Source organism: Plectropomus leopardus, chromosome 10 (assembly GCF_008729295.1).
Source record: "Plectropomus leopardus isolate mb chromosome 10, YSFRI_Pleo_2.0, whole genome shotgun sequence".
NCBI classification, from domain to species: domain Eukaryota; kingdom Metazoa; phylum Chordata; class Actinopteri; order Perciformes; family Serranidae; genus Plectropomus; species Plectropomus leopardus.
Genome location: NC_056472.1, coordinates 9,525,470 through 9,669,648, shown reverse-complemented (window position 1 = coordinate 9,669,648; position 144,179 = coordinate 9,525,470). Strand labels below are relative to the sequence as shown.

The following is a 144,179-nucleotide window of genomic DNA, read 5'->3' as shown; positions in this document are numbered from 1 at the left end:
ACACCCTCTCTCTTTTCACTTAAGAGAAAATTACAGTTATTTTGGTACAAAGATGCTGCTGTAACTATTTTTCAAAAAGCTTTCGAGGACTTATAATGCTGCACTCTAGAGAAGATCATGTTTATGTGAGCTTGATAGATATTTGAAACCAGGTGATTTTACACAATCGAAACTAGCTTTTTCATTAGTCTTTCCAGTAAAACTCCTGCAGCTGCTGCATTACATCCAGCACCTCTATCAGCTACACACAGTTGCAAGCTGTTTCACTTATTTGGAAATGTTACGGGAACAAGAGCCTTGAGTTACGGTAAGTGTTTGTGTGTTTCTTTGTTGAGTCACCGTTCTTGAACCAGTCACTAAGTGAGGTCAAAGGTCAAATGAGCGTCCCTATTTCCTCTTTTCCCGAGCTTCTTGTGTGGCGCCTGAGATTGGATACATCGGAGGAGAACAGAATGGATTGAGAAAATAGAAGATAATTTTGAAGCCTTATCATCGGGGTATTTAACAGCCCGTCACATGCAGACAGGACTTGGCTGTAATGACACAATTGGGTCCAGATGATGGTGATGGAGGGGAGGATCTCTTTAAAGTCTTTTCTCACAGGAGCTTTTACTTGCTTTTGCAAATGCACGCACAGACCTGACAAATTGGCTTTGAGCTTCTGATTGAGATAAGCATCATTATTATGCTTTCATCATCTGTCAACACACACAGAATGAACCCATGTCATTACATCAGGGTGTCCCGATTCTCATGAGCAACATTTGCAAAGTCTGTCTCATAACTTAAGCCAGAGGCCCCGAAATTTGAGTATTGCAATAACATACTGTATTTTGATAAATATGGGATAGAGATATAGATATGATGAATATAAATAGTGATACTTGCATTTGCATATCAATTTGATATTGCTACACACAAATATTGCGATACTATACTATATAAATTTTTAAATAGATTGTGCTGCTGGGCCACTACAAAGTCCCTTTTTCACGCCGTTCCAGTGTGGGTTTTTACATAGCATGCCAAACACATGCAACACAACAGCAATTATGTGTTGGCAGCGCTTTATGAACAATAACAATGGTATTAACGTGGCAATGACCATTATTTACATCCCTGTTATATGGTGGTTGATCTTATCTTCTACCCTGAGGGTAAGGTGCTCCTGGGAGTCATTGTTTTCCTAAAGTGTGGACATTTTTTGCACTCGGCAGCTGAGTTAGCCGCTAACGGCTATCACCCTGGTCCCATCCTGCCGGCTGTCCCTTTCACACTGACATCGTTCAAGTGCTGTTACTACCTCCAATGCTGGCTTTAAATGCAAGACAACTCTGCCCCCCTATGCCATGATCATACCTTATATACTGAACAGGCGGCATAACAGTGTGAAATTCCTGACTTGAACAGGCAGTGTAAAAGGGGCTTTACATTTGTACTATTGCTGAATTTCTGTGACAGTTCATTTTCTGCCAATTCAAAAAAAAATCTGTAGCTATTTGCATTTTTTTAATTAAGTGAGCAAGAAAGAAAGAATTTGTCCAATGCACAAAAACGAGGAAAGTAAGTTTTTCAGTCAAGTAAGAAAAATGTGGACACTTGAAAAAAAGCACTCTGTCAGTCATTCTTGTGTGTAAAGTTGCTGTTTTCGTTAGAGATTTCACTTGACCCTAACCTCAACCAAATTGTGTAAGTGGTCTAAGGTCCCCAACCCTAATAACATCTTTAACTCAATGCCTAAATAGAACCTTGACATATAATGACGAGTTGAAAGTGGCTTGTCCAATTAATCATGTTGACAAAATCCACTCACATAAGAAGGGCATGATCATGATGTTCTCTGTTTCAGATTTGATCCTCATTTCACAACTCATGTTGACGCTTTGACTGAGAGAATCATGACATCTCATTTGGGCTTTCAATTGAAAACCAAATTTTGCTTAAACTTGGAGTAAAATACACCCACCACGAGCCAGCCATCTAGCGTTATTTCCATCGTTTCTCATTTTCTCGTGTTATTTTGAACTTTAAATCACTGCGCTGGAAAGAGGAACAAAGCTGTCTGTCTCTGAAATATACAGTCACTGGTTATCATGATGTTTTTTTGGTCTTGGATGTCTGTGAGGGTTGGTTACGGTTGAAATCAGGGCCATTCATAGCCATAGCAACCATACAAGACAGAGACGCTGATGAAAATGCGATCATGGCTGTGTGTGTGTATGCACATGTGGTATCATGGGAAGGTTTTATCGAGCGGACTAGAAGTCCAGACTGAGGGGTGAGACGTTGACAACTTGGTCAATATTTCCATTAAGTCAAACGGTTACTTCACTCCACACTGGCCCGACATTTAGCTACCATCAGTGTAGTGTGGCTTTGTTCCTGGTGAGCTGCCAGCTAACACAGACAGATACCCAGATACATTCAGGGGCATGTCACAATTATTACTTAATAATTACTAACAAACAAACTAACTAACACAACACAAGCATGCATACTAATTAGAGAATGTATATAACACTGCCATACATAAATATATGGAAAATAATAACGCTCTGAATCAAGAATGTCTGCTTTATGTGTTTCTGTTGTTGTGTGTTTGTTTGTTTTTTTAACACAGCTTTGTTCAGTGCTTAATTCTGATTAATTTTCAGTTTAATTCTGGTTAATTGCGGTATTATTATTATTATATTTCTGACTGTGGATACAGTTCTGATCATGGATGCTCAACCAAAGCAATTGAAATCATTTTTTAAATCAATAAAATGAATTTTAAATCAATGAAACACTTTTTTTATATCAATATTTTATGTCACATTATTGATTTCATTAGTGTTATTGTTGGATGTGGCACTTAAATTAACAGATGCACACACACTACAATGATAAACTATATCTAGAATCATTACGTGTATGACCACCATTGTCCACAAGACATTTACCTCTGCCCAAAGGCAGCACCTGCATGTTATTGGCTCCATAAAGCTACCATTAACACCCTGCCACCATCAGCAGGTAATTTACTGCTTTAATTACAGACAAAAAGAATACCAGAAGAAGTTTATAACCACTCTAATAGGTCTGACCCCTGCAGGTCCTCTACAGGGTCACAGAGGGTCACCATCATTCTTCACTAAATGGTTTCAGGGCCTGAGAGTCTAAGGTGCTCACAACGTCCACGGAAGTTAAATGTGTTATTGACCAATTATGCTTTTCTATATCTAAATGATAACTGATTCCAAGGTAGCTCTTACCAGACCTTGCCTTGAGTGCCACTTGTCCTGCATGCTTTAGATCTCTCCCTGCTGCAACACAGCTGAATTAAAGGATCTGTCTGTCAGCCAGCAGCTTCAGGAGTTTATAATGAGTTGATCATTTGAATCCGCTGTGTTGGAGCAGGGAGAGAACTAAAACATGCAGGACAAGAGGTACTCAAGAAGAGTTTTGGAAAATGTTGCTCTATAAGGTATTAGGCTTTGGCTTAAGAAAGGTGAAGAGTGGAAATAAAACGTGAGCTTGTTTAATGGAAGATATCCCTGGATAAAATATTTCTTTAATTAAGATACCACCATGACACTTTCCCCATTGATTATTTTTTATTTTTGGATTTGCAAATGAATTATTATTTATTTAAATGTGTGCTGATCTGCATACATTTCCATAACAGAAATCTGACCATTAAAGCTTGATTCAAAAGTCGTGTTTCACTTTGGTGTCATATTAAAGTCAAAAGTTCTTTTTTCTCTCATAAAATAGAATATACTTTTAGAAGCCATTTAACAAAATCAATTTTCAATATTTTTTATGTATAAAATGTTCTATGAATCAGACTTTAAACATTATATGACAAACTCCCCGTGAAAACTTTGAGAATTAAGAAAGAGATGAAATTGGAAAATTTGATACATTGCTGCTGTTTGGTGCAAGTTTTACCGAAATTAATTTTTTTTGGCTTTGAGTATGAAAAGAAAAACTAATGTTGAAAAAATGGCCTTCAAAGATATGTATTGTACAATTCTGTTGATTTTTAGACAAAAGATACGACACTAGGGTATTTCTTTTTTGTAATTTTATGTTTAAATATGCAATTCTCCTCATGAGTCTAAAAGAAGCCACTTTAAGAAGGCAAAATCTCAAAATTATATGTAAATAAATTATATATGTAAATGAATTAAAAAGTTAGATGCAACATTCCAAGCATATAATTGAATATAAAATAGCTAGAAAAATCTAGAGTCCTGCATCACAGAGCCTCTGTCACTGAGTAAAATGAATAGACACGATAGCAAACATGGCTGCAGCATGCACAAAACAACATTCATTAAACATTAGAAAAATGGTATTTAATGCTCGTCTTTGATGATGAGTCAAATACTAGCTGCATTCCTTTCCCACGGCATTTTTTTTAGATTTCCAAAAATTTCCAAAACCAACTGAAACCACAGTACATCAACCAGATTCGACCAGCAAAATGTCTTAGTTGAAAAAACATTATTGGTTTGAACCCCTGCATGCTTCCATATGGTTCTGGTCAGCCTGAGCATGCATCTGTTTCTCTGTGTTTATGTGGTTTGTGAGTGTATTTGCATATATACAGTTAAGAGTGTTGTCTGTGTCCATCCTACTTGCATATTAGTGTTCAGTCATGTCACAAAAGGCTCACAGGCATGTGTGTGCGCGTGTTAGATGCTGTGGGTGAGCAGGGTGGGGCAAAAGACCCTGATGTGGTTGCCTGTATGCTACTTCAACACATGGTGACGGGGGCATGAGGCTCCACGCATCACCAAGAATGTCTGGGAATGCTGTGTGTGCGTGAGTGTATATGTGCAGATGTATGTGTGTGCAGAGTATGATTTTTGATGGGCCGATGTGACCATACTGATCATTATGTATTTGTGTGTGATGACGATGGCCTGGGAACATTTGCTCCAGATACTAGGGACAGCTGCCACGCTAACCCCCACTGGTACACCGCTATCACTATCAATCTTTCTGGGAATGTATCTCTCTTTCACTGTATGCGCAGACCTCTGTGTTCATGTGTTTGTCTCATATTTTTGTCATTTTTTATATATTACATTACAGTGCTTCTGCACTGCTGCTCTACACACAACACTAAACTAAATTAAAGGCATATTGTTGCATTGTAAATTCTGACGAGATGATTTTACTTTTAAAAAATCTAGGAAAGCAATTGCCTTAAAAAATGTAAGTAAAAATAAATCTTAATCTTAACTGATTTTTACTTTATATGTAATTGCTAAGTTTACTAAAAATTTTGTCATATTTACTTAAATTTGTGAAGTTGTTGCAACTTAAATAACAACAACAACAATATCAATTTAATCATTTGTTTTCGAAGTTTTGGCAAATTTAGTAAAGTCACTGTGCTATGTATCTGTGTTCTGCTGGTTGCAAACTAGTCACTCATATTTGTGTATTCTTAAATGTCTTAACAAAACAGAACTCACAGATCTCCTAACTTCATCATTGGCAAAATCTTCTTTGTCATGATTAAGTCAAGTCCGACTGACTGAAGTTGCAAAGAATCACCTACAAAGAATTAGGTCACTTCAATTGTCATTTTTAAGTTGCAAAAACATCACGAAAAAATAAGTAAAAAAGGCCAAGTTAACCTGTCAATTAGATGTAAAGCAAAAGAAATAAAGGTGATTTGTTATGTTTACTTTCCTTTATCAAGGAAATTGGTTTCCAGGATTATTTTAATTAAGATCAGATTTTACAGTGTATAAACGGTGGTACATACACAGATGCTGAAAATGTTGTGTTCCAATTTCACATTCATCACGCCTCTTTTGTTTCCGTAATGTTGGCATGCTGTTTATAATCATATGCTGTCTATAATGATACACAGTAGTGGTTCTGTGTAAAGATACAAAAGAGGCATAAAGAAGGGACTGAGTAGCAGCACTATAAAGCGATCTCTGTGTAAAAAGTGCTGTTGTCTCACTGTGTCCTTCAGGACAAACACTTAACAGAAGTGAGTCTGGGTCCTGTAAGACATCAATGCAGTAATGTTTTACAACACTTCTGATTTGAGTTGATTTAATTTTTTTTTAAATCATTCCATTGTTTTTCCTTTTGTTTAGCTTTGTTATGTTTTCTCATGTAGCAACAGCATGACTCAAGTCCTGCTTGCGTTCATTGTGGCAGACGTGGGTATGACAGCCCATGTTATAACCCCTGGATGACTGTTTGTTGTCCCTTAAACCCAACACACTGTCTGTATTGTATTAGGGTCACTTATTTACTTTTTATTTCAAGTTTTAGATGTTTTGACTGTGTAAATGAAATATAGCTGTGCAAACACTTGCCTTGGTGAGCTTTTGTAGCTCAAATATAAAATGAATGAAAAGCGAACTCTTGTAACTGTATATATATACAAACACACCCACAAACCACAGAAACAGACAAGAAATACTTTAACAACTAATGGAGAGATACTGATTTGGGGCAAAGATCTGCATAAAAGCTGTAATCTCCATAATAATAAAAAAATATGCTTTATTACCACAGACCAGTGGAACTGACTAATACTGCAAAGTATTAGTCATCAACAGCAGATGGAAAAAAAAGAAGTAAAATTCAAAATGTAAATCAGGAAAGTTTAGCATTTGACGCCGTCCTGCTCTCAAGCGAGCAATAGCATCCCTGTGTGTGCTAATACATTGTGCATTACACTGTTGACTGGCACAGAGTAGTCCAATGCATGTTTATGTATCCATATTTGGTAAGGCCTGAAGGCATGACAGTGTGATGTACAGAAAATAAATTGAAATTACTGCATGTGAACGAAAGTAGAGAGCTTTAATGAGAAACTCCACATTGCTGCAGCCAAGCTTGTAGTTGGTAGGACTTATATACCATTTCCAAAATAACTTTGTTAAGTGTCGTGGTATCATATATCTGTTTCACAACACACAACTCTGTAAATTGTGGCTATGACACATGTCGAGGTTCTCCACGCGGTTCCGTGGCGGTTCCCCGAGCGGTTCCTTGAGCGGTTCTCGTGGTGCTCGCTCTCCGAGCAGCTGCACAGAATTGGGGCCAATCCGCTGCTGACTTGACTGTTCTGCTTCCAGAAGTCAACCAACCCAGGCAAATGGAGTTCAGCTTTTCCAAGGATCTCGGGCTCCCGGGATCAAACATCGTTGCTAACAGGCGGCCCCGGCAGGCAGTCAGCGGTCACCACAGCACCGGCCCCTGGGCCAGAGGGAAACACCCTCCCTGTGGCTTCCCTCTCCTGACAAATATTAAAGACCTGGCCTTCCCCTTTGGACATTTCTGCTATCCTTTATTTGCGTGCCATTTTGTGGTGGTGTAAATAAAAAAATCAATATAAACTTTCACTCCATTATTTGTGTTTAATATCTAAGGATCTGTTGAAATCCGAAAATAAACAGAAACACACAGAAGCATCAACATCTGCTGAATCACTTTCAGTTCCTCACTCTTTATTTTTTTCCCTGCTATGCTTCCCAACTGTTAAAACATGAGAATGCATTTTTCTGATAGTTTTCAACAAAAATCATTGCAGAGTTTTCTATCATCAGCTTCAACTCTCTTCTCTCCTGTGCAGGTATCTCTCACTCTCCTTTCCTCACTACTCTTGCCTCCCTCCCTCTCTTTTTTCTGACAGGGTTACAGGATTAGTAGCTGATTCTTCAAAGGCAGGGCCATATGCGCGCAGATTTACTACAAACACACGGGGTAATTGCACTGAGTGGGAAGGATTTACACTCCAACAACCCTGGAATCACAGGACACCTCACTGACTGCTGTTAAAACTTCACTGTTACCTTTCCCCAGCTTGACAGAAACCCACATGTAGCACTTGATCCATTGTTCAAGTTAAGACTAATTTTCTCACTGAATCATTATGTGACTCATAAAAACGTTTGTGTGTGGCAACTCCCTCCTTTCACCCCCAAAGAAAAATATACTAATTTAGCCACAGCATGCTGAGGTGCTGAAGTGTATAAAAGAGGCATTAAAAACAAATTCCTCATCATTGTTGGTTTAAGGGGCTATATTGAGCGTTGAGGAGGCATATGGGAGGGAGCGTTGTAATGGACTGATGAGTCTCTTGCATTCTATCACCAGGTGATGTTGCAGTTCACCTTCACCTTCCAGTAGCAGCTTGGGTATAATAAAGTCTTGTGTAAACAGTTGTGGCATGGAAAGGAAGGGCAGAGAGAGACAGAGGTGAGAAGAGAAAGGTGAGGAGAGTTCATGAAGAAGGTTGCCTTTGTAAGAGTTTTTTTTAAGGATAGTAAGAGAGAGAGAGAGAGGTAAGAAAAAAAGTGCCACAAAGTTTGAAAGTCGAGCTCATTTTCTCCTCTTGTGGAAGAAGACATCTGGAGAGCAGGTGTTAGAGGCCAGCTGTGGTAGGAAGAGGAGACAGTGCAGGAGCATAGGGAACTGCTCCCTCTACAGGTCATTCACAAGCATTACAGCTTGGTGTTGAGGACAGGGGCAGGCCAAGACATGCCCAGACAAGGACCACTCAATCCAAGGACTGATCACCCCCTGTAGGGTGACCTCAATGAAGTTCAAAGATCTGAAAGATCATGGAATACAACAGTAGGCTGAGCAGAATTAAAGCATGATGTCGCAGCCTGCAGTGTAACACCAGTGTGGCTTACATTAAATCTGTATGTTTTAGCTTAGGACGCTGTTCTTGCCAGAACTGGCTTTCTCAGTAAGTGATGTAATGTCAGTGTTATACATCCGACCAGAGGGAAAATGAACATAAAATGGAGTGCAATATTGTAAAAAACAATGGAACATTTTTATGACTTAATGAAAAATAGCTGAATGTTACGGGCATGTGGTCTCTACACACTCCACAATTGATTTGATGTACATTTAATGCCACTGGAAAATGGACTGATTCATAACTGGTGCTAGACAAAGCCCTTACCTCCCCCCACGCCGTTCACTTCACCCATTCTGTTCCCTTCATCGTGAACATGTCTAGTTGCTATGGCAGTGATGCCGAGACACAAGCAATTCACATCAAAGTCATGGTGAAAAACTATCTCAGCATGACACGTGTACTTGGAAAAAATACCTAAGGTTGATGATTTATTTGATATTTCTATCTGCATGCATGTGTGTTTCTCTCCTGTGTAGCTCAAATAGACATATCTAATAGTATGACATAACATATACAGAAAATACAATAGTACTAAAACAGATATGCATATAGCTGTATATATTGTAGCTGGCACAATATTGTGAATACAGTAATACAAGTTGACATTTTTTAAAATTACGCCAAAACACTGCACAAAAAGGGACGCAACACATTTACAATGTATAATGTTACTGAAATATCTTCAAGCAATAATTTTCATAGCATAACATTTATTATGGCTACGTTGTTGCTGTTGTTGAGGTATTTTCTGTATTACAGTGGCAATAAATCATCAGACTAACCTGTACTATGAGTGACATTTTGAAACCTTGGAAATAAACCCTTGAAAAGTATCCATCCCAAAACCATGATAAACAGTATCATAAAGATGCTCTTCTGTATTAATTTACTCTTCATTTAAAAAAAAATTAATCATTTTCTTTTCTGTCTTCCGTGTATTGCACAGAGAGCTTATTTTCCCTCATAATTGAGATTTCCAACTCTCAAGGCCAGGCCACCAGTGACCTTGAGCTCCCTGTTTTTCATAAGGAAAAGATGGATGGCACCAAAAGACACCCCTGCTGAGCACCAAAGCCAGCTACCTGTTCAATCACTATGATAAGGATGCCTGTTAAAATGTCACTTTAAACTGTTTTAGGGAAAACAAATTGCAGCCATACTACAATAAAATGAGATGATGAAAAAGATAACAGCTGAATTGAGGCATTAAAGGAACAGTGTGTAAGATTTAGGGGGATTTAGTGGAATCTACAGCTGTGAGGACTGCAAACTGCAACCAGCTGAAACTAATGCCGATTAGAATTCCCTCAATGTTCATTGATCAGGAGGTTTTTCCTGAGAGCCGAGCTATCCACAGACATCTCTTCTTCTCCAAAACAAATGCATCAGATTATTAAAAGCAGTAAAAACAATTAATAAAGTAGTGTTACATTACAAATTATTGTTTCTCCAAAGCTGTTTGTCACACTGGAAACAGCCTGCCAGCTCACCGGCTAACGTGTGCTCACCGTTTTTCTCAGATAACTTAAAATCCAGATATTCAGGAGGATTTTACTGTGAGACGATTTGTCCGTAGAGGTCTCTTCCTCTGACACAAACGTACCAGGTTATAAAGATGAGAAAAAACACGGAATAAAGCAGTGTTACATTACAAATCAGTGTTTCTTCAATGCTGTTTGGCATGTCAGAAACAGGCTGCTAGCCCTTAAAGGTCAGTCAACTCAAACACTGAATAAAGCAGTTTCACATAAAAGGAAAAAAAAAACAGTGTTCTCTCTTTGCCCAGAAGGGCTGCTAACTAAGGTATCCAATGGTAAAAACACAAATGGCCTTTTCCAGAGCTAGTGTTTGATTTGTCTATTCAAGGATGTAAACATGGCAATGAAACATGGCAATCTCTGTAGATGAGGACTCGCTATCTATGCAGATATAAATGGCTCATTCTAAGGTAGGGGAAACTCAAGAATTCCTATTTTCAGATGTTTATACATATTCTCTTCATGCATGTATATCCCCCTACATCTTACACATTGGACCATGAAAAAACAAGATGTGCCATTGGCCTTAAATGTTAGCCATTGATCAAGTATTAGTAAGTCAGTTAGTAAAATCAGTCAGTCAATTGTTCTTTGAAGTTCAACCATTAGTTAAAAAAGAAACATTTAATTAAACTGTATCATTTAAACATTCAGCATTACTGTTTCCTTGGCGGTTATGTGTGCATGTGTGGGCCCCCGCACAAAAAGCCAAATTCAATCATCCAATTTTTCGATTTGATAAGTGGTTTGTGATGGTGGTTTTGGTCAAGACACAACAGCCAAACATTCAGCCTTTTGTTTTGTCAGTATCTGAAAAAAGATATTTAGAGAGCGCAAAGCAGAAAGCAGTTTTGCGGAAGATGGAGGACATCTTGTTTTTTATGGTCACTGACCACAGTATCCATTCAGCTGTCGAGAGAGTCCTTAATTTACTGAGGAAAGATGGAGCCAAGTGAAACATAACAGATTTGAGCTGTAATGGTCATACAAGACTAAACACACAGAAAAAATGAGGACGTGATTATCCTGCCTGTGTTATGATCAGTAACTTATGAGCTCTGTGTCCCAAAAGTCTAAGCCTGACTTTTTTTTCACCGTACATCATAGAGATAATCTCCAGATGAAGATGTCTTAGCAGTAATTATATTTAATCCATTCTTCAGTATGTGTGGATAATAACCCTCAAAGTTTTTACAGCTCATTAAATACTGACAGTCAAGATGTTATGACAAAGCGTGTGTGTGTGTGTGTGTGCGTGTGTGTGTGTGTGTGTGTGTGTGTGTTTTTGTGTGTCTGTCTGTCTGTCTTTACACACATATATTACAAGCACAAGTAAAAATACTTAAGGGTGTATACTAAAAATTTTTTGCAAATCATGTCTGCACATTTATGTGTGTGTGTGTGTGCCGCCATACCTGTGTTTGTGTACGTGAATTAGTGTGTTTGCACATTCCTGGCCCTTGAAACCCATGTTTAATAAGCTTTACTTTGACGTGCCCTCAAGATGAACTTGCAAATCAGCATCGTTTGACTTCTTAGCTTTTGACATGGCTGCCAGTCAGCATCAGTGGTTGGATGAAACCAGAGCTGCTGCCCTCAGAGGATCTTCTCTCACCCTTTCTCTTTCTCCCACCCTCCCTCTTCCCTCTGTACTGCTCTGTCTTGTTTCTTCTGTTCCTCTCGTGGAAGTTCTCCGCTCTGGCCAGGTAAATCTGTTTCATATGACTTTCCACAAGGGGCCCTCTGCTAAAGTTAACACCAAACATGGGACACCATGTAGTAAAGAAATCAGAAGAAACCAGAAAATTCCTCTATACCCTCTGCAAGTTAATTATTCATATTTGATCTAGACTGAATCAACAACACAATAATGTATAAACATGTAATCTAAAACTACCTCTGTATTTGACTCATTAATCCAAGCTAAGTTTAGCAATTCTTGTGTTGTCAATATTTGATAACACTATACTTTGCCATTTTTCCAAAAAGGCTTTGCTGATTTTTTTCTTCCAAAAATTTAGGTGAGAGGATTGAAGCATGTCTGTGTGACAAATGTGCAGCTTCAGCCAGCCCCAGTTGGCTTAGTTTAGTATGAATACTAAAAAACAGCTAACCTGTCTTTGTCCAAAGGTGACAACGTTAACACATTAAAAACACATTCAGTTTGGTCAGGGCTGCCAACTTTTTAACTGAGTTTAAAGTGAGAGAGAAAAATAACTTCAAATTTTGTATATTTATAGTCAGTGTTATCCTGAAGAGGACTCCAGTGAAACAGTGCAACTTTTTAAGAATATTGTATTATAACAGTTTTAATATGAGTAAATTACATAAATTGAGCTGACTTTCACTTTAATTTTCTCCCAAACTGTATTTAAAAAAAAAAAAAGCTGAATCCGTACTGCAGTAATCCTAATTATGGTATATCTTAATTATCTTCAAAATGTGTGACCTGTATACATTGAGCACCTGAAGCAAATCTCATAATCCAAAACCCAGAACAGATTAGTTTGGATTCTCTGTTTGAGTTTTTGATTTTCCCCAGCCACAAATTGGCAATGGGAGATGATAGCTGGTTGTTGCCAAGTTACAAAAGGTGAAAGGTTAAGGAATGCCTCTCCCTGTGATGGTGTTTTCAGAGTAGGCCAGTGAAAGTACCGCTCCCTCCTGGATACTTAGAACATGCTTGTCTTAGCAAGGAATCAAACAATGGTGATTTGGCTCTGTCTCTTGTTTGACTCTTGTCTCTCAGTCCTTCTCTCTCATTCTCAAGGTTTTATCTCAGTGCTCTCTAACTTGTCTCTGCTTCATCATCCCTGGTTGTCTTCCTCTGGCTTTATCTCTGTGTCTTTCTCTTAACTTTACTCTCTGTCAGTCTTTCGGCCCAGGCACATGAAACCCACACCAAAGACCTAGTGGTGATGAAGGCCTCACATTCCTTGTGCCTTGATCAAAAAGTTGCACTTAACCACAATGCAAACACGTACCGATGCCAAAAGCCGTCTTTCTTAGTGATATGATAGGCCGCTGAATGGCATCAGTTCTTAACATGACTGGACAGAACTTTTTGCAGTGTTCTGATATGCCAGTGGTTGGGCGTAGGGCACCTGGCAGGGTCACATGATTCGTGGACAGGCAGCATCAGCATCAAACCTGGACTTTCACCTTGAAGTCTGGTGATTGCTTTCCATATGAATGTAGAGCCAAACCACAACGTTTTTTTCCTGAACTTAACCACATGCTTTTGTTGCCTAAACCTAACCACCCATGCCTTTGTAGGGTTATCCTAAGCATGTGCTTTACACCAATGGACTTTGCCGGGTCAAACAAAAAAGCAACCAGCTGAACTGACTGAAAAACAGTCAATAAAGGCTAACAATTCAACAGTCAACCCACTCCGCAAAAACTAGGGTGACAGGCACTCACTGACAGCCCAAACATTGACCAGTGGCCGTCCATCATCTTGGTGTGTCAGGGCCCTTTCTCTCTGTCCTCTTGACCTTCTCACATTTTACTGGTTCGATTGCTGCTGTGTGCTTTAACAGATTGTTGTCTAAAATAGTCTACTGTTGCGTGAGAGCCAACAAAACATTACCGGTACTTACTAAACATTCTAATTTAAAACATAATCAAAGCTAAAGGAGATCTGACAAGGTCTGAAGTTCTCATAGATGTTCTCACAGATATTTTCATGAAGGGCAAGCTCACAAAAAAAAATGAAACTGTCAACTAAACCTATGATATCCAATGTCCAAAGTCCCTAACCAGAAGTGATCTTTGGCAACTTTTCTTTCACCAGAAAATGGCATTTTAGCCCATGTTTGGTGTAAGGTATCATCTACATTTCACTGATCAAGTAGTTATCCCGCAGCTCATCTCTGCCTCACACAACCTCTTTCTCCTTCTGTCACTCCCTTCCTTGATCCTTCTCTCTTACCCGCACACACTAACAGAACCAGTGTCATTATGGAGAGCCACCAAGCCAAAGTTGATGAGAGAACACAGGGCAACTTAACCCCAAAAAACCAAAAAGCATGATAAGCAGCCTTTGACATGGTCTGATATTATCATATTCATGCCTCATTCATAACAGACAAACTGATCAAAAAACCCTCCAGTTGCTCTGAAAGGTCATCTTGGGGTTCACTGTAGGTCAACCCAACCCATGAAAGCTGAGGGTCATGGGAAGCTGCAGCTTTTGGCTCGACTGGATAGGAACTTCACTGACAGGTTCTCTTGGAGGATGTTTGTAAAATGGCCGACCACTGATACCACAGCAAAGAGCAGCACTCGGTGACTGTGCTGTACATCCTGGGCCAAGGACATGGCGAGCACATCATGACCAATGATCTGAACCAGGGAGGAGGCGCTGAGAAAGGAGTGGAAGAGTGTGGCCTTTACTCTGGGTTTGGAGTAGGAGAGGATGTGTGTGCATGTGTGTGAGGGAGAGCAGAGAGGGAGAGAGAGTATGTGCCCGTGTTTTAGTGGGTTGAATTGGTTTGATTACATTTGGAGATAGCAATCAGCTCCATTCCACTCGCCGCTTTATTGTGTTTGATGTCCGATGAGCATCCAGACGGAGCAGCTCAACACGCATAGCCTGCTAATGTACACACGGACACGCACACACACACATGGTGGAGAGGAATCTCAGACAGGGCACCATTTTATTGAGTGAGGTCTCTTGTTTTCTTTCTGTGGTGCCAAGACATTGTATGTGACACTTGTGCCAAAAAAAAAAAAAAAAATAGCCGGACACCATCTGTTAGTTGTTTGTCTATCTGTATCAGTCTTCTCATTTTTTGGTGGCAAGTGGTTTTATTTGTAAGTAAACACATTTGGAAATGCTCTGTCACTGTTTAGGGTGGGAAAGATGTGTGTGAGTGCGTCTGCAAGTGATTGCGGCGGGGGAGGTAGGCTACGGCTCACACACACATGCAAATGTTTGACTCGATGCCGTGGAAACGGGGCGATGTTTGGTCCTGATAGTTTCTCTCTCTCTTTAATTGTGGGGAAATGGGTTTCAGATGTTACTGCGCGACTGATCACTTTGGGCCCTGCTCGGCCCCGTCATGTCCTCCCAAACCACATCAAGGAGCCCGGGGCTGATGTGGGACGATAGCAGCCCAGCAAAGGAGGCCCGCTGTGGGGCTAAAATGCTCCTCTGGGTGCCCTTGCAATAACAGGATCCACATTAGCAGTAGCCGTGTGATGTGTCTGCTAAGCTCGGCCGTGTTGCTGCCTACTGTGTGATATGCGATGCTACTGCACAAAAACAGTTCAACTCAAACGTGATTGGAGCAAATGATTTCCGGCTGTAGCTTGTTGAATTGTTTCAGATGTCTTTGATATCTGATAGGAGGAACTTTTAATGCTAAAATTAATGCTGGTGTTAGGGGCCTCCTGCATAGGAGGGGCCAGAGGTCAGGGCTATCTACAAAGGTGTATATCAGGAGCTGGAAGGCATTAAGTGCTTTGAAAAAAAGGACATTGAAGTTGACCAAAATCTTGACCCACAGGACCTTTAAGAGTACATTTTTCCTGTTTAAGTGTTCATTTTTTGCCTTGCCAGGTTTATATTTGTGGTGACAGCCAATTTAAAAAAAAAAACATACATACTTTATGAATACAACAAACTAATGAAAACGGTCCTCCACATATTTTCAGCACCTGTTGAGGAGATGGTGGATCACCGTGGGTGTAACAAACCCGCATTCCAGTAATAGAGCCTTTTGGTTGCGTTGGTTTGTTTTCCTTGGATGACTCCTTACCCCTGGGTGAGGACTCTGGTAATTCACATGGGAGAATGTAGGGGTTGATGTCATGTGTTCCAGCTTTAAGAGCGGGAGAAGGACACAAAGAAGAGGAAAAGAGAAATGTGGGATGCAATGCTGCCCTCTGCTGGGGGCAAGATAAGGATAATAATATTATCCTTACTCAAATATTATTTGAGTTCTGGACAGAAAAACAACCTTACTAAATAATGATTGGCATTTCAAGATGAAGTGTGAAAGATTTAGGGGAATTTGGTAGTTTCTAGTGGTGAACTGCCGATTACAATTAGGTTAGAATTCCAGCAGTGTTCATTGTTTAGAAGGTCTTTAAGAAGCCGAATTACCCACAGAGGTCTCCTCCTCTCAAAAACAATGGACCAGGTAATTAAAACCCCTTAAAAAACTAAATAAAGCAGTTTCAAAGTACAAATCAGTGTTTCTTTAATGCTGTCTGGCATCTCAGAGACAGGCAGTTAACTCACCACAGTTTTTACCAAGCTGAAAAATCTACAGAGGTGTCAGCCTTTCCAAAACAAACAGATCCCGTGATGTAAACCAGTAAAAATGCAGAATAAAGCAGTTTCACATTACACATCATATATTTCCAATACTGTTTGGCATATTTGCAAGTGGCTCGTCAAACACATGATAATGTGTAGTTTTCTTTTTTTTTCAATAACTTAAGATCCATACATTTAGGAGGTTTTCTCCAAAAGCCGGATAATATGTGGAAGCCTCTTCCTCTTCAAAACAAACAGCACCCTTGGTATAAACTGCTAAAGACCCTGAATAAAGCAGTTTTCTGTGACAAGTCACTTTAACTCTGACACTGCAGATGGGCTTCTTACTACAGTGGCCAAAGTGACAATGTGAAAAACAAAAAGTTTGTCCCCTCTGAGCCACTGTAGAAACATAGCTGCGCAACATGGTGATCTCCATAAACTAGGACTGCTTCCTATGTAGATATAAATGGCTCATTCTATGGTAACGATAACACAACAGTTCCTATTTTCAGGTGATTATACACAAAATAAAATATACTTATTATATTATATGTCATTTCTACTAATACAACCCTCTAAATCCTACACATTGGTCCTTTAACTATCCTCCTTTGCACAAAACCCATGTAAAAAACACCCCCACTGTGTTGTAAATTTACTCAAGCACTGCATTCACACAATTGAATTGGGTGAAGTACAATTCTCAGGTACCTCACCCTTTATTCTTAATGCTTTTGCTACATATCAAAGTGTGTTTTCTGTGCTGATGTGATTGTGAGATGGAGAGAGAAAAAAGGGGGAGGAGGATGTGGGAGGGAGGGGAAGTTAGATAGCCACCAGTTGATAGAAATGTATCAGCCAGCTGGCCAGCAGCCGCAACTCTGTGGAGCTCTCCCTGATCTCTGGCTCAGAGAAAATACAACAGCCAGAGGCGAGAGGGGGGCTGAAAGGGGTCGATTTGCATTGCAGCTCACAGGGCAGTCTTTTTTTTTTTTTTTTTGCCATTAAAATGAATATTGTCTTTGTCTTGACAGTTTTCATCTGAAGAGCTTATGGTTTTGTTAGTGTGTGAGTTGGACTTGTACCTACAACTTTGCAAACTTTTTACTCTGTGTTGTTTTGAGCCCTTAATGGATGTTTGCAAAATAAAAGAAAATCCAAGTGAATAAGAATTGCTTTAAATATAATGCAGAATCCACAGTTTTATTTTGAATTTATAAATTCACAGAAACCAGGACAGATCACAGTGCCTCTGCCCTGCGGGCATGATAGGCCCACAGACAAAAACATCAAACATCTGTTACCCATATTTTGTGAACTCATCCAAGAGGAGCAATCCGGGGTTACTCAAAGAAGGTCATCATCACTTCAATCTCTGTCTCTTTCCAACCCCGGCTCTCTCCGTCCTCCTCCTGCTCTCTTTCAGTAGCTCCTATTGAGCATCAAAGCCTCGACACTCTGGTCCTATGGAGCAGGAATCTCCCGACTGTGTAAACAGCACTCCAGTCCCTCCCAACTGTGAAACAGATTGGATTTGAACCTGCGTGTGAACCTTAACGGCTATACTGTATTCAACTGAAGGGTAATTACGGTGTGAACGGACCAATTTACCTAAAGCACAAATACAGCATGAACAGTGACTGATACCATCCATACCAGTTTTTGAGGCAAGGTGGCATCATTTTACAGTATTGTGGATGGATCATACAAGAAAATTTTACTTATTCCAAAATTTCCAAATCAATCATGGGGCACTCTACCTAAAATACAGGAATTGAAACTGTTTGGATGACATAAGGCTTTCTTGGAAGATAATATAAAGACATTACCCCTTGTTGTTGTTATTTTCACTTAATATTTGAAAATAAAAATGGTCGTTTGTGTCTTTTTTGTCTGGAATACTAAGTGCGACATGGTCTTGCAGACACAGATGAGAAGATAGAGAGGAAGGGGAGGAGAGGGTTTATTTTGGAAGAACAAAGAGGGGTTGGTAGTACTAGACAGCATGCCATTAAAGGCAGGGGTTGATGACGAACAGACAAAGTGTGTGTGTGTGTGTGTGTGAGTAGGCAAAAGAAAGGGAGTGTGGAGGTGCATTTGTCATGGTACTATCTTTTGCACTTTCATAAAGTGTTTGTTTTTTGTTGTGGGGACTTGTCACTGAAGATCAACACTGTCTGTGAATGAGCATACATTGTGAAAACACACAAGTGCATAGACACACACACACAAACACACACACACACACACACACACACACACACACATTGCAATAGAAAGCCTGATTAGGCTGATTATCCTGCTAAAGGAAATATTGCTTAACATCCGGACAAGGGCGCAGCCTGGTGGGTATGAAGAGTAGTGTAATCTCATCTGTACTTCTATGTATCATAACATCTGCACTTAGTGAGCCCTGGGGCTAAACAGAACAAGTACACAATAAATATTTTTACATCAAAACTTCTTAAGTTTCAACATTGTATGATAGTATTTGCAGTATCTAATTTGTCTCCTTCAGCACTTTATTGTAGATAAATTATTCTTACATCTGTACAAAATTTAAAACACATTTCTGATCAATTCACCGTTAGAGTACAACATCTTTGTAAACTCTGGCTCCCGACTAGAACTGAAAGTTTTACAGATTGGTGTAATGCTTTGATGCAACATAGCTTTGGAACCCCAATAGAGGATCCATCAGAGTTTAATATGTTGAAATAAGACCTTCATGAAGCAGTTTTATTAACAGGTGTATTTTGTTCAAGGAAACAGGACAGGGCATTAGATTCCCCCGATCAGTCTCAATCTTAACTTTTTGGGAACATTTTTTTCTGATTGGAAAACACGTTACATAAATCAATACATGGGAACTCCTCCTGTACATACAATCTTGCAATCATTTTAATATGTGGTGATAATGTAATATTCGTTGAATCTGATTCTAAAAGACCTCATTGTCAGCAAGACACTGTTTGTTAAATGTTGTATTTTAAAATTATTCACAAAATAGCCATTTCTGTTTGATTTTGTGTGTGAATAATTTTCCATTTTCCATCCTCGTCCTTAGTTTATTGTATATAAAGAACAACTTTTCTTTATATGGCAGTGTGTGTGTGTGTGTGTGTCTGTGTGTGCATGTTTGTGCATGACTGAGAGATGGAGACTATGTCTGTGTGTGTCCCCATCTGTCTTTTGTTCGCTCCAGATAACAGCATCAAAGCATTTGAATGCTTATCATCCCCTTGTTCTAATTATAGCAGTGAGCCACAACAGTACAGGACAGAACTGCAGGCTGGTTTTATGTGAGAGGAAAGACCTACATCCACCCATAACTGTGTGTGTGTGTGTGTGTGTGTGTGTGTGTGTGTGTGTGTGTGTGTGCGAGAGAGAGAGAGAGAGAGAGAGATCACAGCCTTTGATCACCTGGCTGTGTTTGATTGAATTGGTGCAGCATTAAAACCTTGTTTTGAGATCCCTGTTTTTGTCTCTTGTTACATGATTCAATAGGAAGCAGCAGGTGGGGTTGTTTAACACCAGATGCTGCTTTTGTGTCGTTGCATGATATATGTGCCTGAGCAGGGTGGCCACATTAGCTTTGTCAGCTCCTGCTTCAAAGCAGGTGTCCATAGTTTGTTAAATGACTCGTTTTTGACATATCCAAAGACAAAAATCTGAACATTAAGTGTAGTCAGAGCCGATAATGATGCTATATGTTTTGATCAGTTGTTAAAGTTTGTTGGGGTTGCATTCGGTTGCAGGTGATTACAGGTGATCAACTTTGGTGAAGCACTAGAATCTATACTGATTAATCATGCACACTGTACCATGACAGACTTTGTATATATTTATTTTTTGGATGTTTTTGTATAAAATCATGTAACTATTTGATGTTGTTGACTGTATGGTTAATTTGCTGGTCTTGGTGCTTTGTTGGAGTTGACCTGAGTGCGTGCTCAATCACCTCATTGATTGCACCTGTGACAATTATCTAGTGCTACTCTGATGGCCTGGCAGCTGGCATCACCCTGAGGTGAGCTGCCCCTCATTTTTACATGCAAGGACCATTTATTAAAGGCTTTTTGACTTTTGCAAAACATTGTGACTTAGCGTTTTTTGGCAATAACTTGTTGGCTAAGCAAATTACAAGTATCCTCACCTTTCTTTTGTGGTTATATTTGCCCTGGGATCCAATGAGCGCCTATTTTTGATAACTACATATGTGAATTAACACTCTTCAACTCACCTATTTTAAAGATGCACAAATGTATCATCTAGATTCAAGGGAGAGGAAAGGGCCTGGAGCACACTGATAAGTTTACAGCCTTTAATATCACAAACTGACTAACATTTCAACATCACTGTGTCCTCATCAGAGTCAAAGGTGGTAAAGACAAACAGGCTCACTCATATATTGGCAACCTACATCAGGTGAGCAGTTCACATTGGATAATTGGTAGGTCAGGATTTTAAATCTATTGGACAACACACAAGTGGGAGTTGCCACTGTGAATGTCCCATTCCATGCACCACAATCTATTCAGGTACAAAGAGACACTGATATCTCTGAAAGACTGAAAGTTGCTATTTGCCTTCTTACCATGTTTTTGAAAGCAATCAAGCTAATTTCCTCAGGTGGCAAAGTGTTAAGCCAAAGGGATCCACTGTGTTATAGAGAGTGAATCCAGTATCATTTCTAAGTGCATATTTCTCAATGAGTGGACGACTCAGTGGTATATGAACAGCTCCATTCACTGGTGTTAACAATACTGCTTTGTCATGAAAATATGTGAATATTTGGTGTGTGTGTGTGTGTGTGTGTGTGTGTGTGTGTGTGTGTGTGTGTATATCAGCAACTCAATGGCCACGCAGCTGCAGACAAGGGGAGGGGAGGCAGCTCTTTTACAAGTCTGTGACATTCACAGTGGCCCACCTGTTTGTGTGTGTAAGTGTGTGGGTGTGTGTCTGTCTCTCTGTCTCAGTTTGTATGATCCCACCTGTCCCTCTCTCACTCTGCCGTCTCTAGATTGCATTTTGTCTCCACCTGCCTGTGTCGGCTGTGCTAATCCCTCCCACCGGCTTTGACAGACACGTCTGTGATAAGACACGACACCCAATCCTTTTACTAACGTTTGATCTGCATAGCACACACACACGCACACACACACACGCACACACACACACACACACACACACAGAGGTAGAGTCCCTCCTAAATGCTATCACACGGCAGAACAAAACAGCAAAACAAAGCACTCATAACATTATTTCAGATTCTTTATCCCTGTCTGCAATTGTTATTTACCTCTGCACTTTCAAAAGCCTTTCAAAACAAACCTGTTGATTCCAGCCGTCTTTCATAAAAGAACGAGGGCGAATGCATACTGGAGAAATCTTCAGAATGTCAGCTTCTTCGTAACTAGAGAAATAATAAAGCTTTTTCCATCATTTATTATTTGTTAATGGAAGCATATTGCTAGTTAACTTGTTTTTGAGGGGATGTAAAAATGTTTTATCTATTTTTGCTTAACTTTCTTTCTCATTTTTTGCAACTATTTTTAAGGTAATTATCTTGTTCTTTTTTTGATAAGTTCTTGCTAATTTTTGGTTCATTGTTTTTTTTATATTGTTGCCCATTGCCTTCTTTCCATGTTTTTAAAATAAATCAAGCCAAATTTCTTAGGTTTCGAAGGGATTATTAAATATTACCATTGCTTTTCCACCCTCTCTTTATTTTCCATGCACCATGTCGCCTTGTCTATCACAACCATGTGTACAACAATAAAACACAAAGGATTTAAAGCATTGCTGTATATTTTCCCTGTTCACTCCCACTTCCCTGCTGGCAGACGCTGAGTTAGCTGATGGGAGAATTCTGTCACTAAAGCTAATATTAGTCAGAGGTCTCAGAAACCTTCACTCCTCCTCTCCTCAGTCCTGCTGCCTGATATGTCATCCCACAGTTTCACTAGAACTAATTAAATGTTAAGATGAGGTGGTGAAGACGCCTGCTGACGGGAGGTGTCACCAAAGAGCCTGACACATATTTTCACTCACACTCTGGGATGATGTACAGCTGGATGTGACTGCCCTCCAGTGGTCAACTTGTTATCCCAAATTTATATAACGGGAGCATACAGTGTATGTTTCGGAGTATTTGTTCAGTTCAGTACTTCTGAAGCAGGCTAAATTAGGGGTCCTCGTTTCTTTTCAGGTCAAGGACCCCTGAGCTCAATGAGATTTGGAGCAAATTTATACAATTTATTACTTACATACTATAAAATTGAGTTGGAGTTGTTATAATTCTTTGAATATCTTCAGGTCATCTATCAGTTGCACTTGCCTGTAGTTGTTAAGTAAGGCAGCAATTGGAGCATCGCTAGTCGCATTAATATATCTCAGCTAATAACGTGCTGAATGTAACTTAATGTGCATATTTTTAAACATTTCAATTCTGGAAAAAAATAAGAAATAAATAAATTATATTATCACTTATTGTATGTGTTTAAGAAAAATGTTTTAATCAAACTTTCAAGAACCACCTTTGAAATTGTCTTTTTTTAAAAACACTTAGAGTGCATGTATGCTGGATGAAAAGTGTTACATTGTTTTCTGAAATTAAAATCAATAAATCAGTGGCATCTCTCAACACATTTATTCTCATCAACTCTTTTTGGGGTGCTATGAGAATATGAAATCACATTTTGAGCCTATCAAGCTGGTTTTAATGGTAACCCACTTCCCTATTAAACTATAACAACACCCTTGGAAACTATTGGCAAAGTGGTTTACATGACTAAATAATAAGAAAGATAACTTGAATGAAGATTTCAAAGACAATTAGGAGATGCTACATCATGTGACACATTGAGTGAGAGTAAAAGAATGTGTTGTGTTCAAGTTAAAGTATTTGTGTAGGTGGAATGCAGAGGGCCATAAAAGTTGTTGTAATACAAATAGCTACAATTGCACTAAAACACCACCAGGAGGCAAACTTGGACACAGGAAATGAGGAGAGAGAAACTTCTGAATGTTCTCCTTTTAAAGTACATTATTACATAATGCAGAATATGCACACAGCAGCTGAAATGTTTGATGATGTGGTGCTCTTTTTCCTGTCAGCTCAGTCAGCAAAAGACTTTGATAACCAAGGCTACATAAGCATAGATGTTGAGTTTGATATTGATGGAATATGCATAAATCATCCCAGATTAGACACATACATACTGTGGGTTGAAAAAGAATAGGGATGGCATAGCGTGTTCGAGAGGAGGAGATTAGAATAAGGTGACTCTTCCCTTGTGTTAACTGTCCTGTGATTTATCATATAGACTGATAATTTTTAAAAGCTCTTTATGTTAATAAAAATCCATGAAGTACAGAAATGGCTAAATGTATATTTTTCAGATGTGTTTACAGCTCTGTGTGTTCTGTGTGTCTGCTGACACATCAGATGATCTCTTCATCATAGCATAAATAATCTGAGTGAACATCTAGACCAGAAAACATCTTTACCTTCGTAGAGACAGTGTTTTGTTGCATTTTGTTAATTGTAGTTCTTTTTTTAATGTTTTTATCATATTTTCTGTTTCCTTTGAATGTCCTAATTTAATTTGTTGTCAGATTTAAGTGGCATGATGGATTTCCCTTAAGGCAATATTTGTGGATTTAGGGGTGCTATTGTCTGCTGTATCATAAATATTAAATCAGTATGTCAATACCCAAAATAAAGTGCACCTACAGCCACTGTGCTTTGATTATTTTGCCACATACAGTTGTTCTGTTTGTCTTAAATGACAAAAATGTATGGCCATTTTGATAAAGATTCAATGACTATTAAATAAATGTTTTCATTCTGGCTTAGTAATACTTAATGCTTTTTTGTTGCTGTTCATTGTTTTGTTTTTATACATAAATCATGGGTCAAATGTCTTTGTGTGGTAAAAGATAATTGTCACATAATATTGCCATTTTCCCGAATCTAGTTTAATTCCTAAACAGGAAGCAAATCATTCAGCTTCCAACGACTTCACCAAAGACCTCTACTAAATGTCCCCTTCTCTCAGCCCCTTATAACCCAACCTTTTCTTTTTTTTCCCATGGTACTTACAGTAGTGATATATAATGGAGCCAGAAAAGCTTGATGTTTCATGTCTAATACATTGAGATTATACAACATCCTGTTGCGTTTTGTTTGATTCATGATAAAAGAGTTTCTTTTGATCACCATCTGATTTATGTTGTGTTGGATCAAACGATGGCATGATCAAACGAGCTTGTGGGAAATGGCTAGCACTTTACACTTTTCCTAATTCAGAAAGTTTGGTTTAAATAACCTTTATGCTCCGGTCTTTAATCTTATCACAGTGGGTTTGGTTGACAATTTTACCAGGTGTATCAGACGGTTTGTGGGTGAGGCCTGTATTGAGTTTGAGCAGCAGTGTGATATAGCAGATGTTGATAGTAATTAGATTATGCTAATGCTGTCTGTTGTGGTAACAGTGATGACTTGTGATGATGATTGCAATCATGGTTGGAGGAAAAAAATGGAGGAATGTGCAATTTATATTTTTATTTGTTTTATCTTGTGTTACTTGAAAAACAGAGCAAAAATGTGACAGATCATCACTTTTTACCTCTTTTCCATTACTCTAAACCAGTAAAGGTTAATATACATGATTTATCTCGATTGTACCACCTATATTTATCTTGTTTGCAACAAGCCCCATGTTCACCATGTATCTCATAATATGCATAATATGCACATACATTTTACATACATACATACATTTTGTCTATAAAAAATGTCTGCTCCATGTGGGAAGATAAATTAAACATTTTGATCAATTGAAAAAATTTTTTTAAAACAATATACAAAACAACAGCTGATTCCTACCCCAGAATAAATCAGCAGTATGCAGATTTTGTAATAAGGAAGAGAGACACCTGTATATATAAGTAAAGACAATAACTTTCAATTATAATGGATTACTATCAACCTAATCATTTGAATAATTGAGGGGGGGTGCTCTGTTGCCACCTATTTGTCCATTTTATTTTTTTATTCATTTTTGTGAGATTATGATGCCATGTTATCATGTTGTCATGTGTGCTTATGTGTTTTATTTGCCAGTTTTACAAAAGAAATCTCCTTTAATAAGATAAATAAAAGCTTTGGACAGCTCAGTGCATCATTTCTTAACTTTTAACAAGACTTTGTAAACGAATTGAAACCGGATTTAATGTCACATTGCCTATATGTGAACTGTCTTTAACTCAAAAAATTCACACTGTGAGTGACTGCACTGCCTCCCTCAGGCATCACAGTATCACTATCCACTATCCAATCTGACAAGACAACAAATACAGCTGGAGGATGATGGGAATTCAATCCAACTGTATAAATACTCATGGTATTGGGAGGGATAAGAAAGCGAAGAAGAAATATAAAAAGCTACTGAATGTTTTTCCATACTCCTAAAATGAATTGTCCCAGTAGGAACTTGGACCAAAGGGACCATCGCAGGCATGCAATATCTAAAAATGTTATATATTATAATTGGCATTTCCATTAATTGCATCATGGGATAAGTAAGAGGAATGACATTTGGTTTCTACAGGTATTTATTAAATAGTCCTCCATAATACAGTGGAATAGTAATACCCAGTCTGAGGACTCTAATGCTATTTGTATCTGTTTCCACTTCAAGGTGAATGGAAAGATCAGGCCACAGTCATGTAACTTAGTGGAGTGATGCCAGCTCTGCTCAGGGTAACTGGATCACCCATTGAGTTTCCTGAGACATACATGCAATGCTACTCTCAATCAGTGTAGGATTAAAACTGTGACCTGCAACATGGAATCAAAAGCCACTGAAATTATTTAAATAATATTTTTTTCTTTGCAGGCCTGTCTCCTCAGTAAATATGAAGTTTGCATCTTGTTCAGCAGTACTTTTACATCTTAAAGGTCCAGAGAAGTCAAAGATTACAACCAGAGGAATGGATAATGTATGAGTGTATTTAAAGTAAAACAAGTACAGGTGATTTTTCTTCTTTGGAAAATGACCACAGAGTCTGGCATCAAGCGTACTATGCATACTTAAAATTTTAGGTGTAGTTTGCCCAGAGCTGGCACAAATGCTCTGTACAGATTTCTTTCCAAAAACTCTTTAGGGAACATTCTTGTGTGAACCTGGGGGTGCATGAGATTTATGTGGTTTCAGATGTGTAAAACCAGTTGAGTAACTCTTGTTTGATATAATTTCTAGATTTGTGTAGAGTGATTTCATGGTAAGATTAGGGATTTTTTTCATGGTATACATATAGTTTTTGCACAAACACTTTTTTAGGGACAAATAAATATGTAAACAAACCAGCTGTGACAGGAATTTAGTTTGATCAAGGGCCACCATATTGGTTGGTGATAGCAGGAAGGAAAAGGTTGCGTTAAACCGGAATGCAAATAATGTCGCTGTCTGCATCTGCTATGTTTGCTTATGAGGCCGTTTTATGTGGAAATATGTGAAATGTGAACAGGATGACTGTGATTTGAACATATCTGTGACTGATCAATTTGTATTAACTGAGAGCACACTGGCCGTACATACTGCATACATTTTTAAAGAATCATTAGGAAAACCCAGGGATGGAAAATTAAAAGGACCTACCAGGCACAGGCACAGGACCAGGGGCCCACAGTGTTAGGGCCCCCCCTTGCCTTCATCTGCAAAATGCCACTCGAATGGATACATACTAAAGAGACTCAAAAGGATCACTAAGAAAAAATAATTCAGAAAGAGCAAAAAACAATGAAGGGAAGCAAAACAATAACAATGAGACACAAAATGACACAAAACAAACTACAAGACACAAAATGACTGAAAAGAGACACAGCACAACAGAGACTCCAAATTACCAAAATATAGACAAAACAACTACAAAGATACACAAAATGACCAAAAAAGAGACAAAACAACTACGAAGACACAAAACAAAAACAAAGATACACATAATGACCTAAAGGAAACAAAGCAAATACAAAGAGACACAAAACAACAACAAAGACACAAAAATGACCAAAAAAGATACAAAACAATGACAGAGATGCAAAATGACCAAAAGATACATAACGACTACAAAGAGAAGCAAACCAATCACAAAGAGAAGCAAACCAACCACAAAGAGACACAAAATCACAGAGGGACACATTAAAAGACAACAAGGTTGTTTAGCCTGGTTCTGTTGTTATGGTCAAAGTCTATGTGTTTTTCTTATAGGTGGGGAAGCTTGTGGGGCCTTTTGCATATCTGTGCCCAGGGGCTCCATTGTCTTGTAATCCGCCCATGTTGATACCAACATTAGGATGTTACTGTGATGTAAATGTAACTGAATCGGCCACATTCACTGTTTGCCAATTCCTGTATAGACCTACATTTCACACTGCTGACAAGATTACAGGAAAAATACAATGATTTATAGATAGCACTGATTTTCCAAACTGGACTAGTGTTACCAGAATAGTTCGTCTTAGCCGCATACAGGCAATCACAGGCAACTAAAAACAACACCCCGAGTGATTGGATCATCGATTGGCTTTCTCATTGGTCGGCTCGGCTGTCAGTCAGGGGCTGCACTTGCTGGTTCGTTCAAACCAATGACTTAACGCAGGGAGACTAATCTTCGTTTATTCTCCAGCCATAGGATTGTGTCGCAGCGTGTCTCTGCTGAGGAGCTGACTGACCGAGCATCTGTTGGAATACAAGTTCACTGAAAAAGTGGTTCCATCTTCGCACCCTGTCGCCCAGCAGCCATCACACGGAGCAACTAAACGCGTAAATGGAGTTTCAATCGTTGTCGTGACTGTTCTCCACCGCCTCTCACCCCGCAGAAGACTGCGTTGAAGTTGCAGCATCCATAGTACCGCGGCTCTCTCCTCTGCAGACATGGGTACCGTCCTCTCTATATCACCGGCGTCGAAGAAGGCATCGATCATGGATACAGAGGGCGCAGGAGATGGGATCAAAAACGACAAGAGCCTCAAGCGGCACTCCATGTTCGTCTCTCTTTCCTGGAAGAAGCTAGTGTCCACTTCGGCCAAGAAGAGTGCCAAGAAAGTGACCCCGAACCCGATGCCCGCCCGCGAGCTCCCGTCCAGCCAGGTGGCGCAGCTCAACAGCGAAAACATCAGGAAGACGCACCAAACCGAAGAGAAGAAACCCAAAGCGCCGATCCCGGTCCCGGTGCCAACTGTCCCCACTCAGAACAACGAAAATGTGAGGCTTTCCACGGTCCAGAAGCAGCCGAGCAGTCTGTCTCTGGTGTCCCCGAGGCGGATAGTTATCCAAGCATCCACCGGAGAGCTGCTGCGCTGTTTGGGGGACTTCATGTGCCGCAGGTGTTATAAACTGAAAGAGCTCAACAGCGGAGAGGTGATCCTCTGGTTCCGCAACATCGATCGGACTCTTTTGCTCCAAGGCTGGCAGGATCAAGGCTTCATCACGCCGGCCAACGTGGTGTTCGTGTACTTGCTGTGCGAGGACACGATAGAGGACAGCATCGGCAGCCCGTCAGAGCTGCAAGGCACATTTCAGACTTGCCTCTACCTCGCCTACTCCTACATGGGCAACGAGATCTCCTACCCACTCAAACCGTTCATGATCGAGGCGAACAAGGACGTTTTCTGGGAGACGTCGCTCCGGATCATCAACAGGCTGAGTGCCAAAATGCTGCAGCTCAATGCAGACCCGCACTTTTTCACCGAGGTCTTCCAGGACCTCAAAAACCAACGAGATACTGGAGAGGCAAACCTGGACCGCTGATAAACACACAAGACTCTTTTTTTTAAAAAAAGATGAATGTTTTTGCAGAATCACACAATGGGTGGTTTTGAATGTAAAGGGCCAACACCGAAGGCTTCTGGGGCTGAATATCTCTCTCTAATGGTGTTTAGGCTACAGTAGGAGATTTCATAAATGCATGCCAATATTGTCCTCTTTTGTTCTTGTCCACCCTCGAGCGACGCACAAGTTGACTCCGTGATACAAATCACACACTAAGTGACATTCAAATCCCCGTTTCATTCATGATTAGCCTACTTTCCGGGGAAGTGTCGCAGTAAGGTGCAGCAGGTTCCACGCAGGGACCAGAATAGATCTGAGACATGGAGAGGCGGAGCTGTCCTAGGTGCTGACCTGTGCAGCCGTTTCTCCTCCCTGCTCCCCTGCTATTTCCAGTCACCTCGCCACAACAGAGCCGTGCGTAGCTCAAAGAGGACCAGAGTCTGCCCAGTACACTTTCAGAAAATAAGCTTAAGCCTTGTAAGTAGAGGTGTATTGTGTTTTTTTAGATTCTCTACCAGCTCACAGGTAAGCTGTTAGACATGCAACAGATATAGGAGGCATGCTCCTTTAAGAGGACAAAACACATCACTAAACTTTAGATATTGCTCTATGGGTAACAGAGATTAAAAGCTAGTGTCCATACTGCAGAAAAAGCATCATGCTGATCTTCATGTCTGTTGGCAATATATCTGTTTTCAGCTTCAAAACCACCAATTTCCTCATATAATCCACCCCTATGACTAAAGCCGTTTTGTAATGTACCTGTAATTGAGCAGTAAGGTTGCAACATTGTGAGATTCTCATGGTGTGATAACCGCCTTTTCACGGTATCAAGGTACTACAGAATTATCGTTTTTAGAGAGAGAGGCTGCACTTCAACAATGGAATTCTCAGTGGAGTGCTAAACCCAAAATCTAGTGATCTTATTCCCAAAAATTAAAAAGGTAGCACATCTCCAGTCTTCTATTCAGGAAGAACAAAATACTCACATTTCACTCATTTATTTGACACATCACTATAAACAAAAGCTATTCAAACACTTGAAAGCACAAAGCCTTCATCAGAGCGTTGATGGTACTGTGCATGTTTAGTTTGATTACAGAATTGTTATTGCTATTAGTTACAATGACCCATTAAGGAATGAAAACAGAAGGTTCTATTTATTTAAACAACTGTTTTAATACTGTAATTTAAACTAAAAACCCTGTTCAAACTAAATAACTAAAATAAAGGTCAGATTGTCTATCCAGTTTTTGCAATACTGTAGATAAGCAAATGTACATGGTATGGTAATTGTCAATTTAAATATCACCTTGAATATGAGAATACCGCTGCAAACCAAGTGAGCAGTTGGTTCAGGTTGAATATGAGGGTACATTGTAACAAATTTTCCAGTATTCCAGTATTTGTCAGCATCCTCCCATTATTTTACAGTGTCACTACCATTTTTACTTTAGCGATATATTACCGTTAATTTTATTACAGTGCTCTACAGTAGAATGTGAAATTTGAAGTGCAATACTGTAATAATACTGCATAATGCCGTAAAATCATACGGCAGCCAACTTTTAATGTTAATCGTTGTTTTGGCTCCAAAAGGCATCAAGATTCATGGTCTTTTACAGTATTTTGTCAAAACAGCACATTGCTGCAAGAATGTTGTCATATTTTTCAGGAATTTGTTGCAGTGTAGACAAGTATTAATGTACGGAGGAGAGAGTATCTTCCCCCTGGAATGTGAGGAATCACACCAGATGGGTCCGTAGATGGCCATACAGCAAGATTATCAATCCAAGGCCCTTGTTGTGTATTGCTTTCCAATACATTGCAGAGGCCAACGTAACTAGAGACTGAAAGGAATGTACAGTTTTTCAAGAGATTTTAAAGAGATCTCATATGTGCCAACTATTATATACTCTTGGCCTGAAACTATGTGGTTTACATGTACATATTCCACATTTTAGATTTGCTCTATTTTATTTTTATCTGCCTGTTTTTTGAATGTGGCTGTATATGATGTAGTTCGAGCACAACGAAAACAAGTAGAGCATAGCGCAATGGTCAAGTGGTATTCTTGCCCAGCTCTGTAAATGTGGGCCTGGGTTCAATTCACTTTCTGTGTATTCAGGAAGGATGTTTTTTTCATAATGTAAATATTGAATGTCATTTGCACAGTTCATTGCCGTTTCTATAAGCTAAAAGAGACTCCAACTCTGAAAACCAAGCTAATCGGGCAACCTTGACAGTTATTATTCAGTGTTATGCTTCTCAGTAACCATTGTGATGTGATGTGAACCCATTGCTTGGGAAGTGGAATATGATGCTGCTATTTTGCACAGCTGTGATCAAATCTTTGATGTTTTGCACAGTGGTAAAACATAATGGTCATGTACCAGTGTTTCCTGTCAGGCACTGGAGTGTTTGCCATTAAGTTTGCAGTTATATGTCACCAAGTCTATACAAAATCATCTGTGAATTATATCTTTGGTACAGTTCGTTTTTATCCTATACGTCTGCTATGGAAAATTATATATTTAGATGTGTGTGTTGTCTGTGGTTGCACCACAGTTGCATTCACTATCTCTATATGTTGATAACAGTTCAATACAGTAATTGTTTGATATGGTGACCATGATGAAATAAATCCAAACTTCTGTAGGATCTCGTCTCTCTCGCTTTGTTTTATTGATTTAGCAATTAATGTTTGTGTGAGTGCACTACCACCATATATATCTCAGTACTCTTAGTTTATATATGTAGCGAGTATTGGCAGTTTTGTAGACTACAAGTTACACAGGAAGAGGATGAACTAGCTAAGGAGGAATCTAGTTTGGTTAACTTAAGCAACTTTAAAAAAAAGATAGTTCAAACTACTTTGTAAAAGGAAAAAAAGAAGATCAAATTGACAATGTACATGTGATAGAACATGTTAACAAATATACTTCTGCCATAAGTGTCCACTTGTTCAATAGTGATAAATAAACCAAAAATAATAAGTAATTATAATAATTACCTTACTATGCACGGGAATGTGAAAGGAATCCCAGCTTTGGTTTTGTGTGGGGGTTTTGCACCAAATAGTATAACTCAGTTAGCCAGGTTACTTAAAAAATAACAGTAAATAACAAACTAACAACTTCTCTGAACATTTGTTGATAAATAAAAATAATCAATAATGAATAAACTTACTATATGTAGACATCGATGCTATGGTCTCGCATGTATAAACAGTGTCTAGTGTCTTGATGCAGTGCAGAACTCCCTAGTTTTTTATTCATTAACAATAATCAATAGTTCTGACTAATTGTGGTCAAAGGGGGTTCAATTATAGCAGGGGAACAATAATACAATTTTAAAAACAATCATTTCTTTCATTTTATAGCCCAATATTGCTTGTAATTTCAGTTGTTAACTACACAAAAAAGGGCAAAAAAGTAATTTAACCACTTGAATCAATATGGAAATATAAAGTTAACTACAAGCAAGCAACTGCAAAATGTAGTTAAACTGCTAGTTTGATCACATGTAGTTCACTACACGTAGTCCATGTTTGTACAAATCTCACAGTTTGCTGAAACAATAATTAACTTGGACAGCCTCTTATCCACTCACACCACCCACTAATCCTTTGATTTGCAGGGAACCCTTGAGACATGGTTATGCAATAGTAATAAGTCCATGACGAATATGCTTACAGGGATGATAGCATAGGTTACCATGGGGCTGAAACTCAGGAGACTTCATTTGTTGTCATGAAACAAAAACTCAAAAGACTGAAGTACTCATACAAGCTTTTTAGCTTTAGCTTTTTAGACAAAATGAAACAAAGATTTTTTTGGAAGGTTTTATATCCTGACAGGTTTATTGGTATATAAAAAAGTTTATCCATAAGAACTGCTACAGAATATCCTGCAGTTGATAAAGCTGTGTTGCATCCTGCGCACATTGAAGCTGACACATATAAAGGATATTTTTGGTAGATGTGTGTCCTGGGTATTCAAAATGGGGCCACATACTGAAATGGGAACACCAGACCAGACAGTGAGAAAATGAAAATATGTCAGAAGGAATCTGATCTGCATGCATCGATCTGCTAAACTGACTTCACACTATTACACGTTATCAACAATGGTTTTCAGAAATATGCAAAACAAATGTTTTATTTGAGTAACATTGCACATTAAAATGTTATAGATTCAAACGCTTCCTTAGTTTAGAGCACAGATACATTGATGATGTGCAGTATGAGAGAATGGAGCTGAATTGATAAGGGTTTCCTCCTGTTTTTTTATGAATAAGCCACGTGGGCTGGAGGGTTCCTTCATGTGATTGGTTAGAATCTGCTGCAGTCTCAGAACTGTCTGTGACTCTCTCTCTCTCTGTCAGTGCCTGTCTTATAGGAACATACAGTATCTATTTACAGAGAAAAGATGAAGAAAGCAAGACAGAAAGTGGCACAAAAAGCCCGACTGAAAGGGAACATGAGCCAAGGTAGAGACAGTGTAAAGAAAAAGGAAGCAAATGGGAACACAAAAAGGCACAGAGAGCAAAGAGACAGACAGGTTTCATTCATTTACTGCCATCTAATGTCCGTCTGGTGATGAGAGAGAAAGGGGTCAATGAAAGCTATTCAAAATGACCACTGGGTGAAACTTTAGCCACATTTAAGCTCTTTAAATTTAATTTTAACGGCAAATTGTTCCGTGTTAATGGATTTCGAGTTTCTCGTTCAACATTTTTATGTACTTATTAAGGTTAGGGTTCATTTTTAATGAGCCCAACTCACATACCAACATGGCACTCTTGTAAAACATGAACTATCACCACTTCACTGAACATTTTCTTTTGGCATGAGCAGAATGTGATATAAGATTTACCTGCCTTAATCACCGCCATATGTTTTTAAACACTAATGCTGTATGCCACCCAGGCAGTTTCAACTTTCACGTAAACTTAACTGTGATACATTCACTTACACGACCTGTGAGGTCAAACAGTCAATAGTTTTCTGTTCTCCACGAGTATTTACAGAATGACTTCATGGCAGAATCCTGCAGCATCGTTATGTAACAGCCTCCCAGCGCAGTGTTGTGAGCCTTCTCTTTATTATTAAGATTCAGCCCAGGTCTCCTGCATATCTGTCTGCCAGCCTGCCTTCTGCATTCTTCTCCGCCGTGTCTCTATAGTAACGGGTAGGTAAGTGAATGAGAGCTGGACAAAGTGAGCTGTGTGGGGCTGAGCGTGGGCTGAACCACTGCACAGCACATAAACACTGTGGTTATCAACAAACACATGCACACAGTGTTTGTGGTGTCTATCGGTGCAGGCATGTCTCTGACTCCTCCGCATTCAGCCACTGTGTCCTTTTTGAGTTACCTCTGCTGACTTGTCCTCTTTAGCTTGGATGCTGTAACGAAAGAGAAGGGCAACGCTACAGATCATCCTCTGCGCCACCAGTGTTCCATTTAAGTGTGTAGATCATAATCACAGTGTTTATCACACTTGGTGTGTGTGGGCTGCAGTCATATTGAAGAACCACATTTGCATTGTGTGTTTTATTTCTATTAAGTAATACAGTGAAGTGACTCACTTAAAGGTGAGTAGAAAATTCAAGAGAAAATTTGCTGGATTTCTTTAAATTAGCAAAAAAATATTAAAACAAAAATAAGAAAATTACCCCCAAAATTCTAAAGTTAAAAAAAATACAAACAAGAAAATGACCTGAAAGGAGTTAGAATATAAATTGTAATGGTTCTAATAATTATTAAATGGAGAGCAACCTGTAGAGTTCTGCTGTTGTTACTTTGCTATGTAAGTAGTTTTAACCCCTAAGTTGTAACTTTATATTCTAACATATTATATTCTCAACAGGGAAATTATATATGCATGCCAGTCACAGGAGACATTTTACTGCACAACAAGTTCTTAATACTTAAATTATATCTTAGTGACTTACTTTTACTTATATAAAATGCTTACAATAAATAATAAATAATAATAAATAAATACAATACTTTTACTAACTTAAGAGAATATTTCTTCCACCACCAGTGAGAGGCTGGGACAATGGAAGTTGTTATTGTTTTATATCTGAATTAAGATTGTCATTAAACCATACTGAGTTCACTTCAGTGTTTCTTAGAAAGGGATTCTCTGTAATGCAGTAGCTTGACCCGGTGGAAAAAAGATCAAATCTAGACTGACTGAGGGAGCACTTTATAGGGATTATGTCTATTTTGCTGTCCTCTTGCTATATAACTGCCCTGCTGCTAATCTCTTTAACTAGATTACTCAGACGTCGACCTGCAGTGAGAGGAAGCTGCTCTTCACTTTAATATAGCAGGTGAAGTCAGGCTCAGAGGGTAAACTCGGCCAAAGAATTTTAATTTACTTCGAAGTTCAGAGTAAGTCATCTACTGTCATGCTGCTATATACATTATATAACTATAAGGTTGTGTTGATGTGTTTTTATATTTAGATTTAAGTAGTTATACAATATGAAACAAATCCATGACAGTACACTGATTCCTTCATTCAGCACACACCTACACAGTGTTCATTGTTATTTTTCCCTATTTAATTTGCCAGTGAATCATCTCACACCACACGAATAGGCATGATTATTCATCCATTTAGTGTTATGTAACAGCCAAAATCCGAAGTATAGAGGTGCTCCAATCTCAGACCATTATCTAAATTGACAAATTAACATTTCAGAAGCATGTTTCCTGTACTCCTGCATTCATATTTGCCACACATTAGATGCTTTTTTATTTTGGCACCAAACTATATATATATAACATTTTGTAATTTTTCCTTGTTTTATTTTTATAGGGATTCCAGTGTTAAGCAATGCCTGAAACCCCTCAAAATAACACATCCACCATCACACATACCAGTAATGGTGAAATCTTTGTGTCCTGACAGGGAAACTATGTTTCCACTGAGATTGAGATTTGCCACTAGTTTATTGAACACAATTTATCTTTAAAAGCATGGAGGATGACTATATAATCAGGATTGTTGGTTCAGCCTCTTCACTTTTAGATCACATAATCTGGGTCTGTATCCACACAAGTGAATGTCTTTGCAAAAAGGGCAAAAGACGTTGGCCTGATTTGTTTCTCTCTGTGTTCTTTTACCTCTTTCTCCACCTCCTCGAGTCTTTCACCATTCCCCTCGTCTCATTCCCTCTCCCTCTTCTTCACAAGTCTATTTCAGCACCATGTAGGTGTGCTGCTCTAATTTAGTGATGTCTTCATTACCACTCTCTCCAGCTGGAAGAATGACTCACTGACTGCAACACTTCACATGCAGAGCCCACTGACTGCCTTACCCTGTCTCCCAAGAATACACTTTTGTGGGACAGAGAGACCTGATTTTATTTTCTCCCCTGAATCTGTGACGCATGCATACCTTAGTGGATATAATGTCATTCTGAGTAAATGTAATAAATAAATAAATAAATATATACACATATCATTAGAAAATTTGCTTGCCATAACTGTAGACCTTCAACATAGTTAAGCCCCTTTATTTTCCATCATTTTTGATTCAACACCACCCAACGGGTTTTGTGTGTGTGTGTGTGTGTGTGTGTGTGTGTGTGTTTGTGTGTGTGTGCATGCATTGTGCAGCAACCTTCTCCCAGCTCTCAGACGTCAGATCATCATCACCTGAATGCACCTCTCGGAAAGCTGCACTTCTGAAACTGCATTACCACCATAGGCTGTATAAAATAATGGACATAGCTACCATGACATCACCCATTGGTTTGTGGACTGCTGTTTTAAAACATAGATGTATAATAATAACTAGATACCAGATGACCTATTTATTCCAAGAGAGTTGCTTGCCTGGTGCATATGGCAAAAAGTTTCAAGCTTCTGGGTTTATTTCTAAACTATCCACTGAATACGCTCAGTAGTCAGTTTCTCCTGCTGGCCCCACACCAAGTTCCCTCTCAGCTTATTTACCACTGACGACGTCACAGATTTTTAAATTGTTTTTTGTTTTTTTTCGGTCAAGGAAAGTTTTACAACTATAAAACCTTAATTGTAACAACCCAGCTCAAAGGCTGCAACAAAAACAGGCCAGACAAGTTTACAGAAGTTAAAAAGCATATTTGTTTTTTTATTTAAATAATCAAAGAATAGAATAAATGTATTTCAGTTTTCAGTTGTGTGTACGTGTACGGATGTGTGGAAAAGTCTGTGGTGAAACAAAAAGAACAGCAGCTGTGCCAGCAAGGGTAGAGGGTGTCATTTGGAAGTTGCTGCCCTTTTATATCATCAACCACATTGGGCCCAGGTGTCTCTCATGAGCTTCAGGACAACCCTCTCTGCCTTGACCTGGATCCTGTAAGACAAAGTGCAGCCAGGAAAACAGGCACACCTAGTGGAGTGGGGGAGTCATTACATCCATTGATCAATAATCCCAAATAGAAAGACTCATATTTGATCTTGTTTGCAGTTCGTGGTGTCCTATAAGCAGTCTTACAGACATCTTTTGGGAAAATGGGGAAAATGCTTTGTGAGATGAAGGGGAAAACCAGAAATGGCCCCTGGGAGCAAAGCAAAGTGGTGTTCCTGGGGTTCTGTTTTGAAGCCTCGAGTTTGGCATTTTGGCCATCGCCAACTTGTTTTTCTGGAGCCAGAGGTGACCACATTTGGATAAGAGGGTGAACTGTGGATCAGATTCACAGACTGTAGCAACCCCTTGCAGACACATTGTCATTCAAGCAGTCCTGCCCCTCAATACATGTAACTTGAATTTAAAAATAATTAATATTCACCCCCTACAGTTGTCATGAGTAATTAGTCAGTGCAACCGAAACTTTGTTTGTTTGTTTGTTTGCTGGTTGGTTGCTTGCTTGGTTTAACCATGTTTATTTCTGCTGTATAGTTTGCATTTTAAGATGGTGGTCTATGGGGATTTTAAGAGTTTTGGAGCTGGTCTCAAGTGGCCATTCAATGAACTGCATCCACATTGGCTTTATTTTACAGCTTCAGAGGTTGCTGCTTGAATACCACATCATGGTGATATAAAACTGACTATTAAAAAATGGCCTACTACACAGCTTATTTACTTTGACTAATTATCTCAATAGCTGTTAAAAGTTGATTTTAACATCATATTTCATATGAACTGAAGTAGCCAAGAAGATGCAAAAACACATTCATAAAATATCCAAATGTATGCGATGCTATTGAAAATTACCTACAGTGATGTAAAGCATATGCTACGTGTTAGAAAATGGGTTACAAGATGCACAACAATGTGCTCCTTAAGGTTGTTTCATTGAGTCAGCTACAAGTTGAAGTCCTGAGGAGACTGTCTACCCACAGACTCAATCTCGTCATAGATACATCCAAACAAGGAGAGGGTCCAAAATGGCTGAGAACAGTCACCGTTTGAGTCACAAAGACCAATCATATGTATTATTTGGATTACTAATTCAGAAGTTTTCTTTCTGACAAAAGTGCTGCTAAGTACCATTAAAATATTCTTCTCTTCTTCCTCCCCTTGTGTTTTCTCATCGCTCCTCAGTCCTTTACACTCACTCTGTTAAGCCTGTGGCTTGCAGCGAAAACACCCACCTAGTTTGTTACGCAAGAATAGGAGAGAGGATGATTGCTGAGCAGCAACAACAGGCGCAGCAGATTAGTGGCAGGAAAGTTGGCAGAGGGACGATTACAATGTTGTGGAAGTGACTCAATCCCTGAGGAGTTTCCACTATGTTATTCTAAGATGCATGATAGAGGTCTACAGGGGGTGGACAGCATATCCGGGATACACACCTGTCTCTCTGTTTCCCCTTATAGACTATTTGCACTCTCTCTCTAACACACGCACAAGAGAGCTACAAACCCCATCCAGCCTCAGAGCACTTATACTATCACTCAGAGGATTAAAACTTACCAAATTCTAACAAAAGAAAAAGACATTGGTTATTGGAATTATATAACATGCTCAGCAACATAACCTAGAAATATATTTCAACCCAAACAGACAGTGTAATGTGGCAGACTTCCTGACCACGGTAACTGAGAATATTAGTTGGCTTTTTGTCAATTTTAATTCAATTTGCTAATATTGTTATTGCCACAACCCGGCTCAGAGGCTGCGAAAAAAGATGGGAGGTCAGATGAGTTTACAAAAGTTAAAAGCATTTTTATTTGCAAAATTAACCATAGATACCTGAATAAGTTTGTAAGTTATGCATGTACAGGTGTGTGGAAATGTGTGTGGTAACCAAAAAGAACAGCAGCTTTTGAACCACGTTAGGCCCAGGTATGGCTCATGAGCTTAACAATGACCCTCTCTGCCCTGACCCGCATCCTGTGAGACAAAGTGCAGCCAGGAAAACAGGCACACCAAGTGCAGTGGAGGGGTCGTCACAATATTCACTTAATTTGTTGTTCATGTCATTCAGTGTCTTTCATGATCATAATTGTACTTTGGCAACTCATGTCGAGTGTCATGCCAATAAAGTGTACTGAATTCAACTGAAAATTGAACTGAGAGAGAGAGAGAGAGAGAGAGAGAGAGAGAGAGAGAGAGAGAGAGATTTGGTTGCCAGTAGCGACCCCAAGTCTTTCTTCTTGACATGCAGGGCACATACACAAACGTTGTTGTTGTGAATGGGTGACCCACTCTCTCCTTCTTTTATAAATGCACACATACACATACACACACACATATGCTCACAGACACACCGACACTTCCTGTTTCTGTTTCTCCTTTAAAACTGGCCAACATGTTCTCCTCTCCTGAGATATCATAGGAGAACATCTCTTTTTTTTTTAAATGCAGACCGAATTTGACTGACAGGGGCACTGGTTGAACTTTTGCTGACAGTTATTATGTGATTGTCTGTATGATGATCAGTCTATCATTTTACCCAAGCACAACATGACAGCAGAATAAAAATTAATGTTATTTGTATTTAAAAAACAAAAAAGGCGATTAATTGCCCTCTAGGGTGCCCTTCCAGTGGAGACCATGCGCACCATCTAGAGTGCCCTTAAGGCTGATTTATAGTTGTACGAAGGCTCTATGCAGAGCCATTTGATAAAGTTAATGTTAGAAAATTCCGCTCCATTATACTCACAAGGTACACCAACAGTTTTCTTTACTAAACACATTTTCCCCAAATATACAACACACTACTGTTGTTAGCATAAGCCTATAACGTTTGACCTTGCATGGATAAGCCTAGCAGCTAGCAGACTTTCCCTCTTTTCACATGAAGCCAGGATATTTCACACACAACACTTAAAATGCTATTTTGTGGGGGTTTTATGGTCTTCACAACTCATTGTTTCATATCTTCGAAATAAAAGTAAATAAAAGCTTTGCTTCCACTGAGTGAAATTCAGTTTACAAAAAAATAAAATAAAAATAAAAAAAACAGCAGCAATGTGTACGTCAGACTATGGCATATAGGCTATGGTGCACATTTACGCAGAGCCTTGGGTGTAAGTATGGCGTTGATTTATTGCATTAGTATAAATTCTCTAAAGGGGAGAAAACAATGCAGCAGGGCCCTTTATGGTATCCTTCCAGTAAAGAGAACATTCATTGGGTGCCCATAATATGAAGAAAATTTGATGCAGTGATCTGTAAGGTGTCTTCTAGTGCAGAAAGTGTGATGCAGTGTCAGACAGGCTACCCTGTGCTATAAAATTTGCTGCGTGCTGATGCCCCACAGTGCAACTGGTGCCCTTTTTTATCATTTCCCCCCTGTCTCTTAGACAGTCTGGGTCTACCACTGCTCTCTAGTTACAACCTGTCTTTCGGAAATGTACACCTATTATCGATAGAGGTTCTATTTTTGTTCTTTTATGTAACAGGAATAAACTTCATGTCCATTTAATTGTCTGATAATGCTCAGTCCAGACATACTTTAATCTCTTTAGACTGACACTGTCATGAAATGAGGTTTGGGTCAATCTGCTATTTGCAGATGCTTCTATGATCTATATTAGACCAACTCTGTTCTCACCTGGTTATGTAAACAGTGTTCTGATGTTAGAAGAGTTAAGGCGCCCCTGTGTGGCTGATGAACGCAACTGTCACATTTTGCCACCTTCATATGATGCAGCAGCAACGGCAGCAAACTACGCCATAAATAGAATAGTTTAGCCCACATGATAACTACTAAATGGTAACGCAAAAATAAAATTACTTGTAGTTGTGCACTATTGACTCTTGGTCTGATGAGTCTTACTGATGACGGTTTGCTATTGGAGCAGTATAAAAACATCTTTAATGGACTTCATTTTTTTAAATGCACTTGTAGCCTACAATGAATGTTCAGATTTGATTTTATTTTTAAACAACATATATAGCAGGTTTGGATTTTTTCCCCTCTTACATTAATTAACTCCAGTTGTAAAACAATGTTTTACTAAGCAATGCCATTGCAAATATTTGTGTAATTTTCATCAAAAATGAGCTATGTCTGCATGGCATCTATGTCAGTGGGCCTTTTATATTAAAAGTATTAAATGTTTGATGCAAGATTAGCACATTATTATAATTTCTTTTTCTGTTTGCTACAATTTGGTACAAATTTTGGTGTTTTGTTACACCAAGATGTTTATTGTCTGCAAATAATTTAAGCTGAAAAGTAAAATAAAATTGCTCATATCAACTGCTGACAGCAACACTGCATACCATATGTGACCATTGCTGTGCTTTCTAATCTTATGGTTTAACTACTTTCCATCATTGTCATCATCAACAGCAAAATTTCATTTATTGCCACTTAAAATAATTTAACATGAATACATTTTTTTAATGTCAAAATTCTGACAGCACATGTAAGGTAAGCATGGCAATGTGGCAGACCCTGGTGTATAAAAGAGCAATCGACACATTTTTTTCCCCAAACACATACTGACAGACATTTATTTATAACAGTCTATTTTTATTTATTTCATTTTTATTTTGAATGGTACAGCTGTTTATAGCTACAGTAAGATGCTGTGGGAATGAATGCAATGTAATTCACTTCAAAATCACTAGAATGCAACGTTAGCCTCAGCCTGTCTCTACACTACAGTATTTACAGAGTCGTTTACACAGTTTCTCGCGTTAGAGAATTTTTCACACACTCTGTACCACTGTAATGGTTTTATTCTTATTGCAACTTTGATTTTCTTACACGGGCACGGCTATGCATCATCTGACTTATAAGCAACAGTGATTAGAGTAACAAAATATTTCAGATTTTCACGCGGCGATGTTCAAAATGAAAAAAAAAAAAATCAGAAACCACGCCATAACCACGAGGTGGCGCCATTATTACAATAATATCTGGTGATTCGCTACCAAGCTGGCTTTAATACATCCACCTGTATGTAAAAATAACCACAGACCTCAATGAAGACGGATGAGACAGCGCAAAAGAGCAGAAAAGGATGAGAGGTATAAAACAGACAATCTGTATTTTGTGATTTTTAGGAGGGCGGAATCTAAAATGCACAATGTGAAATCTGCTCTCCCACATGTAAAATTTTGGAAAATATCCTATGATTTAAATTCATAGATTGATACTTAAATTAGGAAATTCCATGTTCGTGGTCTTAATTCCTAAATATCTAACTCATACAATAATTAAAATGCCGTGCGTAAAAACCACTGTGCGTAATTTGATGGGCGGCCCTGTGGGCGTATCTCTCTTGGTTTAAAGATTAAAAGAGATAAATTAATTTTTGTTTGTTTATGTACAAGCTTTAAGACGTCTTGCTTACATATAACGTCATGAGCATCTACATAATTACATGTTTAAATGTAGCTATGTTGTTAAAACAATCGCTACGCGTCTATGTCTAAAAACATTGATTTCTAACCAAATGAATCCAATATTTTCACCTGCACATGACCAAAACCGACCTTTCGGGGTTCTTTGTCATCACCTTCGTTCGTCTCCAGTTTGTCTAAGGATGCATTTAGAGTCAGTTATAATGATTATTGATGTTAGTCAGACTGTTGATGTTGTTGACACAGCTGATGTGGGACGGAGACACGGTGCCAAAGGGCCCCGGCGGCTGGAGGTTGTGGCTGTGATATAGAGCCGCCGGTGGGGACCCGGGCCAGTAGGAGAAACCCGACGGCCCCACGCCGGGAGCCACGAGGTTTAGTTTGGAAATCCCGGAGAAAGGAATCGGGGAGAAGTTGCCCTGAAACTTGTAGATGGCCTGCTCCGTGGTGGACGGCTGGCACACCTGCGCCAAGCCGTGGAAATCAAACTTGTAGGCGTACCGTTTGCCGTGGACTTTGGTCATGATGTTTTTGTCGTAGTAGTAGCGCAGCGCCCGGCTCAGCTTGTCGTAGTTCATGTTGGGTTTGCTTTTGCGCTCCCCCCATCGCCGAGCCACCTCGTCCGGGTCGATGAGCTTGAACTCGCCGTTGGTTCCCTCCCAGGCGATGCACGACATGTTGGTGCTGTCAGACAGGAGCTCCAGCAGGAACTGCCACAGCTGAATCTGGCCACTGCCTGTTACGGAGTCATATATTTAAGACTTTGTTTGAGGAAAAAATACTAGAAATATTTTGTGAATCCTCATGATATTTAAATTTCGGAAGCAAAATTTAATAGATACAGCATAGTTTTATCACGGCAAAATTGTAGACAAATAGGAAAAATATATATCTTTAGAGACAATTTACTTTAAATTAAAACTGAACAGTTAAAATCTCGAGCACACATTGCCAGCTTGTTGTCATTTTTGAAAGTACAGTTCATCTTGAGCAGATTATTTTACCCTTGGACATTCTTATATTTAAAAGATATCATCCAAATTATTTTTAAAGATTGTGTTTTTGAAATTATTATTACATCATTTGAAAATTAATGTATGTGCTTGTATGGGTGTTAGACACGTCATTTATGTATTTAAAATGACTTGTCAAACATCGTACACACTAATTTAGATTTCTGATTTAAAAACGCCGCTTTGTGTTGCACTTTTGCACTTGGAACTGTAAGAGGCGTTCATGCCCGTTTAAGTCCATTAGCTCTCCATCACAGTGTAATTAAATCAGCGACAATAAGCTGTGAGTGGAAGGCAGTTATTCTGTTAATAAACTCTTTTTTTCTAAGTTATTCTTTTAATTTTATTATTCTTATTATTCAATTATTATTTTATTTTTTTTACAATACTTAGGCTATCTGCGAATCTATGCATTTGGTTTTGAGCCTAAAGATGGATGAGACAAATTTTGAGACACAATAATTTCTTGTACAAAGCTTGTTAATGGGTAACGAGAAAAAACTCTCATTCATTGAAAACAAATGATATTTTATCCGTGAACAAAAAAATGCAAATGATGCAGCTGCAAAATGGTAGAATGAATTTAGAAATTCAGCTGTGATTTATTTATTGATTCCACAGATTATGAATTAGACCTCGAACAGAAACAAAGAAGAAATTAGCCCCCAACGCATTTTAACCTGCTATAAAAATGTAGGGCATTTTTATAATAATAATAAGATTCACTGGTTTTTTTTTTTACCATTTTATTTAAGTCATTTTTTTACCATAGCCAAAAATTCACAAGCTTTGTGTTACTTGGATAAAATGACTGTCTAAGCTATTTTAATTTTTTTAAATATCAATATTTTCAATTATTGTGTTAAAGAATTGAACGTCGTCTTTCAAACTATAATAAGCTTATTGATATAAAATCACTGCGTCCTTTGTGTGTGCCGGCAGGCCGTTGATTTCATCTCCTTACCTTTTTGTACTCCTGTGTTTATTGGACCCCAAGACGTTCCTTTGCCTTCTTTCAATAGATTTTCTGTTGGATCTGTAATCAAAAGAGAAATATTGTCAACATCATCAGCTGCTCATCCATCCTGTCGGGGTGCACGCCCGTTATGTATTTCATATCTGCTATAAATTATCCATTTTAGGAAGACATTCAGGGTGCTTTTATAATTTCATCTTGGTTTGCTGCAACAGTTTAATTTATGTTTAGGATGTTGTAGATAATAATGCCACATTGGAGGCCAATTTGAATTAAATCAACTTTAGAGACGGATTTCTTTTCTTTTTTTTATGTGTTCAGGTGAAAAAAAATCCTTATAGAGCAGCTGTAAAAATGTTCAAAGATGTAAAACTAAGCAAACCGATTCAGACTAAAATAAAATATTTTAAAAAATGAAAAAAAAAAAAATCTCTAGAAAATATAAAAATGATCAAAATCCTAATTGTATCCTCGTCCTGCCGCAGTCTAATGCAAGAAAGCGTGTCGTCTTTGCGGTCTCCTCTCCGGGAAGCCAGGAAACGCGTCCAGGAAAAAGGATTTCCGATTTCCGACAAAAGAGCAGACGGGCTTTCAGATTGAAAAGGCTGAACAATGCTGTGCCCCAGAGATGGAGCATCACCGCCACCGGGAGACCAACACCCGGCAGAATTTAAAGAATTATAAGCGGCTATTTCTCTATTTCTTAACGGGACAAAATGACGAACCTGAGAGATACATGTTGAACATGAGGTTTCCTCCGCAGTCCTGTCTCATTGTGTTCACTTGTTCAGAATGGGTTGGATTTCATTTCGTTGGTGGCGGAGGAAAAAGATTTTTATTAAACTTTATCTCATAACTGTGATCTGGAATAAATGCGGGTGGACAGATTGAAGTTTCCAGGCAACTGTCACTGGCCCCCATCTCTGAGACAATATTCAGACAGCAATTTCCCCTGGTGCATTGCTTTAATTAAAAGAGCAATTTACCTCTGTCAGCCCGCCTGGTGCCCACAATAAAAAGAGGCCGATAGAAATTCGGCCCTTATCAATCCACCATCACAGTTTAATAAAGTTTCCGCGTTAAGATCTGAGTTTCTATGGTGAATTGAAGTGTTTGACATGGAAACCAGTTCAGATCCTCCTCACTTTTCCGCCTCTTTACCTCTTAGCAAACAACAAAGACCTATTTCATGTCGGAAAAAGAATATTTACCTTGAAGAGTACGCTTCAGTGCGCACGAGAAAGCAAGGACATTTCACCCCCCCAACCTTCTGTTTGTGGGTTTAAAGTTATATAGCCTCAATCTGGGGGTAATGAGGTTGTAACTTTAAAACCATGGCTTCTGATGCTCACTGACGTTATCGTGTCCGCTCATATTTTTCTAATTCTGGTGTTTTTTTAAAAGGCAGTGGACTGTGTGAAGCTTTATGGGCTTTGTTTCCCGTCCTATACTGGCTTGGACTGTACAGGCTGAACATAGCTGTCACTTTCTGTTAGGCCTGTGTATTAGGAGACCATTATAATTATTAGTAAAACAGTGTATTTTTTTAGGTACTGGAGTTTTGCCATTCACAGAGATACACTGTAAAAAGAAACTTTTTGTTTCGACTTAAAACGTTAGTGTCCTGGCTGCCTTAAGATTTTAAGTTGACTGAATTTGAAAAGACAAGTTAAGGTAATTTAGCTTATTCTTGGACCGGGTATACATAATGCACAACAGTTGATATTTTATGAATTAGCACTCCAAGAATGACATTATTTAATCAACATACAGTTTAATCCCATCAGCACATTGGTCACATAATCCCAGTTTTTCAAAATTCGTGGGATATGTATGAATTAGGGTGCATTGCTGTCTGTAGGAAAACATACAGACTTTTTGTCAGCTTGGGTAGTTTTGTAGTGATTCAACTTGTCTTTTTCATTAAACTTAAAAATGTAAGGCTGCCTGGACACCAACTTTTTCATGTTAAAACTAATAGTTTCTTTTTTACAGTACACTCAGAGAAACAAACATTAAATTTGACACATAACATGAGGCCATAGATAAGGCACAACACAGTGATTATATATCATTTTAATAGTTGTAAGAAACTGATTTCTATCACATATACATTTATCAAACAAACTATAATAGTGTTAAGAGTGGACACAGAAAAAAGAAACAATTTTAACTTTAAAAAAAAAGCTAGTGTCCAGGCTGTCGTAAAATCTTAGGTTAACTGAATTTGAGAGGACTTGGTTATTTTGTAATGGTTGAATTTGTCTTCTTAGATTCAGTCAACTTAAAATTTTAAGGCACCCTTGAAACTAACTTTTAAATTTAAAACAAATTAGTTTATTTTGTTGTTGTTGTTGTTGTTTTTACAGTGTGCAGGACTATACTGTGGTAATCCAAAGTCTATTCCTCTGTTCTGAGGCACTTTGTGGTATTTATAAGCAACAAATATAAATTGAATGAGGAAGTTCGTTTTATTTATGTGTGACCAAAAAAAAAAAAATAAAAATGGCATGATAAAGTTTGTCCAGAAGGAGGCAGTGTCCAGGATGATTAATGTTTTAACGTGCTAAATTCAGCATCTTTGGTGTTATTCTGCAGTACTTTCTTCTCTCCCCGTGTGTTTTCTTGTCTATAAATGTGCTGAAAGTGATCTAATCGAGGCAAAAAGGCTATAGAATTATGTTAGAAACACATAAAAAGAGAATATGTTAACACTGACAATGACAGTGACATGAGCATTTTCATTGGAATCTTGCATGGTTTGGCATCTGCTTTGTCTTGTCAAAAATGCAATATATTTGTCATGACATGAAGAGACAGACAGGCTAAACTATGCTACTGCACAACTCCTAAACCTGATTCATTTTCACTTCTGTCAGAATAAATCGATTCTCTAAGCATTCCCTTATTTAGAAAAGGTGGAAATTATTTAAGAAAAAAAAAGTATCATTGTTTCGAAAACATCACTGTATAAACAAGAAATAATAAAGTTACAATACATAGCCCAAGAGAAAATCATCACTTTGCCCTTTATCTTTAATCATATTTTGCATATTTGGCCATCTGTGCTGACTGAAATGAAACCATTTGCTAATGATTCATAATTTAACATTTGCTCTATAATGTTCAGAAAGCATATTGCTTATTTAACTGCAAAGTTATAGCAATATTCACATAATCATGCTTTGTAGAAACATTGTATCAGACAGTAAATGCCTTTGATTGTCCTGTTACATTGCAAAATGTAGTTGCAACATATGTCTTCAAGGGGAGAAAATCTTCAGTGTAGAATTCATTATAGTTGGCTATTATCCGCATGTCCCTTCTCCTGGACTAAAAGCTGGCTTTTGTCAGTCTTAACGTGGCAGCAGTTCCTTATTCGTTGGGCTTTGTAGGTGTGTCTCTGGCGTCCCAGACTTGCTTTAGCTGCCTGTGTCCAAATAAGAGTCGCAGGCAACTTAAAACAAGCCTCGAAAGCTAGACTGTATCCACTGATGCAGTGGTAGAGAAATAGATGGGTAGCCTTCAGTCAGTGTCAAGGCAAGAAATGAACTGACAGAAAAAAAACAAAAAACATCAGAAAAGCATTAATTTGTTCCATTTCTCTGTTTATTAATCATAATATCATATTAGTGATTTAGGCTATATAGTTGAGAATTTATGTCAAAATAGAGTGAACTCAGTATCTGATGGCAGTCTTCAAGTCAAACTAAAGCATGCATGAAGTGAAAGTATATAATCTTGCTTAAATCCCATTAACAAACATTTATCCTTATTTAAGTATGTGTCATTCAGCAGCCTCTGTAGGCTAGTCATTTTGTGACTTGATGAATATGGGCCAAATAGTATTGTTCCATCTGTTTCCAAGACATTTCTTCAATTTTGAAAACCTACTAGAATTCATTTCAGTAAATATATCAGTCATAACACCCTCACTGAATATCAGCTTTCATTAAGAATCAATGCAAAGTTCCTCTGTAAAGCCTTACCTTGGAGCTCTGAGCTGTGCGGCCCACGTAGCTTGCAACCACGAGTTTGCAGCTTTCTGCCCTGCTCAAGTGTCACTCCTCTGTAAGCCACGGTGCAGCTGCTTTAATCAGTCTGCAGAGGAATGTATATTTGAGAAAGGTGTGTGTGCATGGTTACACATTTATTAAAAGATCCTGTTTTTTTTGGGTGTGGGACAGTGAGCCGGTGCAAGCTCGTGGGCGTGTAACACGGAATCCCATGTCCTGGACCGACAGGAGGAGTGTGTGTGGAGGTAAACACACTCCAGGATCCCGGCGTGTGACTTTAAGATAAACATGATGGTGCCACATTACAATAAACAAACAAATGCTAAACCACTAGATTTTTAAAATGCAGCTGTGTAAAATGTTGTAGAAAGGGTATAAATCATCAGAATTAATAAACTAGGGTATTTTTTTTTTTTTTGGTATAGATCAGAGTATATGTCAGAAATGACATGAATTTTGATGGTAATTTCTGGTGTACACACTGTTCAGTACCTCTTTCTAGTGTCAGGTATTTGCGGCTTAAAAGTCTTAACCTGACTGCTCGACCACACCTACAGTATTTCACCACCTTTTTCATTTGTGAGGACATAATAAGGAGAGTTAAAGATAATTTCCCCAAGAGGATCAAAAGAGTATTTCAGATTCTGATTCTCATCGTTTTCACAAAGGTTGGACTGATCAATGTACTATGTCAAACCAGTAATGTTTTGTACATTAACTCATGTCATTGAGAGCATTCACTTTCAATTTGGTGATTTTTCTGATAAACTTGAGTTTGTCATACCTTGCCAGATGGGGAACAGCATTTCACCTCCAAGCCAACTATTGTATTGACTAACAGCAGGACGTCAATACGCAAAACTCAACCAAACTATAGAAACTATGAGAGCTGGTCAAAATAGCACTGCAATCTTATCATTTTCACACATGGCAGTTTTAGCAACACCATAAAAGGAAGAAAACACCCACATAAAAACCATATTTGTGCAGTTTGTGATGAAAGCTGCCTGTGCTTTGATTTTCGCTCAGCTTTTAGAAAGCCTTCGACTAAAAACAGCCACATTTTACCAAATTATTCGATTAATTTATTTTTTATAAAAAAGTTTATTTATAGTTTTTATAGCTTATGTATAAGCATATAATTTTGTCATAGATTGCTACTGACTAGTTTACCAAAAAATAAAAATCATGACGGAGATGGGATTGCTTTTTCAAGTGCTAAACCTACAGCAAATGGCATCATTGTTAATTTAAAATTAGTTCTTAGCATCTTTGAAAACAGGCATATTTCCATCGTGGCAATTTGACCTTGTAAGACCTGATATTCATCAACACAATGCCGGAGTGCCCACTCTCTCCACTTGAATTATTAGCTCACATATAAAATAAAACTTTGGGCTAACTAAGGTAATATTTTGGACATACATGAATTTGACACTAAGTAAGGACAAGGGGCATAAATGAATGGGTTTCATGACTGACTTAGGTTTGTGGTTTATGTTGTGTTTATTTGACGTAATATGTCTTTGCAGTTGTTCTGAGAGCAAAATAATCATCTGATAGGTGGATTATTCAAACAGGGTTCAGGACATCTACTTTTAGTTCATGATGAAAAACACTGCAAGCATGACATTTGTCTCTCAATGGACCTCTGTTGGCCTCTTTAGAATTGTAATGAAACAGTTTAAATAAAGATGACTGCACACATGCCAAATCCAGGGAGAAGCTGGAGTGGCTTTGTCAGTGTCAGCCCGGTGAGGTATTTACAGTTACACTATTGTCCCTCTGTGGCTTTGTTTTGGTTGTTCAGGTCATAATGCTGTGTAAGGTAGGCAAAGCAAGCAAGAGTAAGAGAACTTGAATTTATTCTATTTTCTAAAGGCGATTCACATTAAATGTTCTTCTAAATGTGTATGTGTTTGTTGAGTACTTGATTAGACAGACAGTGCATGGTTTCATAATAGCCAACCAGATGATCTTTTGCTTTTTGTCACAGCTCCTCGCTTACCGTTGTCACAGGCGAAGAATAAATAATAGAAACAAATGTGATCTCGTGCTCTTGTTTATTGGAAATAAGAATACAGTCTGACAAGAACAATGTTTCACATCCTAAATCCTAACAAAGAGCTTTGAATTAAATTTTTCCCATGTATGTTCACTAAAAAGCTAAATATGTTCTTAAAATAAATACAAAGCAAAAACTATCTCTGATGACAGCCTGCTCTATGAAGCTAGAAGAGAATAAGGGGCTCTGAGTTAGCAAAGCTTGTGCACCTGTGCTATGACCATCATAACCAAGATGCAAAATGATTGACAGCCTTTCGTAGCCAATCAGATTTTGACTGATTTAATTATGGTGATCATTTTCATGATAAAAAGAAAAAGGAATACCGACAAACAGTCTCTAGTTTTGAAGAAAAGCCTTTATTTCCTATTTCAAGAACATGCTTTAGCATGGTAGAAGAAGTAGGTACTTAGATATCCATACATGCAGAGCCACAGAGAGATAGAAAGAGTTTGTCCATCTACTGTTCTGTGACAGCGGTCTGTCCGGGGTTTAAGTTGAGGAAGGGGTTCAGGAAGAGTTTGTTTTTTCCACGTTGGGTCAGGCAGGCAGAGTGAAGGCTTAGTGCTGGATCCTACGAATGGACTGCACCTGGTTGGTGTGAGCCTGGGTGCTGAACTCGTTGTAGTTTCTGTACTCTCCTTGGTGTCTGTCCCTCTCCAGGATGTACTGGTAGCCACGGTAACCAGGGAACTGGTAGGCCACCCAGCTGCAGAGAGGGAGCGGGTGAGTCAAGGACAAATCACAGAATATTAAATATCATTATAACAGACATCTATTTCAGTCTTTTTTTTCATTATAACAGACATCTATTTCAGTCTTTTTTTCAGTTTTTTTTCAGTAAAATTACAGTTAAATCCACTAAAATTACAGTTTGATGTTCACCTTGTAGCCAAACGTTTGCTAATGGCATCGTATGTTTTGATCAAAGTTTTAGGTGCTGATTGCGTGCTGTAAAAGAGAAATGCAAGAGCCAAAGATAGCAATAAGTTGAGAGGAAGAGCTATAACTTACGCTCCGGAGTTGACTTTGATAGAGGGCACCTCCTTGCTGCACCAGCCCATGGCCTGTAGGGAGGGGTAGTCATCGCACATCTCGAACTTACGGCCCTGGAAGTCCTCACACTCATACAGGGTCACCTTGCTGTCACTGTGGTTCTGCAGAGAGAAGCGGAGCAGGGGAGTGAGCCCAAGTATAGCAGTTCAATTCAATTCAATTTGCCAATTTGCTTTAAAGCCTCAGATACAATTAAATGATGATATAATTAAATACAAAAAAAAAAAATAGAATCAATAATGGTATTCAAATCAACAGCAATCCATTGGATTAAAAAAAATAGATGCAAAAATAAAAAGAGCAAGAATATCTTGTTAACAGAAACTGACTGGTGAACAAAAAAAAGGGAGGATATATGTGGTAACTTACAGCGCACTTGATGGGTCTGAAGGAAAGCATGTGCTCGGTTCTGTAGCTGCTGTTTCCACTCCAGGCCTCGTAGCGAGGGTAGTCTCCCTTCTCCAGAATAAACTGCTGTCCCTGGAACTCTGGGTACTCATAACCCACCCAACTAGACAGTGGAAAAATGAGACAGACAAGAGGGGAAAGAGAACAGAAAGGGGATAAATGTTGAGGTTAAATGAGTAGGCAGTGAATAAAATGTATGAAAAGAAAGGAAAGGAAATATATTAATGAAATACAAACAGAACACAATGATAAACCACTAAATGCAAAGTAGTGTTAGTATAACTACACTGAAACTGTCATTTTCGTTAGACAATAGAGTCCGACGCCCAAAGAATGGCCTGGAGTGAAAACAACATGCAGTGTCTTTTGTCACTGCAAGCACAAAGCAAACATTAAATACTGCTACTGCTGCTGCTGCGGCTGCGGCTGCGGCTGCACCCAGGGCTTTTTATCTGATCGTCAGTCAGTCAGTCAACCATTCTGGCTCACAGCCGGCAGCTGCACACAGCCAATTCATATCGCAACAGGGATACACTTGGATGCATGCGCACACACAAGTAGATGATACATGCCAAGTGGCAATGCAATAACACCGTAAGCTGTAATTTGTGGTTTTTGATATTCTGCCTTTTCTATTTGTTGAGAAGCATTTGATTAATGTGTGCTTTAATCAAGCTTTTTCAAGCTGATAAAATAAGAGCAGCCAGAGAATATAATGGGATTTTATTAGATATTGTTAAAGGGCAAAAACGGCATGGTTTAAAGCAGCAATAAGATACTTCAGACTCAAGACCAACATACTATGAAAATAAAACTCAGTGCAAACTACAATATCAACTACATGCTATCAATCATTGACTCGAGTCTGCCCTTATCATAAAGACTTGAATATGTGCAAACATAGTAAAATGAATCTCATATTAAAGTAGATACAGAAACGGGATAAATGCAGTACTTATTATTGTACACACAAAGGCCAAATAAAATTAAGAAGAGGTCAAGAGGTGAAAGTGAACTGCTTTCAAAAGATGCAGAACTTCAAGATTGAAGAAAAAAATGACCAACAATGTGGACTTACGGTCCATTCTCAACCTTGATGGAGCGGATCTTGTTGAAGCCCCTCTCCATGATGTTCTGGCACTCCAGCATGAACTCACAGCGCTTTCCCTGGAAGTTCTCCTCCTCCCAGACTGTGATCTTGAACTGGCCCATCTGCTCCATCTGTTGAGTGTTCATGGCTGCTGCTTCTCCCTTAGGGGTTACTCTCTATGAAAAAAGGTAGAATAGTGTAAAAAAATTGTTAATAGATGGACATAAATCATGACAAGACCCATGTAAAACAGATACTACTATAGTTTTAATCCAATAAAATTATGCTGGCATTTATCTAAATCAACTCACAACTGCAATTTTTGTTTTTTAGTTTGATGAAAAGTAACATTTTATAAGGTTCTAAAAAAAAAAAAAAAAAAAGCTGCACCAATGCCATTCTATTTAGAGAAAATGAATGCACCTTTACTCTGGGAAAGGTCCCTTTCAAAATGTGTCATAAGAAGTGAAACATCCTACACATTATCTTTTTTCTATTTCTCCACAGCAGGTATTTGTCTCTGTTTCCATTAAGGAGGTTCAATCAGTAACCGCAGACATGTCTCCTGCCCATAAATTGGGCTGTAACTGCTGTTATATTAAGCAAAAGGTCTAGCTTAAAAGCATACATGCCATCTCCTCTGGAGTCTTTTGCTCAAAGAATTTCTAACACTAGTAGCTACTTAGCTCAATTTCTTTGCTTTTAAAGATGTAAAGCAAAACATCACATTACTGCATTGAGAAAAATGTTTTCATGATGTTTACAGACCAAAAACACAAGCACACCAGTAAGGCATCATCTTGCTAGCTCTACCTTATAAAAGGCTGATGAGGTTTCAATCATTTCAACCTAAAAGCAGCAAAAAGAGGCTTCTATTTTTTTTACTTCTAAGCAAATCTCACATAAAGTGCGTCCAAAGCTGTCTATCTATCAAGATGGGCAGCATCTTGGTGGCTGTCGAGCTCCACCCCAGTACACATAGCTGTCCCCTGATTGCAGTTTCTTAGCTGAGTCTGAGGCAGTGTGTTGATATACTTACAGACAGTACTGAGGTGGGACAGATCCAGTATAATCAATGTCGGGGGAGAGACCCTCGCCTGTGTTTTTATAGGGCCGGGCCCCCTGGACGCGCGCCACTCCATTTGCCCAGCAGCCTTGCACACTCAGCAGCTGAGCGGGCCAGCTGAAAGGGGAGCATTAGCCTCGCGCTTTGTCGAGGCTCCAGAGCACCATTGTCCTCAGAGCCCCAAACTAACTTAGTCATCAATATGGCAGCCAGGGTCAGAGGCAAACGGACCCGGGTCTATACAATGGCAACGCACTGACACAACAGTTTGATTGGTGTGGCAGGATAATAGACACATTCTGCAAGTTGATCCCCTCTCTCTGTCTCTCTCTCTCTCTGTCTCTCTGCTGAAGGTAAACTGGGTCCTAAACTAGACGTGGAGAAAAGGCCCAAGGCATCCCACGCAAAGGCGATGACAAGTGTTAGTTTCATCCAGAGGGCATCCTCATCGCTTTCTTTTCCAGTGGTTGATCTGAGAGAGTCACCTGCAGTGAAAAGCTTCAGTATAATTTTACTTTCTGACTGGTGGGAAATCCAGGCTATACTCTTTTGCATTGGCACACATATTGGTTTAAAATGTGTTGGCTTTCGAAATCACATGGGATCACCCCCCAAATATAGGCCTACAGTGTGCTACATAATGTCATAGGGCTCATATAGGTAGGAGTACATCATACTGTCCATTCTAAAGAAAGATAGTAGTGTACTCTATAGCTTTGGTAGCCTATGCTTCCAACCATACCTCTGCTCTGGTGGTACTGAACAAAGAAAATTGTAAAGAAATAAAAAGCTTTCAGGGAGAATAATCATGAATTTTAAATATAGGGTTGGGGTAATTAAGGCTGAGTTGAGAAATAGAATACAGTATCTAATATCGGAAAACAACACAACACAGTAAGTGCCTGATGTTTTTATTTTAAAATGATTCCAATTTTAAATGTCCATGATTTCTTTAACCATAATTATATATAAATATAAATTACAGTTATTTTAAAGACTCTCTTGAACAAATCAAATCTTGTTGTATTTTTTTTCCTGTATTACATTTTAAAAAGTATCAGTAGCATTAATAAATTAAATGTTGTACAGTCATGGTTACTATATTGTTAGAGCTGTGATTTAAACCAAGAGTGATGCCAGGATCCAGTTTTCGTGTCAGTTCTCCCATTTCTACATTTGCTTATAGATTTGCCTTCAATGTTACATTTCAGCAAACAGCTATGAGGGAAGAATTACACCATGAATGCAAACCATCTCACAGTCATGGACTATATTGTTTTTTGTGTTGATGAACTTAATATTTTTGGTTTTGTTTCTTGCTTTGTGAAAAGTCACTATCACAACGTCAATTTCACTCCTATGATATGATATATACTGTATGATTGGATTCTGGAAACAAACTAAGAAATACATATGATAGCTTAGTGTGCACTGACTGAATATTGGGAAACCATTAGTTCTGAACCACGTTTGCAGTTTAAAGATCCCTTTCTGAGTGAATGCACATTTGTTATATTTTTACATTTTTTATTTTTTTTTCATATAGCATGTTTTGTAATGTTTAAATACACACAATATCCACTGTGTTGTGACAAAGACAGGAATTTAGAGATGTTTTTTTCCTTCATCATTGGTGACATCTAGTGGCAAAGAAATGTATTACATTCAGATTGGCACTGACATGTAAAACTGACCTGCTCTGTTTAAAACAACAGTTATTAATATAAGCATTAATATACAAACACACTGATGATTTAATACATATAGACACTAGCCAGCTCAGCAGTTATTAAAAAGAGCTTACAAAGGACTGTTTGAAGGTTAATATTTGGTTCAGGTTAGAGTAAGGGTTAAGGTAGATGAGGGGCTTGGAAAAACATTATGTCAACGAGGGTCCTCACAATGATATAGATACAGGGATGTGTGTGTATGTGTGTGTGTTCGGTGTGCATGTGTTGTCCACTTGTGGGCATGTGTGAGGTCTTTACTTGTGTGAACAGCTTTCTCATTGTCTTCAGTTAACCCATTCATTGTTCTTGTCTGTGCATGTGTGTGTGTGTGTGTGTGTGTGTGTGAGTGTTTGTGTGTGTGTGTGTGTGTGTGTCACCAGGGGCTTGCCCCCAGAGCAGGTGATGGGCAGGTGAAAGGACAGGCTCATATAGACACAGATGTCGCGTGTGTGTATTTGTGTGTATTATGCATCCGCTTACAAAAGCACAAAGACACATACACACACACACCTACATACACACATACGTTTATATGTATGTAGACTCACTAAGTAGTTCAGATAGTAGCTCACATACGAAGGTCTTTCATCTTTCATCACCAGGTCTGATAACATAGATCAGCTGGTGATTGTTACCCTCGTGTGCATAAATGCACTCACTTACACACACACACACACACACACACACACACACACACACACATACAGCTCATTTCCCTGTTAAATACAGCTGAGGGGTATTTGCATGTGTCAGAGACAGTGTAGTCCTGTACAGAGCCAGTACAGTTCTGCTTTGAATCCTTATCTTGCCATATGAAAAAACCTCCCATTCATTTCTACTTACTGATCACATGACATATCTACTGGTCACTGTTTTATATCACTGAGGAAGCATAGGATCTCAAGTTGAAGACATTCATGTGCATCTTTTTTTATGGGGCAGACTTGTGAGTCACTTAAAAAAGAAGTCCTTTACCTTATTCAACACCCACATGGGTCTGATGCTTGCAGCAGATCAAAGGTCGATCTATACATTCGACTCAGTCAGTCAAATGTAAATGTAAATATTAAAACACAATGAATAGTGGCCTCCTAATTGTTTGCCAAGCAGCCATGTACTAGGATCTGATTGTGCTCAGGACAGGAGCTAATTTTATATACCAGGTGTATCGAATATGGCGCAAACACTGCTCCATCATGATTTAATCTTCAACTCAAAAGTAATGATAAATCACAATGAAAGGATCTATATTTGGCACACAGCTCTCAACATGGAGGAGGCTGTGCTGGACATGGATGTACAAAGACAACGGGAAACAGTGTTGGAGGAAGGGCCTCAGTTGTGCACAACCTGGATCTTCCACATCGCTGGGCTCATAGAGCACGTGTACCAGAGACTTCATCTGCCAAGCAGCTAACTTCTGCAGGCCCAGCTGGCTACTTATGGTTTAGAGCTCGGCCAACTTGAATGGGGATAGAATCATTTCATTACGTGGCTTTTCCAGGTGATCAAAATGTTATTGGACCGACCGATCAAATCCAGGTTGTGAAACAAGTCATTTCATTGGGTGTTGTGACCAACCTCCGAGGCTGAAAAATGAAGCCAATGCAGAATAAATCCTCATAGACCCCCATGTTAAAAGGCACAAATTTACAATAGAAATAAACATGTTTACAGCCTGTTTCAACAGCTTTTGGTCTCTAAAGCTACAAAGCTTTCAACATTCATGACAAGTGTATGGGAGTGAATTTTATTTATAACTCAGTTACGCATATTAAAGGGTGGAGATACTTAAGTGACAGGCTGTTGCTACAGGCTATGAATCAGATCCACCTCTTGCTCCTCCATAGATCAAGCCTTTTGTTCTAATATTGTCCTTCTGGCTTAAACAAACCAAGATGGAGACTCAAGGCTTCAAAATGGCAGTCCACACACCAATAGGTGACATTATGGTAGTTACGTAAATTATTTAGACATGATGATTGTGATGCTCAAAAAATGTATCCACTGATTTGCGGATGTCTCTCTCTTAATACAAGGCCTCACACTTTCACTCAAGCCAGCATACTCTGCTCAGGGGGAAAAAAAATATATATTATTCATGTATTTATTAAAAGTAAAATTAAACATATATAGCTCGATGTTTGAAAACAACATTTTGCCACTCAAACATTTTCATATAATAAAATTAATTTTTTTGTACTTGCATAGATTGGTTCGGAGGGCAGGAAGTCTGTTAACATTGCTGAGAGAGTTTTGTTTTGTGGGTCAGTGTGAGGCCGAACTATTTGAATAGTCAGTGAATGCACCTGCACGCACACACAAACGTGTTTGCATGCAAGAACACACATACACACACGCGCACACACACACAAGTGACTCATTATAAATCTGCACGCTGACACACATACAAACACACACACAGTGACACACAGATTGCACTGAATAAATGCCCTCCTTCAGGTGGAAGGTCACCATGGAGACTAATCCAGGTAAGGGTGATGTGAGCAGGACATCTGCTCGTACCGCCTCCACTTGTCCTCGCTGATCTCTGCGTGGACACCCAAGCAGCTGGATTTACCTGCAGAAAAAAACATGGAGAATTACTAAGTGGATGATAATATGTTCTGTGTGGGTGTTAATGAGTTATCACTGTGGAGGCTGACAGGCACATAGAAAGACAATCAGTATTGAATTGTGATGACAGACACACATAAACGCACACATTGCAGGTGGCAGATAGATGTTCAAGCAGACAGGACATACACATGGGAGACTATTTTTGCTTGGCATAGTTAGACAAGCAGGAGCAAGAATATTTGGCAATCATACTTGCTGCTATGTATTGATTTCCTTTTTCTAAAATATTTTTTTTTACTGTGATTATTAGTCATTAATACAAGATTCTCTTAATTGTGTTTCTGCATAATCGAGATTACCTTGCATCTTGTTGAGATATTTTTTCTGAGAGATTCAAATGTTGATTTATTGTTATTGTCTCTATTATATTCCTCACCATCATTGCACTCTATAATCAGTATTATCAAAAAGTCAAAGTAAGTAGTAGCCAACCAGGAGAGGGAACAAGCCTTAAGCATTTGCATGACTCTTCATTATCAGTAACTGTCAGAGGAAACAGCACACAGCCTACAGGCAGCACACACACACACACACACACACACACACACACACACACACACACACACACACACACACAGAGAGAGCCTCTGGGAAGCACTCTCTTTACCATTTATTGATAGCAGCAAACAGTATGGCAGGCCCCACAAATATAATCATGTTGCCGCTGTACAGATACAAACAGTGTTCTTAATGGTGCTGATACAGTGTGGCACAGTTAAGAGGGTCACAGCCAGGGCAGCAGGAGGCCTGAAAAAAGAAAAGGTGTGCTTTGGGGTTTCCTGACAGTCAGGTTCATTTTATTTATATGGGCAGAGCTTTTAATACATACGACTCCCTTTGTCATTTCACCATTGATTCAGATGTGGACAAAACTCTTAAATGGGTAGAAATAAAGAAAGTAGAGCAGTAGAGTTGGGATCGCTCTTTCGGGACAGACAAACAAAGTAGTATAATATTGATAAACAATGACAATAAGAATTTTTTCCAAACTCCATATGTTAAATTATTTGTGTGTATGCTTTCTTTGTTCACAATTAGTTGTCCAAAAGGGTGAAAAATAAATATAGGTGTTTTAATATGAAACTCATTTTAACTTAACAAAAAAATGTCTATTAAGGATGACAGTTGAATGTATTTATTTTGCATGTTTCTGGATACTTTCCAATTGCATGTCCTCAAAAAATGAGACTATAATCAAAAGGTATCAGAATGTTTCTTATGTACAGAAAAATGTCTCCGTCAACAATGTATGCACTGCTACACAATGTCTATGTCTGTCAATGTTGTTCATTTTTCTCATGTTGCTCTGAGAACTCATACAGGGAGAGCTTCATTGTCAAGTCTATTTTAAAGATGACAAATATCACTACAGAGCATTTAATGTAATATTCCCCCCTGTTCTAAACTCTTTTAAATTGGGACTTTCTTATATCAACTTCCACCAAATATGTCTGAGCCTGTCTAAGCCTCCACATTGAATCCTAAAATAATGACTCACTTGCTAACACGGCTCATGGAGCTGGTAGAAAGGGTGTAGCAGCAGCAGCAGGACCAGTTGGGACAGTCTGTTAAAATTGGGGCAAGGTAACCAGGATACTGAGGAGTGTGAGCTTTCCCTTCCTCTGGCTTTAAGCAAATATTGACTAGAGCTTAAAGCAGAGGCAAATAGGCTTTCAGGTAAAGAACGACAGGTTGGGAGGGCTTTCAAATAATGTCTCTCATAAGGTAATGATACCTAAATGAAATGTTTTTTGTTTTGTTTTTGAGATAATAAAAAGTGATAGGGATTTGCAAAGGAAATAAAAACAATTTTAAGGGAATAATCTGCAGGAGGGGGCAAAGGTATTAAAGATATGTAACATCAACTTGAGTATTAGTGACTTCATTGAACACATGCTTTACTGAGTGACAACATATTCCATCACAAACAGGCCAAAATGCCTTGCAAAATTGCTTTTAATTGTATGACATAATATGTTTTATTATTAGACAGTGATTATTGGTGTTTTCGAATTTTCAAGCACAGAAAATTGAGCATTCTTGACTATGCATTTTTTGCACTTTTGTCTGGCCCTAACCCTAACCCTAATAAAAAAAAATTAAAAAATATTTCACATTCAAATTGATTCAGCAGGCAAGTGCTCAATGGTTAAGACAGAACTGTAATCTGTGTGTGTTTTGGCATTGTGAATGACTGTAGCTTTTGAATGAATGTACTAGTTTGACATGGGACTGCAAAAGGGCAGTTTACTCTTTAGTAAGGTGGAGTATTACAGTTGAAACACTAGCTTCAACAATTTATTTTCTCAAATCCAAAACATTCAAACATGTTTCTTCCTCATCTGAAAGCTGGATAAAAGGAGAACACTGTTGTACCTTTAAAAGACACACTAAAGCAGTGAAAGCAAGATATCGTAAATATATGGAACATAAATATGATGACTGATGGCTGAATGCTGCATTAGAGCATCCACATGACAGATGGCCCATATCAGATGTCTGGTGTGTGTGGTTAATGTTTAGTCAATGATTAACAGAAACTGTCATTAAGCCCATCTCTCTACTCCCTGGTGCTCGCCTGCAGCCTCGGTTCATGACGTAAGAGATGGACAGTAATGAATAGTCGGCCAGTGGAAAATGCATGCTGTCAACATGAATGTGCCAATGGTAAAATGATTATCCAAAAAAAAAAAAGCACCAAAGGGAGATACAGAGTTGATCATCCCTTTCCTTGTAAATGTCAACCTTTTTAGTACATACAATACAATATCATCTACATATAAAGGAGAGTACAATGACAGGCTAAAAAATAAACAGTAAATGACCATCCCCTGGACCCGTTGCCAATGTCAGTTACAGCTTTATCAGTCCAGTGATAGAGACAGGTGTGGTTGTTGAAGCAAGCAAGTTGGACACGAACATATGGAGTGATTGAGACTATGAGACTTAATTTTGTATTTACCTTTTAAATAAAAACAAGAGCAAAACATGTTGAGTTTGGACTTTTTAATCTATGAACTCCCTGCCTCGATAACCCGAATCACTGACTCAGTCAACTGAATTCATCTGTAATGATATCTGTGCTTTTCTTTGCAAGACACAAACACCTATCCAATGAATAATCCTTAAAAGTCTACTCAAATGAGTCAAGAAATGACTTTTCTTTGAGTTGTTTTTTTAATAGTTCACCTTTAGAGAAATGTTTGTGGCTCCAGTGGTGAAAGGAACATGTTGTCTAAGCCTAACATGGCTTTCTTTAGAGCATTGCCAGCTGTATGCAAATAAGGCAGTCTATTCAGTGAAATATGCTGTACACCTGGTGCTTCGGTTACTGAAAGTATAAAGTTATCAAGTCCTTAGAGCAATGGTTCTGAAATTATGGCTGTTTTACTGTCTTAGAAATGTACATTTCAGATGGATTTTTCAAGACTTTCATTATCATTTGGCGCACTTTTGCTGCAGCAAGATCTGGCCTTGCCGATTTAGAACGCTTGTACCTGCTTAAAGCAAACTTTTAAAACAAGCTAACCAAAAACAGCACTCCATTGTTTGTCTGAACTGAGGCTTGACAGTGTTAATGATGCAACAGCGATGCTCCAGTGATGATAAAATAAAAACTGTGTCTTTTCCAGTTGCCAACCCGTACCTGCGTAACGCGAGCCGAACGAACAAAACTTCATCTTCAGGTATTGTACGTGAGGCTCAACGTGAAGCAAATACAGACATGAAAAAGTCACAAAAACGATCACAGTGTGACGATGATCCAGAGGGAGAGGTAGTGCGGGTATAACAGCAGGCCTCTATGTTGTCAGGTAACCTTTGGAGGAAGATTTGGGAAAAGTTAGAACACCAAGCAAATGTACATCCTTGAAAGAATGGATTCTCTAAAGGAAATGAACAAAAAAGCCTTACAGCCTACCTTTAGAAGAAGCAAAGAGAGGCCAACATGTGCAAGCTTGGTCAGGTTTGGCTCATCTTTTACGTGCACTGAATGTGTGCTGCTTGTGACAGGTATACACCTTTTATACCTCTACATCTCTCCCTCCCTCTCTCTCTCTCTCTCTCTCTCTCTCTCTCTCGCTCTCTCTCTCTCTCTCCCTCCCCACCCCTCATGGATGAAATGGGCAGAGAGGATCCTCAGGGTGCAGACACCTGTTGCATGGTGCGTTGCTCTGATCTAATATTGACATAAAGGGGGAGGGGTGTGTGTGTCCGTGTGACACGCACACACACACACACACACACACACGCACACACACACACACGCACACACACACACACACACACACACACACACACACACACTCTAAATACATTATTCTTACCAGCCATTTTTCTCCATCCAAATCGCCCTCCCTCCTACACCACTGTGCCAGGCAACGTGTCTGACCTTTGTGCCTGTGTTGATCTGTAAAAAGGAGCATTGTAACGTAGCTAACTGCCGATTCCATTTGCCCCATTCAGTGCCTGTTCGGGCATCATTTCCATATCATATGCCTTGCAAATGACTTTTTGCTGTTGGGTGACTCAGCTTGCCCAACAACTTTGATAAGAAAAAAAAAAGCTTACTGTGGAATTTCCAGGTGTCGTGGCAATGAAATGCTCGGGGTTTGAACTCTTGCTAAAGAGGAAAATCCACCCTGAGACATGTGGAAATATAATTTTGCTATAAATACTCACCAAAATAGGAAATTAGAGGATCCAGACTTGAATTCATGACATTCTGGTGACAGTTTTGGAGTTGGTCCAATGACATTAGTGCCTGACTCTGTGGGCTATTTCTTATTTTATCTGAACGTCCTCTGAACAAGAAAGTCATTGATATTTTTGATTGATTTAATAGTCAGTTAATTCAGTTTGTTTGAATTTAAAAATTAATGATACAAAAAACTATTGATAATTGAAAGGGAAAAAAATGACAACAGAGCCTGTTTCACATAACATGAACAATGATAGTCAGCCAATCAGTGATCTTGTTACTGCTCTGTGGGTTGGACTTCCTTGGTTGCAAATGTACTGCATGTCTTTAAATTAAAGGGACAGTCCTTCAATTTGACACATACAGTTCTCTCATTATCTCCCCCAAGGAGGTAACGTTTTCAGTTCACTTTGTCTGTTTGTCATCAGGATTATGGAAATACTGTTAGCCTCATTGTCATGAAACTTGGTGAAATGGTGTAGCATGGGTCAAGAAAGAATATGTTAAATTTTGGAGCAGATCAAAATCACAGGGTGTATACATAGGTTATTTTTCACTCTGTTGACATTGCGAGATAAGGCATTAGGCCTTAGCAGAGGTCTGCACTCTCTAGTGCCTTTCTAGTTACCTCAAGGATATAATTATGGGAGTTAATGGGCTCCATTTAACTCCCACCTAATATCTGGATGAAATGGGTTATAATGGTTACCCACAGGCCTCCCCCTAAACTCAAGAAGGCTTGTTCCGAGTGAAATGTTTTGTTCTTGACAATTAATGTACTCCCTCAAATTGAAGCAGTATATTTGTCTTTTTAAGGCACAGGACAACATGTAAAAACAAGCTGCAGCACACATATGTACCATGGATACCTAGTTATCTCTCTCCTCATTCCAGGTGACCAGCTTCAGTGAAGCATTGGAACTTATACTAAGGATTCATGAACTGCAGAAATTTTGTATATATATATATATATATATATTCTAAGTTTTTGTATGGCATTGTGTGACCTGTGTCTGATGTTGTTGACTATATGGTGAATTTGCTGGTCTTGGTGCTTTGTTGGAGTTGACCTGAGTGCGTGCTCATTCACCTCATTGATTGCACCTGTGACAATTATCTATTGCTACTCTGATGGCCTGGCAGCTGGCATCACCCTGAGGTGAGCTGCCCCTCGTTTTTACATGCCAGGACCATTTATTAAAGGCTTTTTGACTTTTGCAAATCATTGTGACTTGGTGTTTTCTGGTTATGATGAATGAAAAAGCAAATACTATCATCTCCCTCCTTTTTTGGTCATATTTGTTCTTCAATCTAAAGACCACCTGTTTGTGGTAACTACATATGTGAATTAACACTCCTGACTGACCTATTTCATATATGTACAAAAGTATCATCTTATTTCAAGGGAGAAGAAAGGGCCTGAAGCACACTGATCAGTTTACAACCTTCTATAACTGACTAACAGTTCAACACCATTGTCACTTCATCAGAGTCAAAGATGGCAAAGACCAACATTCATATGTAGTCAACCTACATCAGGTGAGCAGTTCACATTGGATAATTGGTAGGTCAGGATTTCAAATCTATTGGACAATACACAAGTGGGAGTTGCCACTGTGAATGCCTGGCACCTGACATCAGCCTTGGTACATCTGTGGAGCTGCCTCTTGTTCTATCATACCCTGATGAAGGTGCTAAGCTCATTTACTAACATAAAGGCCTTTTAACTCATGCAAAACAGTGTGCCTTGGTATTTTGTGGTTTTGACTTAGTGTTCAAAAGGCAGCTGACCTTATACTGTTACATTTAGACATACTGTATCTGCATATTGTAATACGTAAATTGATCAGCATTTATGTCCAAATTGAATGATTAATTTTTCTTTTTGCTAAAGTTACAATAACAAGATAACCAGTGGCCTCTCACTTCTTCCACATTAGGAATATGGATGTTCAAAACACAAATAACAGTACAGCACTGTTACATTAAGTGCATATATGTACAACTGGGTAACAATATCAAACATTAAACTTGACAAAAAGTATAGATTTGCAATACGATTTATTTAAGTATTCAGCATTGTGCTCTTTTTCAGTAACAGTAGGAAAGTACATGGAGGGAAACAAGGTCTGAGTTAGATAAGACATTTATTCATTAAAGCAAATACGAGAATACCATCAAGGACACCATGAAGCCATTTTACTGCATGGAGGCGTAGTAGGAACAGCGTAACTGTCATGGCTCCAGGACACAGCGTACACAAAATTTAACTTCTGTCTACTTTTAAAGGGAGGTGTCACAAACTAAAGGCAATTCTCTCTTGTATAAACAAACTTGTTTACTGATCCTCTTTCTGGAGAGAAACAATGGAGAACTGGGATCACAGATCATGTCAAATTATAGAAAAAAATATTGCCTCACCAGAGGATTTGTTATTTTTACATATGGACGGCAGACATTGGACTTTAGACATTTGAGACGACTAACCCGCCTGCAATCAGCATTTCCTCATCTTGTAATTAAAACAATCTGAGGGGCTACACACAGATCATCCAAACTAATAAACAAACACAGCTGTTGAAAAAGAAATAACAAGCAGGCCAAACATTGTTCAAATGGCCCATAATTTTCTCACATTTTCAAATGCTATCATTTTGTTAACCTATGAATTCACAATGTAAAGTGTTCCCTTTATAAAGGCATATTCAAGTCAGGACCACATTCAAAACATTATTTAATAACAATGATCTAATAGAGTTGTGACTGACCAAGGACTTCCATTCCCTTTGAAATTAACCGTCTCTACATTCAAGTTGAGATTAATACCGACACTTTGTGAAACTGGAGTTCAACATAAATGACTCGGTGACTTGCAGTTATGTTCAGGAGTTAAATGAAAACATCATTCCATCATTAGTACATCTGTCATCTTGTAAAAAGAGATGCTCAAGATCTAGATTGGACAAATGTGTACTGAAAAATTCCCTGAATTTGATTTTGGTTTTGCAAAACCCTTGAAAAAGTATTAGCCGTACTCACTCTTTTTTTGCACTACAAATTTTAGTCTAGCATTTAAGCAATTATACAAAAAGCATAAGCAGACAAAAAAAAACTCTCCACGTCTTGTTTCTAGCAGGTGGAATTAAAAGGATTACTGATGTTTTTTTCCCAAATGTGTATAAACCTGGTCAGGAGTACCTTAGCAAATAGACTTTAGGTTTGGTTGTGCAGTTATTTAATAGGAGGGAATCAAAATAACTCAGTTAAAGCAGCTTATTAATAGGACTGACTTAAGAGAGCACAATTCCATATGTTCAAAGGTCAAGTGTCTGGTCCCCCGCAACACCTGCCAGGTAACTCCTGCAGATGTTAATAACCTGTGTAGTTTCTGCACTTTGATGTGACAGTGTGGAGTACAGACGCACATGTCTACATATGTTTCTATGTATACAACTAGGTGCACACTTGTGTAAGTGAAAATAATAAAAGGTCACCACAGAGGTCCTTATTTGTGGGTTCAATTTGCAATTAGATGAAATGACAGTTGGTCCTAAGCTCTTAATGGCCACTGTGGCCCAGTCTCTTTGTGTAAGCCTCCCAGCCTGACTTTCTGTATGACTCAGCAGCTTCCAGCCTATCAGGGGCCTCCAGGATACCCCGGCCGACGATGATGACATCAGAGCCTTTGTTGCAGAGGACTTCCTCTGGGGTGGTGTACTGCTGGCCCAACCCATCACCTGTGAGAGAGAGTGGTGGGAGCATTGGGTGAGGAAGGGAGGCAGAAAGAGAGGGAGGTTGTTGAAGAGGGTGAGGATTAGTACTGATAGCAAGCCCAGCAATCATTTCTTGTGCTACAGCTCCTCCTTGTGTTAAAGACAAGTCGCAACACCAAAAAGAGAGCAGAGTGGAAAGGCATCAAGTTATTTACACCTATTTTTCTGTCTGTTTAAGGCATCAAAGAGAAGTCACCTCTGGGTGAAAAAATAAGTAAACACAGAGTGTATTTGCTCCAGCCATTGTCTTAAATAAGGATACTGTGTATACTGTGTATTAAAAGGACTTTTTATTATTCACTATTCACCAAATATCAGTTACCATATCAAAACACCCTTAAAGCTGAAAGGCTGCACCCTGACCTTGTATTATTCATTTCATTTTAAATTTGGTGTGGTGGAGAAAAACTATTTAAAATATGTAACTCAGTAGGTACCACACCAGAAAGTACAGTGTAACAAAAAATACTGCAAATGCTCACAATCATCAAAGATTAATAATACTGAAGTGGGAGTGTGTACCTACAACATTAATCTATTCAACTATATGTGCATGTATGTATAATAAAGTAGATTGTTTTGTTTTTATTTATTTGACCTTTTTAATTTATGTTTTATCTATCTTATTTCCTTTAATTTATGGTTTAGTTGCTCTTTTTTGTTTCTGTTGTTGTTTTTGGTCTTTTTCTTTGTATTTTTTTATACTGACATTATGCTTCCTGCATCTTGCATAATTTGTCCTCTGGTTTTCATTTTATCTTAACTCTACCCTGGTTTCTTCTTGCTTGTGTAAACTCTCTTTTTAAAGGTGCTATATAAATAAAGTTATTATTAGCTGTTTTTTTATTACAAGATTTTATAGTTTCCTTTTACTTATATGTAAATTACAACATGTCTAGGAGAAAAAAAATAAATGAAAAGAAATACCAAATGTCAGTCCAAATTCAGATTTACCTCCGGCCTGCAGCTGCACCCCGGGGGTCATGTGGATGAACTCTGGCCTCTTGGTGATCTTGGAGCCACAGATAAACCCAATCACAAAGTCTGACTGCTCCTCCGCCATCTTCAGCTGTAGCGAAAGATAACAGAGATGAACTAGACTTACTGCCTCGCTGTCATGTGCCTCTGCCAACCAGTCAAGTTGCAATTTACATCCGCGTCCGTCCAAACTTAAAAAATGTATTAAGTGAAGACATTAATTTAATAAAATATATTAAGTGTATTTTTGGGGCAAAATGAAAGTCATCACTATATTGAAATGTATGATTTTAATTAATAATTTCTAGTGAAACCTGCCATCTTCACTTAGAGACTATTTTTAAGGAGAAGACTGATTGAGAGCTTTGTCACGTAGTGCAACGAGAACCACCTAAAGCCTAATATCTGCAAAAAAATGAGCTTGCGTTGTAGTTATAGCCATGACAGCTGACAATGCTTCAAATACTGATGTTAATTTTTCAAACTTACTCATGATAAAACCAGCTGTATTCTATTGGAAACTGTGCACCTGCAGTCCAGCATTGGGTCTAAAAGTTTGCTTTTACGTGCCTCTGCCAAAAACTGCTCCCCTAATAAACCGAACTGATCCGATCAGCTCTGACTGATCCAACTAACTGAGTGACTCATCAATTCTCCATCCTCTGATTCAAACTCAACCAACTGAGTGTGCAAATTTTTGTGGTTCCATTAACGCAGCACAATTCTTTATGCATAATTTAAAGAAATTCCCTCCAGGCATTCCTGAGATATCACAGGACAATGCGATGGACAGACAGCCACACAAAAAAAAAAATGCATGAAAACTAGAAGCTGATAAACCTAAACTATATACTATATAATTTTTTAAGTAAAATTAGAAAACACAGAGAGATGCTTACCACAGCGTTTGTGTATTCACCCGTAGCCAGTGACCCCTGGGAGCTCATCTGTGCTATGAGCAAACAGCCTTGGCCCAGAGGCTTTCCTACAGCACTCAGACCCTTCACAACGCCGGGCCCTGGCACCGCATGGGCATTCACTATGTGGGACCAGGATGAGATCTGGTACAAACCACCTAGGAAAATGCATACACAACACATTGTTAGGCTACTTAAAATATTAACAAAAAAGTTATTTTGAAGACAGATGCACTTCATGACAATGTAACGAGTATTAAATCCTCCCACCTTCATACTGATGCTTGACTGTGTTCCCAATGTCAGCAAACTTGCGATCTTCAAAAATGAGGAAATTGTGTTTCTCAGCCAAAGCCCGCAGCTTCTGGCTGAAGGCCGCTGTATAGTCCTGTCAGCAGACATAACAAACAGCGTTATGTCATTTATCCTGACAACATTCTCTGTGTAAAATGTGAACTCGTTTCACTCTGACCTTTAGGATATCCACATGAGTCTTGAGCAGGCAGATTTTGGAACCAAGAGAGTCTGCCAGCTGAAGTAGCTCCTCACTGCTCGTCACGTCAGCAGACACACAGAGGTTAGACTGCTTGTCCTCCATTATCTTCAGCAGCTTTGACGCCAGAGGGTGAACGTCTGCAGACAACAGGAATACAATATTTTCCATTTAAAACCACACCAACTCTGACTAAAACAACTGTTGAGAAATGAAGAATAAAATGTATGAAATGCTTTTAAAAGCTGGATGTAACTTTGCACAGAAATACTGTCAATTTTATTCACATTACTGCACTAGTGCTGACCATTGACTAACTTTGAAGTAGGGCTGTGCCCGACTCAGAACTATGTCAGTCATATCAGATTTGTTTTCAAATATGAATATTCGAAAAGTGTTTTTCCCCCATAAAACGTTTTAAAGTTTGAATGGGCTCTGTAGAACGTTCAGTTTGACAGCCGCATTCACTTAGTATAGTTCACAAGCTGACAGCGCTAACGACGGGCTGAAAATGTACAACAACATTTTTTGGTAACACTAGATATCAAACAAAAGCCAGAGACTGAGTCGTAATAAGTTGCTGTGAGCGGTAAATTGACCTCCTCTAAGCAAAAGAAAGAAGATAACATGACAGTCAGGAGTGCTTACTCTGCAGCAAAGTCTGGGGACCAAAACTTCCCCAGAAGCACACTGCACAGCACACTGACTAGCAAAAAAAAAAAAAAAAAAATCAATTGCTGGACTTGAAGCAATCTCAGTCAACTGAGGGGTCTGAGGAGTCTGACTGATGGTTCAAATCCCCTACTTTCAATGGACAGCCATACATGGAAGACGACATACCTGGTAGTTTAGCTCTATCTGCGTAGCTCAGCTCCATGCTTTGCTCCACACATGGCTTCTTGGAGGCAGGAACCCCATTTCCATTCTCCTCCTTGGGGCTGAAAGAGCCAAGATGCAAATGTTACATAACATATGCATTAAACACACAAACAGCTGCACTCCAACTATACTCGTCATCTTTGGGGGGATGATGGTGCGACTGTACCTGAAAGTGTTATTGTCCAGGATGAATTTGCGGACGCTCTGGGCGGTGTGGGCGTTGATGCGTTCGGCTGCCAGCAGCACGTTGAGCAGCTTGAACATGGAGATGATGGGATGGAGCTTGATTCTCTGAGAGGCCAACATCTCCACTCCTCCTTGCTCTCTGTCCATTAGTACGATGGCATCTGTCACCTGGAACCAACAAACATTTCAAAAGATGAATACACCCACTGGGGTTAAAGGGATTGTTCACCCAAAAATGAAAATTCGGGCATTATCCTCTCATCCTCATATCATTGGAAGTCAGATGAAGTTTTATAGTCCACAAAACACTGCTGGAGTTTCATGGGGGAAAAGGCGTTGCACTCATCTCCCACACATTTGAAGCAAATGGTGACCAGGATTAAAACATTAAAAGACTGCATAGTAAAATCACAAAATGTCTCCATACTGCTCGTCTGAAGTAACCAAGTGTCCTGAAGCCCCAACGTGCCAAGTTGTTTTGAAAAACGTCACTGGCGTTTTATTTTTAGTCTTGTCTCATCTTGGTTTTATTATGTATTTTTTAAATGTTTGAATCTGGTCACCATTTGCTTCAAATGTTTGCGAGATGAGTGCAACGCCCTCTTCCCATGAAACTCTGGCAGTGTTTTGTGGACTATAAAACTTCACCCAACTTTCTATCAGCCTGAGGGTAAGAAGATAATGACTGAATTTTCATTTTTTGGGTGAACTATCCCTTTAAGATGGTTTCTGCCTACTTGATGGACCTCTAAAAACCTTTACAGTGATCAAATAAACAATGTGGCACCTTCAGTCCCCCTTTGTAGAGCACTTCTGCAGTCTCCAGGATGCTGCTGCCACTGGTCACCGTGTCCTCTATGATCAGGCATGTGTCCCCCTCACGAAATGAGCCCTCCACTAGACGCTTGGTTCCTAGAAGAGTTACATAGGGAACCTTATCAGTCCCTATTCTGGACACGCTGTGTTACTGAGTCACTTTTACCCTGATTTAAGACCTCAGAGAGGTCATCTTTCACTGCAGTAAAAGTTGCTGCTGATTCACGAGTCAGCCCCTACTGCTACATGTATGGTCTGTTTTTTGTTTTTTTTGTTGTTTTTTTTATAGGAGAGTGTGAAACTTTAAAGATTTAAGTGATTTTTCAAGAACTGTCTTGTCAGCTTTGTAGGGCAGGATGAATGCCTTTGTTTGACAAAACAGCTTAGCATTGGGTCAATGTCCACAATGCACATAGCTGCAAGCAGTTGAGACTTTTTGTTAAAGGTAAATAAGCTCTTAATACCACAGGGCCAAAAACTGTTCCATGTTACTCCTTATCTCAGGGATGTTACAGTACGTGTTTGCTCTTCTCAGAAGGAAGAAAAACTGTAACAACCTCACTGATAGACGTGCAGGCAAAACTGTGCAGAGAGCGAATATTTTAACCCATATCGCTAAAACAAGCTCTTCAGGTTTGCTCACATTGCAGGTCATCAGCCAATCACAACAGCAACTCTGCAAGATATCTGGCAGTGTTAAGGGAAGGGCAAACTCAAAACTGCAGATATTTCACATGCGCTATACTCATTTTAAGCTGCTCCCATCTGGGCAAAAAATGTAGGGTCCCAAGAACAGTAGTAGCACCACACAGCATCAGCTTTGGCTCTGATACAAATCACCTTCCATGTTAAACATCAAGTTCTACAAAATTGGACAATTCTTATCTACAAACAATGTTTCCATCTTAACAAATTTGTATGCTTTCCAGGGTCTACACTCTCGACGTGCGTGATGAATAAAGCCTGGCCTTCAAGCCACTCACCATAGTCCTTGGCCTCCTTTCGCCTGATGAGCATTGGCAGTTCATGTCTCGAGCAGATGATTGTGGCCAAAGGCAGCGCTGTGTATGGAACGCCACACACCGAGTCAAACTGAAGCCCCTCTTCTTGCACTCGCTGGTAGATGAGACTGGACACCTGAATATAAAACAAGATAAAAAGGTTTGCAGTGGAAAAAGGGTCAAGATGTTATTGTGGTTGTGTTGTAAGTGATGGCCATATGACAAACACATGACAGTCATTTCCAACATGCTAACAGGGTTTTAACATTTGTCATCAAATGTTCAAAATTATGTAAAAATACATTTAAATTGTGATTTAAGAGAAGTTGGAGTCTCAGACCTCTAAAAGATGATAAAAATTCTACAACTTTATGAAAAAGTTGTTTTTGGATGTCTATATTATGTAGTCCTTGTGATGAGGCGGTGTTTTTGTTTGTGCATTAAGTTACCAAAATCAAATAATGTCAAGCTGTACTAAAGAGCATAATCAGATATATTTGATCCCTGGGGGGGAAATTATGATATGTTGTCATTGCTTTAATGTAATGGACTTTTAAATATCTTATGTCTTTTAAGTTAGTAGAGATAACAAGCATATAAAATAATAAAGATGTACTTTAAGCAACAATATTTAACACTAGTATCTAACATATGAAATATGAATGACATGCTAAGTATGTTAAGTGTTTTAAAAAATATTTTTTTTAAAATATGTGGATTAAGCTAAAATATTTAACAATGTTAAAATGTTTAAAAATATAAAACATGTAAAAAATGTATGAATGTAAAAAATATAAAAAATATGGGCATTATGCTCCATTTCAAAGTATAAAACTAGCATGTAAAGTTTTAGAATTTTAAAAATGTGTACTATGCTACATTTCAAATTATGAAACTAACATGTAACATCTTACAAATATAAAACACACACACATATATATATATATATTATATATATATATATATATATATATATATATATATATATATGTATGTATTATGCTACAAGCTTCAACACAATACATACATCAACACAAGTAAGAATAAGAAACATGTACAAATGTGCATCACACGTTAAAGGTAAGCGATTTGAAAACGATTCTTATGAACATTTCTTACATATTGTAATGTTGCTGACACTGTGTTAAACAAATGCTGTAGGAACATTTTGGACGCTTTAGTTGGTGCTTTTAAATTAAACTGTGTGCGATTGGTGATTTTTGGTTACCACATCTACAAGAGGGGAAGCCAAATTATATTGACAATCCCATTTTGCATCATACGCGTCTTGCATAATGTGTCCTTCCTGAATGCGGAGGTCCACTGCAAACTTCCCGTCCAATACTGACACTGTTGAACTCTCAGGCTGCTGGTAAACATCCACGTGTGCGCCATAACCACGTTTCCTCAACACGGCGGTACTGACATTTTAGCCTCAATATGACATTTTAATTATGGATAACGCAGCAGTATGATGTTTCACAGTTGATCACATACAATTTAAAGTCCATCACGCCGTCCACCGGAGAGGACAGCACGTGCTAAGGTACCTGGTTCATGAGCGCTGGGTAGGACACGAGCACCCTGAGGTCGATGTAGATGGGTGTCAGCATGCCGCTCTTCAGCTTGTACTCTCCGAACTTCACCGCGTCCACATCGTGGAGCTTCAGGATTAAACTGTCAATAGAGTTGTTGTCCATTTTTGCTTGTATTCAAGATATATTTCACAGGAGTTGTCCCGAACTTGCGTCCGACCCTACTCTGTGCTTCCTCAGCGGGAAACATGAACAACACTTCCACTCTGGTTTCTTCAGAATAAAAGCGCCATCCCTACTCTTACTCTTCAGAGTATTTGAGCTTGGTGTTCATTCACAATCAACAGCGACTACTTCTACTACCAGGTCATCAGGGCACACAGACTATTTTTCTTTCTCTATCAAAGCCACAGAATGAAGCTTATTAGTGTGAATTAAGCTAAAGCACAAGTACGAAGTATGTTACAAGCCGCTCTAAGGAGGAGATTTTTGTATCACAGCAATACGAGGAGAAAAAGGTCCATGAGAAAATAGTTTTTTTTTTAAAGCAGCTTCAGTGCACGTGTATTTTAGTCAATAAGTATTTTCCGTAATTTTATTCTGAAGGAAAGACACGTTAACCGGAAACCTTGCTAGCAGAACCAATGACAGATCGTATTTCGCATTCCACAACTCCGCGAGGAAGAATGATTTCCGGTGTAGTTTATTTCGGTATAGATCATGGATGGGGTTACTACGTCTGAAAATATCTCTGAAATGTTTTGAAAACATTATAAGGATATTTTTAACTGCATTAAGGGTGAATTGAATATTGGTGATGTGTTTAATATTGACGGTATGGTTGTTAGAACACATGAAGTCAGCTATGCAATTGAGAAACTGTCAGTGAATAAAGCATGTGGCCTTGACCACATTACAGCAGAACATCTTAAGTATTATGTTTACCGTAGAATTTCAGTGCTTCTTGCTGATTCTTTGTTATCTATCTCGTTAATGCCCGTGGTGAAGGATAAAACTGGAAAAATACTAAAAGAAAAGTAAAAGAAAAGTACTTTCTAAAGTATTAGAACATATCCTTTTGGATAAACTTCAAGAATACATAATTACCTCAGACAGTCAATTTGATTTTAAAAACAAGCACAGCACAGATTTGTGTATATGCACACTGAAGGAAGTTGTAAGTCAGTACAGAAGAGATAATACTACAATATTTATGTGTTTCCTGGATGCATCCAAAGCGTCTGACAAAATCAACCACGGTAAACTGTTCATCAAACTACAAGAACGAGGGGCTCCCATTCGATAATGATCTTGCATTTTTAGTAACCACATCAAACCATGCAGACTAGATAGGGTAAGACTATATCTGCTCCATATTGAGTGACTAATAGGGTGTGACAAGGTGGAATACTGTCACCTGTTCTATTTATTCTGTATATGGATGATCTGTCTAGTAATTTAAAATAATGTAAAGTTGGATGTATGGTGGGGAATACTATTATTAACCATCTGATGTATGCTGATGATTTAGTAGTTCTGTCTCCCTATAGTGCTGGCATACAGCAACTGCTCAGAATCTGCTCGAGCTATGGTATGCAGTATAAATTTAAATTTAACCCCAAAAAGAGTGTGGTTATGATTGGTAAAACCAAAGAGGATCGGAAACTAAATTTTCCCTCATTTTTTATGGCAGACCAAGAGATAAAAGTGGTGAACAAAGTGAGGTATTTGGGTCACATTATAAACGATGATCTTTGTGATGACAATGACATATAGCACTATATAACTGTACGCACAAGCTAATATGCTGGCATGCAAATTTCATATGTGTACAGAAAATGTTCAAACAGCCCTTTTTAGAGCCTACTGTACACCGCTCTACATAGCCCACTTGTGGTGCAGTTATAGTTAAGCAAAAATAAAAAGGCTTAATGTGGCCTTTAATGATGCATTCAGAATTTTGCTTTAACTTCCGAGATGAAGTGCAAAACAAGTGCAAGTCAAGTTTGTAACTCCCAATGTACCGACCTGTCGTATTGGGTATTGGGTATTTTATTGTTTTATTGATTGGACCCAATATCTGAAATAAAATGATGTTTTGTATTGTATTTCGCCTGTCAAAATCATAGACTGTATATAAAAAAAAATTAATATATAATAAAATAAGTAATATAAAATAGAAATATGTAAAAAAATATATATATATATATATAAAAATAAGGAGGAATATATATATATATATATACACATATATATATATATATATAAACAGTCTATGTTTAAAATAAAAGCACAGACCTTCCACATTTCTAGGGCTTGTGGAAATGACAACTGGCCCAAATTTTGCTGCTTTTATTTTAAACATTTTTTTAAGTCAAGTAACTTACATCAGCCTTCTGTTTCCTGGAGTCATAGCACCAAATTCAGGTTTGTGGGACATCCTGACCTAAGAAAGAGCCTAAAAAATAGGCCTACTCATCACCCCAACAACAACAGCAACAACAAAAGTAGACAAGAACTGACTTGGGTTTTTTCAGTTTATTAAAAAGATTCAGTCCACAGTAGTTCAGATTTTGGCACCAACAATATAAAAACAAGTTAATCAAAAAATAAAGTGTACACCCCAAAAAGCATTGAACAAAATGCCTGAATAAAAAGGGATAAATAAAAATGAATCTAAAAAAACGTAAAAATAAAAATAAAAAATACAAACATTTATGTAATTAAAATGCATTTCATTTGGAAATAATGATGAACACATTTTTGAAATGACAGTTTTACTTTTGGTCAGTTAGCTTTTGCTTTACAGAATTTTTAGGTGCTACACCTGATGTATTTTAAAAACACCCACATTACAAATCTACACGATGACTTTAAGAGCCTATACTATAATAATAGCAAGGCAATGTTATTTTTTTAAATTCCAACTCAAAAGTAACAGTGCTTTCATTTTTAAGGAGAGTATGTTGTTGTGAATTTTTGTGACCTGTTGCTCTGTTCATCAACACGGTAAGACACTGACCACAGAGACAAAGACAGGACATTTACAACAGTGTACAGCTCATACTACTGCAGTCTCCTTCATTACAAAGAATGCTGATTCCAACTGATAAAAACTCTCCAATCAATTTAATGTAAATCTGATTGTAACTGTCATGTCTGTCTTGGTCAGTCAAGCTGACACAGAACAGCTGTAATAGCTCTTTTGGGCAACTGAGGAAATACTGTGCGGCTTTGGAAAGTCAAACTCTCCTAACCTAAGGACCCAGAAAATGCATTCTTTCATTACTTAAATGTTTTCTGGATATATATTAGTCACAGTGAGACTCAAAATCTTGGGAAATGCAACAAGTGTGGCTACAGTTATTATCAGGGAACATTATTATATAAAATCAGACACATTTTAAGTGGTGTGTTTTTCTTGGCCAAAGGGCCATGGAATGTTCTGAAATACTATAAAATGTCCCTATGCAACAGTAAAAATACACAACAATACTGCATCTGGTGTGCATGTGTCAACAGTATGTTTGGGGATAGCCAGGGTTGAGGTGATAAAGCAGCAGGATTTGTGCTCCGACAGATTTAATCATAAATCATTTGATGAAGAAATCCTTATTTCTACTTACGAAGAAAAGACCACAACCAACATGAAAAGTTGGACTGATCTTTGAAAAGGCACAGAGTTTGGTGTAGAAAAGTCTTGTTAGGGTACTTAAATTTGGTGAGAGGAGACCTTTAAGGCACAGATCAGATAGAAATGTCCTCTCTTAGGAGGAGGCTTCCTTCTTGAAGTGGTAGTGATGCTGCAAGGAGTCTCACTTCTTCATCCTTCTTTACTCCAACGTCCATCTTCTCTAATCTGAAGGGGTGTGGATGTCTGCAAGCAGCTCCGGCCTCAAGCATTCAATCGGACACTGGATGTTCTGGAAAGCAGAGAAAATCAACAAGTCAGTATCTAATCAGTTTATCCTTGAGTCCAAGTTGACATTTGTCCCAAATCTGGAGGTCAAGGTGTTCTCAAGATATTGTGTTCCTGAGAATGAGACGAACCAGGTCCCGGTGACCTTGTCCTTTGACTAGGGTTGCAGCGATATCTTTAGTGATAGTTTTGAGTTATTCCATGATACGAAACTTGATAATTATCATACTCTGTACATTTGCTTATTTACGACATTGAAAAAAAACATTTACTAGACAGAGAATCTCACCTTTACTTAAGTTGTTTTCAATTAGGAGATTTTTTACAAATACTTCCATTAAAACCAAAAATGACTGATAATAATAATAATTCTTAATACAGTTTATTATTGAGTCGAAGTGGATGTTTATGCCAAATTTGAGGAAATTCCCTCAAGACCTCCTTGAGATATAGCAGTCAGGGGAATGAGATGGACTCAAGGTCACAGTGAAATTGACCCATGATCACAAAAATATAATCAGTTCATCGTTGAGTCCAAGTGGACGTTTGCCACATTAGAAGGAATTACCTCAAGGCGTTCTTAAGTTATTACATTCAAGAGAATGGGACAGACAACCCGAAATCATGATGCCACCAGCCATGGCCATTGCCAGCGTGGGGGAATATATAGGATGAGCAGACACTGGATTTTCAGTTTGAAGGAAACTAACATGCAGCGTCATCCATCAAAAGAGTACCGTGTGACTACTCTACTGATGGCAATTAATGATACAAAGTTGTATTCAATTCAAATTTGAAGTTGTTGGGAGTATAAATACAGTGTGTTGATTTCTGTGACTAAATTATAATATTCATTTAAGGGTTTGTTTTATTTTAGAGCAGAATATTGGTAGTAAAACTTGGAGTGAGACACTGACCAGTTTGCGTAGAGCGTTTTCTCTGTACCGGTCGAAGACGTCGGGATGAACAGGTTGAAGGAGGTCAGCATCCACATCGGTCTGTCCTCCCGGCCTTTTGCAGTTCTCACAGCGCCAGCCCTAAAAAAGTAGAGGAAGAGGTTAATGCACAAAAACGCAGTCTGACCACATCATGTAGTTCTGATGGCGGTGCACATTAACATTATACATAAAGCAACAGTGTTACACACCTGTTGTCCTCCATAGCAGGTACAGGTACAGATGGCGCCCATGTATTCCTTCTGCCACTGGTTTCCCACCTGGTACATTTTCCCATCGTCATAACATGTCGACTCATCTGGAGGGTGAGAGTTACATATTAAAGATACTTTTTTAGGGTAATTTTTATGCATTCCATTTAGATTCCAAAGTTTAAATTGTCTTGTATCACAATATTACAAGCCTGATGTCACCATGAGTACAGGTCTATTCATGCTTGTGTGCCATACTATACTTACGTGGTTCACATTTAAATTCTCCCTTGCCGTTGCCCAGACAGGTGCAGCTCATCATGTGACCGTTCTCAGCCTGGCGATCCCATTTCTCGCCGATACGGTAGTTGTTATTGTTGTCATGACACCACTCTGATAGAGGGAGGAGAGGTAGGAAGAAAGAGAGGGAAAGAGAAGATAAAGGGAGCAGGGAGAGAAATGCACGAAGACAACACAGGGAAGGAGAATCAAAATGGCAAAGATGGGAGAACAAAGGGTGAATAGAATGAGAGTATAGAGAGTGAGGATATGTGAGAGAAGTTCATTAGCTATTGTAAACAGCAGCGTCTCCTACATTCTGCAAATAAAGATGCTTAACATTCACAGAAACTTATTTTCACACAGCTAAATTCACAATCTTTGTAAAAAACAGCATACAGTATGAACATGTGATCTCATCCTTCAAATTAGATACAGCCTGAGTGAGGTTCTGTGGTTCCCAGTTGAGTGTACACATTGTCCCAGTTGGGACAAGCAAACATAGACATGAAGACAGTGGTGAATGGATGTTGAGCTCAGTTTCTGGTATTGTCATGTTAGCTATGTAGACAATACAAAGAACTGAGACTGACACCGGCCAGTTACTCTAATGCTTTCACAGTTTACAGACGCAGAGCAGAGAGACTAACATGGGCAGATTACAGACAGACTCATACATAATAAAGAAATTATCATCTGTAAACGATCTAGTTACTACTGCTAAAGCTGCCCATGCTGTCATTGTATGACTGCGTGTTGCTCCACATAGAACCGCACAGTTCTATGGTTGTTGAACTGTAGCTGAGGAATTTATGGTGCATAATGTAAAGTGTATTCAATGTTTTGTGTTCCGCACAAGTCCAAACAATCCTTTTAAGTTTTGTTCATGATATATTTGTTTCTTCCTATAAATTCCTCATGAGTACATCACATAGAATTAGCATAAGCATTAGAAAAAGCATGCTGGGATGGGGGTTATTAAGCCACTCACTGGATGAATCACATCTAAAATGACCACTGCCCAGCCCCAGGCAGCGGCACCACAGCTTGAAGCCCGTCTCAGACATGCGCTCCCACTCTGCCCCGACCTCGTGGTAGGTCTGTGTGAATGTGTCGTAACACACATCCCGATTGGTGGTGATGGGGATGTCACCTGGAACTACAGGAAGGAAGAAACAGATGTGTTTAAAATAGAAAAAAAAATGATGTGATTTACCATGAAAAAGACAGATGACGCACACAATATGCTCTGTCATTTTAAATGTTATATTTATCAAATTGATCACACTAAAACAACATCAGTGTGGAGTACTATACCAGCATTGCCAACAGTTACGACTTCCTCCAAAACCTTCTCTTTAGCCCCGCCCCTCATGGCCTCCACTACCACATTGTAGGAGGCTCCTGATGTCAATCCAATCAGTGTGGCACTGTTGGAGGTGCCAGGGAGACGCATCTATATAAAGAAAGACAAAGTTAATAGGAGGTCCTTAGACCTACACCTGTAATTATCCGAGTGTGTGTGACAATGTGTGTGTGTATACCTGAAAGCCCCCTTCCTCCTGGTGTGTAATAGGATTACAGGAGACCTCATACTCTGATGTGTGAGGAATGCCAGACCAAGAGATGGTTGTGACTGTCTGTGCTTCTTGGGGCAATTCTGTTTCGTTGTCAGGGAAACCGAACGCAAGACCTGGCAGGGGACCATCGCTCACCTACAGGATAAACAGTATAGAAATGATGTAAGATCACAGACTCCCCCAAAATGTTACATATACACTTTGATATTAAATATTAAAGAAATAAAAACAAAACTTTGCACATCTATTTCCAGACAGGTGCGTAGTGGCGAGCAGAACACAACTCCCACACACTGTCAAACTTGCAAAAAAAATCATTATTTTGATGTGACATTTCACTATAAGGCCTGATGAAGGTCAGGTACTGAAAAAGTTGCATTCAATAAGAATGTCTGCAAGCTACACATTGTGCGGGAGTTTTTCTCTAAATATTAAAGCGTCAACAGATGTGATGTAGCTTCTGGTCAAGTTCAGTATTTTTCCAAAGAATAAAGAAGATCTTCTTGTACTAAAACTATGTATCTTAGACATCCACTTTTTTCAAAGATAGAACAGATTATGTTGGAAGTTTTTTCAGATCAGATCAGACTTTTTACCTTCATTCAGTTTCTCTTTGCCTGTTGTTTGTTGTCAGTTAAAATCGTAAATTTAAGATTAAAATCGAACTGAGAGTGGACTAATATAAAATTCTAAAAACAGTATTGTAACAAAATTATAAGGTACATTAGATTTACAACAGATTATTTAAGTTTTACACACCTTGACCAAGGGTATTCTGTTTCCATCTGGGCCTGCTACAGGAATATAGATAAGGGGCTCCCTAAGAGTCGGCCTCTGGCCTTCTTTTGGTCCACTGAAGGGGCCATGAAGTCCGTGATTGGGGCCTAGACTCTGGTACTCAGTATAGATGTGCTGACCCTGCTGGCCTGGTTGGTTCTGGCCACTGGTACCAGCCAGGTGAACATGGTTGGTGTCAAAACTGGACATGGAATAAATGAAGAAGAATTATAAAAAGAATTATAAGAAGGTATGCAAATGGATCAATGAATGGATCAATTCATTGATAATTAATAATTTCAGTATGCAAGTTCTTACATCTTGTCATTGAAGGACTCTGGGACATCCAGGATGTCTGTGGTGGGTCTGTGAGGAACAGGAAGCTGTGGCAGCTCGGGTACCAACAGCTGATGATCTGTAGCTGGCTCTGATTAGACAAGAGGCATATATATGCTAATTGTTAAAGGCAAGCAGGACCAAACAAATTCACAGATCGTCAAGCTGAATTTTTATTGTCATGGTAATGCTATAATGAAAAAAAATGTGGTTTGAGACTCTCCTAGCTATTTCACTGACCCTCTGTCTGAGAAGAGCAATTTTCTCAGGAGCGCTTTCCCACACTTTGGCATTCGTGTTTAATAGGGAAGAATATGAATGACAATCAATATCAAGGGCTATATGCTGTAATTCTACTTTAGGCCCACAGAGGGCAGCACAGTATAGCTATGTTGCAATACCTGGACAATATTACCTATTACTTAATAATTACTGCTGTACATGTCTGGTGTAGTTAAAAACAAGTAACAGGGAAAAGAGTTAAAAGTATTAAGATTACGTCACCCAATAAGTGCAACTTTTGGCAAAATCCCCAAAAGTGGGTAATATAAAAACAGCCCATGATGATGTCTTCTATAGTTTTTAAACATTTTTGTGGGGAGAGAAGCTTGTTTTATTATTCTACATAGGCAGATGTATATGTAATACTGAAAATTAATACGCTGTGAGGATGACAGGGATACAGTTTCTGTCTGCTAGAGAAATATCCAATGCCTAGTTTCTCCAAAATGAGAGAGGAAGGTAAAATACAGACTGCCTTTTGAAATTGTCACACCATTTTAAACAAATTTGACACAGGGTCAACCCTCACTTTAATAAAAAAATGTAAGATCTATAGTTTGCTAGCAGGCAGATGATATGTTAACTTACGTGTTCTGGCTTTGCCCACCAGAGGTGTGCTTCTCAAAGCATTCTGCAGCGCCACAATCTTAATGACGTACTCAGTTCCTGGTTTCAGACCTGTGGCCAAACACAACAGAATACACAAAAAGTTATGGACATTTTCCACATTTTATCATCAATGCATGTTTGTGTCTTTTGTAAATCTCATGCTACACACTGACCGTTGATAAGGGCATAGCTCTGGCCTGCATGGGGTCTGGGGATGATCTCTCGAGGCAAACCACCGGCCTCCTCATAGGTGACATAATATCCAGTGACCCCTGGACTGCGTGATGGCTCCCAGGTGAAAGAGATGCTGTTGGGGTTCAGGGAGGTGAAGTGGATATTGGTGGGAGGAATGACCACCGGTTTGGCTGGAAGAGACAGACAAGCAATTAAGCATTCATACAACCTCAGATGCATGCTATTTTATACACTCCACTTAATACTGGAGCCTAGAATAACATCAGCAAAGTACCAAAATACTGATTTGTATGCATTGAATTTTGTCCATCTGAAAACCAAAGAGGGTAAAAATATAACAATACAAGTTTGTGACATTTTATTCTAAAAAAACCCTATCTCTAATTAATTCTAAAAAATCTAAAAAAAAAGTCTTGCTGTTGCAAATATTACATATACACAAATAAACATTTTACATGCCATCCTAGCAAAGATGTAACATTTCATAATCAAAGTAATGCATTACTCATGACTGACTCTGTAGGATACACTGATGGCTACCTGTGGTGGCAGTGAGTGTGAGAGGTGCACTGCGTCCGTTTCCTTTCAGTGTATACATGTTGATCTTGTAAGTGGTGCCTGGCTCCAGACCTGAAGGTGAACACACAGTAACAGATTAGTGACATTTTTGTGCAGTAATACTAATAATCTAATTTCAAGATAAATTATATTACATGGAATTTAACATTATTGTTGCAGTTTTGGGTTTACGCAATGCGCTTTTGTATATATTAATGCTTGCAAATTTTTACCAACCTGTGATAGTGAATGAGCGTGCGTCAGGGCCAATGGTCCTTTGAATGGGTATGTAGCCTGTAGAGGAGGTGGTGGGTGTGGCCTCAACCAGGAAGCCAGAAATGGTTTCTGTCTTGGAGCGCCAGGTCAGGGTGATGGAAGAGTCCTTAACATCAGAGATACGAACACGACGAGGGGGGCTGATGTCTTGAGGTAGATGAGAAGGGAGAGAAAGTCATTATGTTGTCATATTTTTTTAATGAAACACAAAGGTGAATTTCTGCAAAACACAAGAGCTATCATAACAGTGTGTATCAAAACAATGTGATAATTTATCCGAATATCACAGTGTATGAGTTACAAACTCACTCTCCAGAGTGTCGACCTCTCCTTGGACTGGCCTGCTGGTCAGAGAGTTTTTCAAGGCATAAACTTGAACTTCATAGGTAGTTGCAACCTAAAAGAGATAGAGAAAAAAGAGAATAAAAGACTTGAGTCTCTCACAGTGTTGTGCAGTATTCACAGGACTGAGTTTACTGGCTGCTGATTCAATGTGTGTGCATGTGTACACACAGCTATAAACCTGCCTAATATTACACTTTGAAAGAAGTGAAAGCTGCACAATATGCATTAGTTCTGCTATTGCTGCAATACACTGAAGATCCTATAAGGGACAACATTTGCTACGACAGACATTTCTGCATGTCCATTTTCACATCCAATAACATACGTTAAACCAACTGGTATCTGGAAGGTTGGAAAAGCAACCCTGAAGCCAGGTTAAAATTACTAAAAAAATTCCGTTATTATGCTACTTTTCAGGTTCAAACTTGTATTTTGAGTTTCTACCAGAACTTGTTTACATACTTAAAATTTCAAAAAACGCATGTTTCTAATATCGTCTGTCTCAATATACCTGTATTCATATTCTCTTTAAGCCTCCCTCCTGAAAAAGGCCAGTCTGCTTTGATTGGACAGTGTTTCTGGCTCTTCCACATCTGTGCTTTCATCATTGCAGCTGGGAATGACTTTTAACAGCACTGCACCAGCAGTTTCTTCTTATATATAGTAGAGTTATGACATCACAACTTCACAGAAGTCCTGACGGCTTGTTTAAAGTGATAGTTTCTTAAAAGGGACAGTGTGCACTCCTGTGTAGACTGAGCATTTTAATGCTTTCACAGTATTTATATATCACACATACTTGCTTTATAATCAAACCAGAAATGGAAAACTGACTTCTACAATATGAGACGTTTAATGTTTAAGGTCAGGGTGTGCAAAAACACCATACTGTAGTGTTACTGCACTGACACTCACTTAGAACTTCTTTTCCAGACATGAGAACAAATTTGGATCCTTCATTCAGACTAACAGACCCACACTCACCATGAGTCCAGTGATGTGTGCCTCTGTGGTGTCTGGGGCCAAGTTGATCTCCTTAGTAGGACCACTCTTGTTCTTTGGGTTCACCACCACACGGTAGCCTGTGAGCCCTGATTGGCCAGTTAGTCGATTTTCCTGACCCGGCACAGCCCAGCGCATAGTGAATGAGGTAGGGCCAACCTGGGAGAACTGGAGGTTGGTTGGTGATGAGATGGCTGGGAAGAGGACAGAAAAATGTGGTTACTGACGACAGAACGAACAGTATCTGCACAGGAAGGTGCTCAAATACTGTCAAGTTGGGATAATACACCTTAATATAATGCACCCAAAAATGTTCTGCTTTGTTTCTGAACTTTAACTTGTGCTTTTTTCACCTCGAATATATATTATCTAGATCTAATTTCCCTCTATACCTGTAGCTTGTGTCCCGACCAGTGGTGTGCTGGCTGTGTCATCATGCACAGCGATGACCTTCACAGTGTATTCAGTGCCGGGTTGCAGACCATAGATAACAGCAGACTCAGCGTCTCCTCGGGGAGCAGGGTGTAGCTCTCTCTCACCCTCCTCTGAGCTTGAATACAAGACTCGGTAAGATGTGACAATGCCCTCAGGACTGTCCCATGTGATCCGCAGTGAGGTGGAGTCGATGTCTGAGAAGGTCAGGTCCTTGGGGCGATCGACATCTAGGTGATGAGAGCAGAAAGAGGGTGGCAACGGGTTAGAGAGGTAAGGGAAGAGGACGGGAGGTTGTTTTTAAAATCACTGAAAGACTGGCAAACAATATTTCACAATTGGCTTTCTAGAAAGTGTAAAACCTTACTTGTTAGAGCATTCACCACCAGTGGAGAGCTCTCTCCATCTTGTCCAAGAGCGTAAACACTCAGAACATATTCTACTGTGGGCATTAGTCCTGAGAAAGTAATCTCTGTCTGGTCTGGAAAAGAGAAGAAAGAATACAAAAATGTGGGGGGGGCATTAGAGTTTTCTAAAAACAAAATGAGAAACCAGAACAAGTTTATAGCTAATCAAGATTTGAAATGGTGTCAAAGCACTACATCCTGGGGTGTCTGGTCAAACACTTTACCTGGAGCAACCACCTCAGTGAAAGACGGCCCCTGTCCATTCCTGGGCACCCCGGTCACCCTGTATCCTTTGATTGGGCCCTGAGCAGGGCTCCACCTCACTGTGACACTGTTGTCCTTCACGTCCATCACCTCCATTTCAGAGGGAGAGTCAACACCTAGGACCAAAGCATGGACAAGTGAAGTAGGAAACTTGAGGATGAAGGACAAACACTAAAATGGCGACTGAGTTTTTCCTTTGAGTGTGTGTGTGTCTGTGTGTGTACCTGTCTTGTGCATGACATAGATGGGAGTACTAGAAGCAGGGCTGTCTCCTCTACCGGTCACAGCGTAGACAGTGATAGTGTAGTCAGTCCCAGGCTTCAGGTTATTGATTGTGGTAGTGGACTGAGAGCCAGGCACCGTGAACTCCTTAGGGTTACTGTGACCTCCTGGATAAAAAATAATAATGTGATCAATGTTAGAAAAATCAACATTTGAATACTCAGAGAACTCCAGACACAAAGTTTCCATATTTAATTAACCTTGTTTGAACTAGAAGAAAAAGGAAAAATACATACAGATAACAAAGTCAAATCAAAGCAATGTTTTAACTCATCATTACTAACTCACCGGACTCTCCATGAGTGATCCTGTAGTAGCGCACGGTGACGGGTGGGGCATCCCATCGGACGGTGATGCTGGTGGGGGAGGAGTCGAGCACTTCCAGGTCTGTGGGAGCATCAGAGACTGGAGAAAGAGCGAGTGAAGAGACACAAAGAAAAATAAATAAACATGATGATGATAAAATGGTTAGTTACTAGGAGAAATCAAATGTTAAATCAGGATCGTACTTGTCTTCTGTTTTCCACTGAGCGGCAAGCTCTCTTGAGTCCCGCTCACTGCGAAGATGTTGACTAAGTATTCAGTGTCTGCCGTGAGTCCTGTCAGGGTAAAGTGGTTCCTGGATGGGGGCAGCCTCTCGTCCTTGGTTCTTCCACCGCTGGCCATCTGGTAACGCATACGGTAACCGGTAATTTTGCTCTGGGGAGCAAGCCAGTGGATGGTGAAGGAATTGGTGAGGATCTCAGAGAAACGCAGACCAACTGGTGAATCCAGGGCTGGAAAAATTTGGGAGATACAGAGAAGGATGCAAAAAAACTTCTTAATCATAAAAGGTAAAACATTTTTAAAAATCACCCAAATACTAACATGTATAGCATCTGTGCACTTAAAAGAAGCTTATTTTATACCTATTTCTAAACTAATTTACTCCTATTGTTACATTCAATCATATTAGACTCACCTGTTTTCTGGGTGCCAACGAGGGGCGAGCTCTCTCTCTGCTCATACACACACACAACGCTCACCAGATACTCAGTGTTAGGCAGCAGATCTGGGGACGGTAATAAAAAGACATAAATACAAATGTAATTGTTTGTGAGTCTGTTTTTCATTGTGTTTTTTTTTTCGTTTTTGCTCTAACTTACTCCTTAGCACCACGCTGTTACTCCTGCCTCCTGCGCTGGTTTCTGTATTGTCATCTTCATCGTCGATGGGATGATACCTGAATAATAAGGAGACCAAAAATGGGTGGTCATTTGTATTTTCTTTTTTTTACATGTGGGTATACTAAAATCAGTTTCTTGGAGAGAACATCTGAATAAACAATACTGAGCTTAAAGAGCTTGTTTTTGTTTCTTCTCGTACCTGATGAGGAAGCTGTTGATGTCAGCGGGGTTGGGGACATGGGGAGCGACCCAGGTGACTTCCATACTGTCTGCCCCAACTTTGCCAAAGCCCAAATCAGTTGGTGCCGGTACAGCTATTGAAAAGAGAAAGCAGTTTGAGACTCAAAAAAAACACTCATTCAATAGGAGTGGGGCCCTGCCATGACAATGTTAAATCATATCTGGTTTAAGTGGATGCAGCGGAGAAAACATAAAAAAAGTGTGGGAAAAATTGTGCATACGATTGCATGAGCTGTTGAAACATTTAAAAACTAAGTAAAAAAAAAGATAGAGCAGCTTGATTCAGAATGTACTCAAAAGGTTGATTTTTTAAGATTTATAAGTTCTCAAGTGAGAGTTCTCCAGAGGACTGGAATAATTCTGAGAGAGTAAGGTTGAAAATAAGGGGAGAAAAAAATAGATCCGAATAAAGAAACAAGAAAACAACAAAATTGCTAAAAGAGAAAAGTATTCATAATAGCGTCTATTTAAGAGAAGCGTCTGTGTTTTCAGTGTGTGTCAGTATAAATCCATCTTAAGTTTTACGACATCTTAAAAGTGAGAGAACAAGCAGTGTTTGCATTAGGGGGCAAAATGAGCCTCAGTATGATTAAAGCCAGCAACTAAAACCAGATGGTCCTCACGTACACACAGACTCACGTACACACAGACACGCACACACACACACACACACACACACACACACAACATTATTAAACTGACAACAAAGCATGCTGTGCAATTACATCAGCAACTTAGAGGGTTTTCTTTGAAGCACAATGTCTTCAGCTTCATAAGAACCTCATTACATTATATAACTCAGCACACACAATGGGATTTGTGGCGCCCTTGCTGGCAGCTCAAATCTGCCAACCTGAAGGATAATTTGGTATTCTTAACTAAATGGCTCCTCCAATAAGAAAATGTGATGATATAAGTAGTTAAGAAATGTTTTTGGTGCTGTGGTTCTTACAGGTCTGCTGAGTGACTGTGGTGGGCTCGCTCTCGCCATTCTCCGTCACAGTGATCACGCTAATGTCATAGTCGATGCCGGGCTCCAGTCCGTAGACAGTATATTGACCAGTTGTTGGCAGGACAAAGTCTTCGAAGATGGGTACACTCTCGCCGGCCGCCACAACCGTGATCCTGTAACCAGTGACGGCTGTGGTGTTGAGCGGTGACCAGCGGAGACTGATTGTGGTGTCGCTTACGTCCTTAAAAGTGAGGTCTGTCAACTGTGGGACTTCTGGGTAGGTGGGAAGAGGATTGGAGGGAAGGGGAGAGGGAAGAAAGATAGAAGACAACAGAAAAAACAAACAAACGGGGCAAAGGTGGAAGGAAACGGAAGGGGTTTGACACAAGGGCCAGAAAGAGGAAACCAGCAGACAAAAAGACAGGAGCAGGGGTCAGTGCTTCCAGTTGGGCAAGATATTCAACATCTCACACCAATGGAAGAACTAATGCAAGGCTGCTTTTCAAGGTATTTTACCATCTAGTGAGGTTTTATCTGTTGTTCAATGAAGCGGCTCCATTGAAAATGCTTCAAATATACAGTACCGTGCAAAAGTTGTAGACCACCATAGATTTGTTGTTTTAGCAAGTTTTCTTACATAATCTCCTAGTCTACCAGAAGAGTAGTAATGTAAATCCCATAATGTATGCCTGAGAGAGTTCAAGACATGCTAAGTGGAAAGGGAGGTCACACTAACTACTTGCAACTTTAACCTGTAGAAGCTTTTTTTCCTTACAAATCTGTGTTTTTAATGCTCTATACATATTTCTTGTATGTCCTCGTTGTGTTTTATTAAAAACACTATTGATAAATACATATGCATGATCATTATAACCTTGCTAAAATAACTAATAATAATAATAACAACTAATTAATAATAAATAATTTAAGGTGGCCTAAGACTTTTGCACAGTTTTGTATACAGGCAATATAAGATAAGTGTTGCAAAACAGTCTCTTGGTGCTGTTTTGTATAATCCCTCAGCTGCTGGTGCGAAGTTAGAGCAGCGACGCTAACACCAGAGCTAGCATCTGTTCAGTGTTGAGAGCTAATGTGTTATTTTAACAGCTTTCAACATAATGTGTTAATTTAAAATGGAGACAGTTTTTTTTCTTCCATGTCCACCAACATTATCATGAAAGTCAAGCAAGAGTTCCCGAAAGTAGGGGTCATCTGGCTTTCTCATGATGAACATCCATACCTTCTTCTCAAAAACCCATTGAAACCGCAGGGTTCTGAGTTGACCTCTTACTCACCTGGTGTAATGGTGGTTGATATAGGAGTGCTCTCCATATCATCCTTAACGGTAACAACACTGACGTTGTATTCCACTCCTGGGCTGAGGTTCTCCAGGGTGCAGGAGTTCTGCCCTGCCTCCACAAACTCCTCCACACTGTTTCCTTGCTGGCCATTGGTGGGAGTGCACGTCACTCTGTAGCCAGTGATATCTAGAAGAAAGGGAGAAAAAAAGTTTAACATGGGGTGGGAAATGAGAGGAAGAACAAGGAGGTAATGCACTGATGAGAAACAACAACAATGCAATGTTTTAATCCTTTGTTTTCAGAGCACACCTGGGTATGAAGGTGTGTCTGTACCTGGAGTACTGGCCCCGTTCCACTGGACTGTGAGCTCTCCGGTGCCTGGGTTAGACTCCAGATTCAGATCAGTGGGAGGAGACAGAGCTGGAGATGAAGAAGAAAAGGAGGAGTGAAAGATACATAAATAGAAGTCATTATAGGAGCAAATAAAACAGTAGGAAATAAAAGAAAAAGACAAAAACAAAAGAGTCAGTATTCATCGGTTTCTTCTTACGGGTGACAACGCGGCGTGTGATTGGAGTCCCCTGCTCATGGCCGTTAATAACTGGCTGGACGCTGTAGGTGTACTCCACTCCCGGAGTCAGACCAGAAATGTAAATGCTTCCTGAGTCAGAGGTCACATCTCTGGGGGCTTCGCCGCCTTGACTGGGACGGACTGTCAGCTGAAAGATAAATGCACACAGTGTCAGGAAACAGCAGACAGCAAAGCATGGGTTGGGGGTACAGGAGGTAAAGGTCAGAGGTCAATGTTTTCCCAAGAACATGGAAAGCCAGGAGAACATTCTCATCCACAGTGTGACATATTCTGGCCAATCAGATTTAACTCTGAGGTTTGTAGTTCCCATGTTATCTAACTCTAACAATGGGGCCCACAGTTAACCAAGAGTAACGAGAAAGTGCTTTTAACAGACAATGACAGGAAACAGTTTGTTTCTGAAGTCAGTAACACAGTCCAGTTGTTCATTTTAAGGGACATAAAAAAAACACGTTATATGTGTACCTTGTATCCAACACGGGGAACTGGGGTCCAGGAGATTACAATGGAGGTGTCAGTCACATCAGTGCTGAAATGAGGAGCGTTGCCCAGCGGGGGGTCTACAAACACACATAGAGTAAAAAAGTATGTTCTGATCAGTTTTGGTCACAAGAACCCCAACTGTATCAACTGTATCCACATTGCCAGTATCCTCCACTCACCTTAAAGAAATAGTTCAAATTTTAAAAAACAGTAAAATTTTCTACATATTAGTTTTAAGGTGGTGAAAATATGTTTTGCTGCTGTTTTAGTCCATGGTCATACATTGTCTTGCTTCTGTGGCGTTACTTCTGCAAACCACCACAACTGAGGCTAATAACCTGACAATGTATAAATACCTTATCTGAACCATCCCTTTAAATGACCAATATTGGTTTTTGATGGGCAAAACCACTACTACTAATATTTTCGGATTAATTATAAGATGACCAATGGCAGTATTTTGTGTGGGTAATCTACATGCCACTTGTAAAATGATACTATAAAATCTCTGAATAATAAAAGTGTACCCTCACTTTTTCAAATAAATATCAAGTCATCAGTCCAACCCTATGCTGGCTCTGAGTTCCAAAACACATGGACCCTCAGTGACCACAACATTAACCACTTTTGAAATGCATCAGGTACTCACTGGTGTTAAATACAGCTGTCTCTCCAACACTGAGTGTGTTGTCTTGCTCTGCGTGTAGTGTAGCAGTGTACTGTGTATCAGGCTTCAGGTTGAGGAGGGTGTACTCAGAAAGGCGGGCAGGCAGGCGCAGCTGCTTGGGGGTGGAGCCCTCCACAGTGAGGAAGAGCCGGTAGCCTGTGATTTTGGCACGGGGGGCGTACCACAATATCACAGCACTGTCCTCAGTCACGTTGGCAAAATGGATATCCGTGGGAGCATCAGGCTCTAAAAAGAGAGACATCAATAAACAGGGTTTAGTTTATTTCACTGTGAAAATCCATTTGCAAAGATCGATTTTTGTTTGCACAGTTATTCCCTTGAAGGGCATCTGTCATACTCACTCGTAGTTTGCTCGCCAATAAGTGGTAAACTTTCCTCTCCGTTGTGAATGGCGTAGACGTTGAAGCGGTACAGTGTTCCAGGCTGGAGATGTGAAACTTCAATGTAGGAGTTTTGACTGACAGGCAGAGTCATCTCTCTCTGCGGAGAGCCAGACTCATCGACAGGGATGGCGGTGACCCGGTAACCTGTGACGGCACCAGTTGGGCCAGTCCAGGTCAGGACGATCTTTTTATCTGACACCTCAAAGAACTGCAGGTCTGTGGGGGATGAAACCTCCTCTGTGGATGGAAAAAACCAAAACACAGCATAAAAATTTTAACTCTTTGACATCTATTTAGATGACAGGGCTCCTCATGGTGTAAGGGTTAAAGTTGACCCCTTTTACCACCTTAAACAGACAATATCATGAAGAACTCATTTGGTTGTGTTTGAAATAATATCTGCTGAACAAGATAACGTATGAAGAAATTCAAGTCAATTCCATGACCTCATGGCTGTGTTTTTATCATGCAAGTGATTAAAAAAAACTGATTTAAATAGAACTCTTACTCATATATCATTCAACGCATTGGCTTTTATGTAACAGATCAAAACCCACGCTGCTTCATATAGACATGAACATATTAGGCCTATAATACAATTTCTACATGAAAGGAAGGGAAATCATTACACTGCTACATATTTTGGACAGACTGGCTGACAGGACACATGCCAACACCCTTAGATAGTAAACAGCAGTAAAGACAAGTTGGACAAAGTGCAAAAAAAAAGGAGAGACATGTTTCTTGACGAGACCAAGCAGAGAGGAAAGACAAAAAAGAATTTAAAGAAAAATGAAAGGTTGAGATGCTTAAATGTTTGGAACTGTGATATATGTACTAAAGTGTAGACGCAAAGTAACTTAACTACAGCACAATGCTTTGCTCTACATTTAGCCGTTATTTTCCATTGGGCAGAGCCCTGGTGCGCAGACTTGTGATTCCTTTCTTGGGCGTTACACATCGCTCTAATTTTACACCTCGCTGCTGTACACAGTGCAGATTACTTGAACTTCAAATGTGTTTGCAGCTGATCTTTTAAAGCACATCCAATCAGGTGATGTGGAAACTTAAACATTTTAAATGCTTTAACATTTTCTAAATAATGTAAATGATATTCTTTTTTATATGACCATGTTTAAAGTTAGCAACAGCTCTGCACCCAAGCCAGTGATAAATGCAGCTCATACATCTTATGTGTAGACAGCAGTCTTGGTCCTTCTGTCATAGTGCACATCTGCTGCAGCACAGGGGGGATTTACTCATCTGTCCAAAGATGGCAGCAAACGCTCTCAACTAGGTCAATGTTCTACCACACAGGCTGTACAAACAAGCACACACACTTTTCAAGCATCTGCTCTACTGGCCCAACAGCATGTTCGGCCTGGCAGACCAAAAAGTTTTACATAACTTCAGTGAAGCAGAATAAGGGTGCAACAGCTGTGAACTCAATGACTTCACTTTCCAATGGAAAACTCGTTACTTCTAGTATTAGGAATTGGAAACTTCTACATAGATCAGTGACGAGGCCACAGGATGACTTGCAGATTGATTCTGGAGGGAGCCCTTATGACAAGAGCAATAAGTCAAATTCATATGAACATACAGCAGAGCACGGGGGACCTGGGATCAGATGAGGATATTTAAGGATCAAAATCACCTAAGCAGGCAGATTTTTGGTCAATGCACACTGACTGCTGGTGCTAACAGAAACAAGGGACAGACTTTCCCATGCTGTATTACTCTGCATGTTTGCTCTAATCATTTTCATAGTATCTGGAGGGTGTATCTGGGTGCTTTTAAAGTGCCAGAAATTTTCTCCCATAAACATTTTAATGTCTTGGAAGTCACTTTTTTTAAACCAATTACAGACCAACACAATCCTAGACCGTAACACTTCCAACTTTGTAGGTATACAGTGGCTATCTAGAGGAGTACACAGAAAAAGATTTGTGCTGATATACAGACATAGAAGCAAGGTGTACTTTTAAGGAAAAAACAACAACAAGGTATTGAGGGTTGCTTCTCCTATAATCCATTCAACTGGTCTTAAAAGTCCCATTTTGTAAAATGTCCTATTGTTTTTTAAATAAAAAAAGCAGGTATAAGTGCAATGTAAATACTGTTAAAGTATTAAACTGCTCAACCCACAAAAAAATGCACACAGTCTGTTTCTAAAAACTGTGCCTTTAAGTGAGCCGTCAGGACTAAGGTGAATTTGTGATGTCACAACTCCAGGTAGAAACTGAAGAAGGTAAATACAGGTATATTCAGCCAGTATGAGAGAAATAGTGTGTTTTTTTAACATTAACTCATATAAATACAAGTATAACCCTGAAAATGAGCAGAAAATGGGACCTTTAAGTTTGCCTGACACTATCACATGCACAAATGAAAAAGCACTCAGGCCTACTGAGTTCACCTTTCTCCAAATAACAATCAGGTCTCCATTGTTTCACAAATCTCTGTTTTTTACCTGGTAGTGGATCTCCAGCAGTATTGACCTGTACAAAGATTGGCTCACTCTCCAGGCTGTCCTCCACAGCGTAGATACTGATGTTGTACAACTTCCCAGGTAGAAGGTCACTCAGAGTCACAGATGTCGCCGTGTCGGGGAGAGTCAGCTCTGTGCTTTCACCCTCTACCGACGGCGTGTAGATGACACGATAGCCTGCATGGAAGAAGAGACCACACGGTTCATTGTGCGTATTTTACGAATGAAGTGGCAGGGGTTCAACACAATATATTTTGGTAGTCATACCAGTGATGGGAGCCAGTGGCTTTTCCCAGCTGATCACTATGGAGCTCTCTCCCACCTCCTCCACTTCATGCTCAGTAGGAGCATCAGGTGCTATGGAACAAATGAGGTGTAAGTGTGAGAAGGAAAATTACAACCACTGCCTTTTTTTTTTACTGGATCATTTGATTTATAGTCCACCGGCACATGTTCATTAGGCTGCCTGCAGGTCTGGGATTTCAAACATATAAGTGTAGTAGCTGTAACTTCTGTGAGAACAGGAAAGATCAGAGAAGAGAAATGAGAATATATAATGGGACAAAAGTGTGTGTGTGTATGTGTGTGTGTGTGTGTGTGTGTGTGTGTGTGTGTGTGTGTGTGTGTGTGTGTGTGTGTGTGTGTGTGTATGCCTACTAACCAGTGGTTTGTGAAGTAGTAAGAATGAGGTTGTCCTCTCCGGTATCTGTAACCTCATAGACATTGATAGTGTACTTCCTGCCGGGTAGAAGCTCATTAATGTTCACTGAGGTAGCTGTATGGGGCAGATCTGATAGGAAAAAATGGGCCGCATTAGACATCGGTTTTCATACAATTTAAAGCAGATAAATAAAACTGTTTTATTTCAAGCAATATCTTTTGACATCAGACCAAATTACAATGCATAATATTTTTGCCACCATCCACACAAACCCAACTGCATTTCTGTATATGTATATTCAGGTCAGTTTGTATATCTACACTCACCTAGCACCAGGGGTTGTCCAGTTCCCTGTCCCTGTTCACTGAGCTCATACTCGACTCTGAAACCAGAAACTGTGTCGGAGGCGGAAACCCAGGAGATGACAAAGCTGCTGGAGGTAATTTCGGTCACCGACTCAGAGATGTCAACCACAGGCGGAGGCTGGGTGGTCTCGCCATGTGATGTCGCTACTACAGGAGAGACACATATGGAAAATAAGAGAGTTGGTTACTTGCTGCCTCTGAAATCAGAACTGGTAACACTATCCAGGACACTCTTGGAAAAAAAGGTTTTAAATCTCTGTGAGGACTTCCTGGTTAAATAAAATTAAAGTGGAGACAAAAAGAATTAAAAAAAAACAAACAAAAGTAGCCAAATAAATGGAAAACACTGTTGGTTAACCCTTTGAACCCAGAACCCGTTTACTCAATTTCTTATTTTTTTTTTTTACTTTCCTGTTTGCTTTTTTCGTTTGTTTGATGGGGGTGGGGTTGTGCTAATTTTCAGGTCATTTCCTCGTACTTTTTACACATTTTTTATTAATTTTGGGGTCATTTTGCTCATTGCCTTCTTCCTATGTTTCTGACAGAAATCTAGTCAATTTGTTTAGGTTTCAAAACAGCGCAGCAACTACACCAGCACTGAGATCTGTCAACTACTTCAACTCACATGATCCGTAATTGGTGGAGAAGTCAAAGCGCGTGACCTCTTGGGCTCCAAACCGCAACACGCTGATTAGCTGACCCTCGTAGGTGATGCCCGGCTTCAAACCAGAGATGGTGTAGGAGTTCAGATGGCCAGGGATTGTCACCTCTCTCCATGGGTTATGAGTGTTTTTCTGTAAAATGTTATTAAAAAATAAGACAAGCAAATGTACTTTAAAGCTTTGCATGAGATCCAGTGGAGAGATAAGCAAGAAGAATCATTGTTTCTTTGTGAGGCTCATTCAGAAAACTCACCACTCTCCACTTGAGGATGTACTGGGTAATGTGAGCAGACGATGGGGCATTCCACTGAATAGGGTGGGAGTTGGGTTGGTTTCCAGTTTCAGTTATAATGACCTGGACTGGACGATTGCCACCTGAGAGAGGAAGAACAAAGACAGAGGGGTGAGCTGTTATATAAAACAGACCAGCACTTTCACCGTCCACTGTAAAAATATCATCATAATGTGATATTGTGCACAGCTTTAACAGACAAAAGGAGACACTTTCAATGATGTAGATATCTATTATCATAGTTAAATCTTAACTTTGGCAAGCAGACGCAAAAGCTAACATGGTGAAATACTGGCTCTTCTCTTAATTTCAGAAACTTACAGTTTACATAACCCAACACAACAGTAAGTGTGCAGCAGTGTTCTCCTGACCAGATAGAGTGAGGGAAAACTATCAAGTCTGTGTCAGATTCCAGCCCAGATTTCAACAGCTGGAAGAGAGAAGTCTTTTACTCTACTTTCTCTTTTCTTTAACTTTCTCCATGTCAGCATGTTTTCTAACCTTCTCTGTTCTCTTGAACTGACTTATTTTGCTCCAGGAATTTGTAAAAGAGCAGCATTTAGAGGAAATAAAAAGTGCAAATATAGCGGATTCATTTCAAGGTGAAAACAGCTCCCCGTGTCATTGTTCTTAAACCTTTGACAGACTGTCCTTTAATCTCATCTAATCTGTAACCTCAGGTCCTCCACTTTTAACACTGCTGCAGCAAACTTAATAAAACTAAAAAGAGTTAAAATTACATTTTTTTTTCTCAATGGAGTGTGGCTTTGAAGAAAGCAATATAATGGCTTCATTTCCACTGTCATGAAGGTAAAGCTGTGAAAATATTCTAGCGCACACTTAAAATTATATAGTTGTTTTTTTCAGGTTTTTAGCTGAGACTTTTAGGTGGCTAAAATACATTTTGTTGCTTGGCTTACATGTCAGACTACAGCCTGTTTCTCCAAAGTGAGGGCATGCAAGCTTGCATCTATTGTAATCAACTGTCTATTGTTTAGTACCCCATAAAACCCACTTCACAAAATCTGAACTATCCTTTCACTATCTGAACAATGCAGCATTTTTTATAATGATAGGCTTTTGCATGGCAGCACTTGTATGATGTCATGTGATAAAAAAGTTTAAAAACACTTGCAGAAGCATCACAGAAAACAGCCAAGTTCTATAAACAACAAGCATCCACGAACAAAAGCACGTTAAAAATAAAAAAAGTTGGAAGCAATAAAAAAGTGCAAGAAAACACCTTGGGAAAACGATACAGCCAAAAGGATGATACAAAATCATGAAATTAATGTGCTGTAAAAGCCCCTTTCAGTTCAACAAACCCAATTTTTGATGTTTCTTAACTGAATTCTTCAACTTTTGGGGCACGGTGCTAAACAACATTCATCAACTGTCTACGCACATATGTTAGTGGATTCCTTGGAAAACATCACAGTGATAAGTTCTTGGGAGCTCAAACATGTATTGTGTAATTACAACCTCTGGATAAACTTGAGATTTGTATTGCAAAAAGTGTCAGACTACACTCAAGTGTATCAACTTATCAGACAATTCACAGAACATACAATTTGAATATAAAAAAGACCTAGTAGAGAAAGAAAAAAATATATCAGCACAGCTGAAAATTTTAGTCTCTTTGCTGTTTTCGGAAATGCACAAAAGGGTATCAAGTCATCTTTAATGTAAACAGAATTAATGTGGCAAGCAGACTCCTGACATAAGCTGTGCTGATAGAAACTGGTAGCTTCTATAAAGAACTGAGGTTTTCTGACCACTTTTCCAAATAGCAGACCTGTAATCAAAGTTTCTGAGCAAGTGGCTCGGTTAACCAGAAGTTGCTAGCAGATACACAAACCTCAAAAACAATCTGGGACCAATTACTGCCTATTACAGACCCACAGACCCACAGGCCACTGGCGAGGGTAAGGGTTACACAGAATCAGATGTGGGACGCAAATGAAAACGGATGCACACTTGCAGTGGATATACTGCATGTGCACATGTACAAAAACTCCCAGTGTTACATACACACATCTGTGTAGCGTAGAAGCAGACACAAACACATGCACCCCTTTACTTTGCAGACACAACATTCATTCTTGATATGTGCAGCATATGCAGGTGGTGATAAGGACCACAGGAAAGGGGAGTAATGTTGAGAGTCATCCTAACAATAAGAAATGCCCCAAAAGATTAAAGGTTTAATTACACTCCAGACAAGGGGAGATAAACGCAAACCACAGAAAAGAAAACAACATTTTTTAGACGATCTTATCAATGTAGTGCCAAATCTGAGACTTGTGAAAACCCTTGAAAGATCCTTCACTTGGGTTTTCCATTTTTACCTTTTATGGTGTTTTACTCAGGGAGCCAACTGACTTGGATTTGCCTCTTGCTGCCCTTAAATCTTAGCATGCTGTACTTTGTATGCCCAAGCACACACACACACAAACACACACTCACACACACAGAGCAAGTTCACAGCTGGTTGCTATTATAGCCACTTACAGAGGAATACTGCCCTACATTTTGTATCTCCCGTCAACCTGCTTCACACACAGAGCAAACAAGTAATAGTTCAAATGTTCCTTTACATAAGACTTTTGGAGCCTCAAGTTCTGTTTCCACTACCACAGCTTAACAACCTCACTCTATGTAAAATGTAATAGTAAATATATGTACATTTGTATCACGTGGGAAAGAGAAGAAGAAACTTAAAGTCAAGACAAAGTCCAGAGAAAGCTTTTTTTTTGTAAAAAGTCAGTGGAGCCGTCTAGCCAAGCTTGGTTTCAGGTCAGCAGGTATGAGGTACCTTAACCATCAAGGCTGCATAATGTTGTGTAATGAAGCGTGACTTTATTCTAAATTATAGTGGCTAAGGGCTTAAACTGTCAGACATGAGTTTAGATTTAAAGTGATTGCTAAAATCCACAAAATTGGAAACTGTTGTTTAGCAGGCTTTAAAGGTGTGCATGCTGTAGGTGTGTGTGACGGGGAGGTGTGCAACTGTGGTGTTTTGTACAGCTGTGGCAACAGCACAGGGGATGGACCACATGCTAGCAAGAACAAAGGCAGAGGGTAGGGGGTGTATCTGTAAAAGAGGAAATCACACCCCCTCCCATCTCTGGCTGTTTCACATCAAAGTCAAGGGCCTCATTTTCGAGGTGACTTAAACAAATATTTTGCACTGCGGGGGTTAGAGTGCGTTTTTTAAACAGAGCTCATTTTACCATCTGAACACATTCTTATTTTAGGATTAAATATCTATTTTACAGCAACTGTGGACATGTTTTCTTATCTTTACTCCGTACAACACCAGAATCCACATAGCTATCAACCTGGCTATTTACAGACCCCAAGCTTTGACAACTTAGCAACACTAAAAATAGATCACCAGAGGTGCCACCTAACAAAACAGCAGTCAACATAATAAAATATCACAAGGGACGGAAACAGGATCAGGAGTTGAAGGACAGGACGTTTTCCGCTGAAAAAGCCGACCATGTGAAAAAAACATGAAAAAAGTCAACATTGTAAGAGACAAGCACAACAAGCAAATTTGGGGATTTGCATGAATAAAACCCTGTAACACAGTATATGTAGTTTCATGTGCCAATATCAATATACCTTAAGGGGGGGGGGGGTTGATACGACGCAATATTTTTGCTTGGAAAAGAATGTATCGATGCATGGACGTCAAGTATCAATTTTTAAAAATATAAATGATTAATATCAGAAGTATGAATAATGTATAACTGAATACAATCCAAATAATTACATTTTTGGTAGCATACTAGAGTGACTAAATCAATTGCTTTTTCAATCCACAAGATCAAGTTTGCTGCAATAAAAATGCCTGAAGGGGGATGAGAGGACTGAAAACTTCTTCATCTTATTAGAAAATAACACATTCTGACAAAGTTTTACTTTAGGAAAATAAATTATGTTTTGGAAAAAAAATGTGTTTTGCAATGTATGTTATCCAAATGCTCAGCATATTGCAACACATTTCTAATCACAATAATACTGTATCGTAGTGTAAGTATTGTGATAATATTGAATCATGATTTGCAACATTGATGTAGGCTAAATTTCGAAAAGCATTTTGTCTTCTGTCACTTTTGTGTTCCATCTATCTATTTAGTCTTCTTTAAATAAAGTGACTTTTTGTCCTTGTGTATGGCCCCTGCCATCATTAGTTTGTATAATAAGACACATTCATTTCTCTGAGCGAGGTGGAAACTTTGCATGAAGGAACTGCTAGGCCTTTTACAACCAGATATGTCAAAAGCATTGCCTCAAGAGAAAAGGCTTTGATGGTTGACAAATGAATATTGTCTTATAGTATATAGAGTATCACTACATTGCCAAACCCTAATGTAAATTTAAAATCTTACCAGGGTAGGACTGCTGGGGCTCGCAGCTGAGCTCTCCAATGCCGTTGCCATAGCAATAGCACTTGTACATGACTCCTTGGATGACTTTATCCCAAGACTCTCCGATCTGATAAAAGGCTCTCGTCTCTGGCTCCTGGCACTGATCTGAGGGAAGAGTCACATTAAACCAGATATTTTAACAGGGACTACCGACTAGAGCTGGCACAAACGCTCCTCCCCTCAAATATTAGTATTTACAAGTCATGGTTGAGACTGAAGGACCGCAGACAAAGTGGTTCAGTCTGTAAGATGTAAACCTGTATAATGGTAAACTCACCAATGGCATCACACTTCCAGCGACCACGTCCCTGTCCAAAGCAGGTGCAGTTCATGGTGTAGCCCTCATCGTGTTGTTTGGTGAAGGTCTGGTTCACCTCATAGGTCAGACTGTCCACAATACACTGATCTGCAACAGACAAACAAACAGATATTTAAAAACATGCAATGACATGAAGAAAAAAAAAATTGACTTCTTTTCTGATCTCACTTTCGCACATGTTCTGTGTGTGTGTGTGTGTGTGTGTGTGTGAGAGAGGGCGTTGCAGGTGCAACTGAGGCTCATTAAGTGCAGGTGTGCAGGCTCATTTTTAACCTTTTGGCAGGGGAGTGATTATATTACGCATGACCTTTGACCTCTTCACTCAGAGGATTCTAATTTTACTCTAATTATTACCCCCCATATAACCCACATAATGACACAAACACTCCTGCAACAGCAAGTCTAAATCACCTTTTCTTCCTGTGTGTAACCTAACACACACACACACACACACACACACACACACACCTTTAAGCTGGGAGTAGGCAACACAGCTCCATTCGCCTCTGCCATTGCCGACGCAGGTGCATCTCATCATGTGACCCAGAACATCGTGCCGTTTGTCCCACTGGTCTCCCACGCGGTACATCACCCCCTCACTAGTTGTGCACACTTCCTCATGGGCTTGAAAACACAGAGCAAAACCAGTTACAAAAGCACATGCTAGTATGCCTGGATCTGATTGACACTGAAATAGAAAAGTTTACAATTTGGGGGAAAAACTGGAACAAACTAATAACACAAAACACAAATCAAGCAACACAGAAAATGATCTAACATGCAACCAAATACAAATGAACACATCATGCAGTGTTGTTAGTTACACAAGTGGTGCATACTGGCAACGAGATAAAAACACAAACACAAACACACCATGATGAATGATCCCCCTTTGAGATCAAAGATTCTACCCTACAATTACTACACCAGGCCATAGAGGATACAACCACCACAGAACACCTGTGTCCGTAGAGCAGAAGAAGATTTTCCAGGGCTTAAAGCCAGAAACAGCTGTCTTGTGTCTTTGTGTGTATTCAATGACTGTGTGTGTTCGCCATATGTCCTCCAGTAATTAGAAAGAGAGAGTAGTTTTTAAATCAGGAAAGATGTAAAGTTTGGGAAGGTGGGAGGGACAGGAATAGATCTACATCTATGAGTGTGTGTTTGGGTGCACAGTGAAAAGAATATGCTTTTGGTAATATGGGACCATATCACATCAATGGCTATTTTAGTGCAAATTCTAACCTCTTCTGTAACCTGTATCCAAATTACAGGATGGAATACAGCAGCAGGGCTCACAAAGAAACCCTCGAGTTTACAACGGTGGCAAAAACTAGCATTTAATGTAGAAACAGATGAGTCAGTTGCAGACTACAAGACTGATTTTAACTGTTTTGTGGAAAGCTAGAGGAGCAAAGTTGATATGCATGCATGCCTATATATCAGATTTACTCTCCATATAGGGTACAGAGGTGGAGTAAAGGGGGGATCTGCTGTCTTGGAGCCCAGACTGAACATTCAGGTAGAATCTGGAGCAGAACCAGACCATCTTGTTTCTGAGAGTAATGTGCATTTGGACTTGGTTTGGTTGCTATGCAAAAAGTCTTGGGGCAAATATAAAGGGGCTGGATATTTTCAGGAAATGGTATAGAATAGTGAAATACCTGGCCATTGGTTGGAGATTTGCAGGGTCCAGGCCTGAGGTTCAAGCCAATTCTTGTCTCATTTCTACTGTATGATACGGCTCGGCTCTCCTTAACTCACAGTTGGTACGAGGTCGTTTTTCTAATTTGTTTTTCACTGAGAATAGTATCTTCTTAAGAGTAGGCAGGATTTTTAGCTGATTGCCATAGCTAGTACGCAGGACAAGCCATGACATCATCTTCAATGCCTACACTCGCTGCATCTTTTCATCTGCAACTACTTTGTCAATTGTATGGCGTAGTGCACTTTTTTTTTTTTATTTGAGTAATGTAAATTGAAGAATTGCTTCCTTTATTGATGCTTTTAGCTATTTAAAAATAACAAGTTTGTGCAGGCTGTCTTGTGTGCAAATTTGTACTTCCCTGGGTAGCAAAGGAATGGCCCGCCTTCCTCTGCCGTACTCCAGCTCTCATTGGCTTACCACCTCCTCTAACCTCAACCTATCCTTCTCCTTTTGCCTAAACCTAACCAATCAAACCAATGAAGGCAATGTGTAATAGCCAATCCGAGGGAGAGCAGGGCAGGTCATTCCTTTGCTATCCTATGATTCACAAATTTCAAGTGACAATTTCATGACGACTCTCCTCGACCAGTCAGTTTTTGCAGTGTTTTTTACTCCACCTTTTAATATCAGCTCAGCTTGCCTTGAACTTTGACCAAGAAAAGTTTACCAAAAAAAGTTCCAGGTGCTATTCACAAATGCAAACGGAAAACCAAGAAAGAGTTGAGTAGAGTTGTGCTGTACCATGCAGCTAAAATGCAGCATTTGTCATTTTATATGATTAGAGTAAGGGCTGGTGAAATACACACAAGCTGTATGGTTTTACACTGTCAGTAATCCTAAAAATCTTTCTCTTTACATGTCGCAGATGAGGCATTTTTGGTCTAAAATTCAAAAATGATGTGTGATAAATTCAATATGAATGCAGATCAAGCTTCTATTCCTCAAGCTTATATTCCTCAAAGCCTTAGTCAGTGAATAAAATACAGTCTTTCTTTGAATGATGACTGGTTTGCTCATGTCTTCCAGCATTACAGCCAAACATTATGTGCAAAAGATATGAGATTTCTGTCTCATAATAAATTTTCTATTCAACAGTTCTTCTTTTGTGCTCACTATGACTTAAAATGATTGAAGGCCATGTCTGAGTGTGTTTTCACCATCCTTTCCAGTTGTCTAAAGCTGAAAAGTGATCTGGTGCTTCTCACAATTTGAAATCATTCTGTTCTCCAGACATGGAAAGTCTTTTAACCTGCTTTTAATCTGTTCTAGTTACAAAGGGATAAACGACGGTCTGAATGTTTTGGCATCAACTGAGCCACATTATAAGGACCTACAATTTATCTCTTTAAAACCAGTCCCTACCTTCTTAAGTTAATGGCACCACTGGTTTAATGACTCTGAAAGAGTTAACTGGCTGTTACAGCCAACAGTCTAGGGAGCAACAGCAATTTCCTTCTGGCAAAACAGAGAAGGACTGATATAAAATGTACTGTGGTCATGTGTTTAAGTGTAATTTTGGTGGAGAGAAAAGTAGATCTAATAATGTAAATGGTGCAGTTTGTATTGTGGAGGTGGACCCACAGCTGGAGACCACTGCTTTGCCATCCCAAGAACAAATCTCAGACTGCAGATAAGCCACATCTTCCCGCAGGACTGCCACAGGTGGAGAAGGGGCTCCGGACATTTACTGCTCTTTAAATGCCGCCATTAACATTTCAAGTACTGTGTTTGTTTTGACAATCCCTGTGAAGTCATTACTGTCAATATCAAAGACCCCCTGCTGCTTTGACTGCTGGAATGAGTTAAACACAGACAACCTGCTATGACGCTGGCTAAAGGGCATGAACGCTGTTTATTTTCCTCTTTAAATCTTGACAGGGTGTTGTTAACAACAGGGTGTCGACCAGAAGGTGGGTCCCAGGACTTAAGTATATAAAGGAATTCTGAAGAAAATTACAGCATTAAAAGGAAAACTTTAGTACAGTCCCTTATCCCATCATTTTCTATGTACTTGTTCAATTTATGTTTAAAAAAGCACATGAATCACTGCTCTATAGGCTGTTTTCACATGCATGTGCCCACTTCTATACACAGCATAATCCTCTGATTTCAGAGCAAAGCCAAACAAATATTTGAACATCTTAAAAGGACTGCCTATCTGTCTTGCCTCACAACAAAAAAACTACAAAAGATAAGTGCTTATGAGATAAAATAAATCCAGTACTCCTTTTTTCTTAGAATACAAAGACTACTTTGTCTTAGTTTAGTCTATGTTTCCACTGTACCATCCACATTTTAAAGCTGGCTGCCAAAGAGACTATTCAATCTCCTATCTGTCTACTTTGAAATGTACTAAAGTCTACTTTGATTTAAATACCAATAAAAGGGATTTTGTGTAAATCAGAGTTACCCTTCCTTTCTATTTGTGGATATTGTTTTCAGTGTATACCACATCTGACTGCACTCAGATCATTCACATACTAAACTCAAACAATGCTTTAGAAAAACGTCAGTGTTCCTCTACAATTATGTTTTAAAAAGGGCATTAGCTAACTTGGATCCTCCTTTAAATACATTTAAAACAGCAAGACTTACATTTGTTGTGACCACTTAGCTGCATTTTGGTAATACCCACCATAATTATGGGCTTTTTATATTGGACTATTAGGCTTATTTGGACATCAAAAAAGAATTCGCTTTGATATCTAAATAATTTCTGTAGATTTTTATAGTTTTACTCTTTGTGTGATGGCATGTTGGTGTCATCATTACCGTTTCATTACGCCTTCACAGACATTAGTGCAGTGTCAGTGACCCCCCAGTGTTTTACGGCTTCAGGCTCTTTTGTTACCCATGAGAGACCTAATTGACACCTAAACAACACGTCAACACATTCCTAACAAGGCAGTGACTTCACTGTGAAGTTGGCCATGTTACAAATTAAAGGTGTAAGAACTGTAAACGAGATTTTGTCTGCAGTCAACTCCTTTTAACATCACACTGATAATGGCTTTCATGTAAATTAAACATCAGATCTTTTCATCGTCAAAGAAAGGTCTTAATACAAAGGCCATGTTAACTCGCTGATTCAGACTGGGTGGGGATACATTTTACTTAAGACTGGGAGGGACACTGCAATTAGCCGTGCTAATCACATTAGTGGCCCCTGTGGCTAGCAAGCTGCTGTGCTGATCCACAGTCAGCCAGTTTGACCATGGGAATACATTTGCACAACCCATCTACTCTTGCCATCCAGCTTCATCAAGTTGGCACTTTTAACCTTTACAATTTTATTAACACTCATGTGAATAGATAGTGAAACATCTGTCTCATGTTAAAGTGTGGACTTCAAAATTGTAACATTTCAACAACCATGATATTTGGTTGTGATGTGATCTCAGGCATCTTAGTGTCCAGGAACTTAGCTGGTTTCAAACTGCTTTAAGTTGCACACAACTTCAAACAACAGCAACACCTCCAGCCCTAATTTGGAGTTTCTCCCCCTCTCTCTCCACCACACACACAAACAAACAGAGAGACTTACCAGCCATGGGACAGAATCCAAAACGCTGCTCTGCATCATAATCTGTTGTGGTGCCACACCACTTCATGCCGTCTCTACGTCCATCTGCAGTACAGTCAGTGTAGTTTCGGCCATTATAGAGGTAGGGGAACTGGCACAGAGCACCGTTAGAATTACCGCCTCGTGTTGCCACAATTACTGTTAAAAGAAAAAACACAAAAAAACATATTTAATAAATACTTTGATCACCAGAATCTAATCAGTTCACACTAAAGTACAAGTGGAAGTTTGTGCCAAATTGTAAGAAATTACCTCAAGGCATTCCTGAGCTATCTCATTTACAAGAATGAAACAAATGCAAGCTCACAGTAACATTGACCTTTGACCACCAACACTATTAGTTCATCGCTAATGTGCCATGTGCCAAATTTAACCTGAACACTTAATGTCTGCGGCCATGGTTATTGCCAGCACAGATGTATAACACGATCATTTTATACCATGCAAAAACACAAGCCTCGGGTATGATGTAGCCGCTTGTTGAGGAACTGCCCATAATGATAATATAAACACCAATAGCCTGTGTAGAGCCTATTTGCTATATAATGGCCAAGAGCTTCAGAGAGGTAATATTAATAAGCTACAGCTGACTACATGTCCCAGCACTCTTCCAAGTGAAGGTTTTTTGTAAAGCAGCATTTTTTGTCAACTATCAAATCCACTTTGAAACTCATACAAAATGACTACCTTTACTAATATTTGAAACATCTGCTCACCGTTCTTCTCTGTGCAGAAAGAGTATTTCTGGTCTGCATCATAGTCTGAGGAGGTGGAACACCAGAGCTGTCCATCACTGCGTCCGTCAGAGATACAAGAGTGGTATGTCTTCCCCTTGTAGACAAAGGGAAACACGCAGGGCTGACCTCCAGAGTTGCCACCGTACACTGGAGCTGGTCCATCTGTTTAAAGACAAAAACACGACCAAGAGTTTGTCACCTCAGTTTATTGTTCCCTCAGTCTAATCATACAGCTGTTCAGGTGAACTCGTTGCATTCCAGTTGCCAAAATTGTTTTAAAATTATGGCCACTGTTTACAAATGCTGTGAATTTCTAAAGGCAAAAGAAACATCTCTTACCCCACTGTTTACAGCTGACTCCATTGCCAAGACAGGTACAGATCATCTGCTTGCTTCCCTGGTTCTTCATCCAGCGCTGGCCGATGAAGTATGAAAGCCCAGAATCTGTCCGACAGGGTCCCTCTTGGGGAAGCACAGGTACAGAGGCAGGCTGGTAGACTGCAGGCTGGATGTTAGTGACCACCCGAGAGCCAGTGCCTGGAATGTAACATTGGACACAGGTCAGCGGCAGCAATAATAAAAACTTCCCAAATTAAATGTTAACTATTAAGTAATGTAGCTTAAGCGTAAAAATGTAGCCTAATTTTAAAGAAAGAAAGAATAAAAATATGCATGAATAAAGTTGAAACAACATATTTGTCATACTGTATAATGCATACAATAAAGTAAATGTCTGGTTTTCATTTTAACTGAAAGAGAACTGCACCATAAGCCATCATAAAAAAAAGACTCTCTTTTACTGCCCTTGTGTCACGATGAGCATATGTTTGTCTCACACCCAATAATCACGTCAAACCACTTCAACCACTTTCTTTCCCATGTTTCATTTCTCCCCCGTCATTTCCCCCCACTCCCCCTCTCTCCCTCTCATGAGGTCATGGTCATGACTTACAAGACACATCTTTCTCACTTCAACACTTGGACACTTCTTATCTCTCCCTCCTCACAGCATCTGTCTCTGCTATAAATTCTTCCCTCCACATAGAGAGAAAAAAAACACAGACGTTATCATTTCTCACCCAGGCCAGTGGTGTGAAGTGAAGCATGTCGCTCACACTTCCACTCCCCTCGGCCATTCCCTGTGCACAGACACTGGAGCAAGTGGCCTCGAGCATCGGACTTGGTCCAGGTATCTCCAATACGGTAAGAGGTCAGAGTATCCTGGTCATTACAGCGATCTGGGAGAGAAGTGAATGAGAGTTCATTAGAAATCAACAGAAACTGTGAGACAGCAGTATGGCTCGTTGACAAAACCTTTATGTTAAAGTGCAGACAGTGGTGAGGACGTATTCAGATCTTTTACTTAGGTAAAAAAAACTTAGACCGCACTTTGAAAATACTGTCACAAGTAACATTTCTGCATTGAAATATTACTCAAGTAAAAGTAGGTATGAAGTGTAAAAGTACCCAATGCAGAAAAATCTTGAGAAAGAAAAAAAAACACAAAAACTCAGAATTACAAAAAAAAAGTTAAATGTTAAACGTTTATCAAAATAGTAAAAAAATAATTTTCTGTCAGTCGAATAATTGATAAATTGTCTAATCATTTCAGCTGTACTTTGGAAACTGTTGGGTAGATTGATTCATGACAAAACATCACATTTCATGAATTGCTGTTATTTTAAGCAAAAACAGAAATTTGTAAAGTACTTAGTAACTCAAGCTGTGAGATCAATGTAGTGAAGTAAAAAGTACATAATTTCATTTTGAAATGGAGTAAAGTACAAAGTGGCATGAAAAGAAAATACTCAAGTAAAGTACAAGTATGTAAAATTTGTACTTAAGTACAATACTTGAGTAAATATACTTAGTTACATTCCACCACTGTGTTCAGAGAGCATGTTTAAAAGTCTGCAGTGATTCTGTGGAGGAGGACTTCCTGCTGGCTACCAGCTGTTTCCATGTTTGTGCTTTGAGACTTTGTTGCTGAACACATTCATGAAAACAATTTATTGATAACCTCCACAACAAAAGGCCACCCTGAAATCTTGCATGTGACATTAAGCCAGCAGGGAATAACATTCATTTTCATCTGTTACATCAGCCGGCATCATTAAGGATGCAAGAAATGGTCTCTAATTAGAAACACAACTGGTAAACATTTCCTCCACAGCCTGTTAAAATCCTGCAACAAATCACAAGATTCACAGCCTTTAGCTCTGCCAGCAAGGCTGGAGAGTGTGGCATTCTGTGAGGATTAAGTGGATATGTGAAGTGACACTTGTGACTTGTTCAAAAACAGCAGCAATTCATTTAATTTCCTGCTTTAATTAAATTTTCCTGCTTTTGCAGGTTTTTCCCATCTGTTCGACAATTTGAGTTACACTGGTGTAGACAGAAGATACACAATATAGAGAACTTTACTACAATAATTAGGTATTTCACTGCTGGAAAGATGGCCTTGTTGGAAAACTTTGTTTTTTGTGCAGTAGAAAGACACAAATACTTTTGAAATTGGTGCCACATGACTAGAAAATCAGAGAAAAAGGACTCTGGCATTTCCTTTTGCTCAACTACAACTACCAGAATGCATTGTGCCATATCAGACCATTAAATAGTTTCACTGGTAGTTAACATAATGCAGTCTGTTTGGTAAACTAAAACATTTTTCTAATAACATTTGAGTTATTATGAGTTAGTAATTTGCAACTCAGTAACAGAGCCTTAGTTTTACATTTGATCAGTGCCCCTTAGTTTAACCGTTTAATCTCAGTTTTTCCCTCCTCCGTTTTCAATGTGCAGGACGCAGTATGACACCCACTTCCTGTTCACAATCTCTCGCTATTACAGCTAAACAGGGCACTTAAATCTGTCTCTAAAAAACATTTTAGGTGAGAAATAGGCTGTGCAGTAACATTATCTTGGTTTATATTCCTTCAGCACTGCCTAGAAATACGAGAAATCAACTTGTAGTTCAAGCAACAGTCCAGGAGCCAGCAGTACTCTGACGGATGACATGTTTTGCACCAATTTGCGTCATCTGGCAGATATTCAGTGGGATTCACCCAGATTCACTGGGAGTGGTGGAGTGATATCTAGACACTGGTTAGATGGAGGGAGGTCTACCACAGTTCCTTTACACAAACTACTCACATTGTTTTAATTCAAAGCTGGTTAAATATCAGCAAAATTAATGAAATTTAATGAAAAAAAAGCATAAATAGAGATGTGTCTGGGGAGGCTACAGTTTGAGAAAGCAATAAGGTTTTCTTACTTCTAGAGGTGCATGTGATGCGTCCACTTCCCTCTCCGAGACAGGTGCAGTCCACCACCATCCATCCCTGGTATGGCTTCTCCCATGTCTCGCCAACAACGTAAGATGTTCCCGCCGTGTTGTCATAGCAACGCTCAGCTGCAGGAAACAAAGACTCTTGAGAATGACAAATCCCAGCAGGTAAATGCAGTCGTCTATTAGTCAGTGGCTGTCTGAGTGACTCACCGACAGGTTTGCAGGTCCACTCTCCCTTTCCGTTACCCAGACAGACACACTCCAGCATGTAGCCTCCTGTTTCGTGGGGTCTCCTCCAGGTGTCGCCTATCTTATATGAAGCCCCGCCCTCATGACAGCGGTCTGGGTAGACAGAAGAAGAAAGGATGATTTTAGAAACAGATCAAAGTACATGTGTGTGTGTCTGTGCAGAGACAGACAGCAAACAGAAAGGTAAAATAAAAACACACTCGGACATTTTTCCCATTATCTAACCACTCAACTAACTGCTAACAGCTGCACAGCACCAGTTGTTAATCAGCTGTGGAGAGTATGGAGATTAAACAGTTTACTGGCATCAGTCTGGCCAAGCAGGATATACACAGAAACACATGAGCTAGGATGTGCAGTCTGGGGTTAGAACGGTTAATGGCGACGGGGTAGCCCCATGTAAAGCAAGGACACACAACTTACTAGCAATGGTGCAGCTGATCTTGCCCCTCCCGGATCCAATACAGGTACAGTCCCAGATCATGCCATCCTTAGGTCTCTCATAAGTTTCTCCCACAGTGTAAGACTGCTGGTTGATCTTATCATAACACCTTTCCTCTGCTATGGGGAGAAAATAGTGGAAAATGTGCATGTGAGATGGACCAAAGTGGGATATGATGCAAAAATTCAGGACACCACTTTTAAAAAAGTGACACACAAACTAACCTTCAGGTTTGCTTTTACACTTGATGCCAGCAACTCCATGGCAGGTACAGACCAGAGTGCTGCCCAAATATGGCCGTTCCCACTGGTCATTAATGCCATAGAACTGACCATTCTCTATACAACCATCTGAGCAGGAGGAAATAATGAGAAAAGACAAAGACAAAAAAAGACAGAGCTGATGAGACTTTGGTACAAGCTAGAATCAGGCAGCAGGAGGTCACGTAACTAAAACACATACAGTAGGGAAAATGTTAGACAGGCAAAACCACACACTCCACCCTCACACATCCACAAACACTGTACCTGTTTACTATGTCCTTTTCCTAAGTGGAAATGAAGCCACTGGAAAATGGTCTAGCCCTAACACCATAGTTACAAAACACTAGTATTATTACTTAAACACTTTTTATACTAAAATAAGCAAACCCTATGAAGGAATAACCATTTGATTGTGGGAAAAGACTCCACTCATGTCTGTGAAATTGACCCTGGATATGTTACTTCAAAGCCCCCAGGGCTGAGTAATAAATCAGCTGCAGAGAGTGGAGAATTATATCCACCTTTACTGTTTCTCTCCCCCACCAGGCATGTTCTTTGTTTACATATCATGACTTTACATGCCATGCACATCTCTTTCTCTCCCTCTCTCTCTCTCTCTCTCTCTCTCTGTGTGTGTGTCTCTCTCTTCCAACTTCAAAACTGAAGCCAAGATGTGTTATTTATTTCTCTCTCTCTCTCTTTCTGAGGCTTTGATCGTGAGCATTTACAGATGAATTTGAAGAGGTCCAAAAAGTTGCTGAAAGTTGAGGTTAATCAAAGATCAGAGCGACTGATTATGCATTTTTATAGCATTTATCAACAAAATAAGGCATCGTGTAATCAGAGAGATTTTAAGGACACGACCTGAAAAGATGTGACCTGTTTTCTGTCTCAAAAAACTAAAAATGGAAACACATGATAGGAATTATTTGTAATTTCATCATTTACCCTCAAAATAATTAAAGTGGCCCTCTTAAAACCATCTAATACTACGTGTAATCCATTTTAAGATTGTCACTCTGAGGGGGAAAAAAAAAACTTACCTTGAGAGACGGTGGAGACCTGATGCTGCTGCGCTTGTCGCCGACTCCTGTGCGTCCCTTTGGGCATGCAGTTCACTGCGCTCCCGATGCAGAGCGCCACCAGCACCCTGGCTATGGTGCTGCCGGACATGTTTAATAATCCGAGACACTCGGTTGTTACAGAATATATTTACAAGTGCTCCTTGTGTAAAACTTTTATTTCACCAGGGGACGGAGAGAAATCGGTTCCAGTGCAGCTCCAACCTCCCAGATCAGTCAGCTCCTCTTCCCAGTCAGTCTGCGGCCCCAGTGAGTGTGCAGGTTACCAGTCTGTGGGAGTGATTTATCTGGGCATGGCTTCAGCCGGAGAAGGGAGGTCCAACAAAAGAGACCGACTCCCCACGCAGCAGGAGAAGTGAGATAGACAAACTTTTTGCGGAACAAAGATGGTTACAAGTTCCAGATCATAAACTCTCCCTTTTACGTTTTTTTTAAGATTATGAGGTAAAACAGAGAGAGATTATTTAAAAAAAACCACGCTCGTCTCCACGCAACCTGCAACACCGAGGTAAACAAACTTTGAAATACATGATGTCATGATGCCAAAATGCAAAATTAGCAGATTTGATCAACTACCCCACCCTGTTAGAAAAGTGGGGCCCTGGCCCCAGAACCAAAAGTTCGGGGGTTTGGGACCCTGCTTTCTTCTGCTTTCTGTCTTTAAGGAAATTCACCATCATTAAATTACTCAAACTTCCTATAATTTTACTGTTGTCTTGGTCACTTATACAACTATTTGACAAATTGTGTCTAAAGAGTTCCAGGTGTGTTTAAAAGTTGTTTTAATGGTCCTATATTAGGCTCATTTTCAGGTTCATACTTACATACTATTTTGGCTTTCTACTAAAACATGTTCATATGAGTTAATGTTCAAAAAACACAATACTTTTGTCACACTGTCTGTCGGAATATACCTGTATTCACCCTCTGTTGGAAATGCTCCATTTTAGTGCCTGTCTCTTTAAGCCCCACCTTATAAAAGCCCAGTTTGCTCTGATTGGTCACTGTTTCAGGGTCTTCCACATGTGCGCTCTCAGCATCTCTGCACCATGATGGCTGCTGGAACTGCACTGATAGGCCCTTTGGGGCCATGTTCACTTCCTGTCAGTTGATGCAAAACTGCAAAACATTCCAACAGGAAATTCAAATGGACCAGTTTAACATTTTTAAGTTTAAGATCGACATGGTCTATAGAGTGGTGAAGTAATGAGTCCTAAAACACAGAAGTCCATTAGCCTCTTAGCACTCCCAGTTCCCTCGTCCAAAAGTCTATGGGTTTTTTGAATGGGTTTTCAGTAAAATTCCCTAAATAAGGTCTGTGGTTAATACAGGCTAAAGATATTTAACGTTTTGTTCTGCAACATAAAATATGTCCGCTTAAACCTGTTTTTTGAACTTTTCGATTGTGTTTTAACGTGTTTTACAGTGTTTGTAGTTGTGACATTTAATAAGTGCGACCGCAGTGTAGTTTGTGTGTAGCCTAACAATAGCTTTTTACTTCTGGTGATTTAATTTACGCTTCAAAACACACAAAAGTGGTAATATCTGTGAAGATTTTCACGCTGAACAAAGTGTGTAAGTCTCATAAACTTGTGTTTGTCACAGACCTTATTTTTAAAGATAACTGAAAATCCCTTTCAAAAATCCCATAAGGTTTATGACGAGGGAACCTGTGCGATGCTTGCTTCCTGGTTGGCTAAACAAAAATATGTCATCCCCTCACCACTCTATATTGTGTAGTTGTGACATCTCAACTTCAAGGAAGTCGTAAAGGTTCACTTTAAAAGCATAGTTTCTGAATACAGGATGTGGGCATTTCTATGGGGAATGAGCATTTTAATGCTTTCAGTATTCATATGGCACCTACACCTGCTTTATAATAAAAAGATGTTGACATCTAACTTTTTACATGGGAGCTTTAGATTGATTCTATGACTGTTTTGTGCTTGAAACAATGTATTTAGGCATGTAGAGCCATGCATTGTTCTTATTTTATCTATTTAACAGGGAGCATACTTCATGTTTCTGTGTTTCGTGCTGTCAGAAAACACTTCACCACCCTGCTATCCCATACATGAGAATCCTCTACATGTGAGAGAAAGGAATATTCAAGGGGGGCCTCTCAGTTCATACCCTCCATCAAAAATGTAGGCTTCTGTGTCTACGTTGCTATGTGATATTGGCATCAGTGTGGCCTATATATTTAAGCAATACAACCTTGCTGCAGGACGTTGATGCAATGCAGTATATTGGCCTATAGGTTTTACACAGTGTGCATATGTGATCTGCAGGAATTAGGTCAATGGCGTCAGTGTCTGGAAAGTCTCCAGTAGCCCAAAGTTTCAGTGTCTGGAAAGTGTTTATATGTCCAGGAGTTTTATTGAAATGATTTCTCTGTGATGGAAGTCAACTTGTGTAAAGCGCAAGCCAAGAGTTTTTTTCTGGCTCTTCCCCTCTCTCTGGCTCAATTTATTTTTTTTCTGTGTAATCAGTTGATTCTTTTATCCTGTGCATGCTAGATTCATTGTCATAGGCTCATTTTAAATGCTTGTCCAGTTTAAATCTTCAGCATCACAGAATGCAAGATGAGTGCTCTTCCTTTGTCTCTAATTTTGCCTTTTTCCTTTGTGACTGCTGTGTTCAGTACTTCTATGTGTCTCTTAATGTGAAAACCCTTGGATGCATTTTTAGAAAGACCAAATTTCAACCACTAAAGCATTTTGTTTGGCTTTGCAAATGGAATAGTAAAGGTGAGTTACCATCTTACCATCTCATTGTTCTCTTTCCTCCATTTTTGTTGTATAATTGTATGTTTTGTTATTGCAAATAATGATCACCTTGTAAATGGAAACTTACAGGCATGCCTGTTTTGCCTAATCATACATTTGTTTTCCCTCTCCATGAGTACAAACTTCCTGTCATGTCCTTAGTCACCTCTAGACAATTTTGAGGTTGAAATAGTCAGGCATGGTGAGTCCTTGAATCCTTTTAATAACAAAAAAAGCTGATTTTGGACTCCCTTGAGTCCATTTTGTAATGAACAGTTTGTAACATTTATAGCATCAATATAGCAGCAAACAACTATTTGTTATGTAAAGATATAGTGGAGTTATAGTGTCCTGAGCAGACAATGAAGTCATGTTACTTTCTTAAGTGTTGTATTCTGAGCTTCTCTGTTTTTTGTTATAGTAGCCGCATCCGGCTGCATGCTGGTGGTGCTCTGCGCTGCACTCATACGACAGTTTCCCCTGAAAACACCGTTTCAACCCACAGAGGCATTGTGGCCCAAAAATACTTTTTCCCCATAGACTTATGAAGAAAGAGGTGCCTGTAAATCAGTCAATATCCCTGCAAAATGACTTGTTTCTTTATTGGGATTTGATCTATTTAGTCCAATAACATTTAGAAAGTCTAGAAGAGCCGCAAGTCTCTACTCTGCCTGCTTCATGGGACACACAGTGTGGAAGCACAGCCAATCGTCCAGCTAGTTTTATACGCGTCAGTTGAAGTTTTTTGGCTTTGTGCACCACTGAGCAAGTTTCATAGGAATGAACTGGGTGCCGCCTTCAGCGTTGTATGTAGTTCTCTTTATACATACATGATTGAAAGCAATGTGCAGGCAATCCAAGATCACTCTGAATCATAGATATGCTCTGAATTCCGCATTTAACTCCTTTGACATAAATGTCTGACTTAATGAAGATGCTAGTAAAAAAAAAAAAATCTGAAAACAAAATCGTCTGACAATCTGCTTGACTGTTGTTGACATTTGTTATACATTTCATATTCTAAAGCACTTTGCTTTCAGAGCAAGCCAACCTTAAAAAAATGAAAAACAGCACTGAATGTCATGATTTCCTCTGCAATGTCATGAGCTCAACTGTAACCGCAGTAAAACAGATTAATGGTCAGTCAGCTGGCAAATAGAATCAATCAAGCTGCCGTGAAAAGGGAGAGCAGGCTTTCTAACTGAGGCCATGTGCGTTATCTTATGTGTGTCAGGAAGAGGTGTTGACACATTTTCAAGGTGTTACAGAGATCTCTTGTTGGCATCATTTGGCTCGACCGTGACATTTGTGTTAACACTGCATTTTATTGTGCAGTTGCTCCACACAGTGATCAGTTACGGGGGAACATATTTTGATACACCATAGGACCCATCTGTTGCATTTTGTCCCATGCATGTGAAATCTGTTGGCTGTAATGCAGACATACTGGGACACAGATTGTCTTGTTTTTTTTCCGTCTTCTCTTTCTTTTTTTTCTTAAGAAGACTGCTAAAATTCAATGACTCAACAACTGTATTCCAGTCAGTCTGAGTAATTTTATTTAAAAGGATGTACATGCAGGTCATCCCGACTGAAGCGCTGTGTTTGCCCTTTGTGAGGGTACATGTTTTACAATGTGTTTGAGAAGTGAGGAAAAACCACTTCTAAGCAGAGAAGTGCCACATATGTTTTCAGTTAGAGACCCTACAGTGTAAATACGATGTGCTTGTCTGTCTCTCTGCATATACAACTAATCTGCCTGTGAAAGTTATCCTCACATAGAGGTCTTCCTTTCCTTTACCACTCCCCCCCTATATGGACATGTTTGGATGGCTATGTCACGTAAAGGTGAAGAGGTGAAAAGGTCATCTGATAAACTGCTGACAACAATTTTACACCTTGAGTGCGTTTCTAGTTATCCGTGGAGGCATTGACAATATTATGTTTCTGTTTTGAACTTGAACTTACAGCTTGTGGCTTACAGAAAATTGCAAAATTTGTACCACCATGGGACCATCAACTTTAGACTCATAGCAAAAGAGAGAAAAACAATATGTGTCATTACATCATGCTGTCAATAATGACCTAATAATCATATCAGTGTTATGTAGTGAGATAGTTATGTTACATAAAAATGCAGTTATCTGCTGAAACCGGCTTATAAGATTTAACACTTCAGCTGGGTGGTGGCTTCTTTCAGTGCTCTTTGACTCTTTGTTATTCAAAGTTTGTACAAAAACAAGATGATGTAGTTTTCTCCCCAAAAAGGTGAATCATTCATTTACAAGAGTCCTACGTATTTTTTACCCCCTCACACGACTACCCCAAAGTGAAATCATTTCCCTGTGGTTACCATCCCTAAACCACTTTGCTACTGCAATGGCGTGATGAATGTTGATGAAGCTGGAAATACCAGTTAAAAGCCATTATCTGGTTATTGTGCAAGCTAACCGCCCGTTGTGGCTTCACATTTAAATATACAAACATTCTTATGGTTGTAAAGACCGGCTTTAATCTGTTGAAATTTTCCATTTTAAGCAGATCACGCAGGATGGTCACAATGAAAACTGTGCGAATCATTTCCAGTATGTAACTTGGTTACATTGTTGACAGGGACAGTCACAAAATCTCTTTCTCTAAGACAGAACTTAACCGCATTAAAGGCACAGTTCACCCCCAAATCAAAACTAGATATTTTTCCTCTTACCTATAGTGCTGTTGATCAGTCCAGGCAGTTTTCATGTGAGCTGATGAGGGTTTGCGATATATGCCTGCCTTCTCTTGATTGTAATTGTAAACTAGATGGCACTTGGCTCATGGTGTCCAGAGAACCAAAAAATGATTTGAAAACGTATCAGCAATGTCTCTATAGAAATCATGACCTGGTTACTCAAGATAATCCACGGACCTTGTTATGAGCAGTTTCATAGTAGCTATAGTTTTGTCTACCAAACCAATGCCCACCAACAACATCACTGCACAAAAGGAAGCGTGCATCTACTCGTGGATGATAGGCTCGTGAAACATGAACGGTGTCTGCCGTGCTAGGTCAGTAGATGCACGCTTTCTCCAATGCAGTGATACAGTTGGTGTAGTTTGGTAAGAAAATAGCTCCTACATCAAACTGCTCAAAACAAGGTCTGTGGATTTCCCTGAGTAACTGCATCAGGATTTCAGGAAAGAGACATTGCTGTTGAGCTTTTGTAATTATTTATTTATTTATCTATTTAGGCACTTCGAGTACCACAAGCCATCCAAATGTCATCTAGTTCCATTACATTCAAAGGAAGGCAGACATCTATATGGTTGTTATCTCCAACACTCTGAAACTCGCACCAAAATAATTTAGAGTGATAAATAGCACCTCAGGTAAGAGTAAAAATAAGTATTTTGGATGATGGTTGAACTGTCCCTTTAAACCTCACACTGTAAGTGGTCTTATGCATAGATGGTAAAAGATTTTTGTTGTACAGCATATGATTTTATTGAATAATTCGAGAAATTCTATGTCTTTTGTTGCCTGTAAACTTCTCAACAGGGAATTTGCAAACACATGTATGTCTTGTTATGTATCATTGAAAAGGCCCAGCTGAGAGAAGAGAAATGGGAAAAGATATGTGTTAACAAGTGCATGAATAAAAAAACAGGAAAAGAGAGAAAAAGCTAAACGTTAAAAGAATATGAAGAGTGAAAGAAAAAGTGTGGAAAAATCTGCGAATGTTTCAGTCTGACACATGCAGATATGAATAATCGTTACAGTCAGACGGAGAAGTAAGTAAAAAGGTGGCAACGTGATACAAATAAATGGAGAGTTGAGAAATTTGGGCAGAGCTAGCACTGTTTTATGCTGATGTGAGGAAATCATACTGTAACTTTGTGACTGCATTACACAACACACTCACAATGATCATCCTGAGAAACAGGACGAGGGTGAGGAAAGAGGTCACAGCTGCAAGGCCTCCGTCCGTACAGCTGCTGCACAGCTTCATCCAACTTTTTCTGTCTAAGCCTTTCTCCTCTTCAAATCTGCTCTTAAAAGTTACTCTTTAGGTCCTGTTTGGTCTTACCCTGTCTCCCCATCTTCTCTCTCTCTTTCTTTCTCTCTGTGGATTTGCATTGGGAAGTGTCCTTGAGTAATTGGCTATTCCTCACATATTATTGCAACATCCCAAAGCAGTTTCTGCTGGCTTGTTCCTCTTGTCTTACATGATTGATTTCCAGCTCATACAGTGTTTTCCATTTTAAAAAATGTCTTTCATTCCTCTATTGGACCCCCTCATTGCATCCTTAATGTTCTGATGTGTCTCCATGTTTAATGTACTCCATCTTATACCTTTATTTGTGTGTCTATTTCTTTTACTTGAAGCATATTAAGTATGATGTTTGCTGTAGCAAGAAAATGGAAAGTATTACATTTCTCCAAGAATCTTCCCACAGCGACCTAACACGCATTTTACCTCAGTTGATCTGTAGTTGTGTACCATTTCAGGGGCAGCGTCTTTTAACAAATTTAGATCATAGTATCTATTGTTTCTTATGTCGTGGAACAGTCTTCATCTATGCTGATATCAGCATGCTAGCATGCTCACAAAAAGAATGCTAAAATGCTATTTTTCCGTACAATGTTGTTCACCATCTTATTTTTGCACATTAGCACGCTAATGTTTGTTAATTAGCACAAAGTTTAAGGTTAATGGGAGTGTAAGTAGTTTCAGCAGTATTAGCAGGTATTTCATCGTAAACAAACAAATGAAAACTGATGATGACACTAGAGGAAAAATCAGAAGCTATAAGCTAAGTTATTGCAGTTCATCCTGAGAGGAAGATGAGCATCCATAATAAAATGTCATTGAAATCTGTTGATATCTGTTGATTTATTTCACTCAAAACCACAAATGTGAACCTCATTGTTGTGCTAGAAGAAAAGTCACAAGATCATCAAAGGAAATAGGCTTCACCCTCTGGGCACTATGAATTTCTGTGCAGATTTTTTTTCAATCTATGATGTTAAGATATTTAAGTCCGGACAACTGACTGATAAAAACTGCAACATGAACGCATTTTGCTCTTTTTGCTTGATATGTTAACAATATGCAAATACCAGTAGTTAGCACTTTTACATTGTTTTGCAGTTTTCCATCAAGTTAAAAAGCTCATCAAGTATAAACTTGTGCTAGCACTGGACTTCAGGCTTCTCTGGTTTACTCCTGGGATTTCCCACATTCTCTGCAGTTCAAAGGCAACTTCCTGGCAGTAAAACTGAAAATCAGTCTTCATGAGTTGAAGACCCCCCTGTGCGTACAATCAATTTTGATTCTCTAACACAAAGGGCAAGAACCCACAATGATGTTGTAATGAATCCTCTGGAGACCATTTCGAAGAAAAAGAAGAGGGGGACGGGGTTAGATTTTCTAACTTTACCTTTGTTAGGAGGATATGCATATGTTCGGCCATGCATCTTTATTCTTTTATGATAGGTATGTCTGTGGGTCTGCTTTTGCTGGACCTGCGGTAGACTTTGCCATCAGTCTTCACTACGTTCACTTAGTGTACAAAAATGATTTCTTACAGTTGGAAAAAAACAAACAAATGAATATATTACTAATCTCTGTCTACATATTTTCTGTTTCCCTCCCCCCTACTTTCCTTTACGTCTTCCTCTTCTTCCTCCTCCTCCAGCCTCCCCCTTCCCTTAGGGAGATGAGGTCACAGTCTGAGGAAAGATGGAGTGATTAGGAGTTCAGCCTCCACACGTTCCTCAGCTGGATTACTTCTGGATATCTTCAGAAACATCTCAGTATTTATAACAAGTCAGACCTGGTTTAAAATGTGGCATAAATCACTGTGATACCAAGTAGGAGAAATTATTGCACTGTTATCCTTCATCTATTCAGTAGCCGCTGGAGTTGCTACTGTCAACATTTGTCTCTCAGTATTGCTGATGTTAGTTTTACAGAAGTTGTCTTGAAACACTGAAAGATTATGTTGCTCAGTAGAGGTTAAGAACACATTATTGCAATACACACAGAAGCAATGTGTGAGTTGATTTCTGTTTTAAAATATTGAATGTTGTACTTCAGTTTATATGGAGTGTATAGAATTAGTTTAAGCGGCACATATGGTGCCGATTTAATGGATGTTTGATACTTTTAACCATAAAAAAGCTGATGAAATGTTTTAGTGTGGGTGCCACCCTCTGGAGGAGATTCTGCCCCCCTCTGTGTGACCTTACTCATAGCCATGTGCTTCGGAGACGTGCAGGAAAAAACGCAAGCAATCCCTAGAGACCGTGAGAGCAACATGGCCCTAACCACCTCCACACTATTAGCTCCAGTACACCACAGATATGAGTGATTCACATCTCTAACCATGAAATTATTACAGATAGACAGGAAACTTCCAAATGTGTTATGTGCACCTCATTGACCACTTCAGCTGTTTTTTTTTGTTTTTGTTTTTACCACATGGAAAGTTTGACATCAAGATGTGGATGTTATCCATGAAAGTACCACAAGATCTCTCTAAATTAAACGATCCATGCATAATGTAACAAGCCAAATGGTGTTCGTGATTAAGACATATTCATTTGTGTTATTGTGCAGCTTAGTCCAATTTTTAACCAGAAGTACACCGACAGTCTTCCTTTTGTGACTTCACTTTACTTTGAAAACCATCTGTGTTGGCTAGTTTACTATTAAGATTTCCATCTTAAAATGTTAGGATTATGATTGGTTCAAAACAGCCAACCGTCATATTTATGATAAAACCATTCAACTTTCTTTCATTCTCTCTGACTTCAAGAAGACACAAAAGCAGTTGTCCCTTTTGAAAACTGCTGATTTATCTAAAGGTCAACTTATATATTGGTTACCGTCTGACTGAATGGTAATGTACAAGAGATATGAGACTAGGTTGGCCTGAATTTGACTTTTATTTGTTTTGAGTCAATAATATTTATGCATTGTTTATTAAAAAGCCGTTGCTTTACATAAACTGTTCTCATTTGCTGTCTGTGCTTAAGCCAATACCAATACAAAAAGTAATACACCTAGGTAATCATGAGCCAGTATTTTGTGTATAATCCATGTTATTTGGAAGGTTGCAGTCACAATATTAATGTTGTAATGTGCGTAAAATTAGGAAGCAGTATAAAGCAGCAAAGCCCAAGTAACGAGGCACTGGATTTATCACATGATCAGAGGACTTTCCCCCAGAAGACTGTTGTTTATATCCTGTGTGAAAAAAAGTGAACTTTGAGTTATTTTAATGTCCGTCGTCACCATGTTTCTTTTTCTAAACACAACCTATGTAACTTAAGTCACTGCACCTAACTTACGTAACTTTACATTAAGTATGTCACGTTACATTGGGTACTTAATGTGTCAGCACCATTTGTGCTGTGCTGATTCTTTAAATATCATTCATATTGTGTGCATTTTTGTAAAATATCATATGACCAGTTGTATGAGGACACCATGCTTTACACGACATTCTCCTTTATCACTGCCTCAGGAACCCACCTTTACCGTAGGACATATACAAGATGCTCATTATTCTTTAAGGCTAAGAGAGGTTTCAGTAATAGTAATTTTTTGCATTTTTTGCTTTTAAGAATTTTTTATGCCACCATTTCTGATGCATATTAAGTGAGATATAAATCTGTACTTTTCAGCCATAGTCTTACTATTAATTTCATTGTATGAAGGACAGTTGATGTGTTTTACATACTGCAGCCAACCTGTATGGTTTTCAAGATATGTCTCATGTGTTGGTATTTTTTCTAGACAAAAAACATATGTGCTGCTTATGACTGAGAAATGTTTTTGCTTGAGGGTCCTCGTACATCCAGTTTTACAGCTTTCAACAGCAGTGTCCCACAGGTAGAAAAAACGTCATGATTTTTCCCCAATCTAAATCACTGATGGATTAAAGCCCAGTTTAGTAGAATAAGACCATAAACCTCAGATACATCTGTATTTTCTGGGATCTTGAATGAAAGGGCTTTTTAGAGATATGCAAAACAAACTAATCCCAGCAGTTCTGACGTATCTTTTAACTTCAAAGAATAATACACAGATGGAAGCTGAACTTAATTGAAAAGCTCATCCATAGACTAAGCAGCTGTACTGTGAAAACAAACCCCCAGTAAGTGCAAACTATGAGTGTTTGATTATGCAGTGAACATACTTTGGGCTAAACAAACTGAGGAGGTAAAGTGGGTTACGTTTGCTTATTCAGGGTTTATGAATGCATCCTGTTTCATTTTTCTACTTCAGCTTCAGAACGTCTTTCCCTCTTTCTCCGTCTTTCCCAACACCCCCACTTTCCTCAAATATCCCCAATCTTTTCCTTTTCCTTCTTGTCCCCCTCACCCCCTGTGAACAAACAGACAGATGACGTCATCGCTGCAGCATTTGGTTTATCTCCTGGTGACAGACCATAATGCATTGGGCTGTCGACCCCCGCAGGGTAGGGGGAAGTTAGAAGTTACAGGGGGGTGTGGTGATCTGTGCGCATGTGTGTTTGTGTTGCAGCCAACAGATCTCACAGATAGATGCAAATTGTTGCTGTATCCTAACAGTACCATAAAAGTTTTCCACCTTTTTTCTCCTAGCAGCCCTCCATAAGGGTCACTAAACACACCTAAAGCATCTGTAATGATCACATGGATTTACAGCACTACCTCTTAGAGCAGCTGTTTTCAAACATTTGTGTTAGCCTGCACATCCCTGCACCAAATCACAAATGTTAGCCTGGAACCTTGTCCATGTTCAATTTCCAATGGGGCATTATCTTCCAGTTTCCTTTTTTGAATGACAATTAAAGACTACCACTGTTTGCTGATATGTAGAGTTATTTCTACTCATGCAGGCGCAGAACAGATGGTAGTTGGCTGTTGGTTGTAGTCTTTGCGGTGTGTTAAAGTTCAACTTTTTGGCCAACATACAGGAAAACAACAGTCATCTTTTGTCACCGTTAGGTCTTTGATGTTGGTTTGGTGTGCCTGGGTCTTAACTCAAATTGGGATTTCTGAGTTGTATTTAATTGTCTCACTGGCACCTGACACGGCATGCTACCATAGCCCTGTATGTGTTATTTTAATGTAAGGCTGATTTTGGACTGAACGCTTACTAAGTCAGATTGCTGAGGCTTTATAATTGCATTGGAGTTTATTTTTTAGCATAATTATGGCTGTGGATATTGCCCTGACATCTCTTACATTGAAATTGCTTTCAGGAGGTACGTCTTTCTGTGGCACGAGTAGGCCTATAAACTGGGCAAACATTTACAGCAAACAGAAAACACTCTTTAGTGTACATATAGGCAGTTGAGAATTATTTTTAAGTAGTGATGGCGAGATGAAGCTTCATGAAACATTACAGCTTTCCACCCAACTGTTTTGCATTAGGGTTCATTTCTTGAGGCTTCATGTGCACACAAAACCACCTGTTGGTCAAAGAGTGGAAATAATATACATTACAGATGATCTCAACAATGTGATCTGTGATATATTTTATTTTGCACCAGTAGAGGCCTGTGAATAAGCATGGGCAACAGTGAAAAACTAAAGTAATTATGTGTAAATAAATCCTTTGGTCAATAATTGTATTGTAGTATAATAATGGCAGGAGGGAAAGTAACTTGAGAGGAAAGTGGCAATGGTTCAGTCACACAGAGGACAGTGAATTTATTCATTTGTATTCAGGAACAATAATTTCTCAACTGCTCAGTAGCTTCAGGCATCATCGATTATGTACAAGTCTTTATGAGTTCTTCATGGAAAGCATCCTGGATTTCTAGACACACACTTTGACGCCTTGGTCCAGCACATAACATCACGGGTTTTAAGTTAGGAAAGAAATGTGACCCTATTCTTACATGCATGCCAAAAGGCAATCTGATATATACTGGCTGTTCTGCGAGTTTTTGTGCATCAACGTTACTAAATATATTTTGGTTATGAGATCATTGTGAAATCAAACTGTTTGTTTGCTATGGTTGACATGTGCAGCTCTCTTCTGTATTTTCCATTGATAACCTTAGCTATTTTCACTCTATCTGTTGTCAACAATAACAGATCGTTATTTACCCTATCAGTCATTATAATGCATCAGGATAATAAATGTTGTTTGCTTGGCAGCATGGCAGGCATTGGGTAAGTCTGAATAGTTTTCCATTTTACCGTGCATTGACTGATGAATCTATGATTGTACAGGGGGAATTTACATGTCACTTTTAAAGTGTTGCAATCTAAATTCCGCTGTTTTGTAAATCAGTATGACAGCATTTTGGTGACCTTTTCCCTTAAGAAATATTGTCTTAGCAACATCATAATAAGTTTGCAGAAATCACAAACAGACATTTCTATTATTATCTCAGCCTATTGTGGAAAGGATATATGAAATTATTGTTACCACTTAAAAAAAAAAAAAAAAAACTTCAGGGTCCAATTTTAATCTCACTGATCCCCCATTTTTTAATTCAGACCCAGACTCTGGAAAAACACTTTCCTAATTTATGTGCACAGGCTGAAAATGAGGCCCCTCTGAAGCGTCATCACTATATATGGCAGAAGCAGTTGTTTTCATAAGTCTGGGCCCATGCTTGAAATTTGGGTGCTGGTCTGGGAACTGAAATCAACCTCCAGTTTATTTTTTTGTGTTGGTTCCCAGATTAGGTGGTCCATTTCCACAAAATGCAAAATATCTCCTAAATGGGAAGGATATGTTTTTTTCTGCCTTTGGTTATTGAGGAAAGAAAGGGTTTGGCTTGTAAATGTCTTGGCAGATTGAAAAATGTTACTATGCATTAGTGGTTAAATGAACAAAGTGCACTTTGGACTACTTAGGAAAGATGGATGACTGTGACTTGTCTGACCCTGCTGTCCCCTGTCTGACCTGGAAGTATTTAACATCCTCATTTGCATATGTGTCTCTAAACAAGGTTTATGCAAGAGTATAATAATTTTTTTCATTCTTTTTATAAAATGTGTTTTTTTTCAATATGTGTTTAATTTTTATGCTTAGTGGTGATCAAAATAACATATATATTGTCTGTCAGTGTGTAAAATTTGAGAAAGTGGATTAGACAGACGCCAGTATAGATTGTTTTCTCAATTGTACATGAAGCTATAAATCTTATTTTAGTTACCAAGGGAAATTCAGTTTGGGGTTTCCATGGTTACCCCATAACACTGGTGAGGAATTCAAGAGTCATAACTTGATCGCAGAATAGAAAGCTCCACAAGGGAAGGGGGGTTAAACCTTACTGAATGGAAGAATGAGGGGGAAGAGAAAGAATGAGAGAAAAGGAGACGAATTAAAGAAGGCAACCTCCAGTGGCATCATGCACAAATATGTTTGGTTGAGTCATTATTATACCTCAGCAAAACAGTTACTAAGCACAGGGGGCATGGAAAGTCAGGAGAGCTGGGAAATGATGACTTCCCTCAAACGTCTGAGTCATACACACTCATGTTCTAATTAGAGGTATATAACTACAGATGGAGATGTTTGGAAAGCGCTGCATGTGTGTGTGTGTGTCCTGCATGGAGCACTGAGGGAAGCTTTTTGCATATGTGTTTTTATACTCTTGAGTCTGAACACTGTGATGTGGGATCAGATGTTGAGGAATATCTTCCTGTCTCTCATCACATTTTTTTCCATCCCTTAGCCACACAGGAAGATAGAGCTAAAACAGTTACTTAAATGTTTTGCATTGTAGTTGGAGAGATTAAGCAGCACATTGGCACAGAGTAGACACAAGAGTAGCACCCAATGCCCGACATTGCGATTTCCAAGCTGTTTAAGATGTGACATGTATGCAGCCCCTCAGTCAGCTTGTAGTGAGGGCAGCAGGTCAAGTCACTTACAAACTGTCAGCTGGTCCAAATCCAAATCCAGACAGAGAAAAGAGAAGATAACTTCATCAATTTTTTGGGGGGAACAGCCATGTCTGCATGAGAAAGGCCTTAAACTTGACTCAAATTAAAGATTCAAACAAATGAGCATTGACTGATGAATCAGGGCTAGTTATTTAAATTATTGTAGCACATTTATTAGGAATACGGTCCATCTGAAGCTCAGATTGCTTTTTTGTTTTTGCTGTTTCATCACTACTATGAAATTGTATTAAGTCCTCATTCGTACTTTAAGACTGTAGGTATTATATTCAGCTACAAAAAAATGCCAGAACTTAGAACTGAGTACAGATTTATGCAATGGAGATGATACACCGTCTCATCTGATTGCTTTGGTGTAAAGTGGTAGGCTTTCAGAACGATGTACACTGGCAGATTGCAAGTAATTGCAAATCTTTGACCTGAAATGGGCATCATTTCATACATCTCCATTCTATTTGGGTGAGGGCAGAAATCTCACAGACTGATGTTTTTAAACTGTCTGCTTAGTCACATACCATAGGAGCAAACTGATCCTTTAATCATGTTGAAGTCGCAGGCTTGGGTTAACAAACCAGAGTCCTGTAGTCTGGTATTATACTATTGGTTCAATACCCTATGTCATACATGAGGTTTCTGTATAAAAGGAGCATAAATGGAATAGCAGCTTTATTTTCCTTCTAGCTCTTTCTGAATTTGAGTGTTACATCATAACCTGCATGAGTCAGTTTGGTCTGAGTGGAAACCAGTGAATGGAAACAGACTGGGAAATACATACACTTCCAGATGGCTCTGCAGCGCAGTACGAGACACTCATGTAGCATTGGAAAGACATCAACTGGACTGTTATGCCAGGGGCACCAGAGAGTGAGTGAGGGACAGGGAAGAGAGGAGAGAGAGGCAGTTTGTGTTTATGCTGATGTAATATGTATTAATCCGTGTGTGGCTGTCAGTAAATTCACTGCATCATGAATGTGATCAAATGTGTTACTGCATGTGTTTCGTTATTTTGGTGTTTATATGAACTTGTATTCTCTTTTGACTTCATAAGAAAAAACTCCACTATTGGTATTAAGTATTCACTTACTTCACTAAACATCTGGATAGGCTATAGGTTATAAGAGTAACAAAATCTTTGTTTGATGAGAAAGAGAAAAAATTAAGACAACACAGGAAATGAAAGAAATACATGAAATGAGAAGAACTAAACTTATGGCCTTGTGGTTATATGCACCCATAACAATTAAGTTGCAGTTAGAGTTTGCAGTTATGTCTAAAGAAAAAAAATCAACGCTTCACATACTTCCCCTTCTTCCCCTTAACCCAACAAAAGGTTCCCCCACAGTAGGGGCCAACCAATGCTGATACTGATTAGAAGTAGTTAATGAGACTGATAACCGATATTTGGAACCAATATACATTTAAAATAAAAACAAAAATGTTTCTTTCAATAATTAGAATTTGGAATATAAGAAACTATAACCCACAATGTTGTTTAAATGCCTTTAGTTCCCAGCAACATTTTTTATAAAGTCAAGTGAAATCTAAATAAAAAATGGATAAATACAAATAGCTCCCTGAGGGCTTACAAAGTAACAGTTCCTCCCATGCAGACACTTTCTTTGCACTTTTAAATTAATAAATTTGATCACCAATCATTAAAATAAAACCGCAATACAAATATACGTCAAAACTCCAAATATCAGCCCGGATAACTGGCCAGGCCAAAACTTTGCTGATCCCTACCCCACAGTTTAAAGATTAGTGTCAGTAACTCAGTATCTGAACCAAATATCTCCCCCTCTGTTCCCGAGTTATTACATTACTGCCAGAAAAGTGTTTTTGCACAACATTATGATATCAAAGTGAAGTTGACCTTTGGCCTTTTGGCATTTATCGTCACTTCATTATTTTATCCTCTTAGACTATAGACAATTCTGACATAATTAGGATAGGAATTCTTGAGTTATGGACAAAAAAGATGTTTTGTGATGTCACAGTGACCTTGACTTTTGACCTAAGACCACAAAATTTGAGTCACTTCATTGCTGAGTCCAAATTGATGATTGTGCCAAATTTGAAGAAATTCCCTCAAGGGGTTTTTGAGATATTGCATTACAAGAAAGATGCAGAGGAAGTCACAGTGACCTTGACTTTTGATAAATGACCACCAAGACTTAATCTATTCATCCAAGTGGATGTTTGTGCCAAATTTTAAGAATTTCCCTTAAGGTGCTGAATTAATTAAGTAAATTCTGGACAAAGATTTGTGTATATAAATATCGTGACAGGTACAGTCTTCATTGTGCTTGAGCAGAATTGAACAGTTTGAATCCTTATGCTTAAATCTTTGTTGAGTGGGGGGGATTTAAAGCTACGCTGTGAAAGTGAATGTTTGCGTGCATGTGTGCATGTGTGCAGTAAATAGAGATCAAGTGAAGGTTTTGTCTCCTTTCATGTCTTTAGAGGGGCTACATGATTAGAAGAGCCTCTGTTCGTTTGCTACCTGTCCACTGAACCAGGACAGATGAGTCAGGCCAGTTCTTTTGATGTTGTGCAGTGAACTTCCCCCAAATATCTGCTCTTCTATCAGAACAGAGGAGTAACTGTTATATTTAGGGCAGACAGCCCTCTCTCCTGAAACTCTTTATTAATCCCTCTGATAATATATGGTGTAGAGAGACAGGAAAATGAGAAGGGACCATTGCCACCTCACAGATGAGTCAGTTGAGAGGACAAAGTACAGATGGTACCTTTCAGCCTCAGCAGTAAAGCTATTTAAAATTAGGGGAAATTATTTTCAAACTGATTGCGTGTCAGATTATCCAGATTTTAACACTCGCTCTTTTTAAAGTCTTCATATCCATTTATTACTTGTATTGTTTCTGTTTCGCATTTTGTTCCCATGTAATGGAACAATATGCTAGCCTCCAGCCAATTGTGACCCTTTACAGGATTAAGACCCATTACACCAGAAAGCGGCACATTTAAATTAATTTGTGCATCCTGGCTCATTTCTGAACTACTGTAGCTGGCACGTTAATGTCGAACACACTGTAAACATGTTATCATTCATTAGTCTTTCATTAGAATTCTTAGATTTTTCTATATTGTGTCATTTAGGTTTTATATACCTGTTTTTCAACAAATGATGACTGAAAGAGAAAGAAATGTTGTTAGAGCTAACTAACTTTCAAGCTTGGCTTGACCTTGGCCACTAACAGGAGAATACATTCACACGTTCACTAGACAGGTGAGATTTAAAGGAACAGTTCACCCCAATCAAATATACATATTTTTCCTCATACCTGGGGTGCTGTTTATCGATCTAAATTGTTTTGGTTTGAGTTGCCATGTGTTGGAGGTATTGGCCATAGAGATGTCTGCTTTCTCTCCAATATAATGGAACTAGATGGCACTGGATTTTTGGTGGTCAAAGTGCCAAAAAAACTACATTTGAAAAACTGAGCCACAATGTCTCTGTACAGACATTATGATATTCGAGATGAGGTAGACATCTCTACCGCCTATATCTCCACCACTCAGTAACTCACACCAAAACAGTATTGATTGATAAATAGCAGGTAAGAGGGAAAATATGTATTGTTGATTTCTGAACTTTCTCTTGAATTAAAAGTGAAGGTTGCAACACAGTTAATGAGCTGCAATAACTTCCTCTAGTTTGAATCATCAAAAGTCCCTCCCTTTCCCATCAAAAGTCAGCACTGTCGAGACGACTTGCTATTTGTTAATGGTCAATAGCAAGTTAAGTTTGCAAAAGTTGAACTCAGTATGAGAAATTTGTGTAGATTTACCTTTGCTCCTGGAGGGAATCCACTCAAATGAAACTATTTTCATATGTTGAAAATGTACACACTCAGATGCAAATACTTCAATACATGCCTACACAGTAGCCTATACAGTATATACACACAGTTATGGAAAGTGACATACAGACTTACTAGACAAGTTAGGTATATACAGAGTGTACAAATGTATTGTTTCCACACACACATACAACAGGCACACAGATAAATCAGCACCTAACACAAACAAACACACACTTATTCAAACACATTTTTTAAAGTATACACACAGGTTTACAGTTGCACATACAACAAACATACTAGAGCTACTGTGGTTGATTCATGTTCCTTAAACATTTTGTGATAACATATTCATAAATTAAATACATAAAAAATCCAGTATTTAATTTCTCCACCTAACTAACATCTCATTATGTTTCACACAAAAAAGAGAAAGAAAATCCTGTTGTAAAGCAAACCAATACTGTCAGATCCTGACACAAAAGAGACTAAGAAGCCTCAGAAAGATTAGTTTATTCTAACATCCATGAAGGATACAAGCTTTTACCAGTTCACACATTTTAAACCAAACTCTTAAATGGACTACAGCCAAAAGCTCAAAGTGTAACATAAAATCCCTTATCCTATATACTTTCTCTTCCCCTGGCTACTGTCGGAATCTCTCTAATAAGTTCTCTTAACACAAGTTTTAAGCAGCTTTATCAATTCCCACCGGTATCACTGGGGGTACATTATAATTCGGGTTAATGCTTTCCGTAATAGCCATCTGCAGTGTGTTGTAATCATGCAGTTAATTCAAGTACGCCTAAGCTCACATGTAAAGTCAATATAATGTCAAAAATATGTTGTCATTGTTTTGCAGAACTCCCAAATTTCCCCTTTTAGGCAACAAAAACTGACTTTCTCATTGACTCATTTCCATGTCCCTGCGTCTTGTCTTGCATTCTTAGTGATTTGGCCTTTTCGTACACATTTTGAAATACATATGTGACCCATGAACTGACAAATGCAATACAGTACAAAAACAAAAAAAACAAAAACAAAAAAAACTGGTACCTTCTATTACATCTGCAACTGATACACTTGGATAGATGACATCAAGAGGGAATATGTAGGAAAGAATTTTGCAGCGGCTCATAGTCATACCCCACTCACAAACACCAATTAAAGTCTCTAATTTTTGCATCAGTGGTGAACCAAATCACTGTGTTTTTTTTGTTTTGTCATGGCATATAATGATGTCATTCATGTTTCCCTACTGCAGGCTGTAAAACTGACATAATTAATGGCTTTTTAGGCCTCTAGACCGTAACGGATGAACCCAACTAATATATCCTTTTTGTATCACTGTGTATTTCAAAGTTAAAGCAGTCTTATAATCAACACAAGACTGGATACAATAAAGAGAAAAAAAACGTTTGAGTCGTTAAATTATGTCTGGGCAAATACAAATGATTCACTGCTTTGTTTCACATTCTGTCGACCCCGGGAGCATTTTCCCCACCATAGATGGGCATAGTCTGTTGCTCTGGTAGTGTGTGTGTGTGTGTGTGTGTGTGTGTGTGTGTGTGTGTGTGTGTGTGTGTGTATGTGGGAATCTTTGAATGCCTCAGACATTGCAACATTATCGCTTTGTTTTTTGAAACAACACATCCACTGTACATGACACTCATTCGAAACAAACTTGCCGTTTTGTCCACCAACTGCAGTTTATCCAACTTATTTCACCAGTTGAAAAAGAAAACCACACACACATTGTTAGCCCCCACATTAGTCACTGGTGTAGTCCAAAAAATCTTTTATGCCACAGGTAACTGTTGAATACTAGGGGTATTGTCAAAATATTGTTTCATCTGAAATTGTATTGGCTTAAAATAGAGTGGTTGTACAAACAGTCTTGGTGACCTGCTCCGAGTCAGGGATACTGCATAATGCTTCCAAAACAGCAAAGAAAGAAAAACAACAAAATCTATCAACAGAGAGCAACTTTAAAAGGTTTCTGACAGTATTGGCATCGGCTCCCACTCATGAAATAAGGACCAAATTAGCAAATTGTTTAATGTTACAACAAAGGCTCACTGCTCTGTTTCCAAGACCCCACATGAGAGAAATAGCCTGTCCTCAAATGGCCTCCTAAGTCCTGTAGCACTCCTGTCAAGGCCCTGACACACCAAGCTCACCTCAAAGCTTTCCTTCAAATCACAGCGCCCATGTTGCCCTTCATTACACCTCATGACACCTCATATCACTTAGTATACTTATACTTGAACCATAAAGTGTGTAATAAAGATGGATCACAAATTATGCATATGTATTACATGATATATGTATTTATTGTTAATATTAAAACAACTTTAACTTGTCACATGGTACCCCAACCCTGCAATATTTGTGAAGATGGTGTAGCCGTGTTTTGGGGAGCAGCAAGGCGATGGGCAGATTTCTGGTCAAAAAATAGTTAGCCAGGCTGTGACTGCTAAAGACAAGAGGACTAGAGCAAATAGACACACAGTAGACAGACTTACTCAGACTAGACGAAACAGCTATTAATTATATAATGCTTACTGGTATTTTCAGGAAAGTATTTTCTTTTGTCATACATCCCACTTCTATCTTTTCCAGGCCTGATTCCTGGGCCGGCTCACATGGTTTCTCACATGAACTTTTTATGCACAAAATTTTTCTCTTTCCTCTTGAGCTCATAGACTTTTTTATTCAATGTCTGTATTTTCTTGTCCACAAATACAGTGTGTTGCGTAAAAAAAAAATTTAAAAAAGGTTTCGGCAACATTTTTTAAAATTTTATTTTAATTTAAAGCAATGATATGCAAATATTTAATTTATATATTAGTATTAGAAAAGACTAGATGGAGTTGGCTCTCATGGAATTTGTTTTGAAGTTATAATATATACTTAGGCTATAGAATTTAATAAGTAGATCTGCAGATTGTGTCCCTATCCAGCTTAGATGCACATCTGGTATTGGATGCATCTGGTGTGTTTCAACTTGTCCGACGTTGCTTCACTGCTCACATTGGATGGAAAACCACCACCATTGCCAACCATAACACTACACACATTTACAACCAACAACTCAGCCACACAGGAGGACTGCAGTGACTACGAGGCACTGGAAATGTGTCCACGTTGTCTGGCAGAGGAGTCTGTCTTTTTCTTTCTATGTCTGCCCTCTCAAACATCTGTTTTTCTACTCCGTTTTCTACTGTAAATGCCCTTCCTTTTGATGCTTTATTACTTTCATGAAATTCTTTCACACTTCTTATTTTCTCTCTTCTGCTTTGTTCAATCACTGTACACACCCATACTTTTTTAATCTATTGTTTCTTCCTCTTTTGGTCTGTAATCAGTTTCATACTCCTCCCTGTCAGGGTGACCCAAGATGATCTGAGAGCTGCTATGTTTTTATTCATCTCTCAGCTGAGACCTCTAATCACTCAATCTGCCTTGCAGTCATTATAAAAAAGATGCTCTGTGTGGATGCCTTTGTGTGTATATGTGTATGGGAGTGTACTTTTGTATGCGTGTCTTCTGTTACTCTGTATGTACATCTGTGTGTCAGACCCAGTTAATGCATCATGATAACTGCACGATCAGGTCTGGTCCTAATGGAGTTACTGAAAGTGTGTGTCTGTACTTGTACTTGCTACATAGTGAGAACCAGAAAATGTATTTTAGCCATGGACTGAGGATATTTTTGGAAAGTGAGAAAAGCTAGCTGATCCTCACTTCTTCAAAAGCTTGTTTGAGGGTTAAGGTTAAGACTTGGTTTAAGGTTGACGTTACAATTCGTGACAAGGAAATGCATTAGGTCAATGGTCCTCATAATGATATAAGTACAAGAATGTGTGTGTATGTGTGTTTGCCATCACTTCACGAGTTGGCCGTTTGCCAACAAGATAAACACTTAATTAGTCTTCTGCTACGGTTGCTAGGCAGAAGACAGATTTGAGAGTTTCCTCACATCAAAGAGAAACAGATGCTGCGCTAATTTGTCATGTTTTATCTCTTTTCTCCCTTTTAATCTACTCGTCCCCTCCCCCTTGTTCTGGATTTCTCTCTCTGTAGATCTCTATTTCTCTCCCTCTTTCTTGCCCTTTCCCCTGTTTCTCTCTGTGGCTTCATCCTTTCCTCAGTAAACAAACAAAGACAAACCGTTTCCGCAACCCAGACAGTATGTTCAGTGAAACCTAATCTGAAGAGTGATAGCTACTGTCATCAGTCATGCAAACACACCAATGTTAATGGATACATTTAAGGATTTACTTGTCATTTTTGACATATTTTCAAATTCATGGAAATAGTTCACATATTGTTGTGCTTATCTAAAGAGAGCTGCAGGGCTCTGAATGATAACAGGATGCACATGATGCTCACCACATAATCTTATATAACGAGAACTTTTTAATCTATTGTCTCTGGATCCACATTATAAGGACTTTTCATCACTGCATGACTCTGCATATGTTAATATAATGTTGCTGTTGGGTAAAAGAAAATTAAACTCTTCACTGTTGAAGTTTCCAGGGTTTTACCCGTATGAAAGCATATGCAAGCTCACGCACAGACAGTAGATGCATGCGTTACCACCCCTAATGAGCATAATTGCACTGACCTAAAATCATCACGCAACCCTCACGAGACTCCATTTTCAGATGAAACAGATACAAAAGAAAAATGAGATGACTACCAGGCAGGCAGGCAAGTGAGAGAAAAGAGTTAGAACACTTGTGGTAAAGTCAAACTTTTTGATTTTATTTTATTTTTTCTGAGGGAGAAAAGATGAGAGCATGAGACAGAACTTGGCTTTCTCCTCTCGTCACAGAGCAGGAAGTTTGCCAGACTAGCCCTCTATCCACAATCTGTATATCAGAGTCCCTTCCCTCCTTCTTCTTCTCCTCCTTTGCCCGTCTTTCACATCACTCACCTCCTCCTCCTCTCTTCCTTTTTCAGACTTCTATCTTATCCTCAGTCACTTCCTCTGCTCTCACCTCCTCTCTCTCCCTCCTCCTCCACCTCCTCTTCTCTAATTTCATCTTCCGCCTGCCCCCATCTCTCCCTCCTTCTCCTTAACAGCCTTTTAGACAAAGATGTGGAGTCAGTTAAGAAAGGCCTGCCAAATTTGCCTTGTGTTCAAGAATGTTGTTTTCCAGTGTAAAGTGTAAAAAATGGAGATTTTGATATCACTTATAAGCAGTGTCATATTTTCTTAAGAGATGCAAAAAAGGCAAGATAGCATGGTTGGTTTCCATGGACAAAATCCCCATTTACTCACTATCCTTCACCACTTATTCTATTCAGTGGGATGGAGTCTATCCCAGCTGACATCAGGCAAGAGACAGGGAACACTGTGGACAGGTTGCCAGACTTTGACAGCGTTGATACATAAGCTTTGTTTCCGCCAAGCAGTCCAGTCAAGTTTAGTTTAGTTCAGTTCTGTACACAACAGAACTGATTTTTATGTTTTCATTGTGGAAAGTGGTGGATGGTAAAAAAAGAACGGTTCCCTACTATGCCCATTTTTCATCATCCCTTTCTTTAGGTATGTAGCTCACTGATCGTTACTAGATGGTGGAGCTAGAAATAATGCTGTGCAAGTCGATAGAGAACCATCACCGATGCTCAGGGGTTTAGTTGTGGTTAGTTTTGAAAGTTTTACATACATTAGTAAACAATGACTATAAATTAAGTGATGTTTTGCTGTCTTTTCATCTTCACTAGTTAGCAGTTAGAAGCTATAGACTGAGAAAAAAATATTTTTATTCTCTGTGATATTCATACTGTTAAGAGGAGATGTTTTCTTGCATGTTACTCGATTCATAAGCTGAAGATGGGAATCGATCAAGACAACTTAAATGCCAATATGATGACTTTGACTATTCTATTTGTTTTTATTGTCTCTCTTGAACAACATAACCTTTAGTAATGATATGTATATGAATTTCAACCGTATCATCTGAACTGCATATATTGTATTTCTCCATTTGACAAAAAAAAGAAATAAAAGTGTTGAGCATCGTTCCTGTGTGCTCCAGCAGCACTACACATGGACAAGGACTCAAGGACAAGGACAGTGCATAAATCTGCTATTTTTAAATATCCCAGTTAGAGACTTTCACTCCAGCCTGTTCTTTTTTTGTTCTGAAAATGAATCCATCAAGAGCTGAATGGAGCAATTAAGTATCAACAACCCAGCCTACACTTAAGAGAGGGTCAAAACTCTGGATCTAGAGTCCAGGTACATGGGCCCTAAAGGTACTACACCAAAAGTTTGTGGTGGAAACTCGGCCATAGGGACAGATAACCATTTACACCTATGGACAATTTAAAGTCACCAATTATTCTAAGCTGTGTCTCTTTGGACTCTGGAAGCAAACCCATGCTAACATGTGGAGAACATGTAACGTTAACATAAAAGGGCCTCAGCTTTCTGAGAGGTTCAAAAGCAGAGCCCTTTTGCTGTGTGGCAACACTGGTGCTGGTGGTAAAGCTTTGAATCCAAGGCTCCTGAATTCACTAAATCAGACCCTTGATCCACCTCAAAATCTGGCAATTGTGTATCTTACTTACAGTTACACATGTAAACCAAATCTCCCCTTAGTTTCAGTTCAACATGATGTCAGTGAGAATGTGAAGGCCTTTTGAGAGACCTTGAGCCAGTCATGGATCATTTATGATGCTAAAGGCTTTATGAATCATAGCCAGAAATAACAAACCAAAGACTCCCTCTCTGTGTTGCCTTAAACACTACGATCCCACTGTGGGTCATTAGAGGGGGTTTTTATATACGTAAGTCTTGTATCAACACTGATTTGGGTTCACACAGAGTGGAGAAGAGACAGGGGTAGGTATAGAGAGTGAGGAGTGTGAACACATGGGATGAAAAAGAAGGAAGAAAAAAAGATGTGTGTTCACAATTGAGGTAAAAGGGGATTTTAGATGACTCGCTCCTCACCACACAAACACATATCCAAGTTCCCAGCTCTGGTTTGAAAATAGTGACCTTCCCCTCAGATTTTCAAGAATAGAAATAGAAAGTTCAATGCATGTGTCATTTTGAAATCCACGCAGCTGGCTTTAAAACAAAATACTAAATTGTCTGTCTTCACAAACTGAATGACATGCACTTTCAGCTTGAGGAAAAAACAAGGGTTTCGAGGACTAGAAATAGCAGTCATAAGGTTTTCACATGATAGCAACATGGCTTTTTTTTCCTGATAAATCTGAAGTGCCCCTTACTTTTTTTCCATCTGCATCTATTCATCACTTGTCCTCCTCATGAGCTCCTAGGTGTGGTTTCAGTATCACTCCCTCACTGCCTTAAGCTGACTCTACTTTACTCTTTGCCATCCGCTCCTCTGCCTAACCACCACTGCACTCACGCTCTATCATTTAACTATACCACACTGAGAAAGGCCTCCTATGTGAGTGTGTGTGTGTGTGTGTGTGTTTGTGTGTGTGTGTGTCTAATGTGTCCCTCCCAGAGGGGAGGGAGGAGTAAAGCTTTTTGACTCAGATAGGATGATGAGCCAACGCAGGCTGTAAAGCTCTCTAAATTGTAGTTTATGTTACTGGGCTTTATAAATAATATTGAATTGAATTAAATTGAACTGAATTGAAATAAATGTATTCTAAGAGGTAAAAAAACAGTAAAGACCAACAGGGAAAAGTAAGTTGTGGCATTTAAATAAATAAAGAAAACCAAATTAGGGCATATTTTAATTCTTAATGAAAATTCAGTATTGGCTGAATTTACATCTATCTCCTTAGGTACATGGTTGACTTTCCCAAGGGCATTTCTTAAACATGCATTCATTGATTTAATTGACTCTTGTGAGCAGTATGACACGTTGTAAATGTAACACTGGCTTCTTATTATTACTGTACTAAGTTGATGGGGTGAATGTGTTAAAATTTAAAATTGCTTATAGAGAGCAGGTGTGGTATTTTTTTGTAGGCTAACCCAAAAGTTAGCATCCCCCTTTGGATTTTGGATTATTGTAGAAAACAAACCCTGTGGCAAAGTGAAGTTTACACATTATGGTCAGCAAGATAATTTTCACATTTAACACTGCACTTCATCATTTTTGAAGTATAAATGCAGTTGGCAGAAATAAAAAGCTGACATTGGGCTATAAATGAACTACAACACATTTGTATGACTTCAGCAAATACCACTAAGCTTCAAACTCAGCTACAATTGGAATTAAAGCTTCAAGCAGCGATGAAAGGGCCGTCGCACCCCCATGTATGTTGGAGTACTGATGGGACACCAACTAAAAGGATCTTTCATGACTGTGAAAGTCAGATAATGCACCCTGAGAGGCTGGACCCTGGGGTGAGCTATTTCACATGGTGTAGTACTTCCAGCAGCAATTAGGTGGCAGTGGAGAGGACACAAATTCCTTGTCATTTTGCTGTACAGAATTTGTCAGCCAAACCATGTAAATATAATGTAAATCCAACGATAATTGTCCCTCACAGCTTACTTGCTCTTGCCAGTAGGTGGTGTTATTATGACTAGTGAATATTGTCAGACAGATGTGTTCAGGGTGGGACCCTTATAAAACCTATGAAGTTTCATGCAGATTGGACGATGTAAAGTTACAACAATTTTCTGTTTTATGGCAAGACATTAAAATTGTACGCCACGCCACTGGAAAACCGTAAGAGTTTTGCGTGGACCTTTAATAACTTTTAATCGTGAAGGGGTTGACATTGGACACACCCAATTTGAAGTTGATCAGACTAATACCGTTGGCCAAGTTCGCAAAAGTACGAGGCCTGAAATCGCTGGTCGAGCGTACCACCTTTTATGAGTTTTTGGGCATGTTTAGACCTCAAAAAACACAATTCCATAGGGAGAAAAATAATAATTCCTTGCATTCCAACAGGGTCCCTGCATGGTTTGTGCTTGGGCTCTAAATACTATAAATATGATAAATATATAAGTTTGAAAGTAGCTTGCAAGATCGTGAGTTTCAGTGTTCAGTCTGATGGCATTTAGCATCCTCAACAAACTCTGTAGTTGCATTTAGCCACATGTTGGCACCCTCCTTCTTTGCGACATGTAAAAGCCTCTAAAGTCATGAGTTGGGAATTTACTGATGTATTATTGAACGAAACGTGAAAATCTCTTAGCTTGTCTTGCCATACACCTTATTTACAGCAGAGAGGTCACCATCAATGGTCACAACAAAAACAAGTACGATCAAAGTTGCACAAAAACTGAATAGTTCTTTAACAAAATTCAGATAGACAGAAAGAAATTGTGAGTGAGATCAAGATGCAGACAGGGTTTAGACATAAATATAGGAAGAGTTGGATAAATGGGACAGACAGGCAGTTAGACATATGAGGCTTTCCCCCTCATTTGACCTTCGTGAGCAAATGGCAGCTGTTTTTCAATGAGCTCATATTGGTGGAAGCCCAGTATTTGTCATGTCTGAGTGTGTGTGTGTAGACCTACCAGAGTGGATTTCTGGGCGGTGAGTCACAGAAAGTGGAGATTGCAGAGTCAGGCAGATACATATCCCAGTGTCCCTGAGCAAAAATACACCCCCTGCACACACACACACACACACACACACACACACACAAGCAGAGATTTAGAAATCACCTCAGTTGCAGATGTCTGGCATTAGGTATGTACGTATAGTAGTGTGGCTGTCTGTGCCAACTTTTTTACAGTCAGAGTCTCATTCATATCCTGGGATCTGGCTTTACTACTACAGGTGTAGGAAATGTGTCACTTACTATGTTTGCTGATAAGTGTGTCAGATCTCATTTTTTTGTAAGTTTTTTCTTGTTTTATGCTCTGAAATTCTCTTTTTACTTTGCCTGTAGTAAACTATATGTGTTACCCATTTTTAAATACTGAGACTGAAATGTATTGTGTAAAATGTATGGTGCTTTTAAAATGACCACCTTTTAACTCATAACTTACTGTCCAACATCAGGATTTTAATGCATTAAATGAATGCATATAATGCCCAACATTTGGGGAATGATCATCTTTACAGAATACCAATAAAGCACTGAGAAATACCATATTTTAACTGTGAATTATTCACACAAACACATGAATATGACAGGTTTGACTATGGAATTCCACTACACATGGAAAAAGGGAATTGGATTAGATGAGTTTTAAATATACTGTTCTAAAATAAAATGTCAACTGTATCTTCTAGTTGTAGCATGCTGAGAGGCATTAAATTAATGATGGATGGTTAGAAAGATGATTGGACCTTTGATTAGACATCATGATAGATAAATCATCCATGATGTCTGGCAACTTGGAGCAGACACTATGAGCATCGAGGTTCACCAAAGATATTCATCTTAATCAAGCTGAGACTATGACTTCAACAGTGCCAGATAGTGGAAAAGTTGCATCTATTGCCAGTAAACAGTTTGTGGCATAGATACAGTTAATTAAACAAGTTGTAGACGTGGCAGAATGTCACCTTTGTGGAGCAATATGAGCCTTTAGTTTGTATCAAAACTGACGACCCAACTTCATTCATATTAGCAATGACCACAGACAGTGCTGTAAAGACTGGACAGACAGCTGGAGAGTCAGTTTAGTGTTTTTACAATAACATCTTCAGCTAAACTGGGCAATGCCCGTGTGTGAGCTATGACCTTGTCTGGGTGTGCACTTGTTCAAATGAGGAACAAAACAACAAAAGAAGATATCCAGTGTTTTCTTTTTTACTGTGTACAGTAGTACTCTGAGAACTTGCCTAGTCTGTGTACTGTTAAGATATTTGGTAGTAAATTGCATTAAAGCATATTTAGATGTCCAAGCCAACTTTTGATTGAGAATTAAACTGTGTTTCAATGTAATTATGTCTGGCTTACATCTTCACTTTCTTACACAAAAACATCCCCAAGGATAATTCTCAGATCATTTATTTAATGAATATAAAAATAGCACATCAATTCATTTTTGGCCAACAGAAAAGCCCCTACAACAGGGCTGCAGATACACAGCCACTGCATATCAACCATTTAGGAAGCATTTATGGCTAACGTGTTGGCAAACAACTTTGCATAGTAGAAGACACAGAGTGACATTAGTATATTAGTATTAATTTGAAGTTGGGATTCTGGCAACCTGGTTGTAGGTTCAGTGTTCACTTTCTTTTTAGCTCTGTTTTTTCTTGACTTTCTTGACATCTTTCTTTATAGCCAGTTGCCAATTTTGTCTGTCTCTAGGCTATAATTCCTCTTTGCCACACACCTTCTTTAGTGTCCAAAATTTGTCAGTAAGCATGAGTAAGCCACACTTTTGCACACGTGTTTCTTTGTTTCAGTGAACACAAGCACGTTTATTTGGAGTCAGTCTCACAACAGCTAATCTTGTTGCAGTAGCCTAAACACTTACTTGAGCCCCAAATGTGTATAAATCTGCCCCTGGAAATAGTCCCCAAGAAATGTTTCATTTTCTCCTCTTTGAATCATGTTTGATAGAAATTATAGTGCCCAGCTTTTTTAGGAACTGGCCTTTTAAAAATTAAACTATATATGTATGACTAATTTTTAAAAAATCAGACTTTAGAGGCAGCAAATGGGCATGGACCTAAGTGCCAAAGACAGAGTAGGGATGTCATCTGCTTGTTACTCTGCAAGCTGCTATACTGTTGTAGTAACGTTACATTTGTTGTAATGGAAAAGCCGATACTTTAGCAACCTAACTGCTGGCACCTACAATGTGTTCTCAGTCCAAGTTGTCACATATCACTGCTTTGTCAGTGGACTTCCGCGTCTATTAATCACTGGACAGTCTCCTGGGTCCACAGTTGATGCTCCGAGATGTCGCAACCGATGCTAGGGTGTCAATATAAAGGACATGGTTCAGATTAGGCAACAAAAGCACATGGCAACCAACACCAGGGTGTCATCAAAAGCACATGGCTACAAAGGCAAGAATGGTTAGGTTTAGGAAAAAATATCATGGTTTGGCTCTACATACAGGGCTCCCACCCTTGTGCTCCTTATATTGCATTGTTACTGGCCATGTTACAAACTGACACCCCCTGGCAGCATATCACACCACCGTGAAATGTGGTTTTTGGCATTGATATCATACACTGAAATCACTGACAATGCAGCGGTATTTGACAACTTTGGAATAAGAGTGTGCT

The 144,179-nt window shown here is 39.1% G+C and overlaps 5 protein-coding genes across 8 annotated transcripts; 1 reads left to right on the top strand and 4 right to left on the bottom strand.

The window, feature by feature from the left end:
- Nucleotides 1-28,178: 28,178 nt before the first annotated feature.
- Nucleotides 28,179-31,979, top strand: LOC121949243 (cyclin-dependent kinase 5 activator 1-like). Its single transcript, XM_042494876.1, has one exon. The coding sequence runs from the start codon at nt 28,435-28,437 to the stop codon at nt 29,308-29,310; it is 876 nt and encodes a 291-aa protein (XP_042350810.1). The 5' UTR covers nt 28,179-28,434; the 3' UTR covers nt 29,311-31,979.
- Nucleotides 31,980-43,292: 11,313 nt separating this feature from the next.
- fev (FEV transcription factor, ETS family member) lies at nt 43,293-45,864 on the bottom strand. The gene is made up of 3 exons (XM_042495360.1): nt 45,816-45,864; nt 45,079-45,150; nt 43,293-43,837 (listed from the first exon to the last, which is right to left on the bottom strand). Exons 1-3 carry the CDS (start codon nt 45,862-45,864, stop codon nt 43,296-43,298), a joined length of 663 nt encoding a protein of 220 aa, XP_042351294.1. The 3' UTR covers nt 43,293-43,295.
- A 5,799-nt stretch (nt 45,865-51,663) lies between these two features.
- On the bottom strand, nt 51,664-53,871 carry cryba2b (crystallin, beta A2b). Its single transcript, XM_042494990.1, has 4 exons — nt 53,714-53,871; nt 52,597-52,738; nt 52,186-52,328; nt 51,664-51,880 (listed from the first exon to the last, which is right to left on the bottom strand). The coding sequence occupies exons 1-4, from the start codon at nt 53,869-53,871 to the stop codon at nt 51,733-51,735; spliced, it is 591 nt and encodes a 196-aa protein (XP_042350924.1). The 3' UTR covers nt 51,664-51,732.
- Nucleotides 53,872-65,904: 12,033 nt separating this feature from the next.
- umps (uridine monophosphate synthetase) lies at nt 65,905-74,680 on the bottom strand. Its single transcript, XM_042494474.1, has 10 exons — nt 74,454-74,680; nt 72,886-73,039; nt 71,874-71,998; nt 71,067-71,254; nt 70,862-70,959; nt 70,001-70,161; nt 69,799-69,916; nt 69,511-69,686; nt 68,588-68,702; nt 65,905-67,597 (listed from the first exon to the last, which is right to left on the bottom strand). Exons 1-10 carry the CDS (start codon nt 74,601-74,603, stop codon nt 67,419-67,421), a joined length of 1,464 nt encoding a protein of 487 aa, XP_042350408.1. The 5' UTR covers nt 74,604-74,680; the 3' UTR covers nt 65,905-67,418.
- A 2,462-nt stretch (nt 74,681-77,142) lies between these two features.
- fn1a (fibronectin 1a) lies at nt 77,143-113,777 on the bottom strand. 4 transcript variants are annotated; one of them, XM_042495300.1, is made up of 49 exons: nt 113,477-113,777; nt 112,395-112,520; nt 112,152-112,289; nt 111,690-111,821; nt 111,465-111,602; nt 109,270-109,428; nt 108,530-108,727; nt 108,170-108,352; nt 107,415-107,591; nt 102,631-102,786; nt 102,121-102,249; nt 101,805-101,948; nt 97,366-97,487; nt 97,076-97,244; nt 96,412-96,597; nt 96,086-96,214; nt 95,692-95,781; nt 95,407-95,601; nt 92,892-93,170; nt 92,512-92,775; nt 91,845-91,939; nt 91,338-91,506; nt 91,097-91,207; nt 90,782-90,973; nt 89,487-89,759; nt 88,494-88,608; nt 88,274-88,350; nt 88,090-88,179; nt 87,638-87,904; nt 87,417-87,533; nt 87,071-87,235; nt 86,807-86,962; nt 86,543-86,656; nt 86,136-86,405; nt 85,726-85,937; nt 84,706-84,793; nt 84,358-84,543; nt 84,103-84,192; nt 83,541-83,732; nt 83,347-83,436; nt 82,459-82,567; nt 82,123-82,342; nt 81,328-81,498; nt 81,101-81,239; nt 80,775-80,942; nt 79,772-79,897; nt 79,505-79,611; nt 79,275-79,394; nt 77,143-78,361 (listed from the first exon to the last, which is right to left on the bottom strand). In XM_042495300.1, exons 1-49 carry the CDS (start codon nt 113,604-113,606, stop codon nt 78,293-78,295), a joined length of 7,542 nt encoding a protein of 2,513 aa, XP_042351234.1. In that variant the 5' UTR covers nt 113,607-113,777; the 3' UTR covers nt 77,143-78,292. The 4 variants fall into 4 exon arrangements, with proteins under 4 accessions (XP_042351234.1, XP_042351236.1, XP_042351235.1 ...); XM_042495302.1 differs by having other exon boundaries at nt 91,121-91,207; XM_042495301.1 differs by having other exon boundaries at nt 112,152-112,286.
- Between the last annotated feature and the right edge of the window lie 30,402 nt (nt 113,778-144,179).

Excerpts from the sequence above, each read along its gene's own strand:
- fev (XM_042495360.1), bottom strand. The coding sequence starts at position 45,864 with ATGAGACAGGACTGCGGAGGAAACCTCATGTTCAACATGTATCTCTCA. Across the intron at positions 45,151-45,815 it reads GTTCAACATGTATCTCTCAG|ATCCAACAGAAAATCTATTG; the intron begins GTTCGTCATTTT and ends TTTTGATTACAG. Across the intron at positions 43,838-45,078 it reads AAACACAGGAGTACAAAAAG|GCAGTGGCCAGATTCAGCTG; the intron begins GTAAGGAGATGA and ends ACTCCGTAACAG.
- cryba2b (XM_042494990.1), bottom strand. The coding sequence starts at position 53,871 with ATGAACACTCAACAGATGGAGCAGATGGGCCAGTTCAAGATCACAGTC. Across the intron at positions 52,739-53,713 it reads ATCAAGGTTGAGAATGGACC|TTGGGTGGGTTATGAGTACC; the intron begins GTAAGTCCACAT and ends TCCACTGTCTAG. Across the intron at positions 52,329-52,596 it reads TCAGACCCATCAAGTGCGCT|AACCACAGTGACAGCAAGGT; the intron begins GTAAGTTACCAC and ends TTCTCTCTGCAG.
- fn1a (XM_042495300.1), bottom strand. The coding sequence starts at position 113,606 with ATGTCCGGCAGCACCATAGCCAGGGTGCTGGTGGCGCTCTGCATCGGG. Across the intron at positions 85,938-86,135 it reads GGTCGGGACACAAGCTACAG|CCATCTCATCACCAACCAAC; the intron begins GTATAGAGGGAA and ends TCCTCTTCCCAG. Across the intron at positions 83,733-84,102 it reads CACACTCACTGCCACCACAG|CCAAACCGGTGGTCATTCCT; the intron begins GTAGCCATCAGT and ends TGTCTCTTCCAG.
- LOC121949243 (XM_042494876.1), top strand. The coding sequence starts at position 28,435 with ATGGGTACCGTCCTCTCTATATCACCGGCGTCGAAGAAGGCATCGATC.
- umps (XM_042494474.1), bottom strand. The coding sequence starts at position 74,603 with ATGGACAACAACTCTATTGACAGTTTAATCCTGAAGCTCCACGATGTG. Across the intron at positions 70,960-71,066 it reads CTGGACAATAACACTTTCAG|CCCCAAGGAGGAGAATGGAA; the intron begins GTACAGTCGCAC and ends TGGCTCTTTCAG. Across the intron at positions 69,687-69,798 it reads AGTCAAGCATCAGTATGAAG|GTGGTTTGTACCAGATCTCA; the intron begins GTGGGAGGATTT and ends GCATTTTCCTAG.